At 44.3% G+C, this 115026-nt stretch overlaps 1 protein-coding gene across 3 annotated transcripts; it reads right to left on the minus strand.

The window, feature by feature from the left end:
• Positions 1–11213: 11213 nt before the first annotated feature.
• On the minus strand, positions 11214–92903 carry NDST1 (N-deacetylase and N-sulfotransferase 1). 3 transcript variants are annotated; one of them, XM_035105669.2, is made up of 15 exons: positions 92465–92903; positions 41918–42786; positions 36017–36499; positions 34349–34436; positions 33862–34016; positions 31371–31556; positions 30980–31108; positions 28362–28544; positions 27633–27729; positions 26346–26469; positions 24149–24323; positions 22872–23042; positions 20478–20587; positions 18688–18790; positions 11214–17250 (listed from the first exon to the last, which is right to left on the minus strand). In XM_035105669.2, exons 2-15 carry the CDS (start codon positions 42422–42424, stop codon positions 17131–17133), a joined length of 2631 nt encoding a protein of 876 aa, XP_034961560.1. In that variant the 5' UTR covers positions 42425–42786; positions 92465–92903; the 3' UTR covers positions 11214–17130. The 3 variants fall into 3 exon arrangements, with proteins under 3 accessions (XP_034961560.1, XP_060127618.1, XP_034961561.1); XM_060271635.1 differs by lacking the exon at positions 92465–92903 and adding an exon at positions 49864–51364; XM_035105670.2 differs by lacking the exon at positions 92465–92903 and adding an exon at positions 46075–49012.
• Positions 92904–115026: the final 22123 nt, after the last annotated feature.

Raw genomic sequence — 115026 nt, forward strand, 5'->3', positions numbered from 1 at the left:
GGGCTAGATCAACCAATGGTCTGTCTCAGTATAAGGCAGCTTGCTGTGTTGCTGGGTACCCTTTCCTTAATTTGTATAAGGGGAACATAATTGCTTTCTTCTGGGGACTGCTAAATTAAATTAACTGCAATGGAGACAGGTTAAAAACAAGGAATTTAAAAATGAAGTATACAGTTTAACTCCCCCTGGTGGTTTGAAGCTACATAACTTTTCCCTTTTAGAGTTTTCTTATACAGTACAGTAATAAAAAAAAAAGTATTAAAAGTACCTTAACATGTTCCTGAGTTTTCCACTGAGGCTGCTGTCAGGTATGAAATCGCAAAGTAGCTGACAGGATCCCAACAGCCATTATGAATGTCGTTTTCCTGAGAGTCAAGGAGGAGGTTAAAATGCAAAGTGGAGCAAGAATGAAAGGAATAGAACATCACAGCTGCCATCTTTACTCTGTGTGCTGGGCTGGCCCAGGACATTTTGCAGCCTGAGGGAGAACAGCAAATGGCCCCAACACTGGCTCCAAGACAGGGAGCCCCACATTCAGTGCCTCTCCATGTCTCTGGTAATAAAAGTACAGTAATAATAAATTAAGTAACAGCACTGCCTTTTCATGACACCCCAAATCAGCCACCTGAGGCTGCTGCTTCACTTCACTCTGCCAAATGGTAGGGCTGGCCGTGTGTGGGGTGGGGGTGTAACGCACACACTGGGGGCAAGGCATACTCTTCCTTGTGCAATGAAAGCACATGTGAGAAGGATGTGAGACCATGCTGAATAGCTCCGTACACACACACACACACACACACACACACACACACACACACACACACACACCAGGCATTTGTTTGGTGAAGGAGACTACATATGCACATAGGGTTTCTGAGGGAAAATTCAGATTGGCCAACAATTCATGTGGAGACCTAGGGGCATATATCAATATGCACTTTGTATTGCTTCCCTAGCCACCAAATGTGTGGCAGAGGGCCAGAGCCAATATAATCCCCTCACGTTTGCTTTCATTAATCCAAAAGAAACCCTGTGCCTTAGGGATGAGGAATCCCCACGGGCACCAATGGGGGACTTTCCCCCTAAAGAGCCATGCAGGGAAGGGACAATCCCCTTTCCAAACATGGGTGGTGGGGAGTAGAGAAATAAGCCTCCCCTCCCTCGCAGGTGCTGCCTTCCTAGGCAGAATCCGGCTCCCTGTGCCTGTAATTGAACAGACATCTAGTTTGGCCTTGAGCGAGAAACAAGGGAAATGTCGTTGACAGCTGCTTTCAGAATTGACAAAGATGATTAAAATAGACCTTGCAGTGCCCACTTCATTCTGTATGTCAGGAGGTCCGTTCTCAAGCCTTCAGATAACAAAGGCCTCTTTACACCAAGGGATCACGCAAATGAGGCTCTATCACATGGCTTTTCTGCGTGGATATCAACTAGCCTCTCAGGAGATGGATCCTAATGCTCTAGCTAATGAGTTCATCCAGAGATCACCAATGTATTCAGTGTAGAAGAATTCTATCACTGAAGCCAAGTGCTTTCTAGTGGTCTGGTTCTGCCTCATCCTGCTTGAAAATATTCACCTTTTCATATGAGTTGTTCATCCCACCAAGCGCCTGGTAACCACGGCTTTGGAAAGCAGGCTTGTGTCCTAAAAGAAGCAAGAGTTGCTGTGTTTTGAGTGATAGACTCCTAGGGTAAAAAGCCTAAAATTCCCGTATTTGGTTCCTGCTCAGACAAGTTGGGGGTTTAACCTTGCTGGTTCTTTTCCCTGTTGAACCTTGATGTGCCTGCTCCTTGTGGATATAAGCTTCTTAACCAGAGATTGGCCCGGCCCATTCAAAGTGCTGGAAAAGCTGTGTAACTGGTGCAGAAGCAGAGTCTGGTGGATAGGGAGGGGTCGCAGCTGGGTGGTACTAGAAAGCATCCTGCACTTGGCCTTCTCCAGCAACGAGCCGGAAGGCTGCCTGTCCTCCGCATTTGTTCCAACAACCCTTGGCCAGCTGGAATTTGCCTAGCCTGCAAATTTGCAACAGAGGCAGAAATTAAGAAAATGTATTTGGCAGACTGCTGGGACACCCACCACGCCCCACCCCATTGACAGAGAAACGCATGGCAGGCTGTCTGTCTGTGAGCACCCACTTCCAACCCCAAAGAGTGCAGACCCTGCCTTGGTCTTTTTAGCCATCATCACTGGGCTTCCAGGCTTCCGGGCTTCCTCTCTCATCCATGTCTGTCTCAACGGGCTCCTAGCAGCTATTCCGACTTTAATTTTAAACACCTCCCTTGCCTATCCTGTATTTCAAGGAACCAGGACCTTGCTGGTCTCCCTTGCAATTTCTACATCATGAGGCCAACCAGTCTGCCTTGCTCACGTTCATCAACCACTGGTAAATTTACCATGCTATCCCATGATTACTCCAAGGTAAATCCCACTGTGATCCATGCAACCTGCTTCAAAGTAAGCGTGCATAAGAATGGTGCATTAGCTGGGCCTCCTGGGGATATTAAACTCTCCTCTTTCACATACAGCAGGATATGAAAATTTCAGTTCCACCCTCATCCCCTCCTCTCCGCCCCCCTTCAGACACCGCATTTGGAGCTCTAACTAAACTGCACGTCATTTTTCACTTCGACAGGTTAAAATAAACCTCTCCTGGTCCCCAGTCTGGTATTCATTAGGCTTATTCTTAATTTCCTCAAGCATTTTCCATCGGCCTGAGTCTGGTGGGGGTGAGGTGGAAAAGACCAGCTTCTATCTTTTCATCTGAAGGGGACCCTGTCTGAAGACAACACGGCAACATTCCACAGGCCCTGGATTCAGTTTACACTTCAGTGGCCTGCAGGCCACATCACAAGGGAATCGGTGCAAGCCCTGGCGCCTGATGTAAAGCCCAGCAGCCAGTCAGCAAAGAGGGGCAGACATAACTTCCCCTTACACCAATTCTACGGCAAAATCCATCGCAGGATCCACCCAGCAACTCTAAATCCCTAGAGCGGCTTTGTCAACCTAGCACCCAACAACTCCAATCCAGGCTGTGCTGGCTGGTGAGGCCGGGGCTGATGGGAGTTGTAGTCCAAAACACCTGGAGGGCACCAGGTTGACAAAGCCTGCTCAGCTGAGCAGGTTTACCACCAGGTGTGTCAGTTTTGACCCTAAGCCAGATGGTCAAGATGGGAATCTCAGTGCCAATTCATCCAAGGCAGAGGTTCTCAAACCGTGGTCCATGGACCCCCTGGTTGTTGATAAGCTCCATTCAGGTGGTCTGTGAAAAGACTGTGGAACAGTTTAGAGCAGTGGTTCCCAACTGGTGGTCCACGGACCCAAGGGGGTCTGCATAACCTACCCAGGGGGGTCCATGGCATAGAAAACTACCATATAGATATCAATAGTAGGGAGTCCATGGCCTGGCTTTTGAAAAGTAGTTAGCTAATTGGGAACAGCTGGTTTAGAATATCTGCACTTGGCCCTGCGCTTTAAATCCCTGGGTTTTAATTTATGTGTTGTTTTTTGTGATATTAATCTCCTGGTGTGTGTGTTTTCCTTTTTCTTTGCCATTCTATTAATGTCTTATGAACTTGCTCCTGCAATCCTGATGGATGGATGAAAAGTGGTCCATAAATAGAAGAAACAATAAACAAACAGATAAACTTGAATTATTATTTTTCAGATAACAGCGATCAAGACCATTTCAGTCAGAGCAGATCAAACAGGGTAAGAAACTCTGGCCTGGGGCCTAGGATTTCCATAATACAGCACTATTTTTGATGAAGATACCAGTATAGAAGGGGAAATGTTGTTTCGTTTATCCTCATCTTTAACCCAGAAGCACATCCATGATATTAGAAAAGCAAGGTTTTATTAAGTGGTCCACCAACCGCCGCCCCCGCCCAACAATTTTCAAGTGGGGGAGTTTGAGAGCTGCTCGATTCTCTCTTTGCAATAGCCATGCACCATCTTAAGAGCTCTTTCCCTCAAACCATTTGCTTTTATTCCATTTGAAATGCACCTCTGTGACCCTACCATTGTCACAAAACGGGGGGGGGGGGGGGGGAAATAGCACAAGCCACTATTAGGAACAAGTCCACCAATCATTCTCTCCAAAGCATGTTAAGAAAACAGGCTAATTCCCTTAGGCTTCCATAGGATCCAGTATAAACAGTATGTTTGGCGGTGTGTGTGTTTGTGCGATTTACAGACTTATGGCCATGCTGGCAGCATTCTTTTCCAAACAGAAACTTTTTACAGGATCTCAGACATCTGCCACTAAAAAGGAGACTGCTCCTTCCACTGTTAATTGGAGATATTGCTAATCTCCAGCCATCTACTACCGGCTCCTGCGGCAGCAGGGGGAGATTAAAGGAGTCAGGACTAATTTATATAAGGAGGTATGCACATCTCAACCCTGCAATTAAATCAGTACAGGAGGAGAGCCTGGTGAGCCTTTGTCCTGGTGCTCAGGGATCCACTCAGGAATGTCCTTTGGCTGTTCGTGCATAAGGTCAATGGCAGATGTCAAATAGTTCCAAAAACAGAATCGTAAGTGCAGTAAAAAAAAAAAAAAAAGGTAAGAAAAATGGGGTTGAATCATCCTAAACCAAAGGTCTAAATGAAGCTCTTGTATCTGTAGCCAGCACAGTATTTGCACCCCTGATATAAACAGGTTTCGAGAGCCATCTCTAGGAATTATAGGAATCACAGCACAGGACTGGCAACATCCGCAAACTTTGTTTCTCTTTGAGCAGGTGAAGCCATGACAGGATAAGGCAGGGATAAGGATAGGGAAATGGTGCAAGTAGATAAATAGGTGGCAGGAAGGTAAACAGTCATCATGTTCCGTTGCACCAGAAGTGGTTTAGTCAGCCACATGACCGGGACACTACTTCCGGTTTTGCGGAGTTCGTAAACAGAATAGTTTGTAAACGGGGCTGTTCTGAAACTGAGGTACCACTGTATGATTTCAGAAGATATTATCTAGCACCCACATGGCTGGTTTCCACCTGCCTCTGAAACCTATAGGCTTCAGTGGAGCAGAAAAGGTTGGGCTGCAAAGCCAGGAGTCCTGCTTCTCTTTTTTCTACTGTTACCACTAGTAGGAAAATGTATCTAGGCTCTGATCGAGGGGCAGAGCTATGCTGTTCCAGCCAGCAATGGCAGTGAGTGTGCCGTGGCTGGAGATGGGAGAGGGAGGCAGAGGTTTGAAGGCCATGGGCCACCTGTAATTAAATACTCTGTAGAGCACTTAAGAGAATGATTGATTGCATATAAAGTGCTGCGTTTAGTACGGTTAAATTTAAAATGTGTTTACTAGGATGCCAGACTGCCTTGGGAAGGCAAAGTCTAATCGGGGCCCTAAGCAATTTAGAGCCCTCCATGCACAAACTAGGAAACTCCTCACCTTGAGACACCTTCTTAAAGCTCTTTAAACCCTGGGCTCTTTTTGGAAGGACAGGTCCAACTTCAGAAATGTTAGAGGAGGATGCCCAGGGGCCCTTTATCTGGGAGCAAAACACAGTCTTCCCTATAGAAAGTGCAAAATATGCAGCCCCAGGGTTTTTTGGGGTCGTCTTCTTCTTCTTCTTCTTCTTCTTCTTCTTCTTCTTCTTCTTCTTCTTCTTCTTCTTCTTCTTCTTCTTCTTCTTCTTCTTCTTCTTCTTCTTCTTCTTTGCATCCCTTCCACTACTGATTCCTTAATGGCATAACTGAAGGGAAAGCAGAGCATAAATGTTACATATTTGTGGTCAATGCTTTCTTTTTATTCTGGGCAGCCATCCCACACAGCAAGGGCAACAGGAAGGTGCTGCTGGGTGACAAGCAACTCTTAGCCAACAAAGCAAGAGTCACTGAGAATGTTGGTAGCCAGAAATGCACTGCTGGAATCTGAGGTTCATGCACACAGCAGCTCTTCACATTGGCAGAGGCGTGCCAATTTCATCTTCCTCCTCCATGAAATTAACCATCACAGCATTAATGCAAATATCCCCTTTCCATAGCTCTGTTGTTTAGAGCAGGCACCCCCAAACTTCGGCCCTCCAGATGTTTTGGACTACAATTCCCATCATCCCTGACCACTGGTCCTGTTAGCTAGGGATCATGGGAGTTGTAGGCCAAAACATCTGGAGGGCCGCAGTTTGGGGGTGCCTGGTTTAGAGCATGGTGCTGTTAATGCCAAGGTTGCAGGTTCAATCCTTGCATGGGGCAGCTGCAAATTACCGCATTGCGAGGTTTGGACTAGATGATCCTCAGGATCCCTTCCAATTCTATGGCTCTATGATTCGGGTACTAGATGTAGCAGAATGGAGGGACTTGCAGGACTATTGTGCAGAAGGAAAGAAATGCAGTGCAGACAAACTCTGAAGGATTATGCCTGGCCAAACCAGGTATGAGAAAAAGGCTAGTCCTAGACCTCATCGAAAGGTTGTTTTCATTGTATCAGAATTCTGACATGCTCCTGAAAACAGCAGCCTGTAGCCATCTGCTCACTAACCTTCAGCTTTCATGCTAAGCTACTGTAGTGGAAGGTGGATCTATGAGCTGTTTGGAAAGCTCACCACAAATAGACTTTCTGACCTTCTTTTTACTAGCTTGGCACTGTGAGCAGCATACTCAGAGCGGAAACAGAACACACTGCATTCAGGTTTGGGGCGGCTAATGTCTTCAGTGTTCCCAAGGGACCATAGTGTCCCCCGACTCCAAGCCATTGCCACCTTCAGTTCTTTGGCCTATTTTTCCAGCCTCAGACTAGGCACTGAGGAAGCTGCTGGTGCTCTGAAAATGTGCTGGGGCTTGTGGGTTGTTTCCCTGCTGGAATGCTGTCTCAAAGAGGTCAGATGACAAGAAGCCAAATACATTTCCCAGACCCTGTGAGGGGGATGTGGTTTCAGCTAATGTGTTTTGGGGCTTTCTGGCCTTGCTTGTTGTGTGATGTTTCTGCTTCCTCTAATAAACTCGCAGAGTTTTGTCAACAAGAGCGGTACAAATGAGCAATTTGGCTACCTCATTCCCCTCTCTTTGGTCTTCTTCGCTGCACCAGGGTTTCTTTCTTTCTTTTCCTAGAAGCGGTTTCAAAAGCTGGTGTTCATTTACAGAATACACGTGGGACCTGCAACAAAATATTGTAGCATGGAGCCTTCTGTTCAGAATGCCTCATTCCAGGGTCCTCTAGAGGTTGTGGGACTCCATTAGCCTCAGAAATTGCCAGGAGTGGTGGGAGTCCTATCTAACAATGTCTGGAGCAGTGTTTCCCAACCAGTGTGCCTCCAGATGTTTTGGGACTACAACTCCCATCATCCCTAGCTAGCAAGACCAGTGGTCAGGAATGATGGGAGTTGTAGTCCCAAAACATCTGGAGGCACACTGGTTGGGAAACACTGGTCTGGAGCACCCAACATTGGGCTCTCCCTGCCCTAGTCCATTCCCCTCTGCCTTGTTTTCATTTTCTTTTCCCCTGCCCCGCCCTCCAGCAATAAGTCGGCATTCTCTGCGTACTGAGCATGCCAAGCCCTTAGAAGCTATTTTTGTCCTCCCCTGTGTTCCCCCCCAAAAAATGGGTACTTCTGCAAACCTTGCCCCCACCCCATGAACCAAGCAGCTGATATCTTCCAACCTGCATATAGGACGGTGAAGCTCTTTAGCAAGATGGGTCCCTAAGTTTGCTGCTAGTATACATCAGCTTTTCCCAACCTGATGCTCTCCAGAATTTTTGGAGTAAAACTCTCATCATCCCTGACTATTGCCTATGCTGGCTGAAGCTGATGGAAGGTGAAATCCAGAATGGCACCTGTTTGTGTTGACTTTCCCCCTGCCTCTATCACAGTGCTTAATTTCTAAAAGGCTTGCATCGAGCAAGAAGTTTCCTTTCATACCCCTAATTCCAAGGGCTGTGTAGAAAGCATGCACTCTTTCTTATTTTTATAGGGTTGAGCTGTGACAGGGAGAAAAATACTGAAAATATTATTTCAAGCCAACATATTTTCAAGGAGAGTGAGGGGACAATAGCATTCTTGACAGGATGAGAGAAGACATCCAGAGGTTCTTTGTTGTGTTGTCAAAGAGGGAGGGGGTAAATTAATACTCAAAGCAAGTAAAGCGTTGTACATGGGACTCGGCTGCAATTACAACACACTAATGCTAAGTTTGACTTCCTGGTTGAGACGGGATAAATTGAAGAACCCTGCAGTTGACACACTGATGTCAGCCAAGAGGATCACACACCCAACCCAGACCCCAAATGCTGCTATTTAGGCCACGTGCGTCATAGTCGGAGGAGCAGCCTGCAGCAGAATAGCTCGAGAGGCCCCATACAGAGGAGCCAAGTCGTGCACTGTGGAAATAAGCAGAGCCCCTTTTGTCTCTGCTGGGATACAACATTCCACCGTGCTCAGGCAATGAGACCTCTGCACTGTGGTGAACTGTGTGCTTCATTTCCCTGTCGGTCCTAGCCCTTACCCACCCACTCTGCTTCCCTCTCAAAGCACAGAGGAAACCGGCAGGGAGAAAGAATTAAAGGCCACCCCAAGGTCTGGGCAGGCACAGTGTGCCCTTCCAGGGGCCCAGTAACTGCCTTTACAGTGGCAGTCACTACAATCAAATGCTGACAGTATGCAAAAGCCCATTGATCCCAAGGGGGTAGTCAGAAAACACTTAGCATCCTGTTTCTGTGCATGCCCATTCCTTATTCACCAGAACAAGTAGAAACCAAACCCAAGCTCCAGTCAGCATGGGGAATTCCTACCAGATGTTGGGTGGCACAATGGCAACATGATCACATTAGGCTATGTAGAAATTGCTCTGTACCGGTTTCTACTGAAAATGGAATAGATCTTTAATTTTGGATTTAATTTTTGTAGTTTATCTCCAAAACCATGGAACTCAGCAGCTTGCGATCCATGTTTTTAAAAAAGCACATTTTGACTGACTGACAAAACCAATCTCTTTATGCAGTGGAGAATGCATGAGTTACCCTTTATTGCTGGGCAGTTTGCAATAATTATTCTGTTTTGCGTCAGGGTGAATTCACCAAAATTCACCTGGAGTTGTTTTATTTGATCCAGAGCTCATGCCTTCAAAAGGCATGAACTGGGATATATATTACTTAGTAGTATGCCTTATGTGGGGAGGGGGAATTCTCAACTCCTATTCTACAAGGATATATTAGACCAGGCATCCCCAGACTTCGGCCCTCCAGATGTTTTGGACTACAATTCCCATCATTCCTGACCACTGGTCCTGTTAGCTAGGGATCATGGGAGTTGTAGGCCAAAACATATGGAGGGCCGCAGTTTGGGGATGCCTGTATTAGACCATAAGAACTGGTTGGCCCCACCCAAGCTAACAAGCATAATTTTCTAGCTAGCTCTGTGACCTTTCAAGACATTTCAGGGGCTTTATGTGTGGATGTTTGGCCATCTGTTTTGCAAGTCAGTGCTCTCCTCTCCCATTAGATAAATTATTTTACTACAGCTTGCTAACTATGGGCAATGATCATGATGATAAAGCCCATATACCTGGGACCTCAAGGGTTCAGCCTTTATTGCATGTGGAAGTCCTTTATTTATTCAGTTGGGAAGTCTTTCCAGATGGAGCTCTTAACAGCATGTCAAGATTGTCATCTGCTCACTTCTGCATTATCAATCGGCCCCTGCTCTCTCTCCAACATACCCCTAGCAAGCTCTAGATTTTTATTCCAATCAAGAGAGGTAATGATCTACACAGCAAGTAGCAGGACACAGACAATCTCACCTGGTAGTACATTTTTAAGTGGGCATCACATGCTAAACACTGTTGCCCATTTCCCCCCAGCAGTGGGTTAACCTACAAAGAAAGAGTAAGCCACAATACCTCTCATTTTTTTTAAAAAAGAATTTGTATACTGGAGTTGTGTACAAGTTGCCTCCATTGTACCCTCACTGCTTTGACACAACATTCGTGCTGAGATGTCCTCAGGAAAGGATGGTGTGGTCAGTTGAGTGATATACTGGTTGAATGGGAAAGATGCACCTGTCTTTTCAATTCCATCCCTGCCCAAGGCACCCTTTAGCTATTCAGGAGCATAACATCCATTCTGAAGTTTTGAAAAGGAAACAATCTCCCACATATGCTATTCTTTCTTGAGGTACGGTGACTTGATGGTACCCTGGGGTCTAGCCCTTGTAGCGGCAATAACTAGGAGACCAAAAAGCCCACAAAGCAAGGACTTCCTTCCTCTGAGGAGGAAAGCTTCAGCGCCTGTTGTGGAATTCTTTGCTTACCACACTGTGTGACTCCACGGAGAAATGTTATCGGTTTTGGAGGCACTCATTGCTTCTGTAAACACGAGAGACTCCTTCCCCACCTCACCTCAGTTTCATAGGAAGCCCTTAAATCTCAAGGACTAGATGCTCAATGAGCAAACAGAGATATTGTCCCCTGGCGGAACAGCAGCCATCGCCCACAGGCGGCAGAGATTTCTGCAGAGGACAAAGAAAGTTCGTTCCACTGGATACAGTATGTAAGGCACAACAGTGCAGTAGCAATGGACCTCCAGACCACCCTTGGGGCTGTCCCTAGGCCACATCCCTCACTGACATTGCTCCACCAGCTTGAGTGTTTTTGCCTGGCTGGTATGTGTTTTGGAACTCTGATAATGCCACTGGCTTGTCTGGAGAAGAGAGGCTCTGTGTGAATGTGTGTGTTTAGAAAGTAGCCTACTGGACAGAGGTTGAAATTTACATCCATTGCTCCGCCCACCTCTGCCGCTGGCCCTGCCCACCACCACCACCAGCATGTGGCCCTTGGAAGGTTGTCCACAAGAGGACATGGACCTTTGGCTTACAACTTCCCCACCCCTGGCAACAGGGTGCCCTCATTTCCTCTGCATCTGTAGATGTTTCTGTGCTGGATCAGGTAACACGGATCAGGTAACAATATCCTTCTTACTTCCGCCACCTCTTGTTAGCAGAACTATGCCAGGGCAGGGGGGGCAGTTCTGCACAATGGGAATTGCATGATGCTTATGTGCGTTCATGAAGGTTTCCCCGCAAGATGGCAGCATCAGCTCAGAACTAAATGCAGCCAAAGTACAGTGGTACTTTGGAAGTCCATTCCAAAACCAAAGTGTTCCAAAACCAAGGCGCACTTTCCCATAGGAAGTAATGCAAAATGGATTAATCCGTTCTAGACTTTTGAAAAAAAAACAACTCCTAAAACAGCAATTTAACATGAATTTTACTATCTAATGAGACCATTGAGCCATAAAATGAAAGCAATAAACAATGTACTGCAGTCACACAGTCAATCAATCAGTAGCTGAACTGGGTTAAACAGAGTCACAAAAAAGCCGCGAAAACAAAAACACAAAATGAATAGCAAAACAAAAACACAAAATGAATAGCAAAGAGAGACAGACCTGAGTGTAACACTCAAAACGGAACACATTCGGCTTTTGAAAAAAGTTCACAAACCGGAACTTTGTGAACTTACTTCTGGGTTTGCAGTGTTTGGGTTCCAAGTTGTCTGAGTACCGAGGTGTTTGAGAACCAAGGTACCACTGTACAAGAAAGCTGCACCTTCACAACCAGTCATATGAATTGCTGGTTGAAATACAACTGTGTGAAATGTAAGAGTGAGGGAGCATATGTGCAGTGATGCCTCTTGTTGTGGAAACTTCCACTACACGCTTTATTTTACCTGCCACCTGGATCCCAGTTACAAAGCTGATACTGCCACCTTCTGGCAGAATGCATCCATTAACAGCCCACAAAACCCCAGCCATTCTAATGATGATTCGCTTTTTTTTAAAAAAAACACACCTTCATAATCCATTGCAAGGTAATCCAGAGATCACATGCTGAAAACCTTGATCAGTGTTCAAATTCTCAGCTGAAAACTAAAGATTAAAGGGTTGGAATGAAACTTTTAAAAAAGTGATTTTAAACCTCTGATCCATTTATTTGGCTATTTCATTGATGGTAATTATTTAACTGTTGTTTATTATGTCATTATGTCAAGACTGGTTTTAGCAGTTTCCTCTACAGCAGCCTTTCCCAAGCTAGTGCCTTCCAAATGTTTTGGACTACAACTCCCATTATTCAGAGCCAGCATGGACAATTGTTAGGGATGATGGTTCTTGTAGTCCATAATATCTGGAAGGTGCCAGGTTGGGGAAAGCTGCGGTACTGGGTTGAATTATCTCTCTGATTTGCAGTATGCTGTGTAGCCTGCACATCACTGAAAAGGATGTGATGGTATTTTAGAATGCCTCTATGGTAATACTTTCTGCAGTTTTGCAGTGCCATTAGCCGGGACTTTGCTCAAGTTCCTGTTTGTGAACACAGAAAGTTACTTGCAGAACTGAAGCTGTGAGTCCTAGTCCTTGGTTGTTGTTGTTTTTTTAAAAAAAAACAACCATTGGTTTGCTGAGTCTTTAAAAAATAAAGTTATGTTCCCCATTTCACAAAAGCAGAGAGAGGAGACAGACACGAAGAGACCCCACACAAATGATCTAAAAACAGACAACCCCATTTTATTAGCAGTTAGTTCAACAGGACCTTACATTAGTGACACAGTTTTCTGAACCCAAAATGAGTTCAAGTACAGATTAAAAATAAGGGAGAAAGACTCTTAAATGTATTCCCTCCCCTTTCCTCCCTTCCCACCAAGAAAATACCCCCTTCTCATGGGAAGCCATACAGAATCTCATGCAAACATAAAAAAACAGGATCTTCAGAGCGCTCGTCCTTTTATAAAGAACAAACCAAACAAACCCAGTAACAAAACAATTGTCCTCTTTAAAAACCCAGTTATTGACAAGATGCTTGACATTTGCTCAGCTTTATGAATGTTGCTGACCAGTGGAAAGGCAGATTTCTCACTGTATAGGCTAAACCTGACACAACGGCTACCTTCAGGAGCTAAATTCATAGAATCATAGAGTTGGAAGAGACCACAAGGGCCATCCAGTCCAACCCCCTGCCAAGCAGGAAACACCATCAAAGCATTCTTGACATATGCCTGTCAAGCCTCTGCTTAAAGACCTCCAAAGAAGGAGACTCCTTGGTAGCAAATTCCACTGCCGAATTCAAAATGCATTTGTAAAAAAACAAAAGCAAAACTTCTGCATCATTTTGCTGCTTTTTGTGTGCACAGTGCTCACAAAATTTGCAATGGGGACAAACTTTTGGGCTGCAGCTACCACTGCCTCTGCAGATTACCCGTTAAAGCAATTTCCTGAAGATCTAGTGAGGGTCACCATATGAATCCTTCATACAGATAAATGAGGCCATGATTTTCATGTTACTTAGCATCTAAGTCTGTGGCTTGACCTCTCTGGACGTTAGAGAGACGGGCATGGGTCAAGAACCGGACAGGAGACTCCACAGCCTCTTGGGCTTCAGCTGTAAGGAATATTCCACCTATAAAGGGAAGGGTACTGTTTTGCAGAAACTTTTACACTAAAACAGGTTTGCTTGCTTTTGCCTTTAACAGGATTGATTTTAAACAAGGCTGTAAAGCATCAAAGCTAAAGCAAAGTCAATACACTATGTGGAAACTATGAGAGAAAGAAAAGCCCAGGATGCTATCTTGTCATAAAGCAAGTCTCCTAGAGCAGGGGTGAGCAAAAGAAGATCAGGATGCAAGGGCAGATCTCTGGGCGACTTGCAGTGAGGGTTTCCAACTTCTAACATAGTAATAGTAACAACTTAGTAACAAAAAGCTGAGAGATCAAGTTATGGTAATGAAAAACTCCTGGGCTGAGCACGTACTCACCCCTTTTAACCACTGAACCACTTTGCAAATGTCCAGTGCATGTTGTGGAAAAACCAACCAAGTAGAGTTGTACCTTGGTTTTCGAACAGCTTAGTCCATGAACAACTTGGAACTTGAATGCCGCAAACCCGGAAGTAGGTGTTCTGGTTTGCAAGCTTTGCCTCGGAAGCCGAACATCCGGTGTGGCTTCTGATTGGCTGCAGGATGCTCCTGGAACCAATCGGAAGCCGCACCTTGGTCTCTGAAGGTTTTGGAAGTCGAACGGACTTCTGGAACGCATTCTGTCTGAAAACCAAGGTACGACCGTAGATCTCAGCAACTGCCCACCCCTGTCCACTGCCACATTTTTGCAGCCAAGCCTTCCTTGCTTCTGCTGCTTTATAGATTTGTTCTTTTTCAATCTGAGTAGCAATTACATTTGTACAGGGTAGCAGTTTCTGGCCCTGTGCCTTAGGCTGCAAACACTGGGAAAGGCTAGAACAGCATTCTGTGTGTCTTGTCACTTTCATTCACTCCGACATCTGCCCAACATTAACTCACCAGGGCCGTGAATTGCAGCAACAGCAGCTGCCCTACATGCAGATTACTTTACTCGTTTGGTTGTTAAAAAGTACCGTTCCCGTGACAGGCCTACTTCCCCAGTTCAACTGCACTCCTAAGCTTATTTATGGCTTCTTACCTGTAGTGCACAAAGCACACCACCACCAGATTAAATTGAGCAGGAAAGGTGGCCCTGAGCTTCAGGTTTTAAGACTGCTACCAGTAGTGGCCAAAGTGGGGGACGACGCTTATAAAGGTTACTTGTCCAAATACTAACTCCTGTTGCCAGATCTATTGCTAACATGAAGGCTCCCCTTTTAAACTACAAAGTGCCCAATAGCTAGAAATCCACAGATTAAGGGGAGGTGGGGGGGTTTTTTGGTCAAATTCCAGGTTTCAAAACCCTTCCAACATAGGACACATGCAGGTGACACAGGGCTAGACTAGACAGGACTATAGCATATGCTATTTGAATGCAGGTCTGTTCCTACCATGCAAGAAATGGTTGAGGAAGAGGGGTGTGAGCATTTTGAAAGAGCACAGCGCCCTTCCCCAGCCACGGTTCACTTCCTTTCAGTCCCTCTCACCAAAAGCACTTTTCTCCCAGGTGAGCACCCTTTTGATATTGGAGCTCAGCTGAGGAGACAAAAACCTGCAGCAGGCAGGGGGTTCTGCACTCCTTGTTCATTTGCCCCTTTTGCAAGAACTCTCTCATCCTCTCCCTTTTTTTCTATGTGACCGGGGCTGATCGGTATTTAGAACGCAGAGGTGTGTCTTGCTTTGGCTCCATCGCTCGTGGCATAACCTGGCAGAGGTCGCAACCTTCACGTGGCACAACCCATATTGCTACAAACAGAAAGTGCTCTCTTGCTTATGTCCTAGCACATGGCTTCACGGAAGGAGGAGCTTCCTTGAACAGGGAGGTGGGGGAGAGAAACAGGCAGATCCAAGAGGGGCCACTTCTGAAAGTATGAAGCTCTGCCTTCGTACTCACTACTCTGCGCTTCCTATTTGAAAGTGGGGTAGGTGTTCCTGGGAAGGAAGGGTCTCTTCAATGTCAGCGTAGTTTGGGTCCATTGTCGAAAGCTCTGTAGTGTAGAAGGCCACATGAGAAACGATTTAATCAGGAAGAAGAAGAGGCATCATCTCAACATGAGTAACCCTCCACTGTCACCATCTCCAAGTCCATTTTTTCTTCTCAAGCAGTTGCATATTCCTTACTGGTTACAGTCGTTTAAATAAAGACACTGAGTAAAAAGGTAGAGCTGAAAGGCATCTGCTGTTTCTCGACTCATCCGCTAGATGGGGCTCAGGCACAGTGTCAGGGGGAAGAATAGGCCCTGTGTGACAGGGAGTCACTAGGTGGGCCATGTGCAGGATGGAGAAGCACCTGGCTGGGGAAACCAGGAAGCTGAGGGAAATGATGCCATTAATGTCTCCAACCTCCGCAGAAACCTTCCCCACCCCAGTACACTCCAAACTCCTGTTGGGACTCCCATCAACACTGGCCACTGAGCTGGGGCAGCAATAGAAAACATGGACATCAGGCTGTTCAGCCAAATCCATGGCCTTTCTCTGCAGCGACAAAAGGGACAAAATTAATAATAATAATAATAATAATAATAATAATAATAAAGAGCCTAATTTGGAATGCAAACTCTGGCATCCATAGTTCTGGCTGGGAAAGGAAAGTTACTAAAATACTGTTTTATCTTAGTGCTCAAGTGGTTCAATGTTCTTAAGTAATCTTTTTTGGCAGCTGCCAGTCCAAGGCTATCGCGTACACCCTAGGGCTCCTTTTCATGATCTTGGGGGGGGGGGAGAGTAATGTGCGCGAAGAGCAGCTAGGATACTGAATGGTGTCAGTCTTTTAACCACAGGAACCACCACTCACACAAAAACTTTGTGGCTGCAGGCAGGGGTGCAGGATGAGGGCGTGTTAAGATAACCCTCTGGAGTGATTTCGCTTGGTCAGGTGTGTGCATCTTCCCCATCCTTATCCCCCTCTCATCCCCTGCGTACACCCTTCTCAAAAATCCCCAAATGAGAAGACTGGAGGAGAGGGGTGGGTAGGAAATCCATCTTGTGTAACCTAAGTATTGCCAGCACCATAGTCTTTTTCAAAGTCACTGTGTGTATATATAAAAAACACCTCTTTCAGCTAAGAACTCTACTGAGTAACACCATCCCAGTCCGGTCTGGGCTTTATCCCAAATTGCATAAAGTAAGTCCATGCTTGTAGCAGGGGCACTCCCCAATCCAGCTCCAAGGTCATACTGCCCTCGCGGTCCCTTCTCCAAACTTCCATGGGGGCGCAAGCTGTTACTAAGCAAAGCCCCCTGCCTGCCGGCCAGTCCTTCGTTTCCTCCTTCTCTGTCATCTGTCGAGAAGGAGCTGGCTTGCTGTAATACTATTTCAGGTGATGGGACTCAGGTGCGGAGAAAGAGCAGATCCTTGAGCCGATCCGCTTCGCCAGGAAGTGGCATTACAGACTACAGGGGGCAACCTCAACACTAGCGGTAAAGCACAGCACTCCTGGGGAAGATGGAAGAGGTCGCTGTAGAACTGGCTTCGGCCAAGGTGTGTAGCGAAGTTATTCAACTCAGGTGGTTGGTCTCAGGAAGTTGTCTTCTTCCAAGCTACAGCATTTAACTGAATGGGCCTGCTATTTCCCCCCGCTGCCCCATTTCCCCCAGATGATCTTGAATGGATATTGCTCAAAATGCTTCTTCCCTGGTTGTGTATGTCATCCCACACCATCATCACATCCTTTTGGCTCGGCGTACAGGTTCCGAGATCCTCCGCACGGACTCATTCTACTATTGCTCAATACAGGAGATAAGAAGTGGCTATCTTGTGTTCTGGAGTTCCTCCCTCAGCCACGTCGGCAGAGTCTGGCCCATTTTGTACAGTAGCTTGGATAGCTCTATGTTGTGGTCCCTGTAATAGTCCCTCAGGAACGCTCTCGACTGCAAGAGGACAAAAGCAAAGAATAATGACTAAGGTGCCACTGCGCAAAAACAGTGTTAATACGCGGTGGACATGTGCTGCATCAGAAGGGACAGCTGAGAAGCAGCCTGCTCACACAGGCCTGCTCAGGTGGTGCCCATCAAATATAGACACCCCCTTGAAAGAGGGGTGCGGTTTCTGTGCTTGACTGGGCCACACAACAGAAGCTGTCTCTCTACTGCCAGCCTACGGCAGTGCCTTCTTCTCCCTTGGATTCATGGAGGCTGAACTAAAACTCGCAGCAGAAAGGTGCCAATGGATTGGGGGTGCTAGGAACTGCAGTTCGACCCAGGAGGGAGGATATGCCAGGGGGAAGACAGGATCAATGCACTGCAATCATCTTCTGGGGCTTTCAAAGCAGTGGTGGGGAAGAAGGGAGAAACCACAGGCAAGTCCAGCCCCATTCAAGGCAAATACCACTGGCGGAGTTGCTACCCTTGCCCCTAAAGAAAGCTTCTGGGACCAGGGAGATGGGGGATATTTAAGGCAGCAGCAGGGGGGGTGGTTCACTCAGGGAGAGCCATACTTTCCCACTCCTATTCTGTGGGGCTGTCTGCCTTTCTAAGCACCCCCCCACCCCACCGGCCAGACACTCATCCAGGCACAAATCACACAGAGACCAGCTTAAACAAAATGGTGGCCCCGTGTGTTTGCAGACCATGCCCTGGGACACAGGGGTACCACACCTGTTCACAGAACAGGTGCCGTTAATCTTTACAGTTCCCTGTAAGATGGTTTACATGTTTACATTTTAAAGGTTAGACCAGGCATCCCCAAACTTTGGCCCTCCAGATGTTTTGGACTACAATTCCCATCTTCCCTGACCACTGGTCCTGTTAGCTAGGGATCATGGGAATTGTAGGCCAAAACATCTGGAGGGCCGCAGTTTGGGGATGCCTGGGTTAGACCTTTAACAAAAAGTTGTGCAAAGGGCCCCCTGAAATAACAGTTAAATCCCATGGAGCAAACTGCACTGCTGATAGATAAGAGGACGCAGAAGGGTGGCAGAAGGGTGGTCGACCCAGCTCCTCCCAGCAAGCATGCTAACTTCCCCATGGTGAGATCCCACACTTCTGCAGTGAAGGCCTGGGTGTGGGGGAACCACTTTGGCACAGGGCTGATCACGTAGGTATTTCCAGTGTGCCTGGGAAATCCATGGGCAAATCCGTCTCTCTTTATCCAACGATGATCAGCACCAATGCTGAGAAGCACCAACGCAACTGGCCCTGCCCACATTTCCCATATTTAGATGCTCACTATAGTGGCATATAGGTTTTCACACTGCTAGTGGCAAGTGTGGGTGGGGCCTGCATGCTGTGTAGAACTCTGAAGATCAGCAGTTGCACCATCAAGATGCCCGCAGGTCCAGAATCCTTGAGAGGATTTCAAATACTTACATCTAAATCCATCTCCGGATATTTCCTTCCTTTGCTTTTCCCCAAGCACTTGGTTTTCCCTCCTTCCAGTAGTTGGCACCAGAATCCTTTTTTAGGATCAAACCTGCAAAGGCAAAACCACAAAGACTGAACGACGTTACCCAAACTGCCCTCAGCTTCTTGCATTGCAGGTTGAATTTATTTAGCCATTTTTACAAGTGCACAAGTCTAGTTATCACTTATTTTAACATATGGAAACAATATCTTCCAAGTCCAATACAAGCCCCATTTTGCAAGGCAATGATTATGTGAAATTATCCCATTATCACTTTTGACATAGTAGTAGTTCTGACTTGAGAAAACCTCCAAGGAGGCCTTAGTAGACAAAGCAAATATTGATGATACAGTATCAGGGTTTTTTGGTTTTTTAAGCATTGGTGCAGGAGTTGTGGTTCTGCTTAAATTGCCTCTTTTCTTTAATTTAGATAATTCCAATTCCCTAAACTGAAAAACACGCTAGAAGCAGTTGTTATTTTTTACATTATTTTTCTAAAGCATTTGGTGCCACTTGTGCTTATAAGTTTTGCCTATTTTTCTTTTCATACCAGCTATTATTTCAAATGACAATGCTATATATATATTGGGCAATGCAATGTTATAACGGTTGTGAAGGTGGATGAAGACTGCAGCAGAAAGGAATCTACCGGTTTGTCGTGACTACTTCATGCCATCGGAACAGAGCCCTACTGTGAAGATTGTGTGTTGGTTAGCGTGCAATGATCTACACACATAAAACAAATTCACGCACAGGCATCTTCCAGAAACCCAACCAAAACCCCCAAAGTCCCATGACAATCGGCAAATGGTAACGGGGGCAGGGTCATGAAATCTGGAAGCCCCTAGTCATGAGCCAGCACATGGGCAGTAGATACAGATTCAGTCGTTCTGACTCAAGGATCCTTTTTAGGATCCACTCTGCTCACCCCGAAAAGGGGAAGGGGTTAGAAAAGGTGCCCTAAACATAGTCTGCCTCCCTTTTTTCCCTGACTGGATTACTGCGCCCACTCGGGTCACCACCTAGTGGTCGTAAAAACGTGCTAAGAGGAAGGCACGCTTGGCAAATCCACACCGTGATCAACTCCCGCCCGGAAACCAATGTCCCCACCGTGGAAGGACGTGTGGATCCAGAATTGGCCTCCACAGTCACTTACAGACTCATTGTTAAAACCGTGTTTATGGAAGACAATCTTACTCAGCTACGAGTGATCTCCAAGGAGGAAGAAGAAGAAGGTGCAATACAAAATACTGCTGAGCCAGGACCCTTCTCGAAATCCCTTCATCCAATGTGGTTTTCAAGCTACAACTACACACATTTGTGTATTAAGTGCTGGGTCTCAGATTAAGGAAAGAGAAATAAATTAACACAAAGCTCTGTCACAGATCACCAGAAAAATCTGAGCAGCAAAGGAAGATGCTGCATCTTCTGAATGTACTGCAGTGAAGATTCAGGCAGAATACAAACCTTATTGTTACTGAAACAAGCACAGAATTAATTTATTTCTCTCCTATCTGTAGCCACTGTAGGCCCCTGTATTCCTTAGAAAGGCAGGCTTGCAATGTTCCAGAGTCCTCTACACATGTAAAAGGGAATGTGGTCAACAATCCAGTTGTCCTAAAGTGGCCTCTCAAATCAATTCCTCAATAGCCAGGATCTATGCAACAAAGTCTGTGCAAAGAAATCAATCCCAACAGGTAGAAAAGAATATTGAGGGCTCAAACAGGCTCAAGGGGAAGAAATGTGAGGGACTCACGCTAGAGTTTTGTGGTAGTCTATGATGTTTGTCACTCCGAGAAATTTCTGGACTGTTTCCATCACTTTGGCTGGTTCTGTGCGCAGCAGCTTGCCATCCAGAACAAGAATCTGAAAAGAAAAACGAGCCCTATAAATTTGGCTCCTTGAGTTCAACTCTGTTTCAAAGCACAATCAAATCCACTCCCAAGTACAGAGCCTCGAGCACTGGTAAGGGAGGCAAAGTGGAAGACTGGAGTGACCTAGCTTCTTTCTTCGTTGGGAGACTGATGGAAGCTTTGCATGGGTAATATGCAAATGCATGTTATTGATTCTACCCCTTCCCAAGGGCACAGGGCAGGTAACCCAGCCAGATGGGTGAGGTATAAATAATAAATTGTTGTTGTTGTTGTTGTTGTTGTTGTTGTAAGTAGTGGAAAACCACAGTAATCGTAAGTAGCCACACATATTTTGCACATCTTCACACACAAATATTAAAGACTAACACATTTTTGCTCAACCCTGGCTGCTGAATGCCAAAGGGGAAATAATTTAACAGGGAAATTATAAAAGCAATATAAATATAATAGTAGCATAAAATATGCCGGTGTTCCTAGCAGTACCAAGTCGATTTGAAGACCTAGGCCTCACATTCCACAGAGCAAGAGCCAGTTACTCCAATATGTCAATAGGGATGCGATTGTTGGTTTCCAGCACCAAACATTAGGGAGCTTGAGAGGAGAAGTGTTAGGTGGTTAACACTCTAATGCACTCAGAACAGGAAGAGTCGATATCCTGCATTTGGGCCTATGGCCCATTCCTAAATATATTTACACAAAAGCAAACCCATCTGGCCTAAACCCAACACTGATTTCAACAGCCTTAAATCTGCATTGCCTTGGAGTTTGGCAAGGCTTACTTTCAGTGTAAAGAAGCATAAGATTGCTATGAAGAGGGGGAGCATGGAATCACCACTTTTTCTCCCAGCACATGAAGTCTGCACTAGAACCTCTGCCTACATAAAAGCTTTCAAATGCAGACCATAGCACAGGCTTTTCAATATAAGCGTCCCTGTGGCTCATTTGCATGGCTTTTTCTTTGACATGAAATCTTTAATGACTCCAGCATTGCCTTAAGGGGGCCTGGAGGACCTTCCTCACAGTCAAGAGCAGCATACTCATAACTATAAGCATATGCTTATGCACACATATATAAGTTGCCAACAAGATGCAAACTTAAACTAGTCAGTATACAAAATCCCAAGTCTGCTGTTTCTTTTCTTCTTCTTAAGTACTTGGCATACCAAGCCAAATAGGTCTTCTCATTTTATCATCTGCAGAAGGATTTTTGGATGAGTTCTCAACTCATCCCTGTTAAATGGATTTCTTTTTATTGTCCGAGGAAATGCATGGAGGGGATCTGAGGGCAGGAACTCAAATTTCCTACACACCCTCTTACATTTTAATGGAGTAAGTATAATGGGCCAGATCAGCACAGGAAGTGCTGCTGCATAACTTCCATCTTTTGCTCTTTTACAATTAGCAGAGCAACCTGGGTGGGGGCCATGTGATAACTCATTCCTTCCCCTATTATCAGCTGACCTCAGTGGGAAGAAGGACTGGTGCAGGATGGAGCCACATATCTGAGTTCAACTGGCTCCTCATTACAGTTTTTTAACCAGGACAGCATGGAAGTCAACCTATGCCACAGAGCCTGCCAGTAAGTAATCACACAGTTCAAAGTTGGAGTTAACTCTTTATTAGCAAAAACATGATCTCCACAGACTTGGCTGAGTGTCAGAACTAATGAGCACAGCAGCTAATTCCCGATGGTCTTCCTCCAGTCCCTGCCTCCCCACAACCATCTAAGTCCCCTCTTCCCCAGGGCTTTTCCCAAGCATTCGGAGACTGTGTCTGCATGCAGCCTGTCACTGCTCCACCCGTTTCAGCCCTCTTCTGGTTCTGGAAGAGGGGAGCTTGTAGCAGGAGGGGGAGAGAGGAGACACCTGAGACTCTTCACCAGTCTGATTTATCTCTGCCTCTCGGCCTCCCTCCTCCCACTTGCCTGCTTCAGCTTCTGCCCAATTCTTGACTTCTCTCTGCCACAGACTGTCCTAGCTCACTGAGGCCTTCAGCTTCTGACACCTCCTCTTCCCAGTCTTCTCCCTCTGCCCCACTCACTGTTGTCCCACCACCAGTCCCTGGGCTCTGAGCCTTCTTCCCTTGGTGGTTCCACAGCTGGTTTCTCCCACCAAACCCTTGCATCCAAACACTCCACGACAGTCTATGCAGAAGTGGTTTCTGAAACACTCCAGTTTTATAAGTTCTTGTCATGAAAGCCAAGGAGAATCCCTATGTGTTACAGCAACCACAGTCACTATATTTTGATAATATAGAGATTTAAGAGTCTTTCCTACCTGGTTGGCATGGAAATTATTCAACCACCGTTCAATGTGGGTAGCATACCAGCCTGGTACTAGGCAACGATTCTGCAACGTCCGTAGCTTCTGAGAGGCCTCGAGCCCAGCTGTGATCACCTCGTGAAAGGTATACTTCAGGGCAACTGGGTCATCATGTGCTCGCTGATGCTTTTGTTTTGTTGTTTAAGCGGACAGCATTATAGGTATACCAAAAGAAAAAAAAGAAAAAGAAAGCCACAGAGGCTCTAATCAGAACAGCTCATTTCAAATAAGAAATCCTTTAACGGCCCCGTCACACTCAAGAGCCAATGCAAGCAGAGGAATAAGCAGTGCTAGGGTAAGAGAAGACACCATACTCTCCATAAGGGGACCTCTTGCAAGGGGAATCTTTAAGACACAAGAGCATATCTCTGATCCAATATTGCCTGTAGGGTGCAGTAGATGAAGAAGACAAGGAAAACTGAGTACTGGGTGCAGTTACTGTAACTTCTTAATTTTTCTCTGAAATGAGAAGCACTAATCTTCACAATGTTGATGGACACAAGAAAGTTTTACGGTTATTGGGAGGAGAATCTGTGAAGTCTAAGGTCCCTTCCAGGTGATCTGTTTACTGAACATTAATCTCGATTTATTTGTGGGGAGATAAGACGATGTTGCACCAAGCAAGTGTTATCCAGTGCATCTCCCAATCACTTTCCTTATGGCAAAAATGTCAAAGGGATTTTTTGGGGGGGGGAATCGTCGTACAGCAGCTCGAAATCAACTTTATTTGTTCAACCTGGATTTTCTGGTATGTGATGGAATCCAACCCCAAAATATCAAAAGTCCCTACCTAATGTATGAGTTACTCCCAAAAATAAATTTCAGTGATGACTGAAAAAATCTACAAACATAGATAAATTAAAATAACTCTAATAATTCATCTGAACTTCCCATTGAAATCTGCCACTGGTAATTTTATGGTGTTGTTTTAAAATGCTGTTTTGGATGTGGCAACCAGACACACACACTTTAAGAGTGCATCCATAGGCATCTATATGCAGGACAACTAAAAATAATATATATATGCACGAGTTTCATATATATATTTAAAAAAACCTATGTCAACAATCTATATCAATGCAAAACACTGTTCTGTCCTGAACAGGATATGGCAGATATTTTTCCTGTCAGTTAGAAATTTATGTACAACTTAACTCCAGCCCAACTATTCAATACCCTAGCCGAACTCAAAAATATAGGACAAAGGGTGGGGGGGGGACAGAGCAGCTTACCTGGTACCAAGAGTAGGCCCGATCTGCTGGATTAATGAGGATGGTGATTATTTTAGCCTTCGAAAGCAGTGCAGCTGCCCGCCTGGGTGCTACCTCTGAGTCAAAGTAATTGGCACTCTTCTCAAAGTAGAAGTCAGAAGTGGTGTTGGAAGGGATGGGGAAAAACTCCATATACCTTTAAAAAAAATGTCAGTGGCAGAAAGGGAGAGATAGATGGCATTTGATGAAGGCAGGACAGAAATGGTTTCAGCCAACTGTTCTAAAGGTAAAAGGTAAAGGACCCCTAAATGGTTAAGTCCAGTCAAACACAACTATGGGGTTGCAGCGCTCATCTCGCTTTAGGCTGAGGGAGTTGGTGTTTGTCCACAGACAGCTTTCTGGGTCATGTGGCCAGCATGACTAAACCACTTCTGGCACAAAGGGACACCATGGCAAGTGCTGTTTACCTTCCTACTTCCATGGTACCTATTTATCTACTCGCATTTGCTTTTGAACTGCTAGGTTGGCAGGAGTTGGAGCAGAGCAACAGAAGCTCACCCCGTCGCAGGGATTTGAACCGCCAACCTTCTGATTGGCAAGCCCGACATTGCCAACTGTTCTACAATGACCTTTTTTAAAAAAAATAGAGGAAGTACTAGGACATACCGAAAGGTTCCCTGTTTTCAGAGATATTCCAGACCCAAGACTAAATCTATCAAGCCAAACTAATGCACATGTGGAATCTCATCCATTTTAAAACATCTGGCTCATTACTGTTTATGCGAACAATTGTTGTACAATTAGAGCTGTGCTCTTCTAGATCAAAGGATTATCAGACTGAGATTTAATACATTTATAGAGAAGACCAACACTCAGTCAACTGCAGTTTTAACTACCACAGATTGCCAGGACAGGGTGGGGGTTGTCAATTGTTGACTACTGTCCCAGTCATGCAACAGGCAGCAAAGAAGAGGGATTGCAAGGTGTGTGCGAAACACATTAGACACAGTGTACTTTTCTTTTGTGGTTTCTCACAGCGTAACCCAGCCGAATAAAACATGCTCACAGAGCAGAAATCACTGGTGCTTGCTCTGAGTGTGGAGAGTGCATCAAACATGCACACCCGGTTCTGCATTTCAGGCTTACTTGGATGATCTGCAAACAAAGCAGTGTAGGCAGCCTCCTGAGCTTAGCGTATTGTTGCTGCCACAAAGTAATAATAATTTTAAAAACTGCCTGCTTCTTCCACACATGCTAGGCATCTGTCCTTTCGGAGCCCCGTCAGCTGAGCAGACTGCCAACGTGAGCCTAGTTTCCCTACACTGAGTAAGACCATTGGGACTTTGTTTTTGGGTGGGCAAACAGCAGGTGGTCAGCACCCCAGCAATCCCCCTTAGGAAGCTGCCTTACATCAGCTTACAGTAGAAAGTACTATTTTTGTATGTGGTGACAGCGGCAAGAATGTTATTTGCCCAGGGATGGAAAGAAGAAAGTGCCCCATCGAAAGAAGAAAGGATAATGAAGATGATGGGCTATGCGGAGATGGCAAGGCTGACTGGGAAGATCAGGCACCAAGAGGATTAACAAATTTAATAGAGAATGGCATAACTTTATAGAATATACTAAAGAACACTGTAAAAATCTAAAAACGTTAGCAGGATTGACATAGCACTTGTAGTTTAAAACGACAAAGGATACAAATGAAGTATAATAATTTGGATAAATGCAATTAGATGCAGTTGAAAAAGGATGATAACTTTTGGAAACTGTGGAAGGGATGGGGGGAAGCCTGAGGGTCCAGGGAACCCCATAAAGGTACTGATATGGACTATGGTTTAATGTAAACGTGTGTGTGTGTGTGTGTGTGTGTGTGTGTGTGTATAAACGAATTTGTTTTTTCTTCTTGAAACTTTGAAAATAAAAATTACACACACACACACACCCTCTCCTCAGCCTATTGGTTCATTTAGCTCTGTATTGTCTACACAGACTGGTAGCAGCAGCTCGCCAGAGTTTGGAGCAGGACTCCTTCCCAGCCCTACCTGGATACTGAACCATGGATTGAACCTCAAATCGCCTGCATGCAAATGAGATGCTCCACCACAGAGCTATGGACTCTCCCCAAAAGGCTTCCGCTTCCATATTGCTGGTGTTGCAAGCCACCCTTGTAAGCCAAAATGCAGCTCGCCACCCTCCCAGCACTGCGGCCGAAACCTACCAGTCAATGCCTTTGTGGTAATTATGCCCATTGAAGAACTGAATCTCCTCAAAGGTCTCCGAGCTCGGATAATTACTGCTCAGGTCAGGATGCATCCCCAGGAACAGGTAGAGAGCTGTGGTACCTTTTCATCACAGAAGGGGAAAGAAAACAGAGCTGAAAATTTGTTTCCCCACCAAGCCATCTGCCAGATGTTTGTTCTCCATTCCTTAGGACGCGTGCTGCAAGTTCACCAGGTGCTTTTAAATCCTTTCCACCTCCTATGTCCCAATACACAAATGTTATTTCTCTCACCAGAGAATAGCTAAAGACGAGGCAATGGCAGGCTTGCATGCATGCATCGCTAAGCCATGGCTAATGCAAAACCATTTTTATTTTAAAGAAAACAAAATTCCACTACTTATTGGTGCAATTTGTTTGTGGTTCATAAATCACGGTTAAGCCACTGGGGGTGGGTTCAAGTGATCCAATGAACCATGACTTAATAAACCACAGCTTAGCGCTGCATGTGAACCAGTTCAATATGATGTTAGAAACATAGGAAGCCTCTATTGGAAGACACCGAGGATCAAACCTGGGATCTTCTGTATGTAAAACGGATGCTCTGCCACTGAGCTACAGCCATCCCCTGTCAAGGTATAGTCCTGAGCAAACTTCAGGGCATACGGTGCATTTTTACACCCAAGGAGCCCTTCAAAAATCCTGTGTTGGAAAATCCTAGCTATTGCTGCATACCGAGAGGTTTCGCCTTAGCTATGAGTGGTTGAAAAGGCCCTGGGGGAAAGTACTGGCCTGCAGGAAGGGGAATCTTACATAAGACTTCAGCAAACTTTGGGATTCCTCCAAGCCTTGTAATACCATGTTGGGGGGGGGGGGTGCTGCCATGTTAGTGGCAGGTGTGTTCAAAGCACATGGCATAGATCAATGTGCTACAGCAGCAGGAGTCTTCAATCCCCAAACTACATTACGTCTTGGGGAATCTCCCACTGACAGTGGACAGGTAGGGTGCTCTCACCTTTCTCCAGTGAGCAATGTTCCGGACAGGCAAAAGTCAGGCGTTTACATACACACACACACACACACACACACACACACACACACCCTTCAATCCAACAGCCAGGCAAGCAAGAGGCATAATAATGACAGTTCAAGGACACACTCTTGCCAGGGAAAAAGAGCTCTAGGAGGGTGTGGAGCAGAGCTGGGGGGGGGGAGAATAGTCTGGGCGAGAGTACCAAAGGCAAAAATAGAGATGCTGAGGTTCAGCATCCCTGGGCTAGAGCTCACCTGTCTTCTGAGGACCAATTATTAGCAGCTTGGGGAACCGGTCACAGGTCTTCTCTTTGGACCAAATGTCCTTGTGGCGTTTGTCCTCACAGGGATCCTGAAACATGGGAACGTGTTGGAATCAAACAAGTGGAAAATTGAGGCTTGCACACCACAAATCAAAATAATCCGTTCTTACTGGAGGGGTCCCTCAAAAGCCAGCAATGAGTTGTGTCCATTGCAGCCAGCAGGGAAAAGATGCACTGTCTAGGCCTGCTTCATACTTGGCACGCCAAGGTCACGTCTAAGTATCGTGGATTCGCATCTTACAAGTGGAAGAAAACTTTAACACAGTGCTCTGCTCACCTCTAAAGGCAGCATAAAGATGGGTAAAAGCAAAGCATGAGAAACAGATCATATCACACTTGTGGTTGTCAGATCTGAAACTACCACCTGGGACCAGATTGGTGTGGTGTGCACTGTTTCTAGAGAGAGAAGAATGCAGCAGCAAACAGGCACATCGCTTGAAAATTACTGCATGTGCACAACTGCTATCTATTCCAAAGATGCTTCTATCTATTCCAAAGATGCTTCGTGTTCATAATGGTTGGACCGGCTGTGGATTTAGATAGAGTATCTCTATGCAGTTTTGGTTTCAAAAGAAACAAGGCAAACAAACAGAAAGAACACTGAGCGCGTTTACTTGAATGCCTTTGGCTATGCAGGCCTGGAAAGGCAGCTGACCCATACCTGCCATAGAGGGTCTTTCTCCTCTGAGAATATCTGGAAATACTTCTGTGCCAGCTGCACAGGTGGCAGTGTCTGCAACTTCAAGTTAGTCCAGGAGTTGAGGAAGCGGACCAGGTGTCTAAAAGTGTATAAACCCAGGCGGTCGTTTCCATAATTTGAGAGGTGAGTCATGAAGATACTGATCTTTGGGGCGGGGGGGGGGAGGTGGGAGGGAAGAAAGGACAGCACAGGAGACAAGGCAATTAATTGGCGTGGTTAGTCAAAACGATATTGCGCCACCTTGGCTTTCAACCCATGGTTTGTTTTGGAGAGAAACAATGTGGCTGGCATGAGCAGCCAGACCATGGTGTTCACCAGAAGCAGCAATGCGGGTGGGGAGAGATTTTGAACGCAAGTACACAGGAAGAACCTTGCTGGATCAGGCCAAAGGCCCTTCTAGTCCTTCACCCTTTTTTCACAGTGGGCAACCGGATGCCTATGGGAAGCCCACAAGCAAGACCTGTGCGCAACAGCCCTCTCCCCACCTGTGATTCTCAGCAACTGGTATTCAGAAGCATTCACCATTTCAGCAATGTGCACCAGCGCACTGGTACTGCTTGTTCACAATAAACCATAATGTTTTAGGGCTCGTACACACTTCCACTTACGCTGTGCTTAGAAAGCACAGGTCCAAGCAGTTTTCTGCCTTACCCACACTTTCTAGGCACATATCCAAGTGGCTCTCCTCTTGCCCCGGTCCTTTCCAAGGGAAATCCTGCTCTTTAGGGATAGATCGTAACAAATGGCAATCCTAGGGAAACCTGAATAGCTGTTGGCTCTGACAGTGCTAAAGAGCAGGTTTTCCCGGGAAGACAGGAGGAAGTGTGCAAAGTCCTTAGTGTGACATGCAAAGCAGGCCATATTGTGCCACAATGAAAGAGAACAGTGGAAAAATTGTGCACCATTTACGCATGCACAAATTTGAGGACTTGCTTAGCAGGACACTCTGAATTAATTGTTTGGCAACTTAAGTGTCTTCTTTCCTAGTCACTGGTCAACTAACTAGAAAGAAACGTATCTCTGACCCACAGATCAACAGAAACAAATTAATCCACCAAATTTATTCATGGCCCAGATAACTCAGCATATGACCCAGCCTAACCCACAGACGTTCCCCACCAAACATCCATGACAATACAGAAATTAACAAGAAAATAACTAAGCAAATGCAAAGGGAGCAAGGGTCAGTGGGAACAGAAGCAGCCCTAGAAATCTGGAAAGGAAACCAGATTTGAGGCATTTCCCCTCTCTGAAGAAGAGATAACAGCTTTAGTAGACTTCCGGACTACTTCAAAATGTTGGATCACATGCATTTTCTAGAATCATAAAAGGCAAAAAGACATTCATTTCCAACTGCAGGCAAACTCCTAAAGCTATGCAATTTCATCACTTCAAATCTGATGGCCCTGGATTCCTGCATAAAGATATTCTCAAGCAATTTTATACAGCAGAGAAATTATGTGTCTCACATAACTATAGAAATCTCCCAAGCAATCTTCTAAAATCTGGGACACCATGCTTATGTACAAACCTACTTAGCAAGTGAAGCAAGCAACGAATCTCAGCTTTTAAAGAGATGCTAAGGGGCCCAGGATGTGGTTTCCACTTACCAAACAATGCTCCAAACAAATACAAATGCATTTCTCTATCACTATGATTTTGGCTACATAGCTTAAAAATCCAAACTCCCTCAGGAGCTTTTTCTTCTTCTTTTAAATTTTATTCATCATTTTGAATTTTAAAAATTTGCACACTGACATTTTACCAAAATACAAACCGTACACAATAATAATAATTTAATATTTTATCATCAACTTCCCTTCCCCCACTTCCATTTCCCGTTTATCAACCCTTTACCACTGCATATTCTAATAATTCCGTACTCTCTCTTTTTCAGTTTTATTTCAGTAAACTTCATACTGCTGAATTTATTCTAACCCCGCTAACGTAGTTTTTTTTTTGGTGGGGGGTAATATTTTTTATTTGATTTTGCAAGTATAAAATTACAACAATACCAAATACATATCCATATTTAGAGATTACTCCAAATCTCTAGACTTCCCACCTTCCCCTCCATGGGTCCTATTGTCAACCTTTTCAAAGCCTGCTAACATTTTAATCTGTTTTACAGTGATTTTTTAAATATTCTGCATGTCTTTTCCAGTCTTCCTTAAAAGTTCTTTCATCCTGTTCAGGAGCTTCTTTTTAGGCTGCTTTACCACCACCCAAACTCACCCATAACACACTAAGGCAGGCGTCCCCAAACTGCGGCCCTCCAGATGTTTTGGCATACAACTCCCATGATCCCTAGCTAACAGGACCAGTGGTCAGGGATTATGGGGATTGTAGTCCAAAACATCTGGAGGGCTGAAGCTTGGGGATGCCTGCACTAAGGTCTGTGACTCAGGGAGTTACATTTTCCCCTTTTTCTCAGTGATCTTGTTGCTTTCCTTCTATTTGGTGCTTGTGGTTTTAGACTTTATTTCAAAATGCCAAAGGAGGAGGAGGAGGAGGAGGAGGAGGAGGAGGCTCTACACACTGCAATGAGGCCTTCCATTGTTCATCAAAACAGCACTTACAGGGTTAAGTAGCACAGTCAGAAAAAGCTCGCCTCCGTTGATGATCTTATCCAGTTCATTGGACCCACCAGGGTATTCATTATAGAATATGGTATGTGTGAACAAGCCGCATGTTTGCCGTGGGAGAACCTGGAAAGAAGCAGAAATAAAACATATAGCAAGTTACAGGTGTTTTTGAAAAGGAGAAAGAGAATCAGCCCGCTCAAGTGCTCCTTATAAATTCTGAGCAGATGGTGCAATATGTCCTCACCATCCCCTTAGGAAACAAACAAACAGGTTGCCTGCACTTAACTTAGTGGATCCCCCTTGAACAATATGGGGAGTTTGAGCTTATTCACGCACTGGAGAGAGGGTGAAGCAAGAAAGATAAGCAAAGCCCCTTCCTACTTACCATGATTCCATTGTGGATGAAGCCTCGTCTGAAGCGGGCTGGTTTGAGGTGAGGGTACTCTTCCGTGCTGGTGACTCGTATCCCCCACACTTGTTTCCAGGCCTCATACAATTGCACATGGACTGGGTACACCCCTGAATGATGAGGTGCCACTGCATAGCCCATATCAGTGGGGATGCCATGCTCCTAAGAGGAGAGAGGTCATAACTGTATCAGCCGGAGTAACCAGTGGACTTTTAATGAAAGGCTCCCACCGCAAGTGAATGGAATCCAGCCTTTAAGGGCTTTTTTTTAAAAGAAGATTTTATTACCTCCCCTCCCCACTGCAGTCTATATCATCCCAAAGTAGCGGAGATGTCAGCATCCTATTTCAGGGAACTGGGAAAGACGGTTCAGGGTATAAATTCTGTGAGATACAGGAGAGAGTAGTGAATGGGTCCGACAACTGTTAACACCAAGCTCCTACTCAACTTATCACACAGATGATACAGCCAACATGTGTAGCCTTATACCAGCGTTTCTCAATCACTGTTCCGCGGCACACTAGTGTGCCGCGAGACGCTGGCTGGTGTGCCGCGACGTGCGGCGACGAGAAGGGCGATTTGCATTGTCATGTGCCTGGCGGCCAATAAACAACACTGACCCGCCGGAAAGCAATATTTCTTCTCCTCTTTCCCAAAGCTCAGTGCAAACGAGCCTGGCGGCCGCCAATACACATCACTGACCCGCCGGAAAGCAATATTTGGCAAGTGTTTCTTACAGTCATAATTATAATATAGGGCGGCACAGAGTTAAATTTTTTAACTTTTTTAATGGTGGTGTGCCTCGTGATTCTTTTCACGGAACAAGTGTGCCGTGGCCCAAAAAAGGTTGAGAAACACTGCCTTATACTGTAGCAAGTTTTGCCAGCAAGGCTTTTATGTGCTCCAGTGACCCTAGCACAAGACTGGGTGCTCTCCAGCAGATGTAAGAAGGATAACTGAAGAACAAAACCTGGAACATTACATTTCAGCCCTGTTTTACAGGCAACAGGCATTCCGTGTTAAGTCTGCGCAACTCTCCCATGGGGATACGGGGAAGCCTATAGTAGCACATTTTATGAAGTCACAGCTTACACAACACTGGAGAATACAGCCTGCCACCCAAGAGTTATTCAGCACAGCTTTTGTGCTTCTTTGTTTTAAGAAAGATCTTCTGTGAGATTTTATGGCTATGTTTAAGTTTCTCCCCTTTTCTCGAGTTCTTTTCATTTGTTCACATAATCGCAAAAGAGCAACCTGCAAATTCTTTTTTGCGTATGACGCACCAAAGGGCATCTTTGGCAAAACTCCTTAAAAAAAGGATTAATGATTTAATCTTTTAGTTCTCTTCTTCCTTCGAGTGGGCTTGTTCAAGCCAACTCTCTGCTGTGCTGAAAGAGTAACAAAGAGAAGTGAGCTGTGCATCCCACAGACGGCACCATCAAGAACTGGTTGCTTGGCAGCACCCATCTTTTGAAAAGGTCAGATAAAGAACTGTACTGAAAGGTGTTGGATGCTATCTGACACCTGGAACCAAGAGGGCGAATGAATAAATAAAAACTTTTTTGCAACAGGATGAAGAACTGACTTGTAACAAAACTGTGGGATTGGGTGAAATCAATGAATTCCTCAGGCAAAAGAAGTTAGCACATCAACAGGAAAGTTGGGTAGAAAGGAAAACAAGCAAAGTCTATGCCGTTCTTGAAAACTGGTAGCCTGGAGCAAAGCAGGATTACCAGGGACACTATTTGTCCCTGTGCCAGAGAATGGTATGCTCAAGGGTAGAGAGGCTGAGATTCAACACTCAGCATAACCATCGGTTTGCTCTCCTGGACATTTTCGTTTTGAATAGCTATTTGATAACAAAATCCGAAGGTGGATTTTAGGTTTAAGAAAAGAGGCTCGTGGGCACTAGGTGTGAAAGACTAGGATCACAGACAGAGTACATTTCTGTAGGAAGGAAACACAGAAACCAAGATCCCCCTTCCAGAAAGATAGGAAATGGTGGGATTACAGATCAGTGGTTGAACATAAAACAACAAGAGAAGAGAGGAGGAAAGCAGGCCATGCTTTCTTCCTGGAGGTCCAATTCATTATCATGCTACAAAGGGTGCAACAACTCAGACTGACAATACAGTAGGAGAAGCTTGTTCTATAAGGCCCCTGGGGAGACTCGAATGTTGGGATGTTTTTACACACACCACACTCCTTGCATAAATAGTAGATAGGAGCCCAAAAATGGTTGTTCCATTTTCTGCAGCAGCCAATGAGACATTTTAAGAATGCTGTGCTGGTGCAACGCACTGTGGCAATGTCCTAGCAGTGCTAGGTTTTTCAAACTCATCATAGCCCTCCATTCTGAACAATAATCAAATAATCGACTCGTGCCTTCCTTCCGTCTTTTGAGGTACAACCCGCTTTTTGTTTGGCCCCAGCCTTCTGCTTCTGTCCCCAGAAAGTGTCTTACTTACAACAGCAAATTTCTTGTTCATGGTCATTTGGTCAGCCAGCACAGATTGGTTATGGAAGAGGTGAGGCTGCATGTGACTCCACATGTGGGGGAACCACCAAAACTCCTTCACGTACGAGAGCAGCAGGTCATCTCCTTCGTCTTCCGCGTCCGTACCTGACAGACCCAAACCACTAGTGTCATGACTAAAGACCGAAGACATGCAATGGAATACCATTCCTCCCACAGGCTCAAACCAACCATATGCTTTGCCCAGTAGAACATTAAAACACCATTAACCACCCTGCACACAACACACAGACTGATCAAGCCTTGGACCTCCAGGGGCAAAAATAAGAAAGGGAAGGGAAGGGAAGCTTTCCTGGTGAATCTGATCCACAAAGCTATCATCACCTACCAGGCAGATCCTCTAGCCTAGCCCTCAACACAATATGAAAGACCTGAGAGCCCAAATAAGGTAATGCACATACCCCACAAATCCTTCTTACCTGTGTGGAAGAATTTCCCTGAGTAACCCAGATTGAAGGTGAAGTTGGGGATATGGGTGCGCAGTTCATTCTGGGTGTCAAAGAGAGCCTACAGAGTGGGATGAAAAGCAACATTTAAAACCATCGCCTATTTGCTTTAGAAAGCTGGGGGAATAGAAGTCCCAGCTTCTGGAGACATGAGGAAGAGGAAGAGAAGGAGCAGCAGCATGGGGCCTTCTCACATGGCATAGGCCTTTTTTTTTTTTTACATTATCAGCGGTGGTGGGGGAAGGAGCACAGTGCATAAGCTTCCATCCCACCAGCATAAATGCAAGGAGGCCTTAGTACCAGTTCAAAACATCGGTTTTCCTCACATGCCCTTATATATACACATTTCAGTGATTAACATGCAAGCTGCAATATCACTCTAACCAGGAAGGTGCAGCTTACATTTTCTGCAGCCTCCTAGACCTCAAAGGTCACCATCTGCTAATAACCCAGTTTTGGGAATCCCACAACACCTTTGCCAGTATGAGCAAGCACTTGATAGTTCACGTGAGTGAATAGTATAGTGACTAGATTAGCCTTTGTTAGATAAATACTAGTTATTTAGAAGTGGAGGTGTCTGGAGCAGAAGTGGGGGCGAGTAAGCGTTCAGATGTTCCTCATCAGGCACAAATAAATCCTGTTTAATTACTCTTCTGGGACTTTGTTTGGAGAGCTACGCTCTCTTTTTTTGTTAAGAAAGCAGAGAAAAGGCAAAGGTTTAACAATAATTCTATGGGAAACAAAGCTGAGACAGACATGTGCTTAAGAGACCTAGTGATAAATCTGTTGCACATTGTGCTTTTTGCTTAAAAAAAAGAGAGGAAGTGTTCAAGCCTTAAACCATCATTTCTCTAAGCCAAACAAAATAAATTGTGGTTGTTAACATGCTCTTCTCAAAGGAATCAGTTAATGATCCCTCTCCCTAAGATATAGATATATTAGGAAGAGTGGTCATTAACCGATTCCTACACACACATTGCTCTCACCTATTTCTGGTAATATACAGTTATGTAGCAAAATATTCATTTTATCCCCAGACAACAAAAGTTTGTTCCAAATTCTGAGCTTTCTTAAGAACAAACTAATTTCTCTGATCTTACTAAAAAAGGGTTTGTAGCACCTTAAAGACAAACTTTCACAGCCTACAGTTCTCTTTATCAGATGCTGAAAAACAAGCGATGTTGGGCTAAGTTAAGATTTTTAATTTTAGTGCTTCCCAATTTAATCACAAGGAAATCCATCTCTAAATTTTTACACTTGTGTAACTATTCATAGCAATCCTGATTTAAAGTGCATTCAACTAAAGCAATAATCCGTTGGCTGTGAACAACAGGTTTTTTAAAAAAGAAATGGTTTCTGAGTCTACATTAAAATTCCATGAGGCTGGGATACCCGATTACGCTTCCTGCATTTCAAATGTCACCATCCCAGTCTCTCACATTCTGGGAATGACAGAAGGACAAACACCACACTAGATCCAGACCAAGGTAGCAGAACAGCAATAAGGATTCAGGGATCCAGGGCTCAGATCCTAGCACCATGTAGCTTTCAGCCCAAAGAAATGGATCCACAGGACAGCTAGCCCCACATCTCCCCCAAATCCCAACCTCAAGAGCAAAACCTGGCTATGTGTGTCATTACCTTTACATCATCCACTTTCATCCGTGTGCCTTCCTTGCCAACAAAAATATCATCAATGTCCACCAAGACGTAGCGGTCCAGGGGGAGGGAAAGCCTCTTGCCAGTGAGGAAAGAAACAGCGTCGACAAAGACCAGTTTGTGCAGCCAAAAGTTGAGGTTGTTGCCAAAGAGGACTCTCTGGATGCCATCGTGGAGGCCCAGATCCTGAACCACAGTGGTATGGAGTGCTGCATCAATGCTCATGTGCGGGATGGATTCCGCCGACTTGGTTTTGGCCAGGAGGATGGGTTCGTAGGTGGAATGGTTTGACTGGAAGACGGTCCAGTCCTCGCCTGGAAGGAGTCCCTTCTCTACTTCACTGGGCCGTGTGATGTACAGGAGTGGTGACTTGGGGTTGATGCTGCAGTCCTTCAGCGCAAGGTTGGAGTGGAGAAAAAGGGGAAAGCCTTTCAGCTGAGCACTCAGCAAGCTGTTCTCATTGGCCTGTAGGGAGATCACATGAACTGAATTTACACCCCATTTGTGTTGCGTGCATACAGGATGACATCATTTGCAAGGCTTTATGATCTTCCATATAGGAGGAAGGAACATAGAATTTGAGGCGTTACCTCTTTGGTTCTGCTGTGTGAAGTATTTATTTGCAAGTTGTGTCACATAAGAAAAAATTCTTGTAGCTGCCAACAATAGGGAAAAGAGCAGAGGGGAAGCAGAGTATGAAAGCGGGTGAAGAACTGGAGCCTTATTTGTCTCAGATTTATATATTAACAGTGCTTCGGAGGCAATATAATGGCACAATGTGATTGGTGAACATGTTAACTGAATTCCTGGAAGCACACGTGGTACTGAGTGCGTCACTTCAGGCTTGCAAGAGCAGGGGAGCAGTCTATGGAATTCAAGCGTTTCCTTGCTACTATAAACTGCTAAACATGGGCTCCAAGAGCTGCTCTGGTGGTTGAGAACATAAGTTAAGGCTGGTGCACCATCCAGTTCAGCATCCCCATCCTCACAGTGGCCAATCAGAAGATGCTTTTGGGGAGCCTGCAAACAGGACCCAAGTGCAACAGCACTCTCTCCTCCTGTGGTTTCCAGCAACTGGTATTCAGAAACATACTGCCTCCAACAGCGGAAGTAGAACATAGGCTACATGTGGCCACTAACCCTGATAGCTTATCCTTCACGAATTTGTCTAATCTTCATTTAAGGCCATTCATTTTTGAAAATTTTGAAATCTCCACTCATACCAAAGAAGATGTAAAAAGAGGAAAGTGAGGGGGGCGGGCCTAAGCCAGAGAGGGTCGGAAGGCGGTTACACAGCTGCTAGAAAACTTTGCTTAAATGTGATGGGCATAGATGGTTCACAAGGGAAGCCCTACAGGATTACAGTGGAACCTTGGTTTTCAAGCGTCTCAGAAGCCGAACGTTTCAGTTTCCGAACGCCGAAAACCAGAAGTAGTTGCTTCCGTTTACAAACACATCTCAAAAGTCAAACGGCTTCCGAGGCACTTTTCTCAATGGGATTTGCCGACCGCCCACTGAGCTACAGTTGTCAAAGTTTCAGAAGTCGAACATTCTTCTGAGACCAGATTATGTTCGACAGCAGAGGTTCCACTGTATTAGATTGGAGGGAGGAAACTCTGACTAGAATGAAGAGGCTGCTGCTTGGGGAAGGGCGCGGAGGGAGGGAGATCAGATACAGCCTTTTAATATACAGACCAAGCCAAGCTGAATTCTGTGGCTTAGAGAGCCTCTCTGGACCAGAGTGCTTCTCTGACACAGCTGAAAAGAAATGGTTAGGTCAGCAGCCTTTGCAGTTGGGCTCTTATATTTTGGCTGTACTGTAGTCTTATATTTAGGCTATATGTTTTGGTAATGTGATGAGCTCTTCCCATCATATATTCTGGACCCTTCTGCTTCTCTCATTTATGTCAATAGAAAGAGAGGTCACTGTTTTATTCTTGCAACGTGCATGTTGTGTGGTCTCTGTACTTTCCACCAGTAAAGTTCACTGAAATACACACAGAATATACTTTGTGCGATGAACTAAGGATTTTTCAAGGACAGGCTTTAATCCAGCTGTATGTCTGGAAAGGGATCAACATGCAGTGTAGCCATACTACTTAGCACTCAATCAAATTATCTTTCAAAGATATAACTATGTAAGTGGACAGAAAGCCAGAGGGTTAGGAAGCAAGGATGGAAGGGAGGCTGATTCTTCTTTGCCACTGCTTTCGTGGGTTCGAGCCAAGGAAGCAAGAGAAATCAGACTGGAAGAGTAAACAGACTGCTGTGCAAAAAAATGTCTGTCAAAAGCAGCAGGGCAGCTCTTGGTCTCAGGATAAAGCCTCATTTACACACTTCATTTCTGCCCTGGATTCTTAACCTTCTTGGCTTGCCCATTCAAGCATGGAAAAATGCAATAGACCTGTAGCAAATGCCATATGGGTTGCTTTAGCCTGCATCCCCTCCTACTTGACTTCTTGGAAACCAAATCCAAGAATCACTAGGGGAAGCAGGGACACGGGGTGGGGTGGCCTTGTCAAGTCATAATGCTAGGCAGGGATGCCCGGATGGCCCCCAAATCCCTGTTACAATCTCTTCTCTTCACACATTAACCAGTTCCCAAGAGGAACATTACTGTTATCTTTTTTACTGTCACCAGCAGAACTAAAGGCGCTGCAGCCTCATCTCAAAAGGCACAGATTTGTAAATCCGCTCTTGGCATCAGTTAAAATACACAGCCCTTTTACTTATCAGGCTCGACGCTGGCAAGACATCAAGCCATTCAATAGAGAGTAGTGACTGTGAGAAGGTGTCCAAGAAAGGCTGACATTTTGCAAGCTGAAGCTCTTCCAGGGCCCTACTGTTCACGCATGAGCCAGCATGTGGCAGATGCGGACACCTTCAGAAAGCACCTGTTCTATTGTAATATGGGTGGGCTATCACTTAAGGGTCTAGGCCAGGCACCCCCAAACTGCGGCCCTCCAGATGTTTTGGCCTACAACTCCCATGATCCATAGCTAACAGAACCAGAGGTCGGGGAAGATGGGAATTGTAGTCCAAAACATCTGGAGGGCCAAAGTTTGGGGATGCCTGGTCTAGGCAATCTATCGCATCAGCAATAGCCAACAGTAATCAATCTCAGAGAAGCATACTGTTTAGCCAAGCCTTCAGAGCTGTATTTACTCTCAGCACTGTTGTACCACTAACTGCAGAAGGAGTGAGGTGGAAGAATGTTCCCTCATAGTCAACCAGGAGGACTGCGTACACACCATACATTTTAAGAACTTTCCCCACCAAAAAATCTTGGGACCTATAGTTTGTTAAGGGTGCTGGGAACTGCAGCTCTGTGAGAAGTAAACTACAGTTCCCGATATTCTTGGGGAGAGTACTTTAAATGTCCAATGTGTACGCAGTATTGGGTCAAAGGAAAAATGGGGAGGAAACTGAAGTGCTTTTTTTTTTAAGAGTAAAGCAGACTTCTGTCCTGAGAAATACACAACTAAGGATCTACTTTACAGCCCTCCTCACCAGCTAAGGACTGTCTCATTGTTAAAATTATTTTTATTTAGGACTGGTTCAGCAGTACACACAGGTCCTGCTTACCGAACGCAGGAAAACCATTCGTTTGGCGAGCATTCACATAACGAGTTCACGATTTACGTGGATTCCCAAGGGAACATTTCTAATCTGGGATTTTTTCCAATATTTCGCCCCACTTTTTCAATGGTTTCTTATTGAAATGGCTGCAGCCAACCAGCAAAAGAGAGAGAAAGGAAAAACTGATTTCTCCAGTCTCTCCTGCTCCCTGATTTATCGGATTTCTCCTGCTCTCTGATACAGTGGTGCCTCGCTAGACGAATTTAATTCGTTCCGCGGGTCTTTTCTTATAACAAGAAATTCGTCTAGCAAATCCCATAGGAATGCATTGAATTTTTTTTTTTGAATTTTTTTTTTGCCCATTAATTGAATTTCAATGCATTCCTATGGGAAACCGCGATTCGCTAGACGAATTTTTCGTAAAACGAATTCGTCTAGCGAGGCAACCTCCGCTAGAAAAAACCTTTCGTTAAGCGGAAATTTCGTTAAGCAGGGCATTCGTTAAGCGAGGCACCACTGTATGTCTGCCCAAAAATGGCTGCCACCGACCAGCAAAGCACAAACAAGCAAGGAAGGAAATAAGGAAGTGGGCAAACTCCAGCTGTTTGGGTATCTTAATCTGTGGAGTATATAGAAAGGTTTGGGCATAATTACATACATATAAGGCGCATGCAGGTGGTGGGGCCTGCATGCATTACCCCCACCACATAGACGGAAGAGCCTAAAACAGCAATCTGAAAACTAACTGCGGGAGTGTTCGCAGTTACACGTGTTTGATTATACAGTGGTACCTCGGTTTATGAACACAATTGGTTCCGGAAGTCTGTTCATAAATTGAAGCGTTCATAAACTGAAGCGAACTTTCCCATTGAAAGTAATGGAAAGTGAATTAATCCGTTCCAGACGCTCCGCGGAGTAAGCGTTCATAAACTGAAGCAAACTTTCCCATTGAAAGTAATGGAAAGTGGATTAATCCGTTCCAGACGGGTCCGCGGAGTACTTAAACTGAAGCATTCATAAACTGAAGCATGGGTGTAATTGGTTCCAGAAGTCTGTTCATAAACTGAAGCGTTCATAAACTGAAGCAAACTTTCCCATTGAAAGTAATGGAAAATGAATTAATCCGTTCCAGATGGGTCCGCGGCGTTCATAAACCGAAAATTCATAAACCGAGGTGTTCATAAACCGAGGTTCCACTGTAACATAATGATGCAAGCTTCTGGCCTTCCCCCTTAGGTCTTGGACCTGAGCCCAAGGTTTATGTCACTCTTTGAAGCTCTTCATCCATCCTCTTTAAAACAGACTGGATTTACACTGGAACAAAATAAGGTGGCATTGGAGCAGCAAAATCTGAGGGCATAACTAGTACAATATTTGGGGAGGGGGGGGAGAGATGCTAGGCCACCCTTGTGACTTTTCTGTTGATTTTCAATTTGTAAGGGGTTTTAACACAGATGATCCTAACTCTGCTGTAAGGCTAGGCCATGTGTTCATTGATCTGCGCTCCATAGTTGGACTAACCTTGTCCCCATGAAAATGAGCTGGTCAGTAATGTTGGTCTGGGGGAGATGTTTTGATGCTTTTATTGCTGTAAACTGCTTTGATTTTTTTTATGATACAGCAGCAGACACATATTTTTTAAAAAATAAATAAGATTCCTATGAAAATTAGCATCAAAAAAATTCAGCTCATGTAATTGTAACTACAGTGCAACACTTAGTGAAATTGCATTTCTCTGAAACACCATTGAAAAAGCCTGCGAACAACCTATTCCATCCCACCCTGCCCCAATCCACCCCTTTATTAAACGTTTTTGTGACATTTCGGGTCACTTCTGGGTTTGGCGCAGCATGTGCACGCATGATTGTACACATATTGAACACGAGTACATGGGGGTTGCCTATAGTTGATTTTCATCTTTTAATTTTCATCTGCAATTTCCCCCCGTTTTATATACATTATAAAAAGAAACAATAATAAAACACTTTACCCCCCACCCCCACCCCCCCAAAAAACCCGTGTTTTTTAAGCTTGCATTGGAAAATGTGATTTAATTCAGTATGTTTATTTTACTTGTATTAAATAAACACAGCTACATTCTTTGAAACTGCCCACATCTGCCTAATACTGTACTTGCCATTGGCATCCATTCAAGGACAGTATATGAAACTGATTTTTTCCCCCACAGAAAAATTAAGCACTGGAAAAAAAATTCCTGCAAGAAATTCACACCCCATCACCAGAGCTGGCCTGATTCTTCCCCACCTGCTCCCACAAAAGCTTTGCCCAAACCAAAGCCAATACCTTGAAGAAGCCAATGATTCCTACACCGTACTCAACACAGTACTTGTCCAAGAGCTCGCGGTTCCAGGCGTCCAGGTTCACATACTTCAGGATGTTCTCATAGATGATCAGTGCAAAGCGCCCTCGGTCCTTGTCTGTCAGTGTGGGCATGTCCCCCTTCCCTGGAGCAATCTCCGTCAGGTATTTGAAGCGACTGGACTCCAAGATGGCCACTATCTCCTGGCCCAACTGGGAGTAGAGACTTTCCACAAACACAAGGACCAAAGGGTCTGTGCGAGAAGAATCCACCACTTTGATGGGCTTCAGCGGAAGCAGGCGAGAAGGGGCGACCTTCGGTTCATCACAGTCCGGGCTTGGGATGTCCCCGGAGGGCTCCAGCCCCCTCTTCCACCCATATAAATAATAGGCCGAGACAAAAACGCTGAGCAGGCAGAAGGCAAACAGCAAGAACAGCACCACCTGAGGAGACACCTGCCGGAAGCTCCTCCGAATCCTTACCAAAGTCATCCTTGCTTTGCTAGAGAGTGTTCAGGTTCCTTTCCCACCCAGCCCCCCTCCCTCCCTCCAGATCTTGATGCAGGAAAGGATAATTTCCCTAAGAGGCAGAGTGTGTGGGGTGTGTGTGTGTGTGTGAGTGAGTGTGTGCGCACACAATTGCCCCTGTGGAAGTCTGTTATCCCTCCTGGTCTTTTTTCATGTCACCATGGCAAATCCATTCAGAGTTCCTTTCTGAGGCAGAAAAACCAAGAGCTTCGCATCATCACTGACGCATCATCAGGACGGAAATTGGGCAGTCTTGGGGTTCCGGAACATCTCTCAACAGGTGGGGATGCATGGCGAATCCTTGGGTGTGTACCAGAAGCACTGTTCTGCGTTTAAAAGAAAAAGAAAAAGAGCGAACAAGGTATTAGCAAATTCCCTCTGGGAAGAATGTAGTCCCACAACCTGGAAGATCCCACAAACTCAAGCCGCCTCCCAAAGACAGCATTCATTCCCACAGAAAAACCTTTATTTATGGACCCCTCAGTGGTCCATGCCTTTGATGAAAGAAATTGCCACAGCTGAAGTTGGCCTGGACCTATAAAAGGGTAGGGAAATAAACTTTGCACGCGTTCAGGTGCTATGCCACTTATCCAAGGGAGTGCACTTGTTTTTATCTCCAGGCATGGCAAGAGTTGGATTGTGTCAAATTGATTCTTGTGAGCAGCGGCGTTCTCCCTGCCTGCACCCCTATATGAATCCTACCTCCCTTTTAACTAGAACTATTTTTATGGGAGGGGGGTGTCTCTAGGCTTCTAGGGCTTTTCTGTCTCACAGAAGCCTTTTGGAAGAAAAAGCTAAGGAAATTCAAGATAGGCGCTTTGCATGTGTGGTGTTTAAATGCAAATGTAGCTTGCTGGGTCGGGGGGGGGGGGGCTTTAGTCTGCATAAGGCAGATAGTGGTTACAGGCCAGCTTCAACCCTCAAGCTCAGCTTTCATTATTAGGCTAGATATGTACAGTAGGTCTACAGCCCCTCCTCCCGCAAGCTCATTCTTGGTGTACCAGTCAAAGGGCCAGCTGCCATACAATCCAGAGGCCTAAACACCCAGTGGGCACAGGGAGAGCCCGCAGTTTGCTTTCCCAGCGTAGTTGTTCACCCCCACATAGCTTTGAGGAAGCCGCCACGCACTCTGCACCTGCTTCAGCTTAGTGTCAATCACTTGCCAACACACCACAAGAAGCCTTTAATACTTAATAGTTCAACAGTGCAGAGGACCGTAAGAATACTGCTGTTTCTTTGTACACTTAAGAACAGCCAGAGCGGGGGCCCGTTGCCCAGCTTTAACCCACAAAAAGCTAAAACAAAAGTGAAACAATTCTGATTTCGCTCACAGAGTTTGGAACAGCCGTTCCAAGGCCGGCACCCAGGGAAAGACCACAGATTCAAGCCACGTTTCACCTGCAACTCCTAAACCAGTGGTTCCCAACAGGTGGTCCGGGGACCCCCAGGGGTCCGCGAGCTATGCCAGAGGGGTCCGCAAGATGCTATTAGAATAAAATATATATTAAATATATTTCGTATGATAACAGATTTTTTGTTTCGGCCGCTTCCTGCATGAGCAGAGTCTAGCGCAAAACTAGAATTAGATAGAGGCAGTAGTTCTGCTGTATGCCGTTAGGTGGCGCTTTACAAACACTACTGTTTTGCAAAGAGGCAGCGCGCGCATTCTACTAACGCTCACCTCCCCAAGATGCTTTGCACGCGTCAGCTTCATTTGTGCGCTACTGCGCAGGTACCCTGTCTTCTCCATTCCCCTCCCTCCTCCCTGGCGCGCGCTGCCTCTTTGCAAAACAGTAGTGTTTGTAAACAAAGCGTTGTTTTTCGCGGAAGCTACAGTTCGCATAGTTAAAAATGGACCGTTGGTTAAAAAGTGGTTCGTTAAAACGACAAAGGCCTACAGATGAAGAGGAAGATAATGCATTTGATGTTCAAGCAACTGTAAAAAACGTATAAATATAAAAAGACTCTTAATTTGGCTCTCACTTTTTAATTTTAGGATTAGGAATTAATGGGGGTCCTTGTCACAATAGCGGCTCGAGAAAATTTTGTTGGGAACCCCTGTCCTAAACACCTACAAGATGTCCTGCTGTCAAGAAACAGCCTCAACAAACCACACAGAGGCAAAACTTCCCATTTGATTATTTCCCAGATTTACTTTTTCCCTTAAAAAGAGCAAACACGGCCACCTACTTTTATATAACCAATTTGCAGTACAGGGCAAGGAAGCTTTGTATCTTATAAGATATATGGTAATGGTTTGGGGTGGTGTTTCTTTTTAAGACCAGTGGCATATTTAGCACTCAAGACACATCTGAAGCTGACACTTGCATTGGGAGAAGGAAATATCCCACATTGGCAGCAGTGGGGATTTCTTCACAATACTGTACAATTGCCAGCATCGGAAGGAGGGACTTTCCGCAGCGAAAATGGATTAAAATCTCCCTCTGCGCTTGTTGCAGTCTGGACAACTTCAGTTTAGAGTAGCTGTTATAATTTGCATTGTGGTCCCTTCCAATTCTGCAATTCTATGAAAACCTCCAGTTAAATGCAAAGGCACATTCAACGGGTCACATTTCATTTGGCCCCAGGGTTCTACATCACAATTACCGGTATTCTGCTACTCCCCTTAAAAGTGAACTGTGAATAAACACCTGAAACTTTCAAAGATGCACAGCCACAGTCAATATTCAGGTGCAAGTCAGAGCTAAGCATCTGACAAAGCTTCCAATACCTGATCCAGGCATGTTTAGACTTGCACCCGACAATTCAAGACCATTTTTCTTCTGCTTACAAAAGTGTTGGTAGAAACAAACAAAAAGTGACTTATTCTTTCAGCTGGAGTTCACAAGTGAGAGACGGCCGATAAGTCGTGGGATACACACTCCTCCAAATCCTAGGACCCTTTTTGTTGTATTGTGTAACAGATCTTTCTATAAACACACTCAGCCTCTACAGCATCATTATATGTTAACAACCCATTTCCAGAACAGCAGTACTCATGGTCCACCGATATGGTTGCCACCAACTACCAGAAACATTCAGTTCCATCAAACAGAAGAAAAAGGCTCTTGCGCACCCTCCTGAAGCAGAAACCTTGTTTTTAAAGCATTCAGAAGCAGAGTGGCTCTTTGGAAAGTGGTGCCCAGCCCACTGGGATGCACCCCCATCAATGCCGCGGGTATGAGGAGGGATTTTTACACGCACCGCTCATCACCACTGCCCCCCTGAACACAGCAGGTTCAAAAAAGGATGCATCTGCCTGTCCCTTTACAGCAAAGACAGCTCTACCAGACACCATGGTTGCCACCAAAATCCCAACATGTGGCCTCCTGAAGCCACTTTTCAAGGGCATCAAGTGCATCCCGGAAAAACAACTCTAACATGCAACAGAAGTGGTGCTCAAGCCAACTGGCCGCGGGTGTTTGACACAACAGCAAAGAGGAAACTCTTGTCCAAACATCATGAGGGTAAGCCTTCCACTCCACCGATGGAAAGAGCATAGCCATCTGTAAACAGCCACGCAGCGCAGGAAGAGAGCAAGGGCCATCTGTCTGTTTCGAAGACAAAACAGCCTGAAATGCAGTGACCTTTGGATGAGCGATTCAGATACTGACCTTTGGTATTCCACTCGAAGTTCTCCTATCGTTTCAAACCCAGCCTCCTAGTTTTCTATTTAACAGGCTTAACGGCGAGCCACATGTATAAAAAGCAGTCCAATATGTATCCCACAAATGTTTAACATCTGCAAAATCTGGAAACACAGAGCCTGCACGTCCTGATTTAGTTGCTGTGTTTAGTTACACTGATCTCTTGTTACTTGCCAGCCTCTCCTCCCAATTGTTCTTCTGCTCTCCTCCTTTTAAGCCCAGCTCTGCTGTGTTCGAAGAGTTGCCCAGGGACAGCTGGAAGGTCACCACCGGCAGCACCCTCTGGACTGAAGTGGAGTAGCAGCCAATGGCCTGCTGCCTTGGACTTTCGCACCTTAGCAGGTGGAGCAAAGCTATTAATAGACTCCAGCATGAATCAACCAGCAATCCAGGGGAGGCTTTTCTAAAGGCCACCACAGAGAACCTCCCAGCTCTCGGGTGCCCTACTGAATCGTGGCTCGGAGGCTTCTGGCCAGGGCTGTGTCCAATTTTGTCTGCCCCCTTTCAGGACTTTAACACATTTGTGCATCATGCAAGGGGACAGCTGCTGCCTTATTGCAGTGGAAGAATCAAGCAGCCAAACCCAAAAGTGGATGTGGTGTGAGACGCTGCGAGCAGAAGGATGGAGACGACTTTAAAAAAGGTGGAAAGTATCAAGTAAAATCAACAACAGTGGGATTAAAAAGGAAGCTGGTTGAAAAGTAGTTTGGATTAATGCCAGCCTTAATCCAGTCATTTCCCCTCCTGCCTGAAGCGAAGAGATAATGGAGCTGGGGACAGGTTTAATTCCAAGAGTAGGAAAGATTTGCCCACCAGGCCTCCAAAGTGTCACAAAAAAGGCCTGAAGCCAGACCTCCTAGACTATTGATTTCTTACCTTCACTCATTTTCTGCTCCTTAGAAATGCTCTATCTGTCTCAAGTGGATGTAAAAAATCAAAATCAAGGGTTTTTTATGTTTATGCAAGGCAGAGAGAGAGAGAGAGAAATAGAACCATCCCAATATTTGAAAAGATCACAATTATCACCCTAGAAACCACGGGGTGGTTGGTTTTTGCTGCCCAACTCCCCAAGGTACTGAGTCTCCTAAGTCCATGATCGGTCTTTTCCCCTGTTGTAAGGAATTCCCTCCCCTCCTAGCAAGGAGGCAAGAGAGACCCAGAAACAAGAAGAAACATCTCTTTTAAGGGTTTGCTTTTTGGCGTGGAGGAGGAGGACATCTCCTCTACAAACAGTCAGAAATCTCATCACACATAAGGTGGGGTTACTGTGTCTCAGGCAGGCCGAGGTGCGATATTCCTGAGGATTTAGCAAGTTTTGCATAATCTCCTGACACACATTTACACAGGTTACAGCATTTGACACAACTCTTTGCATTATGCTAACTATCCTGCCATAGGAAGTAAGCAGAATCATGCTTTTCTAGTAAAATGCCATGAGATCACAGAATCAATGATTCATTTAATTTATGACTACATTTATATCCCACTTTTTCTACAAAGAGCTCATTCAAAACCCACTGAAGTAGTGCCATATGAAAGGATTTAATTTCAATAATGTTTGGATCCTCAGAATTCAGACTAGCATTTCTAACAATCCTTCTAAGCACTGAGGGTGACATCAGAGCAGCTAAGCCCATCCATGGCAGTCAGAAAGGCCATTACTTCTCTGCCAATACTCTCTGTGTGGCGTCACATCAAACCACTGGAATAAAGAAGTGCTGGCAACTCCCTACTGCAAATGGTGGCAGTAGTAGTAAAGTGATGATGATGATGATGATGATGATGATGATGATGATGATGATGATGATTTCCTAGCATGAAGCATAGCATTTGCCTATGGCCCAAAGGAATTTCCTGACTATAATACTGTCCCGGAACCACCATAATTACTAGAATCTCTAACTATAGATCATCCATTTACAGTACTAGGATTTCTAGCTATATTTCATAATACTACCCATAATGCTGCACTAAAGCAACCCATATTCCTTACTGATCGTTCATAAATCAAACCACCTTGGTTTTTAATGTCTGCACAGCACTTAGTAAGCATTAGGTGCTTTACAAGCAATTATTAACAATGATGTATTATCTGTATGATACTATCTGGGCAACTTTAAAAGGACCCTCAGCTATAGACCAAATCTGAGCTGCCTGGCACAACTACATTAGCCAACTGGTTGTAGCTAAGACATCACAGGTGAACAATTTATATCACATAAACAGATACGTCATTCAGTAAAGTAGGTTATTAAATGAGAAGTTTTCCCTTGATAAACTACGGTAGCACTTATAGGTGATTGAGCTTTACCCAGAGTAGTCCCATTGAAATTAATGGCCATGACCAACTTAGGTCTGTTAATTTCCGTGAGTCTGCTCTGAGTGAAAGTTAACTGAATTCCAGACACCGTGTATGTATGTTTTGAATGCAAAGACTATATTTCTGAGCTCATGAAACAGCAAAAAGAGTGAGCCCACAACTTGAAACTTGGTTACGTTCTTACAGCCAAACAAAACCAATGTACTACTACTTGAAATTCTGTGGGCAACGAGCTGGAAGAGACTGTGGAAACTGAACCAAATTTGTTTGTATTTGAAGGTTGCTTTTGGATGTTTATTTTCTTACCCCACCCCACCTGCCCTACAAATCAACGGCTCTAGGGGCAAAACTACACATAATGTGTAGCGTGTAGGTTCCTTTCCCCTTTTATTTTTATTAATTGCATGCGCACAGGAGGCAATCCTTAACTTGGAAATGGGGCATATGTTGTGTGGGTGTGGGAAGACTTCTCTCTTCCCTCCACAGCACAATCGGAACTAACATCTCTTGCCCTTCCCCACAGTTAGAACACTTAGGAAGTAACTTCTCACTGCCGCAACAGGAAAGAGTCCCCCCCCACACACACACACCAAACATTGTAGTTGCATGAGGGGTGGGTGTTCATGTTCAGTTTCGGTTCTGACAATGCTGGGGAGAACAGATAAACTACTCCTCTCTGCATGTGGCATTCCCAGTAAGGATCACCCTATTTGTACCTGTAATTAATCAAAGTAAAAAAAAGGAGAGATTGCTGCACATAATTTGTTCAGTGTAATGTGTCGTTTGGCCCTCAAAAGGGCAAAACTACCACGGAAATGAATGAAATTCCACAATATGTCACACATTATGCTTCCCGCCACAGAGCACGATTTTTTATTTTATTCAGTACTAGGTGGCCTAGCCACGAAATATATGTTGTGTGAGAAATATAGAATGAAAGAACTGAACAATTATTTTGCAAAGGGTTAAATTAAGCATTGGTTTCAACTTCAACCTGTCTCTGTAAGACATAGGCAAGGCTCCAGTCTCCACCAGGAGTGAGTTTTTTGTATTGAAAATCGGCAAGAGAAATAATTTCAAAGTTTCCTAAGAAAGATGTTTTTCTGGCAGATTCTCCCCCAGAACAGCATTTTGTTCTCCTAAACCCAGCTCAGCACCTCCGTTTGTCAATCAGAAGTTTTCCCCAAAGGCAGTTGCTTTTGAGTGACAGGAGCACTGCCACGTTTCAACAAATTCCTCTGCTGGAACTGCAAGAATAAACAGCCCTTTTAATCTCCCAAAGTGCTTACTAGACATTAACCATTAAGCTCCCTTTCCCCTCCCCACGAAGAGAGTGCACCCCCAGCATTTCTTCCTCCGCAGGAAAAATTAGCATTTATAATATAAAAGGCGGGTGTGAGGTGGGGGGAAGAGATAAAACTAATCAAGAATCCCACCTTGGAACCACCAGATGGGTTTTTTTTACTCCGTTTCTACCATTTACAATAATTAACATCCCGCCAACCTGCCGCCTGCTGCCTTCACTAGTCATCTTTCCTGCATGGAAGGAAAGTCACAAGCTCTCGTTAGTGACATCAGAGTTCCCATGGCTACACACAGAGAACCGACAGCCAACAGATTTAATGTCAATGCATGGAGAGGCAGGATAGGCAATAGTTACTGACAGGAAAAGATTAGGCATTCATCTTTAATCACCAACAAGAAAGGGGCTTGGGTGACGGTGCAAACACACACACAACTCGCAAATCAACTTTTGCTCTAATAAGGTGCTCTCATCATAATGTGTTCGTTTTGTTCATAGTAATAACAACAGTGAGTGATGCTGCTGTTCCTGCTACTTATACAGCAAGGTTAATAGGGTCCACCCTAGTAAAAAGTTCTGTGCAATTCAGAGCTGATGTTTGAGACCTCGATGTGCTGATTCCCCAATCCAAACCCAGCTCCAAGCAGCTCCCAGTTGCCAATCCAGAGGGGAAAGGGATGCAATAGCAGCAGGACCTCGGAGGGTTATATGGAAATAATGCAATTCCTTCACTTCATATAATTTGTACTTACTTCCCCAGAGTCAGGGGAAGGGAAATAAAGAGGTTGCTAAAGAGATATAAACAGCTTATAAAGACAAGGAAATAAAGCCATTAGGACAGTGTTTCCCAAACTTTTTATAAGCTATGCACATTTTTTAATCGCTAAGTAGGGGAAGGCTGTTAGGACCTCTTACTCACAAGTAGGACCCTGGCAGAGACACATGCCCGACTGGCATGTTCCTTCCCTCCCGCCTGGTCGATCGTTCGGGAGCTTCAAAATCTTTCTCCAGCCCAAACATCACAGCTACTGATGCCAACTGACATCAGCACACTTACGGATCTGCAGAGTTTGCGCAGTTGCATAACAACCTCAGCAACTCAGCATTTGGCTAATCTACGTTTATTTACATATAAACACACATGGAGCACTGCAACATGGCTCCCTCTCTCTCTGGCATCAGGCAGCAAAGAGAAAGAACAAAGGACAATAGTCCCACTTCAGGAAACACAGTAACACAAACATCCTGTCTTTGTCACTTCACACTGTGGAATGAAAACATATACTATCATGTGGTAGACAACAATCCCATGACAGCAGACACGGGGAATGAATCAAAGGTTTCGTAGCTAGAGAGGGAGAAAGCAAGAATTGCCCGGCATGAATTGCTGATCCAGGCATGCAAGCACAAACTAGGAAACGTAACAAAACCTGTGTTCAGTACACAGCTGTCAACTTACGGATTGGAAAATAAGGGATCAGCAGCCTCACTCAGCGGCACGGCACCGGAAATCGGTTCTGCGCATGTCTGGACATGCACAGAAGCGATTTCCGGTGCCCAGACATGGGCAGAGCGGCACCGGAAATCAGTTCTGCGCATGCCCGGGCATGTGCAGAGGCGATTTCCAGCAGCACTCGGCAAGTGAGCAAGCAGCCAGCCACCGAGCGAGGCATTTTACCGGGCAGCGGCTGGCTGCTCGCTCGCAGGGGGGCGCCGAATGGAGCCTCCCTGGCCAGCAGGGAGGGAGAGGAGCTGTTTCCGTTGAAATCCGGGGAAATTACGGATATCTAACGATCCGGGATAGCAGCGGGAAACAGATTGAAATAAGGGAGTTTCCCGCAAAAAAAATGGGAGGGTTGACAGCTATGGTTCAGTACCTGGTTCTATGGGTTTTACAGAATTTTCTACTCAGGCTGTGTTCGTATTTCATGGTAAATCACTTGCTGTGAATGTGTACTATGGTACTTCACTCCTTCCCTTGTAAAAGCAGGAACAACAAACCACAATTCCACACTTAGTGTTACATCCCAACAAAAAAATCATGGTTTGTTTTGCTCCACACCACACAGTGTGAAGCAAAGGTTTGTCCTTGGCTTACCAATTTTGGAGCAAAACAAACAAATAGCCCCAGTTTGGACATGCCAGTGGTTGTGATTTGTTGTTTACATTCACACTACGAGTAGAACAAAGCGGTAGCAATCTGCATCTTCATGGTAAATCATTAACTCTGGTCTTCTGTGAGGTCCAAACTGGGCCATGGAGTTTGGTTTGGTGCAGAATACATCCAACCATCACAAAAGCCCTATCACCTTCTAGTTTCCAAATCTTTAATAATTATTGTATGGAACCATGCATATAATCTCCTAAACAAGGCAGCAGAATTCTGTCCTCTCAGCACAAGTATGCATAAATACCCTAATCACAATGCAGAATTACAGTTGCTCCTCCAATCCCATGTTCACAGGCACTGGAACATTATGACTGCTTTATTCCCAAATTCAGAGCAGTGCTGAAATGAAGTATCAGACAGTGAAGCATTCACATGGAACAGATGAATATTAAAGGGAAAACTTCTAGAGGTGGCAGTGTTAGATTTGAGGTCCATTAATTTAGTAAAAAAAAATCATTAAAACGGCGTTTCCGTGCGCTGCTCTGGTTCGCCAGAAGCGGCTTAGTCATGCTGGCCACATGACCTGGAAGCTGTACGCCGGCTCCCTCGGCCAATAAAGTGAGAGTCCGCGACTGGACCTAACGGTCAAGGGTCCTTTTACCTTTAACTTAGTAACAGCTACAGGAATTCCCCTTCCTCCTTTCACCCACCTGCTCTCAACAAACAGCAAAAGTAAGAAAGAAAAAGAAAACATGAAGAAATATTCCACTGTACAAGATTGGCTCTGGCACAAAAAGAAAACGGGGGGGGGGGTCACTTCCAACTTCAGATGCTTGCTGAGGTAGCAGTTCAAATTTACCTTTTGGCCGCCTCGTGTCACTGCCCAACACGCACACTCTAGTTCAGCATACTGTACAGAATGGAATTTAGTTCAGCATGACAAATAGAAATGAGTGGTTTTCCTTCTGCCGAGACACCACTATTGCTCAATGACCCTTTTCCTCAAGACCAAGACAATTCCATCCCATGGAGTCCTGTAGAACAAATTCTACTGCATGCAAACTGTACGAGAAGCAATGGACTAGAACACACACACGCAGCATGAGCGACCACAGCACCTTCCGTTATCTGCTTACGCTCCACATTCCAAAGTATGGCTTGGGTACTGACAACCATCTCGTAATCGTTTTCAAGGAGCCTGAAAGGTTGCAGGCAATGCACGGAAACTAAATGGCAGCAGGCCATGCCACAGGGGAAGAAGATATGACCAACCGCACCAGTCAAGGCTGGCAAAATCCAGAGGACTTAAACAGTGAACAAGATCACTAGTCGGACACCAGAACAATATGGCCGTTCTATTCCAAGGATGAAATAATTTTTAAGAAAAGAAATCAGACTATGTACAAAGAGACAGAAAGAGTGTGTTAATACACTACAATCCCATCCCACCAATCCTTGGGACCGGGCCTTAACTCAGGGGCAGAAAGTCTCTTTAATACCATAACCATGTAGGGAGACTAATTTATGTGGAGGATAATCCTGTCCGTTTCCAAAGATCTGCTTAACTTAACACAGAGAAACAGGCCAAATTCTCTTTAGTTGTGCTCCTCCTAACAGTGAGATGCTTCAATTGACCATTAGCAGATGGGAGTCGAGTCCTTCAGAATGCACATGGTAAGGGAGTGTATTTCAGAAATACAATGTTTTTCAGATTTTTAATTCTGCAGAGGTTTTTCTTTTAAAATGAACAAGCAGCCTTCTACATGCTTTCTGAGGCTGAACACTTTGGGGAAAGAACTGTACCGTGATCCCCAAGAGAAACATACCAAGCCAGAAATAGTACCTCTGAACTGAAATCATCCCTTCAATGATTTTTGCTATTCCTTGCATCTGTTTCAGTTTTGGTTTCAAGCTTCTTGCACAGAAGAGCCCCAGACTATCAAAGAAAAGCAAGCCCACCACCTTCCCAGAAGCTTCCAACTCTATCCTGTAGAACAGTTAAGCCACAGGATACCTATTCACTACTATAAGCATTCTGGATCTGTCCACTGCATTCTTAAAAGGAATTAAGTTGCTTTGCAACACAGATATGGGTACAATTACAGTGGAACCTCGGTTTATGAACACCTCGGTTTACGAATTTTTGGTTTACGAACGCCGTGGACCCATCTGGAACGGATTAATTCACTTTCCATTACTTTCAATGGGAAAGTTCGCTTCAGTTTATGAACGCTTCAGTTTATGAACAGACTTCCGGAACCATTTACACCCATGCTTCAGGTTAAGTACGCTTCAGGTTGAGTACTCCGCGGACCCGTCTGGAACGGATTAATCCACTTTCCATTACTTTCAATGGGAAAGTTCGCTTCAGTTTATGAACGCTTCAGTTTATGAACAGACTTCCGGAACCATTTACACCCATGCTTCAGGTTAAGTACGCTTCAGGTTGAGTACTCCGCGGACCCGTCTGGAACGGATTAATCCACTTTCCATTACTGTCAATGGGAAAGTTCGCTTCAGTTTATGAACGCTTCAGTTTATGAACAGACTTCCGGAACCAATTGTGTTCATAAACCGAGGTACCACTGTACACCAGAAATAAGTGGAAGAAACTATGGAAATCTTATGTCATACCAATCTGTGTCTCCCTTTATATGGGAACTGTTCATCAAAAAAATCTCCCACAGGTGGCATCGTAAACCAGTTCAGCTTTCACCTATAAGTTCACAGATGACATCATGTGGTTGGAGAGCCTGTAGGGTGCAAGGTACATTCTTCCATTTATTGTGGGAGTGCCTGCCTGAACAAGAATTTTGGTTAGAGGTGTATCATGAACTCTCTGCAACATATACTGTATATTCCTGCGTATAAGACTACTTTTTAACCCAGGAAAATCTTCTCAAGAGTCGGGGATCATCTTATACGCCGGGTCATATTTTTTTATACGGCAAGTATATCCCAAACTCTATATTTTAACTGGAAAAGTTGGGGGTCGTCTTATATGCCAGAAGATATGGTAAGACTCCTGTCCAAATGATTCCACAGCTCCCCGTTTTAAATGTTTGGGAGTACCAATCTCTGCAATGGCATTCAAAAGGACTCATTACTTGACTACTGTATTGGCAGCGTTCAGAGTACAGTCATACATCGGTTTAAGTACGCCTCGGTTTGAGTATTTTCAGTTTAAGTACTGGAAGAGAGACCCGTCTGGAACAGATTAATCCACTTTCCATAGGAAAGTTCGCTTCAGGATAAGTACGCTTCAGCTTAAGTACGGACTTCCGGAACCAATCACACTCATACCTTAGGTTGAGTACGCTTCAGGTTGAGTACTCCGCGGACCCGTCTGGAACAGATTAATCCACTTTCCATTACTTTCAATGGGAAAGTTCGCTTCAGGTTAAGTACGCTTCGGTTTAAGTACTCCACGGACCGTCTGGAACGGATTAATCCACTTTCCAATACTTTCAATGGGAAATTTCACTTCAGGTTAAGTACAGAGTTCCGGAACCAATTGTGTTTGTAAACCGAGGTACCACTGGATCTATTGGGCAAACTGGAAGACACTGCAAGGATTACAAATTTCCCTGTGGTGTTAGAGCATATTTATTTGCAATGAAAGTAGCAACATAATCCAGAGTCTTTATCACTTACAATCTCACTCCTCACTTTCACAAAGAAAGAAAGGTAAAGGAACACTGGATGGTGAAGTCCAGCCCAAGGTGACTATGGAGAGCAGTGCTCATCTTGCTTTCAGGCTGAGGGAGCCGGCGTTTGTCCGCAGACAGCTTTCCGGGTCATGTGGCCAGCAGGACTAAACTGCTTCTGGGGCAAAAGGACACTGTGACGAGTGCCAGAGAGCACAGAAATGCCATTTACCTTCCCGCCACAGCGGTACCTGTTTATCTACTTGCACTGGCATGCTTCGGAAGTGCTAGGCTGACAGAAGCTGGGACAGAGCAACGGGAGCAGATTCAAACTGCCCAAGAGGCTCAGTGGTTTAGACCACAGCGCCACCCACTCCCTATAAAGGCATAAAGGCATAAACAAGGCTATCATAAGCAGCAGAATCAGAAAGCAAAATACTGGGCAACCCTAATTTAAAACACTAATCTTAAAATAATATATCTTTCAATTTCAAAATCCCTATGGAGCCATTCCTTTATTAAGTCAATAAAAATAACAGTATCACAGAAAAGTGTGCAAACTTTCAAGCTCTCCAGAACTCTTCACTGGGCTAATTTGGGATGAGAAGATTTTGGCTAATGGTTTCAAGAATCTAGGTTTGCATTCTGTACAAGAAGCGCCACCCAAAAGAAGCAAGGTTTCAAAAACAACTGGCAGGCCAGCTTCAATCACATACAAACAACTGGCAGACCAGCTTCAATCATAACACAGATTTGATGCATATTTGTGGCCTGTGACAGAAATACCCATTAAGGCTATTTGCCTTCCAACTCTAGCCTGCCTTTCATTATCCAACAGATGAGTCCAAATGTTCTTTTGATATCCACCCCACCCCACCCCTTCTGCCCCCATCCCTTTATCCTCTGCCAAGCTCATGCTTGGTGTGGAAACCTGTCATAGGTTTACAAAATCCACCTACATTACAACATGAGAGTGCAGGAAATCTCTCATCTTTGTAGCTTCAAAGACAGCGGATATAACTCCTTCAAGCATTCAGTCAAGTGTGTTTTGCCTCCAAAACACTAAAGCAAAATGCTGGTGGGAAGAGGGGGAGACTTTATCATGCCCCCCCCCCCTCCCCGTGCTTGGCATGCAGACGAAAGAGGCTCACCTTCTAACAATGTCCCAGCTCAGCCCCCTGAAGGCAGGCTCTCCTCTGTACTTAATGCAGCCTCTTCTAATCTGAGATGCCTGACAAACAGCATTACAATCAACCCAGCTTTCTAGGCAAACTCTCCACAACCTCCACACACACACACACACACACACACACACACACACACACACACACCAGTTCCAGCTTGCTAGCATCATGAAGCATTTGGTCCAAACTCAGTTACTCTCCCCTCCCCTCACAAATCTAGGCCACCAGCTTTTCAGAGGGGAACGAAAGCAGCATATCCTTGAAAGTTTTGGGGCAAGGGGAGTGACTAACATGCCATATTAAGGTCAGGAAGCCTGAGCACGGCCAATGGGCAGCCTACCCTTTGCAAGTGACACAGCAAAAAGGGTCCATCATCTTTTAAAGTTTAAGCCAAATGAATGCATGCGTGTGCCCTCAGCATTAATACACATGAGGCTGCCTGTTCTTTCCAGCTTCTTAATTAAAAGAAATAAAAATAAAAGCAGTTTACATTTTCAGGAGTGTTTATAAACACGGCCTGGTTTAAAATGAAACATAAAGAACGCAACACAATGTCAACCAGTCTACGTATTAAAACTGAATGCTGAGCATCGATCAAATACTGTAGACTGAACCAAAAGTCAGGCTTTCCATCTTAAAGAGAGGCAGCACCAGGAATATGCTGCTTAACTTCAGAAGCCAGATATGTGATCCAATACTGTACATAATTTATTCTATTTAGTACTGTGGGTTTTTTACCGGACCCAGGAACCAGCAAGTCACCACAATTGCTAGAATTAAAGCAATGATATCCTCTATAATATTATGCAAGTGTCTCTGCGTCCAGTCCCTGTGTCCGTGGGATTGCGCTACTGCGCATGTGCCCCACGGACAGCCGTTGGGACTTGGAGCGCAGAGACGGAGCGTGTTGGCCAGCGCGTTAGGGAGCTCAGCCTCTCAGCGTTTGGAGCAGCTCTCGCAAGAGAATCCAGAGGACGCGCGAGATAGCCCCGTGCTCGCGAGTGAGCGCCCTGTCTCCACGCAGGCGCACTCGCGCGGCCGTTTACTTCTTGCGTGGACTTACTTCTAAGCGGAAGCGGCCGTTACAAGTGGCGGCGGGCGAGCAATGTCAGCTCTGCGCATGTCCCCGAGGTTGCTAGAGCAACAGGTCTGTTCTAGCACCCGTTAATTTAATGGGCTTCATGACTAGTCCTTTATAAAGAATCATCCACAGAAGCCAAATGGAAGGCTAGGAATTGCTGAGGTAGCAGGGGAGCACAAAACAGGTGTTTTATGCTCTCCTGCTACCTCAGCAATGTGCTCAGTTCTCAAATTCCAAATATTTATTATTCTTACCAAACAGACAGCATGGACATTTCCTGGGAGCGGAGGAGAGCAATATTTTGTCAAATTGCTACCAGACTTTGCTTGTAGAAAATTGTTGACACTTGCAGCACATCACTAAGCATATCAATTAATCATATCGGCTCAGAAGCGTCTTTTTGTTAAATGGGACTTACAGTCATACCTCGGTTTAAGTACGCTTCGGTTTGAGTATTTTCAGTTTAAGTACTCCGCGGACCCGTCTGGAACGGATGAATCCACTTTCCATTACTTTCAATGGGAAAGTTTGCTTCAGGTTAAGTACAGACTTCCAGAACCAATTACACTCATACTTCGGGTTAAGTACGCTTCAGGTTGAGTACTCCGGGGACCCGTCTGGAACGGATTAATCCACTTTCCATTACTTTCAATGGGAAAGTTCGCTTCAGGTTAAGTACGCTTCAGTTTAAGTACTCCGCGGACCGTCTGGAACGGATTAATCCACTTTCCATTACTTTCAATGGGAAAGTTCGCTTCAGGTTAAGTACGCTTCAGGTTAAGTACAGACTTCCGGAACCAATTGTGTATTCAAACTGAGGTACCACTGTATTTCCAAATATATGGATAAGACTGTATTTGTTTACAATGAAATTAAACAGCACAGGCCTCGGTCCCAATTCAGGAGAACAAGCTACAAAATGGGGTGAACATCAGATGGTGCACATTGTGCCATGTCTCCATGGTCACCCACAAATAGCTACTTGGCCCCAATGGTAGAATTGGATGCTTTGCTCAGAAAGATTCAGGCCAGCAAAACATGTGCTTTTTGCTTATTTAGCAGTGGTGCTTACCTGCTTGAAATCTTGCAAGGGAGGAAAAGATAGAACACGTTTTTCGGCTACCGCTAAATAACACTGTCAAATTCATCCTTTGGCTTCCTCTATCAGCTTGTTTGCCTGCCAAGGTAGTTTCACCCTACAACGCCACAGTGCTACTTTATTCCCTCCCTCCCCGTCACATTGTAAGATCCATCATTTCCCCCACACACACAATAAGAGAGAAGTTGCACTAAAAATAGCTTGATAACACCACTGTCTACAACAGCCAAATAACCCCCTTGCCCCAGTCCATTAGTCACCGTTTGTCAAGGGAAGCCACAGAAGCAACACCATTTTTACCTAGCACAGTTTACTCCACTTCAGCTAAATCCCAAAGGCAGCCATCAAGCAGGTAGCCTGGACTTCCTTCTGCACATTCAGGTAGCTTATCCAAACAGCTGTGCCAGAAAAGGATGCTCAACAGTTAATTGGACACCTGGGATTGGATTCTCACACATAACATGACTGAAGGGGGTCCACTGCAGAGATCAGAAAAGGTGACATATTGCTAGTTTCTCCAACGCAGAGCTTCCAATAAGACTACTGTTAAGCTAACTTCAGATTCTCAAAAGTATGCTGTTGTCGTTTTAAAAAAAGAGAACAAATAAAAAAGGAGATTCATAACCCTTCCCCACCCCACCTTCTGTTTATGCTTCTTCTTTCCACAAATCCATTGTGTTTTATACCAGGGTTACTTCCCCGAAGAAGAATTTAACAAGCAAAGCAAAAGTTTTGAGGGGAAAGGTCAATGAATCTCACTTGGCAATTGCGGTAGCAACATCCCAAAAGCTTGCTATTTATATACAGCAGTGCACAGAGAGCTTCGGCATTCTTTGTTTTGTAGAAATAGCAATGTTAGGGCCTCTGTCTGGTGGCCTCTTGAAAAATGTGCACATGTTGCTCCCCCAGACCCTGACAAGCTAGGTGCACACTCCCACAGTGCATAACGATTTGGCTATCAGCAATGGCTGACAAAATTAAAAATCCACAGCAGGGCAATACCTTTATTACGATAAGGCATCATGGCATCGAGGTTTTTAAGAACTCTCTTAAGCTTCGACATTAAGCAAGCAACAGAAAGTAGGGTGGGGAGATATTGAAGCCCATAGCACCTGCAATTTATAAGTTTTAGGAAGAGGTGAAGGAGGTATTAAGCTAGGCTAGAATAGATTCTTCTTTTTTTGAGTGGATGAACGTAACTACCCACCATTTCTGGCAGATGAATCCTGCATAGTAGAAACATATGGTACCCAAATATTATGGATAGTCATAGACTCAATTCTATTATACAAACTTTAATTAATAAATAAATGATAGGCCTACTATGTCCTTTTAAATATGATTCTGGGAGGGGGTTATTGGTTTGTTTTTGTTATTGGTTTTATTATGCCTTTTGTGTTCTCATTTTGTATTTTTATGTTGCGAACCACCTTGTGATCTTCAGACAAAGGGCAGTTTACGAATTTAATAAATAAAAATAAAATAAACATTAATTCCAGCAGGTGTACTCTTGAGTTTGACTTAGTGTCTCTTCCCACAGAGTGATATTCAGCTGTCGAAGAAACCAAGCATGCTGTGGGACCTTGAGACCATTTATTTTCATTTATTTTAATTGAACCAGTTTTTTTAATAACATAATTAATATAAATTTGGAAAAGAACATAGCATACAGAACCACCTTCCTAAAAAACTGCAAAGCAGCTTCTCCGATACAAAAGGAAAAGTCTGCTTGTGTAAAAGTCTGCAAAAATTTCACCAACAACCAAGGTTGTCTGTATTTTAGGTTTTTGGGGATTCCAACTGCAGGATTCTGGAACTTGTCAGCCTCTGTAAGGTTCTCTGCTTAATGACGAGCAGGTCAGAGGAGTTGAACAAGAATTACATGCAACAGGTCTTCTCTCCTTTAGCTACTTTCTCATTCTGGCTTCTTGCCTTGCCTCCTGCTTGGGCGTAACCTGCTAAACTAGGCCTGAGTGATGTCCTTAAAGACCCAGTCACATTTATCCTTACAGCCTCGGCCTTGTTTTTAACACCAGAATTCTACACCCATTAGCAATGACTGCCAAATGCCTGGAAGCGCTAGAAGCTAGAAAGGGTGGCTTTGGCACCCTGCATCTGGAAAAACCAAGCGTTTTTCCAGAACAAGTACAATAACATAGACAAAATAAGGAAGCGTGGACCAGCTTCCCTAATTTAAACAGGGTGCAGAATTTATTGTTTTTCTCCTCCGCAGACATATCCCTGGCAAAAACATGCAAAAACATCTTTCGCAGGGCCGCCTCTTGTGCCAAAAGGCAATAGTCAAGTATCCAGTTTCCTACAATGGCCAGCCAGGTGTGCCAGGGAGGCAGTAAACCTTCTCCTGATGTTATTTCTCCACAATTGGTATTCAGGGGCATGTTACCCTAAACAGCAAGGTCCCATAAAGGTTCCATTATGACCAGTGAGCCATTGATACTCATCCTCCTTGATTGGACGATCTCATTTTAAAGCCAGTTTGATCTGCCTTTTCTGAAACTGTTTTTGAGGATGCGTCTTCTTTGTTGAATGGGAGGCATAGCAATGCCAAGAATAAAATATATTATAAATTACTTAATGCATTTGCCATCTCTCCATCCTTTGGGTTGGCCGGCTCTGCCTCTCTGCCTCTCTCTCAGCAGCTCCAGGGCAAGTGTGAACGTGCCTCAACTCTTCCCAATCTAAAATTAGCACAACAACTGACAGGGAGAGCGGCAGCACACATGAACTTTCATGAAGAAGATTTTTAATATATTTTATTGTATTGTGAAGTCACTTCAAGATGCTTCACCAGGAAGCAATGTATAAATCAGGCATCCCCAAACTTCGGCCCTTTTGGACTACAATTCCCATCATCCTTGACCACTGGTCCTGTTAGCTAGGGATCATGGGAGTTGTAGGCCAAAACACCTGGAGGGCCGCAGTTTGGGGAGGCCTGGTATAAATAATATACCTCTCCAACTTTTATTTCTCTTCTGATGCCACAATTACCAACTTGCAAGCACATATCTTCCTTATGAATGCTTATTGTGGGGAGTATAGTGTTGAGCACTCCACTGAAACATACTTCGAAATGTCTGTATTCCCTTCCACATTGAATAATACCTCCTAACTCTGAAACTAGCTTGCTGCATCATTTTAAAAATGGAACAGTAGGTGGGAAAAGGAAAGAGTCTGGGAGATGAAATAGCATACAGTGATACCTCAGTTTGCGATCACAATCCGTTCCGCGGAGGCATTTGCTCGCCGAAGGCACACTTCTGCGCGTGCGCGAAGCACCAATAGAGCATTTCTGCGCACCCATGAGCTGCGCAGATCGCTTCTGCGCATGCGCGAGCTGCACAGATCGCGTCTGCGCATCAGACGCTGCGGAACCCGGATGTAAACACTTCCGGGTCTGCGGTGTTCATAAATGGAGGTAGGCGTAAACCGAGGTTCCACTGTACAATTATTTAGGGGGGAAGGGACCTATTCCATTGCCAGGGATTTCAAAGATGCTTCTCAGACAAAAAAAAATAGTACACTGATAAGGTATAGAAGAGAGAGGAAGTCAACCACTCAGAGCCTCAGGAGATAACACCATGTAGAAAGAGGATGCATGTTCCCAACAAGCTACAGAGGATTGACAACATGATTGAAAAATGTAGCACACATCCTTAGGGCTGGAGAGGGGATCTATTCAATGACGCCATGGGCTCAAACCCAAGAAAGCATGAATTGAAACTATAGAAAAGAAACAAAGTGTGCAGAGTTTCTACTTAGTAAAGAGAAGACAGCAAATGGTGTGTGAAACTGGCCTAGGAAAAAAAGGAGTTAAATCAGCAACTGGAAACACATTGTAAGAAATTGAAAAACACGAGCATTTTAAGAAGAAAAACCATTACAAATGCTATACAGATGTGTGGAGGGAGTATAAGACCCACTCCTGGCCCCAGATGTTCGAGACCTCTTTTTGCCCTCATTTAAAAAAATGTTGCTCCTTAAGTGTGGCATGCATTTCTAATGTACTTTTGAAGTGTTGCACAAATGCTACAGGATTATTATCCAAGCATAATCCAGGAGCCTGAAGATATTATGCATATCAACTGGGTAAGGATAATACAATCAGAGCACTTCCACCTCCAAGAGGTAACTGCAGATAAGGAGATCGAGTTACTAGCACCCTTGATTGATTGTTGTTTAGTCGTGTCAGACTCATAGCACGCCAGGCACTCCTGTCTTGCACTGCCTCCCGCAGTTTGGTCAAACTCATGTTCATAGCTTCAAGAACACTGTCCAACCATCTCGTCCTCTGCCGTCCCCTTCTCCTAGTGCCCTCAATCTTTCCCAACATCAGGGTCTTGATTGGTAGACCTCACAAAAATCAGATATGGTAAGCAAAAGAATAACTGGCCTTTAGGGTGAGAGCCAACTCCAATCAAAATGCATGAAAAGACTCTGAATCAGTATTTAACCAGTTTTGCAATTTCTTATTAAGCAGAAAGGTGTGTGATCAATGTCTCCCTTAACCCCAGTGCCCTCCTTTGCATTATTGCTTGCATTCCGCTGGGTCACAGTCAAGATGTCCGTCCACACACAGCAAGCCTGATGACATAGCTGCCAAGTTTTCGCTTTTCTCGCGAGGAAGCCTATTCAGCATAAGGGAAAATCCCTGTAAAAAAGGGATAACTTGGCAGCTATGCCTGATGACGGTTGCTAGAATTCCATTCCTGAGCTCTTACCTGAAAGCAAGCTCCGCTGAAATCAGTATGACGTGGAAAATAACTTTTAGGAGCAGAGCACCTGAGCCTCAGGAAGTAAGCTGCCCCCTTTGCTGAAAAACTAAATGTTCCCAAATGGAACAAAAGAGAAGCATTTGTTGTGCCACATGCTCAGCTTCTAACTGGCTGTTCCCTGCACGATGGCAGGGTGTTTTCCTGCTTGTGGCTAACATCTGCATAGATCCCTTTAAACACACCATACTGGGGATTTACCTCTCGTTTTGAAAATGCAGAAGTGGGGAATTGCATTCCCGCCAGGGCACTGGGGAGTGAAAGCAAATCCAGGGCAGGATGGGAAGGAGTTTGAATAGCTGGTGTTACACCCCTGAGAATGAAGCCCCCCTTGGCCCTAGAATGTTACAGTTTCTTCAAATTCTGAATGAGCACTTCACAATGCCCGGACTGACACTGATCCAGGCAAGACAATAACATCCTCCCAGACAGAATGAGAGATAGAGACCCCGCAACCCATCCCTGTTCTGCGTTCTCTCTGCTGATCGTTAACAGCTAGGCCACAAGACTGCAAGTTGTTCTTAATAAATAATTCAGGTGTTCCCCCGCCTTCCCCGGCTGCCGGCTGCATTTCACATCCTGGGTTGCAGCTGAATCCAGCAGTCAGGCATCAATAGAAAGCGAAATTACACAGCCTCAAGACAACCAGGGAAGCCAATAAAGAAGAAAGTTTTTGGGGTGTTTTTTTCCAGATCTGGATAACAAAAACCTAGGGACTTGGGGCACTGTGAAGATAAAACTCCACATGAAGCTTCAGAATTTATCCTTCCTCCTAAGCTAGGCCACATAGATCATTTGCCATAGTTGATGTTCTGTTAAATCACCTTGCATGCCTCAAAACCATCAGTCTCCAATATTCTCAAGCTATTCCCCTTTCTCACAGAGGTATAAAAGGGACAGGTGTGGTACCGGGGATTTTCACAGGTAGTGCGAATTCCTTTTACAGAACAGAGCTGCAGGTGGCAGGAAAAGGCAGGGGAGAGATCTTTTGGATATGCAAAGGATCAAGGTGCCTTCGTAGAATTAGACCACGGAAGAGACATAACAAGAAGGCACACTAATAGGATCCCTATAGCCAAGGTGCATTCAGCCTTTGTGGAGAGCGCAGTAGCTGCTGGATGAGACTCGAGCAGCACCTCTCTCAGTGGTACCCATCCCTTCAAGGCAAGGAAGATTTGTTTGCCTTCATTAATAAGATACGTTTCTTTGATCAATGTATATTGCCGAACAGAGGCATATCTTCTGTATGAACAGCGGGAGAGGAAAAGAGAAGGTGCTTTCTTCTTACAGAAATCACCTCTTTAGGTAGCTGCATAAAGCTAATGTTCTGTTACTCTGCTCCCATATTTCCTTTCATTCAGTTGAGCTTCGAATGAGAGACTCGTGTTTCAGAGACATGAATTTAAGAGCTCATGGGCATTCTCGCCAGCCACTTTCTGGTAAACATTTAATCTTAGGAACTGATCTGCAAGGTCAAGAAAAAAAGATACTCAATTAAAGTTCTGGCCCACCTACCACTAAATCTCACCATCGTCACATTTTGACACATAAAAGCAGTAGCCTATGGCAGGTAAAGTCAGCTGTTGCCGTAAAACATTCATTCATGCTGCTGCTTGTAAATACTATATGAGGTGGCCAATATTTGCAAAGCCTTGTTAATTGCATGTGTAATCCTACCATTTCTAAAGACAGCAGCTAGGGTCAAGCAGGCTTGTCATTTCTGAAAATACTTGGCAAGCAAACAGAACCATCTTTTCCAGCACCCTAACTCTTCCCACAGCAATAAGAATGCTTCCTGCAGCCTGTCAGAGGAGTTTTATGAAAGGCAGATAAGGAACATCTTAGCAATAGATTACACAGCCCGCTTAAGTGCTTAGCAAACAGTAGTTACAGGGTTCAGGGGATAAAACAAACAACATCCAGCCAGGAAAGGGCAGGGGAGAAATGCTTGTGTTTTAACAAAGACATCCAAGTGACTTTCCGGTTCCCTGTCTCTCTCCCTCTCTTCTTTTCCTCCTACCCTCAATCTCATTGGCCTAATGAAGATGTAGGAAGGGCAAATAGCAACACTAAAATGGAACACACTGTACTGAAGCCAAAAATACAGTGCAGTACTGTGTGTTCATAAACAACCAGGTCGATTTGAATGCTGGCCTTGGTTTTCAAATATTTTTTATTTTATTTTATTTTTTATTTTTTAATTTTATTTATTAGATTTATATACCACCCTTCATCATAAGATCTCAGGGCAGTTGACAAAATAAAATAAAGGATAAAACAAATAAAAACAAAACAGCAAATCCTTTTTTAAAATATATTTTTATTAGTTTTTATATATTTATTCCAAACAAAACATAACATCTCATCTTATGCAACATTTTGGATATAAGCCTAGGACTTCCATCAACCACGTCTAATGATTTTCAACCTTCATCACTTAGCCTTGCATTTCATTATTTTCACTATTACTTTTAATAGTCCATAATTTTAACTAGTAAACATGATTACTCCCATTCAGAAAGCACTAACTACACCAACTTAGTCTTGCTAGATTCTTGCAAATCTTTCTGTACACAAGAAACATAGGTAGCTTCTGAATCTATCAGTTTAGAAAAACATGGGTTTTCCTAACTGCTTAATGGGAAGCCGAGGAATTCCTTACAATACAGCCTATTTGAGGATTAACATTTGGAAAGCACATTTAGAAGATTGCAAGGCAGCCAGACAAGCACAGAGCAAGTACTTACAGTAAATATTAAGGCTAATCTTGCTATGGGTTGGCAATTTCCCCCACTCCACCCCATCCGGTGGGCTTGGATTTAGCTCCTGAACAAATACAGTGGTAGCTCGACTTACGAACGACTCGACAACCGAATTTTTCGACTTACGAATGGGGCTAATGGCTGCGCGCTTATGAATGTCTCGACATCCGAAAGGAAACCGTGGCGGTTTTTAGATAGGGATTTTTCGACTTAGGAATTTTTAGATAGGGTTGCTTCAACTTACAAATTTTTCCATTTCCAATGCATTCCTATGGGAAATCGCGTTTCCAATGGCGTTTTTCGACCTACGAAGGTGCCTTCGGAATGGATTAAATTCATAAGTCGAGGCACCGCTGTATGTAAATCCAGCAAAGGTTGCTAACCAGGATTCAGGCCCAGAATAAGGACTTAAGTAAAGCCCTTCCAACTCAGACCAATGGCCCACCTAGGCCAGTAAACCACTTCGAGTTTTTCTGCAATAAGGTTGTATATAAATTTACTAAGTAAATAAACAAACAATCCTGCTCTCACAGATGCCTATGGGAAGCATGCAATCAGGACCTGAGCGCAACAGCACTCCTGTTCCCCAACAACTGGTATTTTAAGGCATACTGCTTCCAGCGGTGGAAACGATTCTGCAGAATTGTCTGCAATGCATCATCACTAAAGGAACTTGGGGAAAGAGACTTTTAAAGCCTCTAACAGAGGAGCTCTTGCTGGTCCTGCGGTGCGCGCGCTGGTGGTGAAGCTTGACTGAGCGGAACCCAGCGCTGGGGAAACAAGAAGGAGGCGCAGCGCGGAGTCCTCGGAGGTGGCCTCCCGCTGCTGCCGCGGTCTGCTTGGCACTCCCGGGTCCTTGGAGGGGCTCTGGAGGGGGGCACTGGAGGGACCTTAGCGCCAAGGCGCTGGATGGGCTTAAGACAGCCCTGTCTACAGGCTATATACCACGCCCCTTTACAGTTGTGAATTCCAGGCAGAAAAACATGATGTGAATTTCTACATAATCTTGAGTGTGTGTCCCAGATTTTTGAGTATCACCAGTGGGTGATTTCAGGCTGGATACATCTTGAGTACTTTAAATCTGCAATTGACCTTTGCCTCTACACATTTTAATGCCAGATCTCATTTATTAAATATCGTACCCAGGAAGTATTTATTACTACTGTAATAAGATTACACATGTGACTTGATAGTGCTGTTGAATCAAATCTTATCAAAATGCCACAGTCTGCACAACTGTAGAAAAGCATTTTGCAGCAGATGGTCGTTTTGGCTTGCCTCGTGCTCTGCATTTTTAGCTTAATTATTTCCATAACATATCTAGCCCCCAACCTTCCAAATAACTTTGTTGTTTTAATGGAGACAAAAAGAAAAATAATAAAATCTCCCCCTAAAACTGATTACCAAAATATTGTCATCTTCTTTCCGTTCAGAAAAGGGCATGGTCTCACTCATTATCATTCACCTCCTTTCAGTAAATAGTGATGAAAGGTTATTCTAGCAATTTTGAAATTGTTCTCAAATAAAGAAAAACAAAGAGTAAATCTTTTGATTTTCACTCAATTCACATGATGCATTTGACTAAAACTTATTCTTTAAAAGATATCACAGTAATTGCCTTTTTTTACATGTATCCTGAAATCACCAGGAATTTTAGTTACACAATTCTAATATGCTATCCCACAATGTAGTACAACTATTAGAAATGTACCACATCCTTTCCAATGAATGACTTCCTACCTCATTCCTCTCTCCCACAAATGCCCACTAAAATTAGAATTTTTTTATTTCAGGGGAGAAAAAGCCAAATGCTTCAAATAAAATGAGTATGCAAAGCAGCACGTTATGTGATACAAATCTGACCATTCTACTCTCGTTAGAGAATTTGAAATCTATAGCATCCACAGTCACTCCCAACCACAGCCAAAGCCAAAAAAAATAATGAGCAACTGTGGCCTGGTACTTATTATTCGCTTTCCTGCTTCTTCCCTCATTTTCTGAAATCCACATGAAAGAAGCAGAATGGAGGACAAGATGCCATGCAGCAAAGTCAAGCTCAAATTTAGGTATGTAGAGAAGACCCTCTCCAAAACTGTTAGAATAAAGGAGGACAACAATTACTTTAGAATAATTAACATTCTGATCCTTTAGACTCCTTTCAGCTGCTGCTGGGGAAAATCCCACCCTTCACCTGTCTGTGGCCCTGAGACAAATTCTTTGTGCTAGGTGTAGATACATGTTAGACCTTGCCTCCTTCCTAGTCACCTGGCAATCCATATGACAAGAACACAGGCCTGCAAAATAGAAGCGCCCCCCCCAACACACACACACACTCCCTCCCCATCTGATTGCAGCAGCAACACACACACATACACAGTGAATTCCAAAGAGCTGTTGTTGTAATGTAGCCCTTTGTAGGAACATCTATGGTTCACACAGGCTCATCCAAAAGGGGAGGTGGAATGCCTTTACAGCATTGCATCTGCATTGCTTCCTTTCTGGATTCAGAGGTGCATGGTGATAGTGGCCCAGTTTTTTCTGGGGGGGGGGGGTGTGCATCTAGCCAAACTGCATAATCTGCCTGAGTCAAAGACTCCTCCACTGGTATGAATTGCTGGTAGAGTGAAAGCCTTGTGTGCTGCTACCACCATACACATGTAGGTGTAGAGATAAACAAAGCAGAGTGATGAGATAGGAGAGGAGGATAAAAAAAAGATACCTGTAATGGTACAAAATTAATAATAATAATAATAATAATAATAATAATAATAATAATAATAATAATAATAATAATCTGGGCGGCTTCCAACAAAAGATTTAACATACATTAAAACATCAGTCATTAAAAACTTCCCTAAACAGGGTTGCCTTCAGATGTCTTCTAAATGTCATATAGTTGTCAATTTCTTTGACATCTGATGGGAGGGCGTTCCACAGGGTGGGCGCCACTACCAAGAAGGCCCTCTGCCTGGTTCCCTGTAACTTCACTTCTCGCAGTAAGGGAACCGCCAGAAGGCCCTCGGCGCTGGACTTCAGTGTCCAGGCTGAACGATGGGGGTTGAGACACTCCTTCAGGTATACTGGGCCAAGGCCGTTTAGGGCTTTAGAATATAAAACTATGAGGGCCAAGAGGCAGTATTCTGTATTCACCACACAAGAGAATCTGCTCGAGAGGGCTGGGGGACACCCCTGAGCAGATTTTTGGAACACACAGGGGTCTACAAGGAGATAAGATGCAGAGGTCTCGTGTGTGTGGAACTGTGCCTACACAAGGTTGGTTGCCACCCAAATCGTCTGGAGTCAGAATAAGTCACAGATACAATCAGTCATAGTTCCTTGTATCAATTACTCAGTGAGCTTGGCAAATTATAGATAAATGTTTATCATTGTGGATAAAGGGGTCTAAGACATCATCATCTTTAAAATGTTAGTAGGAATTCAAACCATTTCTGTATCTCATACTAAATACAATTCAGGAAGCTTCACGCTTTGCATTGCCCAGTAACTTGAACAGGAACTCTCTCCTTCCCAAAAAAGTTGTCCATTTGAAATGCATCCTGATTTTGTGTGTGTCTCATTTTTACTATATGTTTTTTATTTATTCTCTCCATCAGAAGCATCAGTTGTGTCAAATTTTGTCTCTTTTCTTCTTCTTGAACAATTTCTTAGCCAACTCAGAAGCACACCTCCCTGCCTGAGAGTGATCTGAGCTTGTTGTGGATTCCATGCAAGCCCTTTAAATGGTCACTTCGCACCGCAAGCTACATAGAAAGAGCAATCAGGAAAGGCTAGGGAGCCCTAGCTTGCAACAAAAATTACTCTTTTAATACATGCTTGCATCAGTCACAATTAATTCAACACTCACGTATTTGGTGCTTGGGTCTCTATACTCAAGAAAAGTGAGACCCAACACATACCATTATTATAACATTTATATGTGAAGAATGACTGAAAGCTGTTAAGACCATTAATTCAAATGCAATTGCTATTTGGCTTCTTAATAAACTTGGATTTTAGTCTCATTTTATAACTGCTTGCCCACACTTTTACAAGGTAGACACAGCTTGCATTTTTAAGACAGCTTGGACTTCCTTTATGAGTAGAAGCAGACATACCGGTAATGGGGAAACAAATGCAGTCTCAGAGAGGGGAAAACCCATCAGTAATACACAGATAATAAAACTGGGTCCCCTTGCTGCGGTGCTTCATTTATCAAGATTTTCCAAATCAGCTCAACAACCTTGAGTGGTGGAACATTATGAGCAATACAAGCAGCATTAAGGTTATTACAACAATGCAGAATACCGCTCACAGTACTTGACTGGCAGACACCATGACAAGAGGCACAGTGCACAGGGGATTCACTAACAGTTCTTCTGTACTTCATTTTCCCTGACAGTTTCTCATTAAAAGGGATTGTGTTGCGTGTCTGTATGTGTGTGCGCACAAGAGACTCATATTGGAATTCTCAGTTAATCATGTCAAAGAATAAACAGAGTATTCTCTCCTACATCATTCTGAACAATTTCATAGATTAGAATAATATCAGATCGACGTTGGAGCAGGCTTAGCTTTAGCCAGCAATTTATCACTATCCATTAAGCAATGGGACATCATTAATTCTTTTGTAAGAGGATGTGGGGAGGCTAATTTGACCCAAAACTAAGTGCTTGCAATACAAGCTTTCAAAAACTGGAAAGGAAAACCATTCAGAATATATATAAATTAATTGCAATACAAATTTTCACTTCCACATCGTGTTAGTGTTTGAATCCCTGCAAGGGAAAAGAAAGTAGCATCAGATCTAATGTGTCCCAGTGGATCTGATGCTACTATTATCAGGGTGTTTAAAAAAAATATTTTTTCCATTTCTAAAATAGCTATTTATTCAATTGATTTAAAAAAAAATAATGTAATTGTAAATATTAAGTTTTTTCTTAATAAGTTAAATATTAAGTAATGTGAATATATGTATGCTAGCCCAACCTTGTATTTAGTAAGTAGCCTGGCAGATCACTGGCGACCAGGAATTCTGTGCAGGTGAGTGAGCAGGCTAGTGCCTGGTAGAGAAGGAAGAGAGCACTCCATTGCTCCTCTGCGCCCAGCACAGAATTACAACTCTTAGTCCCTCCTCTGCCAAAACCCCAATCCTCTGGAACAGATTTTGTGTGTGCACGCATGGGGAATGCATAGAAAACAATTGCACATTCTAAGTCTTGGAACACCCTATAAGGCAGCAGCTTGGTTTGCATGACATGTGAAGCACAACTATGGCTCAGCGTGAACCAGCAAGCATGCTAGTTTGTGGGAGTGGTTTTTTAAAATAATTTTTGTTCTGTTTTACCTATTTTGTGATTTTATCCTGTATTTTTATTTTGTGAACCACCCTGAAATCTTTGGTTTAAGGGTGGTATGTTGCTGCTGTGAAAATTGTCCCTTCTGCACTATTCCCTTGGACTTCTTGCTGCTGTGCTAAGCAATGGTTTGGACTCAGTGTTATATGTGAACCAGGGCTGATGACTTGCTTCTCTCTGAACAAACCACAAGCTGTTCTTGGCCTACCATGCTTGATGCGTTTGGAGTGAAATAAACCATTACTTGGGTCCTGGTAGTATGGCAGCAGCAGAAACAGGAGAGGAGCCAAGTGGCCGTGGTTTTCTAAACGAGCATCAGCACACTTGTTCACACTGAGCCCCTAGTTTGGCTAAGTGTAATGTGCAAACGAAGCCACTGTATGGACTAGAACTGTGTCCAGGTAACATCACAAAGTCCTCCACCTTCATTACAGGCAGAGAAATTGGGGGGTCATTTCTCCAACAGATTCTCAGGGGTGGGGGCTCACCATTAGCAGTAGCACAGTTTCTCTCTGTTTCTCCACTGCCATCTCTCCAAGCGTTAACCATAGAAACCATCCTGGCTCATAGTGTGTCAAAGGAAGGTATGGGCTGGCATCCTGAACTGGACCACTCCTATTCAGAAATAATAATAACTGCAGCATTCTGTTGCAGGTCCCACTTGTCACCTGCGCTCTGACCATTTACTTCCAAGTCTGTTATGCATGGCAGTTATTGTCCCTTGTGCAGGGTCTTTTCTGAGCACGATTCACTGTTTCCCCATGGCAGGTTCTTTCCCTGGCAGGTTTGAGCCAACCTTTGCCTTTGGCTGCATGCTCCATCACCAGCTTGACACAAACCAGTAACTGGATGTGAGCAGAGGGAAGAGATCGGTCAACTGGCACTGCTCTTTCACAGGCCCCCAAGCCTGAAGCGGGAAGATATCGGTCAACTGGCACTGCTCTTTCACAGGCCCCCAAGCCTGAAGCCTGAGAGGCGCTCTTCCCCTCTGTAGTTCCTTTGGGGGGGGCAACTAAGTGATCCCTATCTGAAGACAAGTCACAGGTTCCCTATGAACACATATTACATTTCCCTTCTTCATGGTCCTTCCATGAAGGACATTCCCTTCCATCTCACAGCATAGCTGTCAAGTTTTCCCTTTTCTCGCGAGGAAGCCTATTCAGCATAAGGGAATTTCCCGTAAAAAAAGGGAGAACTTGACAGCTATGTCTCAGAGTGATGCTCAGAAGATAAAGACCGATACAGAGAATATAAAAGAAGAACGCTTCATCTGTAAAGCTTCTAAATGGGTAAAGATTGCTGCTTTGGACTACCGCAAGCAGAGAACGGATTTGGCAAGCAAAATGTACACATCTTCAGGCTAAAGTCCTATGCATGCATACTTGAGTATGCCCCTTTGAACTCTATGGGACTCGCTTCCAAGTAAATAGTCACACAATCAGGCTGTCATTCTCCCTTTTAAAGTTTAGAGCAGGGTAAAATACACACAATGGCTGGCGTCCAATGGACCATGAAGAAGGCTTTTGCATATGCAATGAGGCTTCAGAGATTCTTTTCCAACTAAAGGCCCCTCTGCTGCCAGAGAAGCCATTTCCAAAACTCTGGGGATTCTCCAGAGCAGCCTTTAAACACAACGCAAAAAGCTGTAAGTGGAAAGGGGGGTGGGAGAATCAGAGACAACCTACTGCATACACAGAAGTGCTTGCACCCACCCACAACTCTCTGGGTATGTGCCTGGTGTGCTGCATCTGGGAAAATAAATCTTGCATCCTTCATATTTGACAAGAAATCCTATTTAAACCATGTTGAGTAAGTGGGGAAATTTGGCATAGGATATGGAGAAATACATTTCCCCATTTTCCAACATAGCTTATCACAGCATCAGAAAACATTGATGGCAAGAACCCATACTTATTTCAGTAGTTTCAAAACTATCATTACTACAAGGGGGTGGCAGTGCTGCTAGATCTGGAGCAGGGCCAGTGGGCACAGCCCTTGTATTTGGGGCGATGCCCTAATAGAACTAATGACTTAAAATAATACTGAGATTTATTCAATTGGGCAGCAAACCTTACATGATTAGCCCTAAAACAAACTATAGTTTTATTATTACTTATTGGAAAACAGATTCTGTCCTTTCACACAAAGGAGAACTAATACACTGATTGCAACAAGAACCGAGATTTTTCATTATTGGACAAATAGAAAAGCAGCAGATACGCAACGATTACCAAAGCATATAGAGAAGGCTAACAAATTGTTTCAAGGATCATTTGAGGCATCTTAAAGACAACAACTCTTAGCAGCGTTATCATTTCCTCATTTGGAAAGTGCAAGAGTGACTGTCAGTGGCCCTTACTGAGCAGAATAGCACCACTTAAGCACAAGAGGAAGGTCTCAACAAGTATGGGGGAACCCTAAGGTTTGCAAACATGAAAGAAAGAAAGAAAGAAAGAAAGAAAGAAAGAAAGAAAGAAAGAAAGAAAGAAAGAAAGAAAGAAAGAAAGAAAGAAAGAAAGAAAGAACAGTCCAGTTAGGACTGAGCATGTTCAGCAGCCACAGAAAATTGAGTATCCTGGAAAGGAAAACCAGAGAAAGGAAGGGAATCAGCTGAAATGACTGCTAAGAGGCGGGTGCCTCTGGGACAGCAGGGAAGGCTTCAACACCACTGATCAACTGGCGGGTGGTCAGAGGAGGGTAGCTGTAAGAGAAGGCAAGGAGTGCAATGAGGAGAAGCATGGAAGAGGAGTTAATTCTTTTCCTCTTCAAGCATTTTTCTTCTGCTCCCTTTCTCCCCCCTCAAAGAGAGGCTATCAATAGACAATGGAGGAAGACACGCAGAGATACACTGTCTGGACAGCTCACTGTCTTTAAGCGTTCCCGGAGACAAAAGTGACAGCTGACCAAAGAAAAAAATTGAGCCATCCAAGATTTTAATATAGTAAGTAAAGTAAAGGGTAAAGGGGCCCCTGACCATCAGGTCCAGTCGTGTCCGACTCTGGGGTTGCGGTGCTCATCTCGCTCTATAGGCTGAGGGAGCCAGTGTTTGTCCGCAGACAGCTTCAGGGTCATGTGGCCAGCATGACAAAGCTGCTTCTGGCGAACCAGAGCAGCGCACGGAAACGCCGTTTACCTTCCCGCCGGAGCGGTCCCTGTTTATCTACTTGCACTTTGATGTGCTTTCGAACTGCTAGGTGGGCAGGAGCTGGGACCGAGCAACGGGAGCTCACCCCGTTGCAGGGATTCGAACCGCCGACCTTCTGATCAGCAAGCCCTAGGCTCTGTGGTTTAACCCACAGCGCCACCCGGGTCCACCAATTTGTGTGGCCCATTCTCCCTTCCAAGTGGTAATAAAAATGGGGAAGTTCTAACAACATTCTTATTTAGTGTGAAACTTTTCTCCTTTTTTTAATGCCTCTGCTAAAACAAATTCTGAACCAAATACAGTTCATTTCCCTCATATTGCAGTGGCCGTGGCTAGGAAAGTGATTTATACCTCTGCAACAGTTGTTATTGCTGGGGGGGGGGGGAGAGAGAGAGAGAGAGAGAGAGAGAGAGAGAGAGAGAGAGGGAGAGAGAGGGGGAGAGAGGGAGAGAGGGAGAGAGGGAGAGACTGAGTAGCTTGCAACAACCCTGCAGTGTTATCTATTGCTTTTATGCAAACACAGCCTGGGCTGAGAAAGTAGTATACAGCAAACCTTCACTGTAGTTCGCTGTTGCGACCCTATTACAGGTTGATGTGTGTGCGCTAAGTATCTTACAGCAGCCCCGCACAATAGTTTGTTGCTTTTATTACAGATCAGAGGTTGACATGAGGCTTGTTTAGATCGTCAGTCAAAAATCCCCCATACATATCAGGCTGCAGCAAGGGGCAATCTATTTCAACCATTTTGGTTGCCCTCCTCTGGACACATTCCAACTTGTCAATATCCTTCTTGAACTGCTGGTCCCCCCTTATTTTTTTTCCTATTACATAACAGAATATGTATTGTGTAACATTATGCAATATGCTTTAGAAAACTGAACTGTTTGCCCTTTTTGTCTGTACGTTGGTGCTGGCTTTAATGTTAATTAGCCGCAGGCTGCATTTATTCTGGGGAAGATGGAGTGGAGGGTTCAGTGCTACACCATGTAAATGTAGCACCTGAATGTTCATCAATTTATATGCCAGTTTACATTCTGTGGAATATTTCCCCAGATTTAACTGGAAAAAACCACTAACCATTAAAAACAACAAATACCACTTTGGTTGGCTCCCTCTGCTAATTACAAACCCCAAAGAAATTAAAACAAAGTAATAATTAGAAAACTGTTTTAAGATAAATTTATACCCTCCATATGGAGCTTAAAATATAAAATCGCTCCACCTCCTTTCTGTATATTTAAAAAAGTCAGGCAGTAGAAATCTCAATATTCCTTATTAGCTTAATCTTCCTCTTTCATGGCTTTTCCAAACAGGCTTTATCAGAAGGGAGGGAACTAGAATAATTGAACGGGTACAACTCCATATAAGGCTATGCTAATGCAGAGGGCATAATATATTGGGGGGGGGAAGAGAGATATCACAGTTTACCCCCACACACAAAATATATGCAACCACATTTATATTCTGACACAAATGAAATTCCTTTATTTGTTGTTGTTCTTTTAAGAAAAGCAGATACTACGGAACTGCAATATGCTTCACACCAACAGACATGGTGCCCCGCCCCCCCGCCAGAGAATTAAAATAATTTTTGACAAAAAAGGCAGTGTCTGTCTGGCTGTGGCCCTTTTTTGCTTACTAATGGAAAAAACAAGATAAGGGAGCATAAAGGTAAAGGTAAAGGGACCCCTGACCATTAGGTCCAATAGTGACCGACTCTGGGGTTGCGCGCTCATCTCGCATTATTGGCCGAGGGAGCCAGCGTATAGCTTCCAGGTCATGTGGCCAGCATGACAAAGCCGCTTCTGGCAAACCAGAGCAGCACATGGAAACGTCGTTTACCTTCCCGCTGTAGCGGTTCCTATTTATCTACTTGCATTTTGACGTGCTTTCGAACTGCTAGGTTGGCAGGAGCTGGGACCAAGCAACAGGAGCTCACCCCGTCACAGGGATTTGAACCGCCGACCTTCTGATCAGCAAGCCCTAGGCTCAGTGGTTTAACCACAGCGCCACCTGGGTCCCATAAGGGAGCATATTGGTCATCAAATATATAAATACCTTTAAAAAGGAAATAACTGCCACCAACAGAAGCAAACCAGGCACAAATTAAAATTCACTGCTTCAAAATTATAAATCAGTGCAGAGTTCACATGATTTTAAAATTCAGAGTCTTACATTTATTTGGCAGCAGAGAAAAGAGGATGAAAAGGCTGAGGTTTATATTGTGTTACTGCTCTGCCCCAAGACCTGAGGTTTTAAAGAACAATTACCAACACGGAGGGAACTCCACACAGGATGTCAAGATTATTCCACCACCCTCTTATATGAGAAAAGAAACATCTGCATGAATATTTTCCATCAGGTTGCATTATATCCTACTTATTCTTAGACTGCAGTACAGAAAAAAGAAAAAAGAAATCAAGCCATTTAATTAGAAAAGTAAGTCAGCAATAAACCTTGGAAAGGTCTGAGAGAGAGGCTGGATAAAGAAAACCGTGAGGAGGGTTCAATTAGAACATTCACTACAAGATTTGATCTGGTTTGATGGGTATAGGGCATGTGAATATACTGTACACAATAAAGGCCAGAGGTAACAGCACTGGGTTGTTAAAAGCAGGGCACCCAAAACACCGGGCAAGCTGGTCTGCAAAGATCCAAGCAGCTGTAGCTGCCACAGAGCACAGTGGAAAGAAATGATCATTCCCCACACACCTTTGGTGGTAGGGGAATGAATCACATTATTAGGGTGCATGAAATCTCTAGTGCCTTTCTTGGCTCACCTGCCTTCCCCCAAAGGGAAAGGGAAGTCTCAACTGCGCTCTGCCGCCGACAGCAAGTAACCCCCTCCGAATCCAGTCAGCCAGCAGTCATGCGCTAGATGCATCACTGCTATTGATTCATCCCCTGCAGACCCCGCCATGACCGTCTGTGGCTTTTTACAGCAGAACAATACGATACAGAAGAACTCCTGTGTCCTTGTCTCACAAGTCGTCCCCTCATTTGTGTTGCGGGCAACTTGCAGACACTTTCTAGCAACTATGAACTAGCTTGATTGGCTTCACACCATTCAGAAAACGTATTATGAAACAGCCAGGAGAAGGCTGGAAAAGAGGGTCTGGAGTGGGATGGGGGAAGCCTTGTTGCCTCCAGAGCTTTCCAGCCCTCCCCCCTTCCTTCACATGACTGCCTCTCATTGGCACCAGCCTCATTACCCTCTGAAGAACAGCCACTTAACTCCTTTGGGACCAGAGTTCACATGAAGAGATCTTGACAGGCAAGACACATTTCCCTCACAGCCTGCTCTCCATCTTGAGTTTGCAGATATGCAAAGAGAACGGGGGGCCTTGGATCTTACGGCCCTCTTGTCTCAGAGTAAGAACCTCTTAAACAGCAATCTTTATTTCACAAACAGAGATGGGAAAGTGCCATTATCTATTCATGGGGGGTGCCGTGTTGGGATAGTCTTGCTAACATTAAGATTTAAAGCGCAAAAAAGATGGCAGGTTTGAGCTAAGTGTCAATATAGGAGCACTTCACGGTATCGATTAAAACTAGCTTACAGTTCAACTTACAGTAAACCTATTTCTGCCAAAAGGGAAAACAATAACTCCTCGGGTATGATCTATGTACAATGTTTTGGTGAAAGAATGTAGGCTTCTGCTCCTCACCACTGCAAGCTAGCTACATTTGAAATAAGAGAACTGCAAAATTACTACTTTTATACCCTGTTTCCCCTTTTTTAATACGTAGTCATAAAGTAAGCCATGGCAGGGTTTTTAAGCATTTGAGAAATATAAGACATACCCCGAAAATAAGCCATACTTCCGCACCGCGGAAACCAACCCCCACAGGCACCTCCACTCACAGAGTCACTCCATGCGGCTGGCACTGCAGGAGCGCGATCAGCTGTGAAGCGGCGCTCCAAGAGCACCGCTTAACAGCTGATCGCGCTCCCGCCTTGCTGGCTGCATCCCCGCGCTCCACCTTCTCGTCCACCGCCATCCCTGCCGCTTCCGTGCTTGCCGCCACCGCTGGGCTCACTGCTTCTTCCTTGCCTGGCCCGGCCAAGGAGCTTGGAGCGCCCTGCAGCAGCGGGCGGAGCGCCTGAGCCAGCGGCCTCCGCCTGGCCCGACCAAGGACGCCTGCCGCCCCGCCACCCGGACCAGTGGCTGCTGCAGCGCCAAGCACTCAAAAGAGCCCAGCAGCGCCCTAAGCCGTAAAAACCGTACCGGTAATAAAAAAATAAGACATCCCACCAAAAGTAAGCCACTTGTTTGTTTGTTTTTTTGAGGAAAAAAAGGTTGTAAGACGGTGTCTTAAAAAAAGGGAAAACATGGTATTAGCAACATTAGCAGTGTGGTAGCCCACCTTTGTACAGTTTATGCCAGCATTGTAAGAGAATGCATAATAGTTACTAACCTATGAGCCACAAAAGTGCATTTACTTGGGAATAAGTTCTGCTTTCTCAGTGGAGCTGACCTTCCCTTCCCATTCTTGGCAATCTCCTCCAGTCCACAAAAACCTCCCTGTCCCACAGCTAAGCAGGCAGGTAGCTGCTGATCAGGTCAATTTTAATTGTATGGAGTATGGATAGGGCAGCTATCCAGATGTTGTTGGGGTTCCCAACGCTCATCTGCCCTAGCCACTACAGCCAATGGTCAGAAATTATGGGAGCTGCAGTGAAGCAGCATCTGGAAAGCCAGGTGTACCCCCCCCCATTCTTGCTATGAAGAAACACATGTACATCTTCTAATCTAGACAGATCATAAGGATGCCCACAGGTGAGCTTGTGCTATTTGAGAAGAGTGAGTCAGGTTAGGAGGTATGTTTAAGTCAACGTACAGTCAGTCAGTTATATTCCTTGAACAATGCAAGAAGCTGACAGAGTAAGTGGAACACAGCCTTGCAAGACATTATCTTAGCATTCCAGGAACATTGCTACGTATAGAATTTACAATCAAAAGTAAAACACCCCAAGAACTCCTACCGCACTTTCAAGACAGACTAGAAGAAACAGAAGAGCTCACTTCTCACTCAGCAACCGGCAGATCAAATGGAGATCCATGTGTGCATGAAAACATACGGACTATGGGGCTCTGTCAACATCGGAAGCGGGGTCTTACCTTTCCCTCCGCCTCTGTGTGTTCTGGAAAAGGCAAGCTTGCACTGAATGCTTTGTTGCCTGGCTGTTCTATTGTAACCACCACAACAAAAGTGTGGGCAGGAAAATGTTGGTTTATCTCTCTCTCTTTTTTCTTTTTCTTTTTAAAAAGGAACTTAGCTATCCTTGCAGAAAAAAGAAAACTTTTTTTTTACTACCCCAATAGAAGCCTTGCTGGCAACAAAAATAGATTTATGCCACAAAAAGAGCATGAACAATAGACACAGCAGGCACTGACCCAGAAGGCAATGTTAGCGATCCTAAGGGACTAGTGCAAAGCAAATTCTATCTATATCATAGAACACAGTGAAAATTTTTAGTGCCTTGATAATCAGAGTACTGTATATTCCTGTGTATAAGACTACTTTTTAACCCTGGAAAATCCTCTCAAAAGTCAGGGGTCGTCTTATACGACAGGTCGTATTCCTTATACGGCGAGTATATCCCAAACTCTATATTTTAACTGGAAAAGTTGGGGGTCGTCTTATACGCCCAGTCGTCTTATACGCCGGAATATACGGTACTTCTCCATCTATCCATTACCCTAACTGCTTCCAGACTCCAGTTAGCATGAGGGGAACTGTCAGCCACATTACGTACACATATTCTATCTAATTCTAGGACAGGGCCCCCAAAGTATAAACTAATCTAATGGGATGTTCAGTATGTTTTCACCCACAGAAACCTATCTGTGGTGTTTAAGTCTGTATGAAGCCACATTTCCCAAAAGTTCAAGCATGTTGTAGAAGTCCAGTCTAGTCCTAAATCCTGATGGCAAGCCTCAACTACAAGTTATCAATATGTTATTGCTAAGAAACAGGAGCATACAGTAGTCACTATTTTTTGCAAGGGTTAGGCACCAGCCCTCTGAAACACCCTCTCCTCTTTCAGAACAGGAGGCAACAACCTCGATGAACTTCAAACAATCAAAGACTCATCTGTTTCAAGAAACTTTCCCTGACTCGTACAATGTTTTTATAAAGTGTGCTATGTTGTTGCCTTTCCAGGATTTCATTGTATTACACGGTCTGGTTGCATGTTAGTCTCTAAGCAGTTTACAAAATAATAATATAAGCAGAGAATGGAACTATTTTGGCTTTAAATAGTATATATGAAATAAATAAATAAATCATTTTAAAAAGTCTCTTAACTATTGTCCTGATTAGGACAGTGCTCAAAAACTTATTTAAACTATCTGGAAATGCAACCATTCTGTTAATACATAATCTATACAGGTTAATTAATATCATTCCTTTTGAGAAACACCTACTAGTTCTTCTAACCTGTCTTGAATTTTTTCATTGCTTTTTATAACAGGTTCTTAAGCAGACAAATGTGCAAACAATGCCAAAATTGCCATGAGAAGGGAGCTTCAAAACCAGACTAATGTGCACACACCACATTTTGCGCAGTGACGACAGAAAGACAAATCAGATGTTTTCCTTTCTTCCAAGCATAAGGCATTTTTTCTCAAAACTGAATTTCTCCACTGTTTCTTTGTAATGGAATGTTGGTTATATTGGTTAGAAAAGCGAACTTCTTTGTACACAAGAATGTATGTTTTCAATCATGCCTAATAATATCTGTAGAACATTATCTTGCCATTTTGTTGATTTTTGAAAATATCCTACATATATTTAAATGGCACTCATTTGGTTTTCCTCTATCTCTATCTGAACCCATTCCAGCAACATACTAAAACCAACAGAGTTAGAAAAAACTAATCTTAAGGATAATCCTAGTTTCAGCCATATTTTAAAAGACGGCGCATGCTTAACATTCTCCACTTTCACAAAACCCCTGAGCAAACCAGTCCTGGTGATTTTTAACCAGCGGTGTGATGTCGTCTAACCTTCACATTTGGGGTATGTCTGTCCTTGCAAGCAGGCTAAAGGAAATGCTTGTGTTTGGCAACAGATTTCAAAAAGAGATTCCGCATTGGTACATTTTCTGACATTATGGCATGGTAAGACTGTGAGCAGTGGTACCAAGCTGAAATCTGGGGTGTCAAGAAGTACCTCATCAGCCTGGTCTTGGCTCATACATACTGTACAGTGAATGCTATATAAAGCTTACAGCCTACTCATGTTGCCCCCATAACTGCACCCAACTGGAAAGTTTACAGTTTGAAGGAAGCTGTTAGCTTTTTGATGTCTATCCAAGATAGATACTATTTCAGTGCCAGCCACATATTTGGGAGCGGGGAGGAAAAGACACCAAGTAAGTGGATCAGTAGGTCTGGGGAAACCTTGCTCTGTGCTGACGTACATTCATACCTGGTGCACATTACTCGTAAACAACACATAAATGCTTCAATTTTGGGGGGGGGGAATATTGATGGTTGCTATTGCAAGAAACACATTAAGAACTGAACTTGCATGAGCTATCAGAACACGAATTTCAACACTGAGCTATAGGATACAGCTTTGCAACTGCTAGTTATCCAAATCACAATTGTGTCCAATTTTGGATAGCAGTTTGAGCCAAGAAATCAGCACGAGAAGTTGAAGGACAAATAAACAAGGTTGTAGGCAGGAAACTGAGCTGAGCCAGGAACAGAACATCAGAGATGTTCAAAAGGACAATCTAGCTGGATTTGGAGGGCCGTGCCAGCACAAATAGCTGCTCAGAGATATGGAAGGAAGCCCAGCAATTTGCTGCAAGGATGTGGAATAAGACAGTAGGCAATTGACTGGCACCTGGCAAGAACCAATCGGGAGTGGTGGAAATACTGAGATAAGCAGAGAAGAGCAAGGCAAATGTAAAATCTAGGAATTGTAGAGCTTGTAGGTTACAGGCATGCCAACCAGGTACCCAATACATTCACTTAATCAATTCCTGTTATGATTTAATATAGCTTCTGCTGGAAAAATAATGCAGTCAGCCAACTAGGCTGGAGGTAAAATGCAATGTTTCTCAAACTGTGGGCCAGGCACTATCAGTAGGCCTCAGCTCACTCTCAGGTGAGCCTCCTTGTTACAGCCCTCCTGCACCTCCTTTATAACCTTTTTGGTTGGACCAGCAGCTGCATCTCCCCACAAGTGCAGTGCATAAGCATACCTGGAAGCTGGTTAGAGAGCGAGGCAAGAGGAAGACTGTACCACACACAGTTGTGAGGGGAGAAAATATAAGGGAAGAAACAACTGAGACTGATGGAGTGACTGGTCAAGTGAAAGGAAAGAAGAGAATGAACAGGGAAAAGGGAGGTAAACAGATGGACTAAGGAGATGCACTGCTGTGCCTTCTCATTCACACACACACACACCAACACCAGCCCTCCTTCTTTCCTACGCAATCTGCTGCCAAGTCAAGAAGCCTCCTCCCTCCTCTGAGGGGAAAAGGACCTGAGCGGAGGATGTTGATGGAAATGAGAACGGGAGACAAAACATTCATATTGTAAATGACAATAAAACGAGAGAGTAACAGGACAAGGGAGGGAAGCTGTCAAAGGAGAAGACGTGTGCCTATCTCCGCCTGCTGCCACTGCAGCGCCACTGCTTGCAACTGGTGGGCCTCAGCCATTTTCAGGCCTTTCAAATGGTCTCTGGGAGTAGAAAGTTGAAAACACCAGACAGTGGCATCAACACAGCTGAACTGGTTACATGGACAGCTCCCTAGTATGTCGGTACAGAGATACTGGATGAAAGACAAAACACATTTACATCAGGGGCTGTCAATGTGGTGCCCTTCCAGAGGTTGTTGGGCTCTAACACCCCTGGGTCTAACATTTTATCAATGGCCAGTAGGCAGAAGAGACCAGAATGTACCCTCACTCTTTAGAGCAGGGCTTCTCAAACCTGGGTCTCCAGCAGTTGTGGACTACAACTCCCAGCATCCCTAGCTAGCAGGACTAGTGGTCAGGGATGATGGGAACTGTAGTCCAAAAACAGCTGGAGACCTAAGTTTGGGAAACCCTGGTTTAGAGGCAGCATATCTCCAGTCACCAATTACTGGGGAGAACCTAGGAGCAGCTGTTAACATCATGTCCTGCTCGTGGGCTTCTTGAAGCATCTGGCTGTGGGCAAAACAGAATACTGGACTAGGACCTTGGTCTGATATAGTCAGATAATTATAAAGCTCATAAGAGTGTATTCTCAGGATCACTTGTCACAGAATAGTTATGCCTTAACTAAAGTGACCCTAATAACAAACTCGTTTAAAATTCTCAAAGCATGTCAGAGATTCCAGTGTATACACACACATACAGATGTATGCCACACAAAACTGATCAGCCCATTCCCATGCTTAAGCATTCGTCTTCAAATGGTGAATTATGAACTTCAACTGGATTGCATATAAGCACAGTCAGCACCATTATCTTTCTTGTTTTGATGAAATTTAAGAGATCAAGAGAAAGGGGGGCCATATACAGTAAAAAAAAAAAAAGGTTAAAAACAGCCCTAAACTGCAATATAGGATTAAATATGGATCCTGGGCTTGATAGCATTTATAACCACTGCACTAGAGATTGGAAGTAAACAAATAGACTGGGGTAAAAACTTCTTACCAAACAAGAAACAAAAGGAGGAGCTGTTTATATTCTTAAATAAATTAGCATGTTGTAGAATTACCAGGGCAATAGATCTGGGAATTCATCACTGTTCTTTTTGCAATTCAAATGATGAAAAGGCTTGCATGGATTTAAGCTATCCTTGCTTCTGAAGTCAATAGTGCTGGATTGGCTTATATCCAAAAGCACCAGTTCAACTGGTTTTCAGTTCAGCAGCGCTTTAAATATTCCAATCTTTGCTTGCCTGGAACCAGGAGTGAATCTGCACGCCTCTTTGTGTCTCCATTCTTCTAAATTATATAATCTTGACCAATGAAAGAAAAAAGTACAGAACTAGGTGAACTATGTGTCTGACCAACTCTGATAGCAGGTGGAGTTCCAACAAGCATCCCAGATTGCAATCACTTTTGTTTTTATTTATAAGTTGTTCTGAAAGAAAGGAAAATATTTAAAATATGCCATTAAAAGGCCAGGTTTTGAATACTGTACTGCAATTAAATTCTCCCAGAGAAAATACAGAAAGCAAATATTTTATTGGACTAACTTCATTAAAACACTCATTACATTAATAACAATGCTGCAAATGCATTCTAGTATTTGGCAAAGAATATAAGGTGGTGACCAAAATGCCAAAGAATGCCAGCCTCCCCATGTTTCTAGGGTAGTTCTAACAATTATGCAGTTATTCAGTACACTGAATTAGTTTCTTCTGTAGAATAAAAGGACACGAACTTCCTTCAGTTTAATTCCCCTCTTGTACAGCCTTTGCAATGTTCATTCAGAAGCCACAAGCTTATTGTAGCTGCTGAATACTCCCTCTTTTTTGGAAAGAAAAAAGAAAAAAGAACTGAGTCATCTGGAAAACAATGGCTTGTTTTCCAAGCTGCTGAATACACAAGTATGGTATTGCTGATTTCCTTGTTTATTACACAGCCTCTGTAAAGCAAGTGCAGATCATGGAAAAAATTGTTTGAAGCCATTACATCTCAGATAGTCATGCCACTAGGCGTGTTTTGGACACTCAAATGTTTACTTTTTATGGTACATGAAAATTTACCAGTACTGTGTAAATTTTGAGAGGCAAGAAGAAAATAATTACTGCCAAGTATTTCTGGCATAGAAGGTAACATCTACAGTGCTGATCCAAATTCGTTACAGAAACACAGAATTCAGATACAATGTCCAATCATGGTTTGCCGTCACAAAAACAAACATGCACAAGTCTCAAATTCACATCCCCCCCCCACCTCCTTTGAGGAGAGGTTATTTAAAGCTCTGGTAAAGGTTTAGAACTGCTGTTTCTCATTTCATCCAAATATAGGTATAGGCCAAGTGTGGTTTGTTGAAACTATAGTTTAGGGTCCTTGGTTTTATAGCCTGACTATAAGCTATGGTTTGTACAAACCAGTTTCTTATATTTGTATGAAATTTGTTTCAAATTTATTCCTGAAGTCTGTTCCAAATCCAAGCAGAGGGTGCAAATATTTGTCCCTTTGCATGAGGAGGTGGAACCATACATGGGTCACTGTAGTAGCACATTCTCATAACAAACTCTGGTTTCTTGTAAAACCTGAATCTGAGCCATGGAAAACACTATGATCCATGGATCCTTGACACATTATTCAATGTTGTTTTATTTTTCCACTGTATCATTCATGTGTCCATAGCTGCACCAGTGTAGCCATTGTAACCCAAACCATAGTTTGCTCTTAAAACTTGACTGAGACATAGCTGCCAAGTTTTCGCTTTTCTCGCGAGGAAGCCTATTCAGCATAAGGGAAAATCCCTGTAAAAAAGGGATAACTTGGCAGCTATGGACTGAGAGCTTACTATAGCTTATAGTAACTATATACCAGTTCAGACATCATTGTAAGCCATAGTTATCACTGACCTAAATAAGGGGAAGGAAGGAGTGTGTGGAATCCCAGGAAAAGGAGAGGCATGCTGAAGCACTCCCATTTATAATTCAATCTATAACCCATAATATTTCTGCCACATAACCTAGATTCCTGAGAATCTCCAATGTTGTGTTTGGTTTTGTTTGGTGGGGGAGGGAGCAAAAAATAAATAAAGAATATTTCTACTTACATGGTTTTGAAAGAAAGTTAAAAAGAAAAAGTTGCAAGCAGTCTCTAGCGAAGGCTCTGAGCCATAGGTGTCTTTAATACATGGTTAATTCTCCCTCACGTCTTTTATCACCCGCCTTTCCTACCACAATGTCCTTGAGCACTTGGCTGCCTGCCTTCTTACCTCGTTACTATCCCCACACCTGGATAAACTATGCAATGCTCCACAGAAATGCAACTATTTCAGCTATAAAACTGCTCAAAGTGTATAAATAACCGTTCTACTTCTTTACATCCAAGTCAGGTGAGAGACTGTCAAAGTACTGAACTGGTGTCTGGAATTAGTGACAGGCTGGATGAAATCAATAAACTGAAACTCAATCTTGACAAGACAAAGGTGTTGTGGGTAAATGGACTGTCTTCTCAGAGAACTGGTGCTCAGGCTATTTTAGATTGAGTTGCATTTCTTTCCTAAAGGATCGTGTTTTGCAACCTGGAGGTGCTCCTAGAGCCAGCTCTGTCGCTGGACGTTCAAATTAAACAATCTGTGGCCTTTTAAACTGTTGGGAGGTGTGGTTTTTGTTTGTTACTATACGATGTGTTTTTGTGTTTTTATATTATAAACTGCTCTGAAATCCTAGGGTGGAGGATGGTATGGAAATTTAATAAATAATCATAATAAAAAATCTGTGTGGTACATACCAGAGGCTGGACCACCAGCTGCAGCCGCTCTTCGACAGAGACAGCCTGGCGATTATAAATCATGCTTAGGTAACATCTGTGACCAGCTACTGTAATGTGCTTTACATGGAGCTATCTCTGAAGACTACTGAAAACTGAAGTTCAAAATAAGGGCACTAGACTGCTATCTGGGACCAGACATGGAAACCTTAACACACTGGTGCTTAAAAGAATTGCAGTGGATTCTGGTCCATTTCTGCACATGCTTTTGAAGCCCTACATAATTTTGAGACTGGGATATCCGGAGGAATGCTTGCTTCCACATCAACCTGCCTGTGTGCCAAGCCATCATAAAAGGCCCTCCCTTCAGATGCCCTCAGTAATTGAGTTTAGGTGGGTAGCAACTGACCAGAGGGCCATTTTTGGTAGTGGTTATAGAATTCCTTTCCTGAGGAGGTTCACCAGGTGCCCGTTCTGTTTGATGTGATGCAATTGCGTTTTTTGTCCTCCTCTGTGCCTTAATCCATTCCAACTGCTTTGTTGCTGCTATTTGTTTAGCTGTATTGTATGTATTTACCGTTGTTTGCATTTTTATTGTGAGCCGAAGGATAGTGCACAAATAGAATAAAGTACAATAAAGTAACTGAGAAAAAGAACTGGACTGGACTGGCACAGTGTGTTACAAGCCCTTCCCGTTGCTGCCCTTAAAAGCACAAAGCAACTCTCTCCTACCACTTCTCCCTTCACATCTGCTCTCTCATTCTCACCAGTTTCAACTGACTGTATGATGCAGACCCCTTTTTGCATTCATTTTCCAGCTGATCTATAGGCAGCCTTGACAAAATAGGCAAAAGCGGGCATTTTTCACCCATCCCCCCATCTCTGCCCAAGAGAGTATGTGTCTGATGTTTAATAGCCTCTGCACAAACTTACCCTCTATGATCCAACCAAAGGAACCCATGACCAAATCGCTGTATCATATTATTGCCTGAGGCATCCCTTCCCCACCCAACCCCATTGCATGCATCACAGCACCCGCCCAGCATTCGGCTCCCAGTGGAAATCAGATTCCAATGGCAAGAAGCCTTAATACCCTGCCTGGCAGCACTGATTCTAGCACTGCTGCATTCAAAGTATCATAGGATAAGCCAAATGATTATTGTGCATTGCTGTTTGACACAATGGGTACTTTAGGTTTCAGCTGGGTCACACTTCAAAGTTTCTCTTTACGGTTGTAATCCTAAATGCGCTCCTCCATATAGCTGTAGTTTGAAAGCAATGGCATTAATGAAAACAAAGGTTCCCCCATTACAAAACTTGTTTTTAAAGTGCTTTTAATTTCCTAATGCAAATTATTGCCTAGGAGATATTCACAACAGCTGTGGGACTATTCCCCACCCCACCCCACCCCCAATTTTACAGACCATGGAAGGAGTAAAGACCTTAAGATCTTCAAGACCACTGGACCACACTGCTACTCACTTTACATATTCCTAAAGAAGACTGTTGGAGAAAAGCAGACCAGCAGGCTTAAGGGAAAACGCAAAGCAACTACCTAGCAATGAAAATATAATAAAGCGTATCATTTGTCTTTCTAAAGAATAATGATTCTAAACCGATTACTGGACCCTGCAAAGCTTAGCTTTCATTTTAAAAACAGTAACATTTTCCTACTCCTCAAGGCTGTGAAGTAAAGCTTGAAAATGTGCAGGCAGTGGCAGTGAATCAATCACAGCCCAAAAGGGATCTTTATGGGTCTTCCAGTCTCCAGAGGCAATGCTCATGAATCTCCCATCCAAACTTCTCCTTTCCAACCTACACCCTCTACATTCCAAATCAGAACTCATTGTAAACACATGCAAATGTATGCATTCTTTTTCCTTTAGATGAACTATGATGCTATGCTTTCTGATTTTAGACATTTTAAACATATTATTCACACACAAGCAAGAAAGTCTGACTACACCATGGCCCCTGAAATATATTTGGAGAATTGGGCAAGGATGGCTTTTAGTCTACCTCAATACCCACCCAATGAAGCAATACTTATCCTATCACTAGTTACTAAGACAGGAAAAATAACCATAGAATTCTCCTTTCTGAAAGAATAATATTACATATATATAATCTATGGTTTTTGTGTGTATGTGTGTGTGTGTGTGTGTGTGTGTGTGTGTGTTTATATGTGCATTACCAAACACATACATTTGTTGTTGGCTAAAGACCACAGCTAATGTTGTAATTCAGAAGCTAGGACAGGCCTTCCAGCTAGGATTATAAAGCGCTTTGTTTAAGGCTCAAGCCACAGCAACACAAAGACTTGCAGCTTCAGAAGGTGCGGAATGTTAAGCCTACTCACTCATTCAATTTGATGCTTTTCTCTAATCTTTTATTTTTAATTAATGCTGTTTCTCTCTCCTAGGTAATGACATTTGAAGGAGCATCTTATCCATAGCTCTTTTCATTCAGGTACTGCTGCCTGGAGCAGCATCCCTCCAGTTTCTTGAAAGGTAGCCTATTTGTTTTATGGCAGTTATCCGAAAGCTCTGATCAGCCATGGAGGGTAGGGACCTAGCTTTACTGATGCAGCAATCTCCAATGTTAAATACGTTTCATATTTATGCCTGCATGTATTATATTAATGCTAGCACTTTCCTTCCTATAAATCCTCAGAGAGCACCTTTTGAAGGAGGAAGAGTTGAAAGGCACAAGGGGATTAGGGCTTTATGAAGCCAGCAGATATCTCTAAGGAAGGAGAAATCTTTTCAACCTGCTAAACTGTGCAGGCAGGAAGGCGGCGAGGGGAAGAGTGAGACTACAGGGCTTCAATCCATTTTGAGGCTTTGTGTCTCCTGGTACAAGCAAGACCACCACCAGCAGACTACAGGTCACACAATACAGCTTTCCTGCCATCCTTGTTCCCTACATTCTACAAACAACATCTCTTTCTAGCAGAAATGAACTCGTAGTTGCCATCAACCTCCATCTCCAGCCAAGAATCTCTGGGATACCCAGAGTAATTCAAGAGCAGCAGCAGGAGGTTACTTGGCACAGCTCTTGCTCCCAGGCTCAAATGCCAGCACAGAGAGAAGGCAACAGATGCCCTCTTTTGAAGAAACTCCTAGTTGTGCTTATGCTATTTGAAAAGAGGACTGGAACACAGAACAGCTGCTGCTAACTTCTGACCACCTCCAATCAACCAAAGCAAGTTGTTTCAAAAATTAGCAGAATGCAGATGGTAATCAACGGAAACACATTCTAAATGTCATACAGAACTGGTACAACTTAATGAAAATCTTATGAGCCACACTAGGTATTTTGTTTAAAAGAAAAAAGAAACAGCCCTCTACAAGTCTAGTTCTTAGATTCTTCATAGTAATAGTGCATAGTGTCCATCCCAATAGATTTTTGGCAGTGTTAGGTATTTTAATTCTGGCCATCTACTCATTTTTTTCAGTATCTTAGGGACTGTATCTCAGAAGTTTTTTAAAAAATGCACAGGAGCAACAGTATTTCTTGACCTGAAATTCCCATTATATATAGTTCCTTAAATTGTGCTCACCAGTGTTACCCATGCCCCCAGCCCCATGTGACCACTTTCACTTTGAATCAAGGGGGCTGCTACAACTATAACCTTACCAGGTTGGACATTTTGGACCAACATATCCACTTTTATTGATTTGTAACATTTATATCCTACTTTTCATCCAAGCAGCTCATGGTAGTATCTGGTACTCAATCAGGCTAACATTTTGCACATCAGTCACAAAAATGCTTGGCTGTCTTAGCAAGGCTGGACACACATTGGTACTGCCACCACTCTAGCATTAGTATATCAGCTCACATACTTGGAAAAACATGTTCTCCACTGCTTGCCAATACCTGACATGTCACAGTGAACTCAGGTACAACTAGCATCCTGTTCAAAACCTCAACGACTTAATGTGTTACTAATGATCAATGACAGCAACATATAAGCTCCAATTTTTGTCACAAACAGTAGTTTTTTAAAAAAGCAGGGCTGATTTACTGTACAGTATTGGTTATTAATCCGTTTAGCCTCCCTGTCCCCTCATAATAAGTGTTCTTCCTTTTGACACTCCATATAAAAGCCATCCTTGATCTAAGAGGCATGAGGTTCAATAGAAAATTCCTGGCCACCTTCCATCACCTGTATGGATGTCTACTTTGCCCTCTCTCCCCTAATCTTCAGTACAGAGGTGCAGAATATCTTGGCATAAAGAAAGTGCAGCTTAAGGCATGAGCTTACCAGTGAAGAACAAAGCAACACTCATGAACGCAAGACAGCATTAGGAAGACATACCCCTTTGATATTCTGTATAAATCATTCCAGGTTAAGCTGCCATCCAAGGGATGCTGAGAGGATCAGTTAATGAGTGTGAAAGCACTTTGAAGATGAAAAGCAATCCAAGCGCCAAGTATTATTTCAAATTGATATTTATGTATGCTGCGTTTTCGTATTTTAAGATGTGCCTTGGCAAGCTAAGGGCTCTCTTTATCAGGAACTGTCTCCAGAGCAATCAGAGGAGATAGATTAGGAAGGCACAAACAAAATTTATATATGGAATTTCCTGGAGGGAGAGGGAATTTCACTGGGGATAAAAGCAGCAGCAGCTTCTGAAACAGAGAGGGAAACCCAGGTCCAAAACAACACAGATACATATTTCTATTTTATTTTTTAAAAAACAAATCGTAAGGGAAAAGAAAAGCAAGTTCTCCACCCACCAAGGGCCACCAGAGGCTGCACTTTTGGGGGGGAGGGGCGGATGGAGAAAAGAGAGAATCATCCCAAACCACGGTGGGGGGGGAGGCGGAGAGGCTGCTTTCGCTTTTCCAGGCCTTTCTCCCTCCTTCCCCGCCAACTAACCCCGCTCCCTCCTTTGTCCACTGCACCCCCCGCCGCCGCCTCCCTCGGCCCTTCCCCACAGCGAAGGAGGCTCGCCTTCCTCCAGCACAGAAGGCAGAGGAGGAGCAGCCCGCCTCGGACCCTCGCCTGGCGCCCGAGCTCCAGCCGGGCCTTGCACGCGCTCCCGGCGCCCCCGCAGCCCATTCATTAGCCTGCGAGAGAGCGGCGGCCGCCCGCCCGCCCGCTCGCCCCTTCCTCCCTCCTCGCCGCGTCGTACCTGTTGTCCGCAAGCCCCCGGGCGAGCCCAATCGCGGCAGCACCTGAGGAGCCAGGAGGAGGAGGAGGAGGCGGGGGTTGGGAAGGCAAGCTCCCTCGCTCCCTCCACGGCTTCCCGGGCGCCGCTTGCTAGGCAGCTCTCAGCAAAGGCTGCCGTCCTCCTTCGCAGCGTCTGCAGCAGCCCACAGTGGCGGCGGCGGCGGCGGCGGCGAGAGAGAGGGGGCTGGTGGTGCGCGATGCATTAGCAGCGTCTCCTCCTCAAAGGCCACAGCAGGCTCTGCGGGGAGCACCGAAGAAGAGGAGCTGCTGCTGCTGCTCTGCTGCTGCTGCTGCTGAGGCTGCCGCGGTTAACCCTTCCCAGCCCGGCCCCGCTTCCAGCTAGCAGAAGGACCGAGCGACCTCCTGCCAGCTCTCCCATCAGATTTGGCCCGCCCCCTTCCTCCGAATCTCCACCCACCAAGAAAGTTCCTCCGGCGGCGGCGGCGTGTGTGCCGTGCCTCTGGTTTGTTTGCCGAGGCGTCGTCGGGGCTGCGACTTGGGAATCCTGGCTTTCCTTACAATCGCCCGCCGGCTCTGCTCTAGAGTAGAACCGGATAGGATCGCGGCGGGTCTGGGTTGGAATGCAGCGGCGGCGCGCTCCTGAAATCAAGGCTGCCTTTCGCCGCGAATGCTTAACTTGTACTGTATCGGCGAAGTCGGGTTTACTTTTGAGACAGCACATGACCGTGGCCGTGTGCAACAGCATCTCTCTGAGCATGATTAGCATCTCAGCCTTAATCATGCGCGTGAACCGGGTTCCCCCCCCCCCCCGCTTTAGCCCGAGATGCACTGGGATCGATTACTTTCCACTAGGATTCGCGCTGGCACCCCTTTCTTCTGTAGACCTCAATGGGTGTTTACATGAGGCGCCTAGGGAATTGCATTGGGCTCCGCAACTCACAGGTGGAGCGGGATAGGTTTTGCTGATTCGTAGCCGGGAAAGTGCTCGTCCAGCCTGGGGTGGAGGGAGGTACAGCAAAGAGGCACCCGCCTTTGTGTAGATGAGCAGGTCTTTGCCTAGTCCAAAAGAGAGAAGCAGCGTTCCTAAGCAGTTTACAGGCTTTGAGGCCCTCAGTATGGCAGCCCACCTTATTTTATTTTATTTTGCTTTGTTTGGTGGAACAGTAAGATGTTGGGGTGGTAGGGGAGTGTCATTTGTGCACCTGCAGTAACCCATTTCACATATGGGCAACACTGAGGCCAAAGACAACTGATGTCTCCATCGCAGAAAACTCTAAACCCAACCAGAGCAGAGAACTCAATTCAGTAACATGACCCCAACTGAGCTGCATGACTTTCTGAAAATCATATATATGCACTGTGTGGTCAAAGAACTCTGTGTGTGGAAGACAACACAAACACTTTTTCTCTGTGTGTCACGCACATGTATATACAGAGAGAGGAATATGTCACAGATCTAGGTTCATTTCAGCCTCACTTTCTCTCACACACACACACTTCTCCTTTGTTGCACCTGCTGGTTGTGACTGAGCAGCTGCTGTAACTTCCTTTCGGCCAGGTATCATTCAGAAAAGCCGCAGATTAATAAGTAACTAAATGAGAGCTGGGGGAAGCAAAACAGGAAGGAAACAATCTCCCATGCCTCACTGGTGATGTGGACATCAAAAAGCTGCAAGGACCAGCCAAGAGTCAGTTGGCAATCCTGTTTCAAAGGCCATCGAGCTTGCACATAGCTAGCTCCTAAAATGGTTTGCAGTAAATTTTCTTTAAAAAGGTTTGCAGCTGGGAATACTGTCCTTACTTTGAACATGTCTTATTGTGAAATACGCCAGATAATGGTAATTTCAAGGTAAATGTACATAGAGATGTAACCCTGAAGTTTGATCTAAGCACAGTGATTCAGATTATCTGTCACACTTTTACTCTGCTCTTCTCAAGACAGAGGGGATCACGGTGGTTTATAGGGAATCCATATAGCTTACAGGACAATAGGTGCTTAGGCTTCATAGACACCATACACCATACATTTAAAGCACACACCCAAAGAATCCTGGGAACTGTAGTTCCCCATCACAGACTGGACAGTGCCCTGTTTGCCTAAATCAGGCATGGCCAAACTTGGCCCTCCAGCTGTTTTGGAACTACAATTCACATTATCCCTGACCACTGGTCCTGTTAGCTAGGGATGATGGGAGTTGTAGTCCCAAAACAGCAGGAGGGCCAAGTTTGGCCATGCCTGCCCTAAATGGATCCATCTCCACTGGAGAAATAAGCAGTTGTTCACACATCACATAATTAAACTATGACATTCACTAATATCACTTGGTGATAAAGGTACACCTTTCCACCAAGAATTGGGCACTGACGACAGCAAAAGGTGGAAAATATTGAGTGGTGGCATGGTGGAAGAATTCCATTTGTAATTTATTCTGCTGTCTATATTTTAATCCAGGCAGTTTAGGACTCTTTGTTGTGTGAGCCTGGCTAGAGAGTGGGAGATCAAATTGGATGTCAGTTAACTGAGTTTCAGAGCCGCCATTTGTCACAATATTAGGGGGGGGGTTTAAGTGTTTAATAAGGACGCCTCCCAAAGATTACTTTCTGGCATGGTGATTTCTTCTGTGAATAGTTCAAAACTGTGAGTCACCACCTCCCAAACGAATCTGCATTTCAAAAGTTTCCAAGATGGGATGAGAGATTTGTCATTTCAAAATCTGCCAGTAAATCAGCTTCACAATGTAAAAATGCACATGTGAACCAGACAGTGAGTGGTGATGTCAGACATCAGTTGAAAAAACATTTGTTTGTTGATAGCTCCTTTGTTACCAACTTGATGAAATGGTTCCTGGCCTCCTCAGAGCATTACACTGTACAGTACAGTATTTGGCACTTTAGAAAGTAGCAGAACAGAGAGGTCCCTGCCTCAAATAGGTTACAATCTAAATTTCTATACAGCAAGACCAAGAGAGAGAAGAATACCCAAAAAGACACAAATCTAATTATAATGGAGAGTCTTGTGGCAATCTGAATACTAACAAATGTACTCTGGCATAGGTTTTAATGGACTACAGTTCACTTCATCAGCTACATTAAGTGTTATATTGAGGAGATGTAAACATCGACGTCAAAAGGAAATGAAATGCAGAAAAGTATAGACACTTAAAATTACATTACTAAGGTCATTCACACATACACAAACACACACAAAATCCAGAACTGTATATATATAACATAGACATTGTGGCATTGGTTAGCCAATTAACACATGTAGTGTGATCGAAACTAGTCATTCCACTAATTCACTCTGCAAGTGTCTGGCGACATAATCACACAACTTCAGTCATCCACAACTTCAGCCGTTCATATCCCTGTTCTTCCAATGTGATTTATGGCATTATCTGCCAACAATGGCCCCTCTGCATCCTGCATAGGGCAAACAGATCTACACAAAATAATGGACACAAATCTGACATCAGAAATGGCCATATCAAAAAATATGTACACTTCGTAAATGCATACATTTATTCATTACAGTTATTTTATCCTACCTTTCAGGATATAAATCCAATCAAGTCATCTTACAAGTAACATGCAATTGCATATTACTTTTTAGAGAGAGACTGTAATGTGAAGCCACTAAATTACTTCATCAAGAAGTTAAATACAATGGCTTGTGGTCTGAATAAGATTAAGGGATTTTTGTCACACTGCATGTGTCAACTGGCTTACCAGTATCAGGTTGCCAGTGTTACCAACAGCTTTTCTGTGTGTGAATGGCCACCATTAACAATGTAATTATCACTATCTGCATTTTATTTCCTTCTTAAAAAGGTAAAGGTAAAGGGACCCCTGACCATTAGACGCTCATCTCGCAATATTGGCCGAGGGAGCCGGCATACAGCTTCCAGGTCATGTGCCAGCATCACAAAGCCGCTTCTGGCAAACCAAAGCAGCGCACGGAAACGCCTTTTACCTTCCCGCTGTAGTGGTACCTATTTATCTACTTGCACTTTGACGTGCTTTCAAACTGCTAGGTTGGCAGGAGCTGGGACTGAGCAGCAGGAGCTCACCCCGTCACAGGGATTCGAACCGCCCTACCTTCTGATCTGCAAGCCCTAGGCTCTGTGGTTTAACCCACAACGCCACCCGCATCCCTTCTTACCTTACCATTTATACAGTTCCTTTCCATGTACAGATAGATATACGTCAGCTCAAGATGACAGTTTTCTGCTTCTGATAGTAAACTGCAGCCCAGGAACTCTTATGCCACAACACATTTGTTAGTCTTTGTGATGCCACAAGACACTGTTGTTTTTGCTGCACCAAGCTAACATGGCTCACCCTTGGCAAATGTGAACATATCAGTCATATGCAGGTTTATGTGGAAGTCAGCACTGTGTTTGGAAGGGTTTAGTTCCAGGTAAATCTGCATAGGATTGCAGCCCTATTTTCACTTGGCGATGAAGGTGAAGCAAAAAGCTTAAGGGAAAAGGGGAAATTCTGATGGGAGATAGAAGCACAGAGTGTATCTCCTTGTTGTATATGGTACCATTACAATTCGAGACATTCCCCTCTTAGGAAGAGATTTTTTAAAAAAAATTCACAGCAGCATGGTGATGTTCTGGACTTCCTGGGAAAATCAGGACAATTGCCAAGCGTGCTCCCAGTTCTGCACAGCAGGATACTGTCCACATGCAACCCTACTGAGTGGCATAGACTATGAGGTGGGGAGAGAAGGAATGCAGCAGTATTCACTGAGAGTCAGTGTTCCTTTCTGCCCCCCAGGGGAAAGAAGTTTTTTTAAAAAAAGAGAGCGCTAAGGACAAAGAGCTCCTGAGTACTGTACATACAAAGTCCTTTTTAATTAATGGTGTTGAACTGGATGGAACAGCACAGAGTTCATGTATTTGCATTTGCAGCACAACATTTCCATAGCACACACTTGTACCGCACTACAAATGCAGCCACCCCACCACTTGATACCTTAATCACGTGTACTTTTAAAATAAAGGGTTGCTATATGAAAGCACCCACATACTAATTAATAGCAAAAACAGCCACGATGGATCTTTGCCAGGCTTTGTGCTTTTCAGTTCTGGCCAACAGCCCAGAGGTTAAAATTCAGACTAGACTGACAGGATGTGTTTTCTTCGTGCTTCTTTCTTGTGTCCCTTGTGTTCAGAGATGTGCTCAGTGGCTGTCTGTGGGCAGTACTAAGAGAAGCTGGGTCGTGCTGATTACCTGGGTATGGAAGGGAAAAACCTAATATCTCTGGAAATACACCCTGACCTTTTCAGGAGAGCTTTCTTCTATGCAAGCAATCCCTCACAACGCCCCCCCCACACACACACACACTTATGAAACCGAGGTTTTGTTTTGTTTTGACTCAATGTGGGTGACATTGGTCTTGGATGGCTTATCATAAGTTATGTGATAATCTCTCAGCGAAAGGATTCGCTGGCACTGTGATTAGCTGGGAGAAGAATGTGTTTGATGCTCTGTCCGGTGATATATATTTCCATACAGTCCTTTCTCCCCCTGCACCATTCCAGCAGCAAAACTTGGTGGGATACCCTGAAGGGCCGGATGAGGCTGCCTGCTTTTGGAGCACCGGTAATTGGTATGTCTAACTGATATCTTCTTCTAAGGCTGCTCCCTTTCTTTGGCAATTGGTGTGTTTCTTGTGTCCTCATGCATGTCAGATTTTTGAAGCCAATTAACTCTGAGGTTTCCCCCACCACCTAACCAGGGATTGAGAAGAAGCTGCTGGCTCATCAAATAATTTCCACTTTTCACGCTCCAGTTGAGAGATGAGGGGCAGATCAGCTCCAACGGCCAGCGGCATGTTGGACTTTGCCTAGCTACAATCCCTGCTCTAGCCTGCAAAGAATTCCATTCCCTTGGCCTGGAGGAGAGTTTGGAGGTGGGGAGAGAAAGAGAGAGGCCCAGATTTGTCCTAGTTCATCATTTTCCCTCTGCCCCTTTATTCCTGCCTAGAGGCGTCCGAGGATTGTTAAGTCATGTACAGGCAAACTCAGAACAATAGCAATGGTACCTGAAATCCTTGTCAGCACACAGTAGCAGTCATGTGGATGCATAAATTCTTAACACCAAGGGAAGATGACACCTCCATGCAATCAGTGGCAAAGAATACATTGCTTTCCCCCCCCCACACACACACACAATGGAACAACCTCTATTTCCAGCTCATGTTCAAACAGATTGGTTTCAAAACAAAACAAAACACCACCCAGTACTGTAACTGAAAGTTTTACTTTTTTAGTTGGTTCGTATGAACAAACATAAACATTTTCTTCTGATCGGATTGCCCTGGGCATATGCTCAGACTTGCAGGTAGCCTATGGAGATTAAAGGCTCTTCCAGATGACCAGTTAATTGCACATTCATCTGCATTTCCATACACAGGTATACAATTCTCATGGTGCTTCTACAATGTCGCTGTTCATTGACCTTTCCGATTGGTTTGCATTGAGGTTATATGATGCCACACAGTGTTGCCAATATGCCAAACTTTCCAGTGCGTCTCCCCTTGCCCATGTTTGTGGTGAAATGTCTCCTGTAGTTTTCCATTTTGTTTTCCATCAGCGAATCGTTTGATATTGTGGAACTGTACCAAAACAGCGCCCAGCAGCAAAGAACAAGAGCAACAGCAATCCAAGGGTGTGAAAACAAAGTACAATATGTATTACTCTTAAGAGTCCGGCATGAACATGTTGTGAGCAAGCAGGTTTTACAGTTCTTTCAGGAGAATGATAAAAACAGGATATTCCAGTCATCCTCAATAAAAAGAGTTATTTAATATATCATTTTAAATCAACAGCTTTCACATCTCTCAACCTGTGTGTACTATTTTGTGAACACGTTGCTTAAATAAACTTCAGCTGCAATCCTGTGCACACTTACTTGGAAGTAAGCCCTGCTACCATATTGGGACTCACTGAAGAATAAACATTCATCAAATTGCACCCCGAAAGAATTATTATTATTATGCTAATCAATTTAAAAGCAGGTAAATTGAAAAGTTGACAAATAAGGGCCTATGAAGGTAAATAGCAAAAGAAAATTTACATTGGATATAAATGTATATCCAACAGGGAAAAGCAAAATAAAAACACACCATAAAAACCAAATGGGAACAAAAGTAACAGAAAAACAAACTAGTATCATGCATCACAGGACAGGAAGCTGATCTGGGATGGGGACCCTGTGGCCAGCCCTCCAGATGTTACTAGACTACAACTCCCATCAAACCTGTCCCCTGACCATGCTCGCTGGGGCAGATGGGAGCAGGAGTCCAATGCAGAAGGTACATCTTCAAACTTTTACCAGCCTTATATCCATTTCATTGTCATGACTTCCCCAAAGAATCCTAGGAACTCTGATCGGGTGATTGCGCTGAGGATATATGAGATCCCTAAGCAGAGGTAGAATTCCTTAGGGAGGGAGGGAGAGAATGACTATCAAAACTTTATGAGCACACCTTACGTCAAAAAAAATCCCCTCTGGATTCATTCCAAGGAAAAATGTATATTTATGGCACAAATATGCCAAGGCACAGCCAGTCTGAGCCACGCAGCAAGAGTGTCTGGAGCAGCAAATTCTGTAAAGCAGGTGTGGGAAAACCTTTGGTCCTCCAGATGTTGCTGAACTACAACTCCCATTACCCCTGATCATTGGCCAGATTTTCCTCTCCCCTTTTAATGCACTTTTCTTTCCTGTTTCTGTCCCTTGAGTCTCTACAGTTTCCCATCCCTTTCCCCTAACCATCAGGTTCATCTGAGATCACATATTTCCTCTACGTCTAAGCGATTTTCTGCAAATGTTACTCTACGTACATGTGGAAAAGCATACCCCTCAAAAGGCAAAGGCAAAATGTGAAAACTTTCCACCAGAGGCTTAGGCATATTGCCTGTTGTGCACGATTTAAAGCCCATGCACTGATTAAGAATTCACTGTACTGTATGTTTAACATACAGTACAATGCTATGCTATGCATGTCTACCCAGAAGTAAGTCTCTTTGTGTTTAATGGTGTTTGCTCCCAAGTATGTGGGTACAGGACTGCAGTCTAGACATTGTACCTTTAACAACTGTGTGGCAGGCAGAAATCCAACTGGTTAAACCTTTCATAGTTTAGAAATATAATTACAGTGGTACCTCAGGTTACAGACACTTCAGGTTACAGACTCTGCTAACCCAGAAAAAGTACCTCGGGTTAAGAACTTTGCTTCAGAGTGAGTAGAGAAATCGTGTGGCAGCGGCACAGCAGCAGCAGGAGGCCCCATTAGCTAAAGTGGTACCTCAGGTTAAGAACAGTTCAGAAGAAGAGTTTGGATTTGGATTTGATATCCCGCTTTATCACTGCCTGAAGGAGTCTCAAAACGGCTAACAATCTCCTTTCCCCTCCTCCCCCACAACAGACACCCTGTGAGGTGAGTGGGGCTGAGAGACTTCAGAGAAGTGTGACTAGCCCAAGGTCACCCAGCAGCTGCATGTGGAGGAGCGAAGACGCGAACCCGGTTCCCCAGATTACGAGTCTACCATTCTTAACCACTACACCACACTGGCTCTCAGGTTAAGAACGGACCTTCAGAATGAATTAAGTTCTTAACCTGAGGTATCACTGTATTATAAAAGCTTCATCTGTTCACATTCTGTCTGTCAGACATTTTATTACTTCATAGCAAGGGGTTTACTTTTTCCTTCCTCTTCTACACCTGTGAAGGAGAACACAAATATGCACATGACAAAAAGGCATTTGCAATTTTTATGTAAATATGTGTCCTCTTTTGCAAGTGTCCTCTTCTGCAATCTTCACACAGTGTACTGGGCCCAGAAAATCCTGTTAGTACCCCTGAGCGCTGACTCCAGGTTTGTGAGGATCCTGGGCACCCTGCTTTCCGTTCCCTGCCTGACTTGCTGGGGCACCATGTATGGTGAGCTGCGTTCATTGCAGAGCTGAATGGTGGCTTCACTGAGCAAGCTGCATTTCTCTTGCCCCCTGTGTAGCAACACTTGTGTTGTGGACAGGGGGGAAATAAGAAAAAAAGGTTAGCTCACTCCATACTAAGTAGCACTGGGCAGAGAGGGGCACAGGACAGCTGCACTGAGGAAGCAAGTGAACTATCTTTCTGTTCCCTTCCTGGAGCTCTCAATACTTCATTGTCAAGACAATCAAAATACCTGCTCAGTCCGTTCAGCCACCCAGAGATGACCAAGGATTTTAATTTGACGGCTCTGCATTTCAATAGGGTGGCTTGCTATCTTTAACCTGTTGATCCTCTTCTACCTCTACACAGCAGCCTGAGACTCAGAAATTCCACCGGCAGAGTTTTCCACATGTGTTTGTAAAAGCTGCACCTGTTTATTTTCCATGCTATGAAATACAAGACAAGGGCCACACAAGAAAGGTGTTGGTTCTACTTTTCCATTCAGATTCGGAGGACTTAAAGAAGGATGTTTATTGTTCACATTGTGCCTTCAGAGCTTCATGATCTTCGAGATGAAAAGGCCAGCCCTTCATCATCTGTTTGTGTGCCACTGCAAGGCCACCAGAGTCTCTGGGGGCAGAAGAATTCCCAGCGCTTTCACATTCCCATGGCACTCAGCACAAGAAACACACAAAAGGGCTCCAGGGACTGCGGGAAGCCCTTGTCATCCCATTTGAGAAATATCAGTCAGGATACACGTTCTCCCTTTCCAGCGTTGTCCCAGCTCCACCCTCTGCCCCCCTAAGTCTGTGTTTCATTAGCTAACATTTTGTGGTTGTCTCACTACACACTCAAGTGGGAATATCCAGCGCTGGAGAGAAAAAGCGTTACTGTGATATTTGGTGTACCACATCTGATAGGGATGAAGCAGTAGACTGTCTGATCTCTGGAATGTGGCCTCTGGCACCGTTCTCTGGAATAATTCCCCATTAACAAATGGGAAAAGGAACCGTTTAAATCAAAACATCCAACCCCCAACAAAAGAGAGAGGGAGAGATACCAGAGGAAAGCGAAAACACAAAATTGGTTACAAATTTATACTCACCAGGCAGAAATTCCTATTATTAGGAACTTAAGGCAGTTATAGTATCCTTGCATGTTTTCTGAGAGTCCCTATTGTTCTGAAATATATTTGCGTTCCTGCATCCATTACACCCCCGGATACCTACATTGTCTACAAAAAAAAAAAGGCAATTTTGTCAAGAACAAAGGTCGTTTGCAAGGTCAGCTACATTGGTTCCAAGTATTTTAGAATACTTGAACCCTTGTGAGAGTTTTTCAGAGGGGGACTTGCACAGAAATTATCGTGCCAATAAAGGGGGAGAAAATATGACTAATAACTAGTCTCGGAGCTAAAGTTCACAATGTCCAGTGGCAAAAATGTTCCCACTGATTAATTATTCTTGTGGGGAAAGGAATTTGCTAAGTATTTGGCCTGGCATTTTCAAACACCCATCCGCCCACACAGTACAGTAACAACATGACTGTTAAAGGGGTTCTGATGAAGCCCATTTGTCGATTTGCATCTTTCACTTAAGGGCTTGCCGGCTTGGCCAGCATCTGCCAAGCTAGGAGAAGAGATAAACAGATCAATCTCAAAATAAATTATGCGACTTCATGAACTTATCTTGGTGGGAACTGGTAGACCACACAAGTAGAATGGATCAACAGTGAACCAAATAATTGCTTGATTTTTTTTAAAGGCATGCTAACAACTTAAAGCAGATTTATGGCTACATCACTGCAAAGAAGGACTAAAGAGAGCAGAAGTATTTTGGCCGAATATTCTAGAATTATCCAATGCACAGAGGTAGTTGCAATTACCAGCAAATGCAGCAGCAATCCTATACGCAATCCAGATGAGCAGTAATGGGAGGCTAAAGCCACAGAACAGTTGAAGGGAGATAGCTAAGGAGATAAAGTTGAAATATTCTCCACTGTCACTAGTTGAAAAGTAGATGTGGCTTTGGGGTTTATGGCTTACTTCCTGGCGTGAGATCCTGAGAAAATAAATTATCTTTCCTAACTAGCGCCAGGGCCTTTAATGCCAAGCATTAATGTTTCTGCCAATTGTTAATTGCCTTGACAAGTTCTCTGGAAGTGGTCTGAGAATGCCCCTCTCTGCTGTTGATAACATCGCACTTGTTGGTACTGCTGGTGCACACATAGCCTCGCTTTTTTTCTGATCTGGGAGAAGAAGCGGAGAGACATTATTCTTCCTGTCAAGATACAAGGAGAAAACAGTATCTAAAAGATAATTCTGGATTCCTTTCTGTCGCACTGGGAGCTTCAGACTGATCAGCAGTCTCAGCACTGGGGTGGCTTGACTAGGCTTCCAGAGGGGGCCGCCATTCACTGGTTGAAGCTTCTGAAACTGCTGTGGTGGTAGCTATGAAGAGGAAGAGGAAGAGGAGGAGGAGCCTTTGACTGTCTCACCATTCTCTGCCTGTTTATAGCTGGGCCTGCCCTGCAGTTTACCTGGCCAGCTAGGCCTGGCCCAATAGCAGCACACTCTAGCCATCCTTGGGTGCCCACATAACGGATCCCCCTCCCAAAAAAAGAAAATGCATCACATACCCAAGCAGAGGACAAAAGGAGGGCACAGATTTGTATAAAAATTGCCTAAGCTCATTTATACATAGAGAGGCAAATATAGAAATGTTGTTGTTGTTGTTTAGTCGTTTAGTTGTGTCCGACTCTTCGTGACCCCATGGACCATAGCACGCCAGGCACTCCTGTCTTGCACTGCCTCCCGCAGTTTGGTCAGATTCATGTTGGTAGCTTCAAGAACACTGTCCAACCATCTCGTCCTCTGTCGTCCCCTTCTCCTAGTGCCCTCAATCTTTCCCAACATCAGAGTCTTTTCCAGGGAGTCTTCTCTTCTCATGAGGTGGCCAAAGTATTGGAGCCTCAGCTTCAGGATCTGTCCTTCCAGTGAGCGCTCAGGGCTGATTTCCTTCAGAATGGATAGGTTTGATCTTCTTGCAGTCCATGGGACTCTCAAGAGTCTCCTCCAGCACCATAATTCAAAAGCATCAATTCTTCGGCGATCAGCCTGTGGGATGCAAAGGGTTAAGTGCAGTCAAGTCACAACAATCCCTAGATAGTCCACTTGGAGGACTGAGGAGGAGGATATGACTAAGCGTAGTTTCCTCTTCCTTCACATGCAAATGAGTTGAGGAAGTGGCAGATAAATCCTGAAGGAAACAGCCATTTTCCCTCTCTTGGACCAGACCTCTTGGACTACACACATCTTAGTGAGTCTCTCCCTCAAGGCCTCCAGCCTAGAGAGAGAGATGAGATGGAGTCTCACTTCTTATAAGTGAACTTCACAATGTATATATTACCTTTTAACTAAGCAAGTCTACCTCTTGAGTGTGCTGTACCTCGAGATGCTTGTAAGTAAACATCTTTTATACTTTTAAGAGCATTGTGTTGTGTCTTTTCTTTTAAGAGGGAAAAAGGGGAAATACCAGGAAAATACACTTTATTTTAGTGGCTTAAATCAAGCCTGCGCAAACGTTCTTCTGCTGTGTATTTTGCAAAAGGGGAATGTTTTACTCTGCTAAAGTTTTGTGCTTGCTAGCGCAAGCGGGGATAGGATATATTAAACAATATCTCCTCATCCACATTCCTGAACATTCCCACATAGGGTTATTGCGGCCCAGAGTTGCGTATTTTGTGTATTTTTGAAGGATTGATTTGGATTGTGATTTTGAACTCTGTAGGATTTTTCCAGTTAGGATTTCCTGGTTGAGCACATGGTCTCTTTGTTCTGCAGTGTGCTTGGGGGATTAACTACCCCTCCCCTCCCTCAGAGTTTACAGCACTGAGAAAGCTCAGAGGTAGTGAAGATATTTTTGAGATTTTGAATTTGATTTTTGAAAGATTTTTGAATTTTGGAAATTTTTGAAGTTTTAAGATGGCAAGCTCCAGTTTTGATAGTGAGGCAAGACCAAGTTTTATGCTGCTGGATGACAATAATTTTGTGCAGTGGAAGCAGCGCGTTTTAGTTTATCTTGCTGCTAGGCGTGTTCTGCAGGCCATTAAGGAAGAAAAGCCTACAGGAACCGATGCAGAAGCTTTAGCTAAGATAGAAGCTTGGAGTATTAAAAATGATGAAGCCAAGCACATAATTTTGAGCAGTTTGAGGAATGAGCATCTATCAATGATAAATTTTGAAGATGATGCATCTAAGATCCTAGAGGACATTGAACGCATTTATGCACAATCTACAGAGAGTTCCTATAGATACTTGTTGGATAAGTTACTCAAGTTGAAGATGAATTCTAGAGAAGAGTTTACAGAGCATTTTAAGAATTTTTCTGAGATTGTTCAAAGAATTGCCCTTACTCCCAGAGCCTTTGATGATGTGACTAAAGTAACGTTTATGCTTGCATCATTGGGACCTACGTTTGCTCCATTTAAAAGTATAATGGATCACACAAAGGATTTAACTTCTAATGAGCTTATCAACCATTTAAGAGAGGAATGCAGAGATAGCCTTGATTCTCAAGAAAGGAATCCAAGGAGGAAGGATAGCAGCTATGCATCCAAGCATTTTGGAAAGTCCAGACAGACATCTAGAGAAATAATTTGTTTTAAATGCAATGGGAAAAACCACATAGCAAGGAACTGCAAGAGTCAAAATGGGGATAAAGTTGAATCCCACCCCTCAAAACCACAAGGTGTTAAGAAGGGGAGTCATGAGCAAACCATGTTGATGCAGGAGAGGAGTTTAGCTGTCCAGGATTGTGAAAATAAGCGCAATAAGTGGATTCTTGACAGTGGAGCGAGTTCTCATTTCTGTTATGAAAAGGAGTATTTTAATGAGATTAATGGGGATGAAACCTCTGAAATTGAGATTGCTGATGGCAACATTGTAAAGGCAATTGGTTCAGGAACTGTGAATTTGAAATTCAACGTAGATCATGAAACAATTAATACTAAGATAACTGAAGTTAAGTTTGCACCAAAGCTTAATTGCAACTTACTCAGCGTGTCCAGTTTGGACAGGAAAGGTTTTAAAATTACATTTGAAAAAGGACAATGTATTGTGACTAAGCATGATGAAGTTTATGTTCAAGGCACACTAAAGGATGGTGTATATGAGCTTAATGTTTCAGAGAACCAGCAGAACCAGTCTGCAAAGGTGGCGCAACCAAGTCAAAAGGACGAAGGAAGTCTGGAACTCTGGCACAAGAGACTTGGACACAGAGACACCAACGTTATTCTGGAACTACAGAAAGGTGATCTTGTGAGAGGTCTGCAGGTAAAGCAAAGCAACACAAATACACCAACATCAAAATGTATAACTTGTGTTAGTGAGAAAGCAACTAAACCTTCTTTCCCACGTTGTGCAGAGAAGAGAAGCACTAAAGTATTGGACATTGTCCATACAGATCTATGTGGACCAATGAATGTGTCTTCTCTAGGAGGTAATAAATATATTTTGATATTTTTGGACGATTTCTCGAGATTCTGCGTAGCCTACTTTATCAAGGAGAAGAGTGAGACAGTGGAATTGTTCAGGGACTATCTTAACATGGTCAAGAACAAGTTCCAGCGAGCCCCTTCCATTTTAATGTCCGATAATGGTGGGGAATTTTGTTCACATGAGATGCAGGCCGTCATGGCTAGAGAAGGCATATCACACGTGACCACAGTTGCCTACACACCCCAACAAAACTCAATTGCAGAGAGGAAATTTAGATCCATTTTGGAAATGACAAGGTGCATGCTAAAGGAAGCTAACTTGTCACACAGGCTGTGGGGTGAAGCGGCTCGTTGCTCAGTCTATCTTCAGAACAGACTGCCCACAAAAGGCGCAGAGCGCACACCATTTGAACTTTGGCATGGAAAAGCCCCAAATTTGTCACATATACGTGTATTTGGAAGTTTGTGCTACTATCATGTGCCCAAGGAGCACAGACACAAACTTGATTCCAGAGCGAAGGCAGGGATCCTAGTTGGGTACGCTTCTGGAGGAAAAGGATATAGAGTCTTGGATCCGCAAACTGGCAAGACAAGTTCGCAGCATGTAATTTACTTCGATGAGCAAGGCAAAGTTGATACAAAGGACACTGCCATTGATTGTTCCAAGGAGCCACAGGATGAGGAATTTGTGATTTTTCCTTTTGAACCAATACAAAGTACTAATCCAACTTCTAGTGTCGTAGCACCCCCTATAGGTGACACCCGAGAAGACGTGGAGGTCCAGGCCCCTGGCAGCACCAGAGACGAAGATGATGACGAGCAGCTGTATGGGGATATGCCACTGCTGGAGGAGGATGAGGAAGCTGATGCGGTCGAAAGACCAGAGGTCAGACGCTCATCCAGAACCAACAGAGGTGTTCCACCATTACGGCTGTCCTACCTTACAAGGTCGGCGTCTCCACAGGAACCTTCCAAATGGGAAGAGATAGAGAGGATGCCACCAGATGAAGCCAGTCTCTGGAGGAAAGCTGCTCAGGAGGAGATAGATGCACTTCATCGGAACAGGACCTGGACACTCACAGAACTACCTCCTGGTAAGGAAGCAATTGGAAGTAAATGGGTGTTCAAGGTTAAAAAGGGTTCAGAAGGGGAGGTGCAACGCTACAAAGCTAGGCTTGTGGCACAAGGTTTTTCCCAGAAGTATGGAGAGGATTACGATCAAGTGTTTGCACCGACAGTTCGATACAGCAGTGTCAGACTACTTTTAAGTATTGCAGCATCTAAGCAAATGTCAGTTTACCATATTGACATTGCGACAGCCTTTCTTCACGGCGAAATTTCTGAGCAGATTTATATGAAGCAGCCCAAAGGTTTCATTAAACCAAATGAGGCACATCTAGTGTGCAAGCTGCAGAAAGGACTTTATGGTTTGAAGCAAGCAGCGAGGGCTTGGAACCAGAAACTCCATGAGATGCTGGTGCAGCTTGGGTACAAGCAAGGGACTGCTGATAAGTGCTTGTACACCAAACAAAGGAATGGACAGTTTTCGTACATTTTAGCCTTTGTTGACGACCTTTTAATTTCTACGTCAAATGAGAAAGACTATAAAGACATAGTCAAACACCTCAACAGGGAAGTAGAGGTCAAGGAACTTGGAAAAGTGAAATACTACTTGGGAATTCAAGTTGAGAGAGAAGAGGATGGATCGTTCTTACTCAGCCAAAGGCAAAAGATAACTGAACTGATTGAAAGCATGCAGATGCAGGACGCACACCCAGTTGCGACACCGATGGCCACAGACTTCTTGAAGAATCAACAAGGTTCGAAGTTGCTGCCAAACAACACGCAATACAGGTCAGCGATTGGCAAACTTTTGTATTTGGTTACCACATGCAGACCTGACCTGGCAAGTGCAGTGGGGATCCTAAGTAGGAAAGTAAGTTGTCCCACTGAGCATGATTGGGCTGGAGTTAAGAGGGTTGTTCGTTATCTAAAGGGAACCATGGACTGTAAATTAAAACTGCCAGCTGTCAGAGACCCTAAACTGCTTGGGTACACTGATGCGGATTGGGCTGGGGACAATAAGGATTATAAATCCACAAGTGGCTATGTTTTTATGTATGGGGACGGAGCTATTGCATGGGGCAGCTATAAACAGAAATGTGTAGCTTTATCGTCCACAGAATCTGAGTACATTGCGGCTTCGGAAGCTTGCAGAGAGATCCCCTGGCTGGATCAGCTCCTGAAGGACTTTGGCGTGCCAAGAACGGGACCTGTCAGCTTGATGGAGGACAATCAGAGCAGTATGAAGCTGACACAAAGTGAAAAGTTCCTTGCACGCACCAAACACATTGGGGTCAGGTACCACTACATACGCCAGGTGATCGAGGATGGACTTGTTGAAATGTGTTACTGCAACACTGACCAGATGACTGCAGATGTCCTAACAAAGCCCCTGCCAAGAGAGAAGTTCCAGGATCTTCGTGGCAAGCTGGGACTCTTGGGTGGTTGATTAAAGTTATTTATGTATGTTTTTGTGTATGTTGTGAATTGCCTGAGAAGGGGTTTGTGGGATGCAAAGGGTTAAGTGCAGTCAAGTCACAACAATCCCTAGATAGTCCACTTGGAGGACTGAGGAGGAGGATATGACTAAGCGTAGTTTCCTCTTCCTTCACATGCAAATGAGTTGAGGAAGTGGCAGATAAATCCTGAAGGAAACAGCCATTTTCCCTCTCTTGGACCAGACCTCTTGGACTACACACATCTTAGTGAGTCTCTCCCTCAAGGCCTCCAGCCTAGAGAGAGAGATGAGATGGAGTCTCACTTCTTATAAGTGAACTTCACAATGTATATATTACCTTTTAACTAAGCAAGTCTACCTCTTGAGTGTGCTGTACCTCGAGATGCTTGTAAGTAAACATCTTTTATACTTTTAAGAGCATTGTGTTGTGTCTTTTCTTTTAAGAGGGAAAAAGGGGAAATACCAGGAAAATACACTTTATTTTAGTGGCTTAAATCAAGCCTGCGCAAACGTTCTTCTGCTGTGTATTTTGCAAAAGGGGAATGTTTTACTCTGCTAAAGTTTTGTGCTTGCTAGCGCAAGCGGGGATAGGATATATTAAACAATATCTCCTCATCCACATTCCTGAACATTCCCACACAGCCTTCTTTATGGTCCAGCTCTCACTTCCGTACATCACTACTGGGAAAACCATAGCTTTAACTATACGGACCTTTGTCGGCAAGGTGATGGAATATAGAAATAATTACTATAATTGCAATAGAAACACAGTCCATCTCAGCACAGTGGGGAAGAGTGTGCCCAGGTGACCTGTTAGCCTGCTGTCCAGGTGCTGATGGGCAACTTCAAGGTCTCTCCTCAAATATTCTTCAAACAAATAACAAAGCCTAAGGCGTCCTGATATTGATCTATTCATAGCTAGCATCTTCTGCCATGGGGGCAACATTGCTCTTTGGGCCCATGGGGCGCCTCAAGGTGGGCAGATCTTTGCTCCAGAAATATTGGAAGCCACCTCTCACTTAAGAGGGAATCGGTGGTCTGGTAGTGACAGAGGATATACTGCTGCTACAAACTCCTCTCTACTCCTATCACATGAGGACAAATAGAAAGCAGAGTGATGGCCACACGAGGTGTTTAAGCGGTGGTTCAATACTTAGGAAAGCAACTCCAGAAAGGGCAATGACTGGAAGATAAACATGAGCCTCTAGTCTTCCCTTCGTCAACACCCCGTTGTTTGTTTGCAGTTATCTCACATTTTCCCTCCAAGGAGTTCAAAGCAGTATACATAGTCTTCCACCCATTATATCCTCACAACAATCCCTCTGAGGTAGCTGAAGCTGAGGGAGAATTACTGACCCTGTATGGCTCAGTAAACTGCATCATGTCCAGGTGCAGATTTGAACCTGGGTCTCTCCAATTCAAGACACTAACCATTATACTATACAGGCCCCTTGGGTTCTGTGAACTCATCCATGGAAGCCAAAACATAGAGGGAGGGGGGGGCGGCGGCAGTGCTCCTTCTCTTCCTTAGCTCACCATGAATCCTTTCCCTTTGGTGGGGAGAAAGAGGAGGAGGAAAAACAGGAGGCAGGGGCCTCCCAATAGTGCCTTACATGGGAGAGGCTTTCCCCACCCCCCCACAGGGTTGTGCTTTCTAGATGCTCATCTGGCAGCCTGGGCTATGTGCCGTTTCCTCGCCTCTCGTATCTGTTTCCAAAAACACTTTAGATTGGCCATATCCTCTCGGATGCTAATTCCGTTTACAGTCTGTCCGGCCCAGCCTTCCGTGCACATATGGTTCCTTTTTTTCTCTAGCACTTCTGGGATGAAATCCTATCCCACTCCCGTTCACCTTTCCTGCGCAGGCTGGCTGAGATGGGCCACCCACATCGAGGATCCAGGCCCAGCCGTGGGGATTCTCACACACATGAAGCGGCATCCGAACTCCCACCAACCCCCTGGTGGCACTTATCGCCAGCTGGAAGATTGCAAATGAGCTTGGAATTAATCAAGTTCATGTGGGAAGGAAATGCACCGGGTTTGGGGGGCGTGTGTTATCCATCGCTCACAGGGGTGTTAAGGGGTTGAAATGAGTAGGCTCACACCAAACAGTTTGTGAATCCCTTCTGGGGCAAGATAAGGGATAACAAAGTCTGGCACATTCAGGTCTTGAGGATTTTTTGTATGGTCTTATTGGGAGGTTACAAACCTCCCTTATCAACAGTGATGTGGATACGGTGATGATAGGGCTGTTGGCTGGGCCTATTTGACCTAGGTAAATGTTGAGCCTTATGCAGCGACCAGGTGTAAGGTGCTGCAGGCCCTGGAAACAGAGATGGAAACTTGCCCTAGAACAGGCATGGGCAAACTTGGCCCTCCAGATGTTTTTGGGACTACAACTCCCATCATCCCTAGCTAACAGGACCAGTGGTCAGGGATGATGGGAACTGTAGTTTCAAAACATCTGGAGGGCCGAGTTTGCCTACGCCTGTCCTAGAATAAGGTGGTTCTTCTTTTTTACAAATTTACTAAGAAAATGTAGTTATGTGCCCATTAGATTCTAGCTAATGGGCCTTAAACCCTGGAGAGCTGCTGCCAGTCAGTGTACTGTAGACAATACTGAACTATGGAGATCAGAAAGACACCTTCACTTTGAGGTGCCTGTGTTATAAGAATTTTGAGGTCATATATATATATATAATAATTGTTCATAAAACATGTACATGAATGTACAGAAACATGTCTGAAGCAGCACAGGAAAACAGGCCTGACTGACACCATTTTGACTCTCTCTGACCAGGTGTTCCTCTGCAAGGAAGAAGGGGGGTGGGGGGAACCTTCTCATTGTCTCAGGAATTAAAGTGATAATCCCTGGCATCCTGATACCTGACTGCCAGACAAAAGGGTGTGATTAACTTGGCTGGGAAACAGGGAAATGTAAATATCTCTCAATTTTGTTGATTAGGTTCTGGGGGCAGGGGGCAGGGTCCAGGGTGCTCAGATTACTGCCACCAGACCTCCCCGTTCATGATGTACCTATGATGAATCTAGGGAGGGGGGGTCTTGGGCTACACCCCTTCTGTGACATATGGATGATGCTTCTGGGGGGTGGGCTGAAACCAATTTCAAATCTCTTTTTAAGGGCAAGACATCTTTGTTTGGGGTTCCTTCCTTGTTCTCCTGTGTGAGAGGAAGGACCCTGTTGCAACAGCAAAAATAAAAGTGCCTTGCTTCGCACGTCCTGGTTTGGTCTCTGTTATTTGGTGGGCAGGAGACGCTTAAACTTTGTCTGCTTGCCAGGATACCTGGACTCTTCCTGGGTCAAGGATCCACTTAATTCTAGGGCCGTGTAGCTCTGCAAAATTTTTACAACAGTTTGGCGACCACGAAGGGACCCAGTTTTGCCTTGAGCTCCGGGTTCACTGAGGAAGGGGAGCCCAGCGCGCCCTTGCCTCTTTTGCAGGGGGGTAAACCAACCTCAGGACCCGAGGCACTTGGTAGTAATTGAGAGTCCAAGCGGGACCCCCAGGACGAAGCAACGTTTAAAGGGACAAGGCTGTTTTTTTTTAGGAACCAGTTGGAAGCTGGAGACAACGGGATTCGACTGAAAGGATCGGTCGTGAGTATTAAAAGGGGACACCTTGGGTGAGCTAAGAACCACAGCAACTAAAAATCTATTTCTCCACTTGGACTATCCTTTTCTACTCTCCTCTTTGGACCTTAGTTGCAGCAAGGCTGCCAGGCACAGTTACAAGGTAGAACTGAGGTCCAGGGCAACAGTCTTTACGTTAAACGCAGAGCTCAGAAAGACTGTCCCAGCTCCCTTCTGCCAAACTGAGCAGAAGTCTGAGCAAACTGTCGCTTTTCTACCAATCTGGGAATCTGGCTATCCCAGCTCTGTTTCCTATTCCTCTGCTCTTAATCTTCGGGTGAAGACGCCCCCCTGCCATGGCGACCTTTGTTAGGTATGACCCATGACCAGAGATTGCAAGTGCGCCCGTTCCTTTCCTACTACTCTGTATCTCTGTATTCCTCAGTTCCGACCTGACATTGCGTAGGCAAGCGTTCAGTAGGACCTGAGTCTAGTGTGTAAGAGGCAGGGAAGTTGCTGTGGAACCCTCAGGCAATTGATGACCAGTGGGAGGGTTCCAATAGGGTTTTAGCTGCACCAGGCCGCCTAGTAGTTAGTGCACGCGAACGGCAGGCAGGAACACCACTAGGACGTGGGGGTGAGTCATAGACTCGGGAAGTTAAGAGTGTCCAGGAACAGGGTCGGGGACCCAGAACTGCAGTATAAAAAGACAGAAGTAAAATGGGTGCAACCCACTCTAAGGAATTCCTTTCCCAGACTCCCAACCGAGGCAAAGCACAACTGAGGCTTTGCTCCGGTAAGGACTTTGAGGATGAAAGTCCACTCCAATTCGTTCTCTTAAATTGGCATGAAATCCCCGGGGCGGACAAGCTTGAAGGGAACCAATTGCAAAAACTTTGTAAGAAAAAAACATAGGGTCCGATTTACTATGGACCACCCAGATGAGGGGAAATGGCTACCAGGAGGTTCCTTTAACATACAGTGAATCTCCGCTTTAAAATTAACCCTGGTGAACTCTGAATGGGAAAAGTTTTGTGAGGAATCCTGCAAAGTATGTTATGGTATAAAATTATATATGTTTGCATGTTACATGTTGTCTGTGTTGTCTGTTACGTGTATGTGCGTCTGTTCCTTGTGTCTGCTATAGATAGTTGTTTCCTTTAAAGTAAATGAGAGATATAATCCAGGTTTAGGAAATTAGGGGTTTGTGTTTAAAATTTGGCCATGACACCCACAGACTGCCTTTTTTAAAGCATGCATAGTTTAAAATAATATAAAAATTAAGGCAAGCTTGCTTAAATAATCTTATGTAAGGGCTTGATCAACCCAAAAACATGGCAAATATTTAAAAGAGTGGAGGTAGTGTGTAAAGGTTTGTTTTAAAGAGGCTGTAGAAGGCCATTGTTTCCTCTCCAAAAGTAAAAAGAGGGGGCAGGATGAAGGAAAATAACGAGCTGTAAGTTTAAAAATGCTTGCTCAATGCTTTGAAAATATTTTAAACTTGAAAATGTTCATAAACTCCAGCTATAAGTGGATAAGAGATGTACTCAAGGTTTAGAATGTTATGGGGTGTGTTTAAATTGGCTACAACATCCATAGACTGCCTTCTTAAGTGTGCATAGTTAAAACTGCCAACTTGTTTAAATTTCTAGTATAGAAACAATGTTGAACCGATCAATCTTAAACATTATAAATATGAGAATGAGGTGTGCAAATGTTTGTTATTGAGAGAGGCTCCAAAGGGGAGTCTTTCTCCAAGTGACTAGATGAATATTGACTAAAGGAAAATTGAACAGCTATTCCAATAAAGGTGATTTGTTTGTCAAAGGTAGAGCTTCCATAGCCAGGAATTGTCTATCTGAGTCTAGTTTTAACTTCAATTGTGTTGGACAGAAGGGTTATTGTTGGGCTCCTAATATCAGTCTCTTAAGAAAAAAACAACTCATCTGCTCAAGGGTTCTGTATAAAGTTGGTATTTTCATTTAAATCTTGTGAATCCTGTAT

The sequence above is a fragment of the Zootoca vivipara genome, chromosome 2, assembly GCF_963506605.1.
Source record: "Zootoca vivipara chromosome 2, rZooViv1.1, whole genome shotgun sequence".
NCBI lineage: Eukaryota > Metazoa > Chordata > Lepidosauria > Squamata > Lacertidae > Zootoca > Zootoca vivipara.

Bases quoted from the DNA above. Each gene is read 5' to 3' on its own strand.
- NDST1 (XM_035105669.2), bottom strand. From the start codon at position 42,424: ATGACTTTGGTAAGGATTCGGAGGAGCTTCCGGCAGGTGTCTCCTCAG. The intron at 36,500-41,917 runs GTATTGGCTTTG...ATCTCCCTACAG, and splicing joins GAATCATTGGCTTCTTCAAG to GCCAATGAGAACAGCTTGCT. The intron at 17,251-18,687 runs GTAAGTATTTGA...GTCCTCTTGCAG, and splicing joins ATCCGGAGATGGATTTAGAT to TCGAGAGCGTTCCTGAGGGA.